At 40.8% G+C, this 144,179-nt stretch overlaps 3 protein-coding genes across 9 annotated transcripts in view; 2 read left to right on the top strand and 1 right to left on the bottom strand.

Annotated features, from left to right (window-relative positions):
• The window catches only part of LOC122177838 (norrin cystine knot growth factor NDP), a 19,790-nt gene extending 19,069 nt beyond the window's left edge, over positions 1-721 (top strand). For all 7 annotated transcript variants that reach the window (XM_042867597.1, XM_042867595.1, XM_042867594.1 and 4 more), the window contains one exon: positions 1-721. This exon is cut by the window's left edge and continues 270 nt beyond it. The gene's annotated coding sequence lies outside the window, so the exon portion shown is untranslated.
• Positions 722-23,430: 22,709 nt separating this feature from the next.
• On the top strand, positions 23,431-76,004 carry LOC122177567 (amine oxidase [flavin-containing] B-like). Its single transcript, XM_042867103.1, has 15 exons — positions 23,431-23,523; positions 40,877-40,971; positions 41,960-42,097; positions 54,541-54,645; positions 55,652-55,743; positions 58,360-58,501; positions 59,776-59,925; positions 60,587-60,746; positions 62,141-62,237; positions 63,026-63,079; positions 67,363-67,420; positions 68,387-68,484; positions 69,663-69,774; positions 70,878-70,940; positions 71,363-76,004. The coding sequence occupies exons 1-15, from the start codon at positions 23,478-23,480 to the stop codon at positions 71,516-71,518; spliced, it is 1,566 nt and encodes a 521-aa protein (XP_042723037.1). The 5' UTR covers positions 23,431-23,477; the 3' UTR covers positions 71,519-76,004.
• Positions 76,005-82,536: 6,532 nt separating this feature from the next.
• Positions 82,537-128,567, bottom strand: LOC122177671 (amine oxidase [flavin-containing] A-like). Its single transcript, XM_042867296.1, has 15 exons — positions 128,437-128,567; positions 114,813-114,907; positions 110,262-110,399; positions 102,911-103,015; positions 100,239-100,330; positions 95,458-95,599; positions 93,585-93,734; positions 92,234-92,393; positions 91,007-91,103; positions 89,408-89,461; positions 88,142-88,199; positions 87,630-87,727; positions 86,143-86,254; positions 84,634-84,696; positions 82,537-83,902 (listed from the first exon to the last, which is right to left on the bottom strand). The coding sequence occupies exons 1-15, from the start codon at positions 128,480-128,482 to the stop codon at positions 83,747-83,749; spliced, it is 1,566 nt and encodes a 521-aa protein (XP_042723230.1). The 5' UTR covers positions 128,483-128,567; the 3' UTR covers positions 82,537-83,746.
• Positions 128,568-144,179: the final 15,612 nt, after the last annotated feature.

The following is a 144,179-nucleotide window of genomic DNA, read 5'->3' as shown; positions in this document are numbered from 1 at the left end:
TGGGGAGGGCTCCAAGAAGTGACTGGAGATGAGGCCGACAGTCCCAGGACACAACTAACTGGGGTGGATGGAGCTGAGAGATAATGAGGAATATCTCCTGGGGCCTGAATGGTTCTGGTACCAATCTGTGGCAATGGCAAAAGCACGTGGACTTGTTTTTAAGCAACCTTTCTTTTTTGCTGAAAGGATATTTTTGCCAGTTTCTCCTTTTTCAGGCCCAGCTCATGATTTACTTTGGGCCCCGAGCAGTAACAGCTCAACATAGAAGGCTGGAGGGGCAGCAGCACTGTGCACTGGAAGCCAGCTTCCAGACAGATCATGGGCATTGGTTCTCACATACAACATCTTCACTTGTCTGTATTCTCAGACTCCAGGCTACATCAGCCTTCATGCAAACTGTGTCGTTGGCAAGGGCTACCCACTGCTGATTTATCAGCCAAGTGCTGGATAGCTTTAACTGTGGTTTAGCAGAAATTACAAATAAATCACTGAAAAGTGAACCTAATGCAAAATGTACCTCTGGGATTACCCAGCGCCAGCTGAAAAAATTATTTGCAGTATACAGCTTCACAGTTGAGTGGTTGAGGGACTCTTGAGAAGTGTAAGGTCATGAGGCATTATTCCCCTCTAAAAGCATGTAAATGTGACACATTACATCTGTCACAAAAGCCATTATTCAAACACTAAAAACTAAACAAGAAATAAAATGATGCATACTAAATGGAGTCTTTTCTTAATCTGTTGACATGTAGAGCCAGAGCTACTGAAATAATGACCAAATCTAGGACTTATTTTCATCTACAGACCACCAAGTATCATTTATTCCTTTTAAAGATAGTTGGGAAATATGGATGTGCCCATATAAGGTTTAAGGCAGAGTTTGAATCCCAGTATTATCCCCTGGACCACAGAGGTTGTTTCAAGTTTCAGTTTATTTAAAGATCTGCTACCTGGGGTCCTGGTGGACTCACCACCCAGATGGCAACCACTGGAGAATGCACAGCTCATGGCTGGGCCATATGTCCACCTACATCTGGATGAGCCATTCTTTGGATAGAAATCATGGAGATGTCAGGAGCATCCTTGCTGTGTAAGGATTCAATTTCGGAACAGTTTCTACTCCTTGGCGGCACTGGCATGCTCAGTCCCTTCTTGGAGTTGTTTCCCTGCACAGCAATGTCTGTTGGAGGTCCTTTGGCAAGGATGGGAAGTCTTGTCCAAGCTCAGGATTTGCTCCATCTGTCCAGCACCATCCTGTCTGTCTGCAGGAAATGATGAAGAAAGAGATTCCCAAGGGCTACCAGGGAGAGCAGCTGCCCTGTGTTCCGCTCAGAGGTTACTGGGGCTGGTAGGGCAAAACCAAATTCCTCTTTCGCTGCCTTCTTATGGTGGGTATGCATTGCATATGAGGGAACATGGGGAACAGATACCAGCCTTGTGAGCCAGATTCTGGAGGAGGATGGTGGTCAGTCAGAAGTGGGGTCAAGTACTCCCACAGACACATGTTGCAGAGAGGTTTGTAGGCATGGAAAGAACTCTGTTTTCTAGAGATGGCTTGGAGATAGGCTGTTTTCAACATCATAGAGCTGCAGGCAAACAAACAGGTATATCATGAAGTTAGAAGCCAAGGGGCTCAGATTAAAATTTCAAATACATGCACGATGAGCCCTGATGAGCTCATCAGACACTAATGATCATTTCAATGCTGTCAGTCATTCTCACATGTTATACATAGTTTGAACATCAATGGGTGAGAGGTGGGAGCATGAGCCAAGCATTATTACCAGATTACTGTATGTAAAAACTGATGTGCATTCTTTTTCTACTCTTCCAATTTCCAGCATCCAAAAAAGCACCAATCTCTACTGTTAATTATGTGTAGAAAAATTCAGTAATTATCTGAAACTTCAGCGATGCCTTTGCTCACCGAATAACTGCACCAAAGTCTTGCATGATCTAAGCACACAAGGAGTGCTACACAACTATCTAAGGAATGATAATTTAGGGAAATAAAGGAAATATTTATAGTGAAAGAAAAACCCAGCTGGTATTTATTTTCACATCCCTTCACTGTCACAGTGTGAGAGTTATAATTGCTCAAATAGGTTTCCCAGAAGATATTTGTGTTTCAACAAATGTTTTTTTTTTCCCCTCTCACACCCTACATTCCTTCCACTTTTGCTTGATTCCTCTAATGAAATCATTGCCTTGTGATCACAGCCTGTTGCCAGACACAAAGGTGAAGTGGATTTCACATAATCTAATTGAACTATTGAATCAAATAAATTCACAGAAGGAATATAACAGAAATCAGAAGTCATGAGGCAAATATGTCTGTAAATAGCTAGAAATGGTTACTAAACAATGAATCAAACTACAAATTCTTCTCTTGGCTTTGTCGGGCAATCTTCATATTAATGCTTAAGAAAAGGTGGGGATAATCTTCAAAACCAAATACCCAAAAGTCCACTATAAAACCATATTTTGATACTTCTGATACTTACAAAAGGCAAAGAAATGTTGAACAAGGCACACATGGTTACTCATGGCAAAAACAAAAGGCATATTTGAAAAAAATGAAAATGAGTATTCAGGTAAAAACTACAGGATTTATCTCAAAGTCAGAAAGAGTCTAAATGATGCTTGGAAATGTATCAGCTTCCTGATTTCTTAGCCTGGCCCCACACTAGATCAAGTCTGACTACAGTGTCTGCGCATCTTAAATTGTGTTGATTTTGAACAGAAAGGGCAAGGTCTAGTTGTTCAGATAATTCTATGGGGCAGCGTGCTTTGCTAAAGCATTCTCTCCCTGAGACTTAAATGGCAATCTTCTCCGTCAGCTATGCCTCACCCCTCAGGTACTACTTTCCCTCGCACAAATGCTGGTTCAGCTGTGTGGTTCCTGCAGTTTACTCAAGATATGATGTAGACTTCTGACTCCTATGCCTTCTGTTCTCTTGATGAAGTTTCTGAACCCAACTTGGATGGCTCTTGAAAGCCACCCAACCCAGCTGTGGTTGTGTTACATTTCAGCTGGATTGATGGTACTCATGGAGACCACAAGAGAAACACTAGACCTTTGCTAGCGTCCTTTCCCTGCAGGAAAAGTCTTATAAAGCCACTGTGTTGAGGTCCCTTCCAATCGTGGCCATTCTGTAATTCTGCAATTCTGTTTGTTGTATCTATCAGAAATAATTTGTGATGTGACAGAGTAAAAGAGCCCACAGCCTTGCATATTGTAAGTATTCTGCCCCCAGTTTCAGTAGGTCTGCTTTAGTACTTAAAGCTGCATAGATTCAAAAACATTATCTACATATATGTAAGACTTCATATAAATCATAAAACTTAATAATTGTTTTCTTGTGATGTACCCAATAATTCTATTTACACTTCAGTTTGCCCTCTGAGCTTGGAGCCCTTTTACTAGAGAAGAGATCTCAAGCCTGACCATCTCCTTGTGGCCCTTATCAGGTAGAAATGCGTAGACTGCAATCAGGATTCGTACAAACACAGCAATGCTCTGCTGTTCTGTGGGTCTTGCTTCAGAGTTCTTAGGATCTGATGCAAGAAAAGCAGTTCCTGTGGGCTCCTTCCTGTGAGTGAGCTGTTTTTCAGTGTCTAGTCCTACATGCTTAAAGATAGTGAAAGGTTTCAAACTAAATTTATATGAAATGGGATTAAATCCTTCAGGAAACTGAGGTCTACTTAGGAAGGAATTTTTCCTCTGACTTGGGCCATAAATATTTCTGAAAAATCCAGATGCCATTAGGCTGTAGGAAAAAAAAAAAAAAAAAAAAAAAGGAAAAAAAAAGAAAAGGGTCAGCAACATCTGATGTGCTAGGATTCATCTCCCCCAGCTCTGTACTCTAAACACTTGGGACTCTTTCTTGCTGACGCTTGTTCTGCCTATAGAATGACACAGATTCAGGAGGAGAAGTGGAAAGTCCTCTTCTTTGAAAGCATCACTTCCCACCTTTGTAACAGTGGAGGAGCACTGAGGGATGTCTGAAATCCAAGTCTCCACTAATTTATGTGAGTATTGAAATGGCTGACTGCCTGCTTTTGTCCTTGAAAATTAAAAAAATATGTTTCTGCAGAAGTGAAAATCTTAAGGGTGGTCAGCCCCATACCTTTACAAAGGATGAATCTGGTTCTATTAAAATTAAGAACTTTTGATTTTTTTATTACATTCACATATATATGCAGATGTACTTCACAGGAAAGTCTCCTCAACCTCACAGCCTTCTACCACTCCTTGAGAAGCTGGCAGGAGCAAAGACCTTTCCTAGACCCTCTCTACTGCTCTTGGAAAGCAGCTTTTTTTCACCTCAGATTGCATAGGTGAGCCAGTACAGCAAGCAGGTGGCCTGAGTCATTCACTGTTCTCCTCTTGTGAGACATCACAGCAGACACTGAAGTCCATGTAAGTTCCACAGCTGACTGTCAAATGCAGCCCTGCATGGTCACTTACTGCAGCCAAATAAGTATTGCAGGCAGAAAGTTCTGTTGCTGCTTGTATTAAAGGGATTGGAGTCACCCCAAATGGAGTTGCTTTTTGGCATTTGCTTTTTTTATCTATACTTTTCATGAGTCTCTTCTTTTAGAAACAGCAGATCTTCTCAGATTCTGCTTTGATCTCTTTAGGATATGGACAAATAGAATTATAGGCATTTTCACAAATTTTTCTTAAGCTGTTCAGATACTGTGCTGTTCCTCATCTTTGGAATAGTATTTTAAAGTAGTTCTGTTCTACAGACTGTAACTGCAACAGGATGAAATACAGCAGAAGGTGCTTGAGGGAACAAAGACATCAAATTTTACACCTTGCTGAAATGATAATAAGGCCAAGAGAAGGAGAAGGAGAAGGATTCATTTCCATAGTGCACCTGCTCAGGATACTGGCAGCCCTTGGCAGCTGATCTGTGGGACATTTGATGCTCTGAACCTAGGAAAATTCAGAGTTTTGCTCATTTAAATTTTTTCATTCTTTTCCCCTGCCTTGCTTCTCCTCACCTTCCATGCACTTCTAACCCATGGAAGCAAATGTGAGTCTGGGATCTAGCTCATATCAGTCACATCTCTATGGTGTCACATATGGAGCTTGTCCAAACACCCAGTTAGTAACTGGGAATGGGAAGCTGGCAGGTGAAACTTATGACCTGCTCCAGCAAGACTGCACAGACTTAAAATTGATTCTAGTGTTATATGAACTCTGTATGTTCAAATTTTATTCCTCCAGGGACTAAGGCTACCACTGCCTCCCATATTTAGTTCCCTTTAAAGTGCAGGAGAGTTCCTGCGCTGGGAGAATCCATTCCCATGCTTCTGAATTTATCCCATGGTGTTTCATTGCTTGTTTGTTGCTGCCTAGTGTTTTTGTTTTGTTTTGTTTTCCTCTTAAGCTGCATTGATAGATGCTGAGATATGTGCGTATATATGTGCACAGAAAGACAGGAAGGGTTAGAGTGTTGACTCTTGGAGGTAAAAACTATAGTCTGCAACCATGACTCTGATAATCACAGCTTTGTAGGAAATGATTTATAATCTTTCAACTGGGTATAAAAGAGAAATGGACAGACGCACACACAAATCTACATTTATATATTCATAAATATATTTTTACGTGTTAATTGTACCATAGCTGCCAGGCAAAACTGCTGCATGACCTTGTGCTGCACAGCTATTGAGAATGCAATAAAATAAAAAGTGATAAATACAAAACGATGCTAGATCAGCAGCATGCTCAGCTGCAATGGAGGTAAAGGCCATGACTGATTCTGCTTCTGTGTTTTGCTGAATTAACGAGCGTTTTCCCCTGGAGATGGAGCACAGCGAAGGCTCACACGTCCTGAAGAAGCTGAGCCTTTAGGTGGAGCTCACGTCCTGCACGGCTGCTGGAGGCTGATTCGATTTGCAGGATTGGGATGGCGGCGCTGAGGCTGTGTGATTGGGAAGAAGACGTAGAGTGCACTGGAAAGCATGAAGAAGCAGTCTTCTGTACAACTTTGTGCTCAGCAAGGAAAACGTGTCAAGTTTGTCTCTACTGCCAACTTCGTTGATTCCCACTTCTCCCCATCTCTCCTGTGAGAGCTGGCAGGCTGGAAAATGGAAAGAACTAAGAGGGTGAAAATGCAACAACAACAAAAAGAAACTTGAATCAATAACTGCAATTAAGTCATATATGAGGGCTTGTATCTAGCAAATACAGGCTTGTAAGAGGTGTGCTTATTTCACATTGAAAAGGTGGTACCAGGCACCATAAGCAGGGCTTTTGGTCGCTCAAGATCACAAAGAATGTGGCCACCCAGGGGAAAGCTTTGCACAGCAGAAGGGAAGAGGAATGGTCCTTGAACCTGCAAAACACAGAAAGACAAAATCACTACTTTTCACTTTTCTTATTATACCTGAAGTTGCCATTAATATCATGCCATACTCCCAGAAGAGCCTGGCACTAACTTAAAATCTAGCCCATCATGTTTTTATGCTCCCCAGCAATTTGTTTTTTCTTTTTCGTTACAGTGTTATGCTGAGGGTATCCTTTCAGCAGCTGTGAGGTGAAGAAGACCTTACACACATATCCAAGGATTATTAGTAGGAGCCATATGTTCTGCTGAAATCCTGGCAATTAATGGAAAAGTATGGTTTATAAAAACTATCCTTAGCTTGTTTTCCCAGGTCTAAACTAAAATGTTTGATGAGTAGAGTGACCTTGGGCTCAGAATTAATGGGGTGCTTCTGTAGAAGAATTGGCTGCAAGCACATGGTAGATAAAGAGGAGTCTAGAAGGGGGGAAAAAAAGGCATTTTGAAAACAAACAAAAACATAACAAAACCATACAATAAAAACCCAAACCACATGGCACACACACAATTAACAAGGCAAAGTCTAAATCTAAACCAAATAGGTTCAACTACTCTGCAACATACAGAGATGCTCTTCTTTCTTATTTTAATGCTTACTTATTTCAGCTGCTTTCTTATGAATTCCTGGTCTTTTGCTCTACTTGTGCAAGAAGAAAAACAGTAACAAACAGAAAAACAAATAAAACCTGATGGTTGTGAGCAGCTGTAAAATGGCTAACCTTGCCATGAGATGTTTTCCAGATAAAACTATCAGTTGAAACTATATCTGCATCACAAATAATTGTAGTTTTGTAATCTCTCCTACCAGAATCCAAACCTACTTTTCATGTATGTGATAAGAAGTTTTAAAAGGAAATCATGTTGTATGGGAAACAAATTTTATCCTTTTTCTAGTGCATGCTTTTCATTCTGTTCTTATTACTTAATTTTCCTCCCTGATCTTCTTTTTCCCCTGAGGATAAAGTGCAATCATTATAAATGTAAGCAGCATTAGTAGTTTAGGATGATCTCATAGGTCAAGGTTAGAAAGATTCACTATCCTTTCCACATGACAACTGCCCATTACAGTTAGGGGCTACTGAAATCAACAGAAACAAACTCCAGTGTTGCACCATTACATTTGCACTGGAACTATTGCTCTTGCAATTTTTTGCTGCACTCTAAAACTGTGTACCAAAGCATGGCTAGAATATATCAAGTACAGCATATTCTAAGTATTATACAGAACTTAACAGCTGGGATTTTTCTCAAAGACACAAACACCTCTGATCTGTGATTAAATCATGCGTCTGGCTTCCCACTGAAGTCAGTATAGATCCAGTCAACATAGCTGAGTTTGAAGTCAACTCACCCGACTTGACATTGTCCTCTGTCTTTGCTGAGCAGAGATGAACAGTCTTCTAGACCAAACTAAGTGTCTTGACTGGATTATTGGATTATAACAATGATATTCTTGTGAACAGTGAGAAAGAGTGGTCGAGAGGAATTTCTGCAAGGTAACTAAGCAACTACTGTCAGGGAGCAGCTACTAGTAAATGCTGACTGGGAGTTGATAACAACTAGAGCCATTCGTATTTTTGCTGATGACAAAGATAATGGAGTAGAGATGATACTTTATTTGTGCATGGCATGAAGCGGGAGGGACTGAAAATACAGTGGAAGAAATTATTAGTATTCCAAGAAATCCCGACAAATTGAAGGTGCTTCCTAAAGTATGCAGAATAGATTAGACTATAATACAAACACTCAGAGATCATCAAGTCTACCCATCTGACCACTTCAGGACTAACCAAAGGAGGACACATGTTACTGAGGGCTTTGTCCAAATGGCTCTTGAACAGTGACAGATGTGGGTCATCAACCACCTCTCTAGGAAGTTCTTTCTAGTGGTTGACCAACCTCGTGGTAAATAAATGTTTCCTAACATCTAGTAAACAGAAGGTAAAACTGCAAGGTGTAGCAGACGGGAAAGAATAATCAGCTTTCTTAACACTTCTCCAACAGATGTAGAGTTATGATGGGTCACAGTAGAGCATTATTGCTTAGTTATGAGAAATCTAAATGGGATACTGGAAGGCACCATGAGGTGCCTGAAGCAATCCTTCCAGTTTACTCAACATTAACTAAACTTCAGCTGATATCGAGGAGAGAAATTCCAAAAGACATAGGGAATGAGAACATAGCCTATAAGAGAGATCTGAAAGAAGTGAGTAGAGAAAAGAAGGTTGATAGAAAATCTGCTGAAAATATTAACATATGAAAAAAGCAGCTGCAGAAATTAGACTACTAACAGCTGTAGTGAAATAAAAAATCTTATACAAAAGACAATGGACTGGAAAGAATTTCAGTAGGTGGTTGAGAAAAGATATTGTGTGCCTTGCAGAACAGTTTAGATAAATGTCCTCTTACAGAGTTTAGGTATTATGAATTAGATTATGAATTGGTATGATGAATTACATTATGAATTAGATTATCTCTCCTCAGGCTTCCTTTAGACTCCTGTGTCCATGCCCTTACATGTAACAGGGCAGCATGACAATTTTGTCACAGTATCATCTCTTGGAAAAGTTTATGATGCATGACTCCTGAGGAGAGAGGGCTAAAATAAGGTGTCACTGAACAAAGCAGGGGAGGTGTGCCACTTTGTAGGAGCTGCCACAGAACAGTCATGTCAAAGTGATTCTCTGACTGGCAAGCAGAAAAGCGAAATCGCTCACAAATTGCCATCAAAAGTGAGATAAAAAGACAGCAGAGCTGCAACATTCTGATAAAGCAAATGTACTGCAATTTTTTTTATTGTTATTTTATTTTATTTTTTATATAATAGGGCAGTCTGCAGAGACCTGGCAACATTTGACTTTTTAAAGTGCAGGCTAAGGCAGACTATTTGATTTGACTGCTCTTTGGCAAGAGGACTTAAAATATTTGCTTGTAGCTATGAGCATGAACTCTCAAAGCCCACTGCAGATGCCTGCAGAGCTGAGAGAGGTTTAACCTAAAATCTTGAACATACATATCTCCATGTGCTTTTACCTTTTTTTCCTTACTTTTTTCTTCCAAGAGTGACTTGATTCTGTTTCTCCTGGCTTACATTTTCTGTTCTGTTCTTATTTGTACTCTACATTTTCCAGAGGCCTTAAAACATCTGTCACATAGACAGGAGGCTTAGAAATTTCCAGAGACTTGAAGTCACAAAATTCCAACCAGTCTATTCTACCTTGGTGTAGCCTCACCACAAAAATTTTGTTCAGTTTTGGGTGCCATAATATTATAAGGACATAAAACTATTATGGAGTGTCCAAAGAAGGGCTGCAAAAATGGTGAAAGGTCTGAAGGGAAGACATATGAGGAGCAGGTGAGGTGCCTTTGTTTATTCAGCCTAGAGCAGAGGAGCTGAGGGGAGGCCTCATGGCAGATGCAGCTCCTCATGAGGGGAGCAGAGAAGCAGTGCTGAGCTCTGATTTCTGGTGACAGTGATAGGACTCAAGAGAACGGCATGGAGCTGCGGCAGGGGAGGGCAGCTGAGGGTCAGGGAAAGTCTGCACCACAGGGCTGTGGGCATGGAATGGGCTGCACAGGGCTGTGGGCACAGCCACCAGTGCTGGAGTTCAAGGAGCGTCTGGGCAGTGCTCTCAGACACAGGGTTTGAATTTTGAGTGGTCCTGTGTGGAACTCAGAGTTGGACTTGATGATCCTTGTGGGTCCCTTCCATTTTGGGATATTCTCTGACTCCAGGACTCTATCAGTCCTTGACACAGCCATTATCTATATTAATCTTCTCTAACTGTGATGGACAAGCAATAAAGAGATATTCTATTGGTCTCAAACACATTGTCAAGATGAAAAGAAATAAGATATCTTAGTTTCAAAGACAGGTACAGAGAGGCTGTGTCTTTTTAGCCATGGTAATATATAGGGAAATAGATGACCAAAAGTTGGAGAAAACTGTGTCCTAAAATCTCAAAAAACAAACCTCGAGAAAATATTTTGAGGAAAGAAGGCAGTGATGAGGAACAGGTATATGACCTCTAACTACAATGCAAGAAAGTGCAAGATATATACAGCGGTTTCATTGAGAATAGGAAAATACACTCAATGTCAAGCCAATAGTCTCCTTGGAATCTCCTGTAATGGAAAGGAGCCAAGGATAAGATATGTGAGGGATCTCCACCTTTCCCTGTATGAGTTTTGCTGTGTGTACACCTCTGATACAGCAGTATACCTTCAGTTCAGGTAGGACTTCTAGGCAGCATCACTGACTTATAGCACAGTATCACTAAGTTTTACACTTAGACCTAACCCAAACACGGACTTCAACATTCAAAAAGAGCAGTTCTATACTTTTCCTACTCTACACATCTCACCATTCCAACCTCAGATTGAAGAGGGAATTCTGTATTCCTTGATTTCCTATCTATTTACTTACTGGTGATCCTAGAACAGCTTGCTTTCAATCTAAACAACAATAAAATACTCTCTTCTTAATTCAAAGATAAATTTGGACAGGTGAAAAAGGGTCAGACCATCAGTAGCTTGAGGAAGGAGAGATGTGTAGTTTTTAGTCACCTGAACTCAGCAGAATATTCCACCATACTAGATAACAGTGTGCCATGCTGTACTTTCTCAGTTTGTACTCAGCTCTGGTGATGACTCACCTCGAGTACTGTATTCAGTTTTGGCTTCCTCACTACAAGAAAGATGTTGAGGCTCTGGAGCATGTCCAGAGAACGGCAACAAAACTGATGAGGAGTCTGTAGCACAAGTCTTACAGGAAGCAACTGAGGGAACTGGGATTATTTAGTCTGGAGAAGAAGAGGCTCAGGGAAGACCTTATTGCTCTCTACAACAACCTAAAGGGAGGTTGTGGTGTGGTGGGGGTCAGCCTCCTGTCCCATGTAACTACCAATAGGACTGACTAGAGGGAATGGTCTCAAGTTGCGCTACGGGAGATTCAGGTTGGATGTTAGGAAACACTTATCTGAGAGAGTGGTCAGGCACTAGAATGGGCTGCCCAAGGAGGTGGTGGAATCACCATCCCTGAAGGTGCTCGAGAAACATTTAAATGTTGTACTGAGGCACATAGTTTAGTGGGGGAATATTGGTAGTAGGTAGATGGTTGTATTTGGATGATCTTGGAGGTCTTTTCCAATCTTGGTGATTTTATTATTCTGTTACCTTGCAGCCTGCAAAGCAATGAGCAGCTTGATGTTGCCTGATGCTTAGTATCATCCTGATTAATTTTACAGGCTCGTTGGAAAGTGAGAGGCAGGATGGAAACTGGGTAATTGAGGGGATCTTTTCTCTTTTCTGTAACAAGTACAAATCCTTCAGTCACAAAGAGATTGAAGTTACATAGTCCGCAGGGAAGCACAAATGCCCCCTATAAGACATTCTGGACAAGGACTGGGATCTAGAATATTAACAATATAAATAAACAAGGAGATAGGGTAACATTATTATCCTTTCCTTGAAAATTGCTTCATCAGTAAACTGTCTTGAAACACTAAGCTTCTGAACTTTCTGAGAAGTATACACCAGCCAGTACAATACTTTGTATCTCATTTAATTGCCGTGGCCTTTTCAAATGCCAGCATTGAGATTTTTTCTGCACTGAGAACTAAGTGTTGGATATGCTCAGGCTCTGAGGTTTCATAGGACTACACTTCTAATTGTATTCTGAGGTTTCTTTCAGATCACTGGATTATTAATTATTATTGATTACCAGACGAAACTACTGAAGCTAGACACATAGAAGATGTTCACATAGATGTTCATTATGACAAAAAAAAAAAAAAAAAAAAAAAGTCAACAGAATGTAGTCATACTGTTCACATGAAAGAAAACAAACGTGTTTTTCATAATATAGCTAAGACATATCAAACTTTATATCAACCTTTTTCTAGCTTGTCCAGAAGCAAATAGTTCCAATACAGTTTGTGTCACATGGAACACAGATCAAAATACTAGCAAGAAGAAATAACTAGCAATCATTAAGCCTGTAATAAGAACTGCTGCTCTTCCAATATTCATCTCTGATATTTAATGCTGCTACAGATATTTAAAAGGAATTCCTATTGTAGAACATGAATAACATTGAAATATGACTAAAATAACTACAGCTGATGACTAATTCCAGTGCAGAGCAAGATGACAATAGTGCTAGCTGCAGAATACATGTGGTGATAGCTCTCCTTTGAAATAAACTATCTTATGTTGTATGTGGCATGCATGGAATTCAAGCTATAGCTTGCATCTGTAAGTTGTAGAATCATAGGCTGGTTTGTGTTGGGAGGGATATTTAAGATCATCCAGTTCCTGGTTGGAACTGGATGATCTTAATGCTGTAGGCAGGGACACCTCCCTCTAGACCAGGTTGCTCAAAGCCCTGTCCAGCCTGGTCTCAAATGCTTCCAGGGAGGGGGCATCCACAACTTCACTGGGCTACCAAATGTCTCACCACCCTCACAATAAAGAATTTCTTCCCTATATCTAGCTAAATCTACTCTCTTCCAGTTTAAAGCCATTTCCCCTCATCCTGTCACTATCTGTCCTTATAAGAAGTCCCTCCCCAGCTTTCCTGTAGGCCCCCTTCAGGTACTGGGAGGCCGCTGTAAGATCTCCTTGCAGCTTTCCTTTCTTTGGGCTGAAGAGCCCCAGCTCTCTCAGTCTGTCCCTGTAGGGGAGGGCTCCAGCCCTCTGATCATCTTTGTGGCCTTTCTCTGGACCTGCTGAAAGTGCTGCAAGTATTACTCCACAGTGAGACACTGAAGTCTAACACTGTTTCCGGTGGATAGAACTGAAACAGGCACTTTTTATCAGCCAAAGAAACACAGGCATATATGGACAGAAAAGCATTCTTTTTAAAATGTCTAATAATAATCAACACAATTAATCTCAGAAAGAATGTTGTTCCATACTTAGGAATTAATGACATCATTTCCATTTTCTGCTGTATCATTAAGCTGCCCACAGACAATAATATTCATTCATATTTTGCCTTCACTCCTCCTTATCATCAGAGGTAAAGAACTCTGGCATTCTTCACTTAGTGATTTCCAGAGCTTTGATCCTTCAGACCCATGTCACCTCTCAGATTTTCTGTAGGCAATCATGCCTCTTTAGCACAGAATTCTAATTGGAAGTTCTGCAAAGACATTAGCTCCACAATCATCTGCAGATCTCTTGCCACAGGCTCACAGAACACCATGCTTTGAAGACAAACAGATCCTCAGAATTCATTTACAGGGTACAAAGAGTCATTTCTTTTAAAATTTGGAATGACATTATTTGGTGACTTGCTAGCATCCCCATTATCTCTGGAATAGGTCCCTGATCATGATGCATTTCCCTGTTGGTGAAATGATAAAGACCAGCAACCTATGAATTTTGGAAACCTTTTTTTTTTTTTTTAAATTGCACTTAATGCCTATGGCATTGCATTATCTAACCTTTGCCATTTGAGGAAATATTATCTTGAAGAAGTGGCTGAATGCTCAGTGCCATTTTAAAATATAAACCCCAGAACCAGGCTCCAACGTCTCCAAGTTTGAAAAACTCCCCAGATTCATCAGTTGAGTGTACTCTGGCCACAGGAGATCTCTGGTATGCCAGCAAGAGTGCCTATAGATGAATTATATTGTAGGCCTGCACTTAACTCTATTAAAGCATGCCCTCTGCACAGGTGCGGTACCTGCTTCTGTTGTCAACACTCATCTGGAGCTCTGGATACTTTGCACCAGCTGTTGTCACAAACACTTTCTAGAATTAAGCGAAAGCAAACAGCAGCTTCATGTAATGAAGAAATCAATCAACATCAAACAGCTGTCATGACCGTATTCCACGTCTGGATCAATGAAAAGTCACAGCATTCACACATCTGTAGTACCTCTGCCAATAGTTGCGTTGTCTTAACCTCCTATCACCATGAAGTCCTTCATCCAATTTTTACGTGCACGTCACTGTGTACTGTTCATAGCCAAAGAAAACTTTGGCTATGCATCTGCCAAATCTGTATGCATCTGTGACCTCTTTCAAGCTCAGCAAACCATTATGAGTTTAGATATTGCGGTACTATCATATCACAACAAGATGAGAAATTCAAATAAAAATTCTGAGCCCAGTTTATAAGCCATGAGTACCATTTACTTTATGGAAGTTTACTGCCAAGGAAAACTTGACACAGAAAAATCTAGACATGATCTTCAGAGAAATATAACAAACATGTAAGATACAGATGAACTGCCCTGGAGAACTCTGTATTGTTAAAGACTTGACTACCATCTTCCTTCGCATTCAGAGTGGCAGGAAAGACTGTTAAGGGAATAACAAAGAATATTGTGCTGCATCTCTCTGCAATTTCTGTCTTACTATTTCCTCACATGGCGTAGTAATGTGTTCGGTATGGGCATCATTTGCAATAGTACAAACGTAGCCATTATCCTGGCTTCAGGAGTTCTGGTCCTCTATCAGCACAACGGACATCCAAAACCTGCAGTTTTATCTCTGACCTTTGATCAGCCTGGATAAATGCAGACACTGCTGGCCAGCCCAGCTCTGCAACTAGAACTGAACTTAGAAAGCACTCTTACACGTAGCGATCTCCTAAGGGCATGACAATGGTGCTGGCTTTCCTTGGGAGACAGCTCAAGGGTAGAAGCAGAGGGTCTTAAGAATTTGACTGCAGGGTGTGTAAGTCAGTGGTTGCATGTTAGTTTCTACAAGATCTCTCACCTCTCTCCATGGGACCAGATCTGCAGAGCACAAAGTCTAAAAGCTGTGGAAAGGAGTAGTACTTCACATTGTGCAGCACCCTTTTTGGAGGAAAACCTGCAGCTGTTTATCAAGGCAGTAATTTTTTGTAATGCACTAAAAACCAGGGGTAACAAGTATAAGGGACGCCAGTCCTGTGTACCAGTACTAAGGAATCTCACGTCAGAATGGATTCCTTCATTAAGCAAGGCTCATGGTTTATAATGTTTACCATTCCAAAGTCTCCTATGAAAATGTCAGTTAATTAATCCTGATGTGTTTACTTTGCTTATTCTCTGCTGCGTTTTTTGGTCAGTCAATCCCAGATAAAATCCTAATGAGCTCAGGGTATTTGAAATCACTAGCCAATATTCAAAAGGCCATTTCTCTCTGGCATTGACTATACATATTCTCCAAATATGAAAGTATGCAAACATGCTTGATTTATTAGAATCTTACGTCAGCACTAGGGCTTTTACGACTGAATTCCTAAGACCTGACTGATAAAACTGCTTCAGTGGCTTCACCAGCCCAACACAACATAAAAGTTGTGTTTGTTTGCCATAAAAATTACCAGATGTGATATTTTTTGTACGTCTGTCCATGTATCTCTGGGCAGGTACCAGTTCCAGAAACTTGGCTTAGATATAAGTATGTTTAACCTCAGCAAGCTTCGTAAGTGCATTAACATTCTTCTCATCTAAAATAAAACAGGGATAACAAACCTTTTTTTTTTTTTAAACCAGAAGTTTTAGAATAGCAATAGAGATCCCAAAATGGGCTCTCAGAAAACAGATGCCAGTATGAATCTTTCCACTGACTCCAGTGATCAGTGAAAAAAGATCACAAAATAGGTTGATCATCAGCAACATCATACAAGCAAAAGATGTAGCAGAAGTTGCACATGGCTAGAAACCAGCCCCTCATACTGCAGTACTATTAGAAAAATCTAAACAAACTTATTTTGTGACCCGTCTCCAAACTGGCAGAGAGACATAGTAAAGAAGCCAACCCACAGCTGGACTATCTCTATGCACAACATAAACAATACAATTAATCAGTGTTACTGTATTCAGAACTCATGTAGCAGTTTCCCTGACCTCTATGCTTACACTGCAGAGACATGCAGGTAACAGGAGTAAGACTGAGAAAGTTCAATTTCATTCAGGACAGTAGAAAGTGCCAGCAATGGAGAAAGCAGTTTCATTCAAGACAGTAGAGAGTGCCAGCAATGAAGAAAATGATGCAAAATAAGACACATGGAAGGGGTATTAGGGAAGAAGATTAGGTATTAGGGAAGAAGATTAGGTATTAGGGAAGAAGACTTCAAGAAGTGTAGAAACTGAAATGAGTGCATAGACTGATCCTAGGGCATGGAGTTCCAATAGAACATTTAAAATAAAGGAATGACTGAATAGTCAAAGCAGATGAAAATAGCCTTGCTGAGCATCCTACTGTATCACAGGAAGAGGCTGCAAGTACCTGCATATGATGAATTATGAAGGAGACGCCTGCCACATTACCATCAGACATCAACTGTTCCTAATGAGAGAAAGCAATGGTCACCACATACTGAAAGAAAGCAAGCAGAGAGATGTGTCTGGTGTCTCAGGACCAAGACTTCAATTGCAACACAGAAAATGCAGAAAGTGTGACTTGATTTTTAATTCCACCTGCTGTTAGATGATAATTGCCAGAAGATGAAATATCACCACAGATCTTCTCCCAAGCATGCAGACAGTAGGGTCAGAGATTTGAACATGGCACACTTCCCAGAATCGAAACACTCTGTTTTCACACCACATCCTTAGTGATATATATTCTAGATGATACTGTAAGTCAAGATTGTAGTTCATGAATATAGAGCTAGTATCAGGTACTTTAGGTAAAGTAGTTAAAGTTGCACTCCATCCCTGACAACTCTATTCAATGTAGTCACAACAACAAGAAAATGAATCACCACTCTGAGGAGTGGGAATGACGCAAGGTATCCTGATACTGTCCAGCTGGTTTCTCCTCTCTGTAAAGCAGCAGCATTTTAAAATATCCTGTCCAGTTTTGATCTCTTCTGAAATCTATCCTTTCTGAAACATAATTTACAGTAACATTAACGACATGCTAGCTATTCCATGAAACCAAAATACAGATCATGGCAAATGTGAGATGAGACAGATGAGACGAAAGAAATATTTGCATTTGAAAATTATTGTTTTAGACAAAAAAAAAAAAAAAAAAAAAAAAAAAACCAAAAAAAAACTAACCAAACAAAGGAAGACATCTCAAAAAGCCCAACAGTATTACATCTAGTTTCTACTGATTTTAGACTACTGTAGAGTCAACAAGGGCATACATATGTATTTTTTGTTCTCTGGAAGAGGTCTGTCATTTATGTATTAAAATGTGTTCAAAGAATTATATATGGAAAAACTGATGAAGGACTGTACTTGGGGATTTATAAGGCAGTTGAAAAATTTGGAGAAAGCCTAGGCTTGAGAAGAAAAATTACAAAGAAAAATAAGAAAGAAAGAAATATAAAGAAAGAAAGAAAAATAACACGAGCAGGGAAACTCTACCCAAAACCTCAAGGAACAGGATCAAGCCTGATCCCATAGGATTTAGCATAGAAATATTTGGTTTAAGGTCCACACTTTACAGTACCTCCATTTTGATTTTTTGGAAAATACTTAGTGCAAAGGGCAATTATAGGATAAAAACTAGATTCCAGTATATCAGACAGCTGACTGACTTTTCTAAGGGTGCGTAACATCCTTGCTATGATTTTACTAATTAGCAAGGCCTTTCTGTACAAAAGGGCTCTCCGTTCCTCTTCAAGAAGATAGACCAGCTTTGCCTCAGGGCATGGATGGACACCAATAAAAGGCAGGGAAGGTGACCAGGACACAGACCCTTTGCAGAAGTAGTCCTGGCCTCTACAGAAGAGCAGGGAGTCAATCCATTGTGAACTCAGAATCTCTTTTTCAGGAGCAAGGACAAGATCTTATGGTCTGTACAAAACAACCCAAGTGGTAAGCTTCTAGGGAAGATTTGCATTGATTTCTCTTTTTTTTTCCTAGGTTAGAAATATCAATTAACACTTCTACTGCCTTCCCTGAAGACTCTACTTCTGAATTGCATATTTGGAGTGGGACTTACTTCACTAGTTTTAATTATCTAAAACTTTACCTAGTCAACTAACTAGATGTCCTTGATGGTCAATGGAGAGAGGTATCTTGAGAGGAAATCTGTTCCATCTCTCTTGATTACCTATTTTAGTAGTCTCTAGACCTACTTATCCCTTCCACTTCCCAGATAAAGTGTTTGTTGGCCAGTGTAGATGGTCAGCATAAGTCAAAATGAATTCTACTTGTAAAAGCTGTAACTTCTTAATCTTCTCCTTTACATTTAGACTTTTTTCTTTACATTTAGATTTTTCACTAGAACACATATTATCCAAACCATTATTTTCAGAGTTCTTCACCAAAGCTACTTCAATTTGCAGTACTTTCTTGGGCTTAGGAAGTGTCCACAGAAGTTTGAACAGCATCTCCCCAAGTAGTCACAGCAGCAATACTATACAGATGTCTGGTATATCTTATATACATAATACATACATAATAGCTTCCTCAGTGATAATAACCCTCATACTGATAGATAGTCTGTTCTTCAACTCTTTTCTGAGATTGTACCGTAGGGGATTCTAGAGCTTCTTCCTATATATATATATATGTATATATATATATATGGTTGCTTTTTTTTGTTTTGTTTTTATTTTTCAGAAGAAGAACATGACTTATAATAGTGATATGGATTATTTCACTGCTGCTAACTGCTAGGGAATTAGGCATTAAAAGACACACTGGGGAGAAGACATAACTAGACAATGAGAATATAGCATAATGGATAAAGTATGTTATTTCCTTATATTCTCTGAGCTCCGTCTGCCCTTTGTCATGGCCCCTGTCCAGCTGGACCTATCCATAGGCTCACGTCCTGGCCCAGCCTTGGCTTGCCCCAAGGGAGAAGCCAGGGAATGGGGCTACCCTGGAATCCCTGGAGTCCTGTTCCTGGTGGACAGGTCCTGGCTACCAGATTCTGCCCGACCAAAACCCTGGGGAGCCTCTGTGGTCCAGGCCCAAGGCAGCGACCATCCTTGCCATCTTCAGGGGGTGGTAACTCTGCCTATTTCAGGGGGTTGGAACTAGATGAACTTTGAGATCCATTCCAACTCAAGGCATTCTATGATTCTACAGTCTTGCTACTCAGACCCTTGTTCTGGTCTTGCACTACAGCTCTTTGTGCTCAAGGGAAGCATGTTTGTATTTACACAACAAGTTTACTAATGGGCTTAATCTTGTAGGTTTTAGATTTAATAATCAGTCCTACTTGGAAAGGAATTTGGCTGATAAAATCCAGGTTTTGCTTATTAGTTCTAGATTAATGTCAGACTGTTTTATGCTGGATTCAAAATCTTGGCTGCTAACATTTAGGCTCTCAGGTTAATCAAGATACATTTTGATCTTGGCTGATGTTGCTTTAGGGCAAAGGAATTGATTAGACAACCTCCTGAACTCCTTGCAGGAGTTTTGATTTATTGGAAAGCCAGCCATGAAGCCTATGCTCATTTAATTGCACTGTATTTCAAAAGCACTGACATGTGCTTTCACAATTTATGCACCAATTGTTTCAGAGAAATTGAAATTATGTAAAACTGTATGCCTATCTTCTGTAATGTCAATATTCAACAGGAACTAAAATACTAATTGGAAGAGCTGCATGATGTGGCTACAGAATAAAGGTAACAGACAGTGTCCAATTTGCCTTCAAAGAATTCTCCATCAGAAATAATGAAGCACAAACATCAAATTCACCAGGTGCCTTTTCCAATCTGTCATCTTTCTCTTTGCTTACATTTTCCACATGTGACTGTGACTCCTTAAGGTTGTTTCTAGACTTTGAAACTGTGCTCCTGAGCCTGACCATCTGACATTCAGACAGACTAAAATCTAGTAGTTTTTGTATCCCAACTATAGTTATGAAGGTCTGGGAGCTGTGCCATTCTAGCCTGTGTGCTTGGGCTGCCTTCTTATGCAGTAAGGGATGGTGGCGCTGATAGGGAAGGGTGGGAGACAGCATGAGTGCCCAAGGCTTGCTGATATGGACCTAATGCAGTGAGAGTTGGTATCTGGACACAGGATTCTTGGTTCTGATCATATTGCTCTTGCTGAAGCACCTTGGTGATGCAGGTGCTAAAACAGCTTGCTGCTAACGGAGGAATCCACTCTGCCACTTTGATTAAAGTCGATGTCAGTGTGTATTACATACCAGTAGGAAATTTCAGCAGTGAAAACCATCTTTTCCTAAGTGGATACATTCCAGCTGAATATGATGAAGAGAGACAGTAACATAAACAACAGAAAGCCTGCTCATTAAAAGCACTGCTATATAAGGAGCAGAAGCTGAGAAGATGTGCAATTTAGAATGCTGTGCAGTGTTTTTACCAACCACTGGCCAGACAATCATGAATCACGAGCCTGAATTCTACCCCTTAGTCTTCATAAGTTTGGAGATCTTTGGCTTTGACCCCTACTCCATCAACTTTCCAGTAATTTCTCAAAAGATAGTCCACAGCTGTCAGTACATTTTCTGCCAGACAGTATAGCTATTTATGCTATCTTATTACCACAGTGTCTAAGTGTCTAAGAAAATTTATGGAAACAATACACTTGTACAGGTCTCAGGCGAGTTCCCTTCCAAGCTGATAAAATGTGGAGGCTCTCAGTTGCTCTGTTTTCTCAGAAATTTGCTTTGCTTGCAACAATGTGCATTCAAAGGATAATGTACCAAAATCTGGGTAGGAAAGTCTTTTGTCTGCTAAATTAGATGGAACCACATGGGATGTGAGAAGTAATGGGACCATTATAAAACAGAAACAGAATCCTAATACAATTAGATGTTTCCAGGCATAAGCAAATCTTTTTTCCATCAAAGCGGCTTTGTTAGGATTACATCTACACATTGCAGATAAACACACTTTTACTAAGACAGGTGTGGAAAGGACCTATTAGGATCAGTAAATGTGCCTCCTTGCACAGGTGGATGCTAAAGGACTTGATTAGTGTTAACCTTGTGAATAGGAAAGCAGAAGGGGGAATATGATCTCTGTTTAAATGCACCATTGTGTAAACATTTTTGAAGCAGAAGAACCTGAGACGAAAAACTTTGAAATGGATTTATTGCAAGAGAGAGGAGGAAAAACAACCCATCTGGCTTTAGGAGAGATTGGCTTGCTCTAGATAGAGCTAGATTTATTCACCAGAAGGATTATGTGTTCTCAGTGTCAGGAAACCAGACTTAATGACCCAGATGTTCACTTAATTGCACCTCAACAGCTCTTTGAGGGTTTCTTGCCTTCAAACACTCCTGTGGACCTTCAAATGATTCAAATGACCTTCTAGTCATCCAATGCAGACAATACAGCCTACAACCTTCTTTATTTCACTCATATTTAAAAAAATTGATCATTCCTTAGGCCACCAGGAGGAAGACAGGGACCAGGATAATCTCAAACCTAAGTAACGTGGATGATAACTATCTGTAACCATAGGTATCTGTGATAACTGTCCAAACAAAATGACTTTCTTCTGCTTTTGGAACAGCTTTCCTCCGCATTCAGCATTTCACATGGGATTTGAAAAAAATACTTACAACTGTTATTTCTGGCAGCCATTTAATAATTGTGTGTCCCTCACTATGAAGAGGTCTTGGAGTTTGATTTAATCTGCTTGAATGAGTCAGATTCTCTTATAATTGGATTAAGAACATGTATTTCTGACAAGAATTGCAAAAATTGCACCTTCTGTTAATTCAGCCTCAGCAGCCTCCCAATAACTTTTTTTTTATTCAAGTTGCTTACCTATTTATCTCCTCAGTGTTAACTACTTTCCCCCAAAATAAGAAACTTCTCCTTGTAAGTAATCAGTCAGGTGGAACTGTTTGAGGCAGGGCTGGTAACACTCAGAAAAACTGTTTTCAGAGGGAGATATTTATGATGCTTTTAATGAGGCAAATGTCCTTATCAGGACAATGCTCTCAGACACATGGTCTGATTTTTAGACAGTCCTGTATGAAGTCAGGAGTAGGACTTGGTAATCCTTACAGGTCTCTTATAATGGAGGATGTTCTATGATTCTACGGTTACTGCTATCCACATTCACAATGATGGAAAATCTCAGAGACAACTGACCAAGAATGGAAAACTCCCAAGGCCTTCCATAGGCTGTGTGGAGGTGACACGGCTCTGCAGATCTGGTGATCAGCAGCAATCATCTCCCAGCATCTCTCTGAAACACATACATGCTTGTTTTCCACTGCCTCTAGCAACGTTAAGTCCCAGTTCAATCCTCAGCCATCCCAAAACACTATGTCAAACAATAAACACAAAGGCAACAAGAAAAAAAGAGATGAGTTCAAAGTGATAAACGTTGCAGGCAGTTGATCTAGACCCATCTTTACCTCCTCCTAACTCCTACATTTTCCTTCCTTCCATTCTCCTTGAAAAGACAAGACTGCACCTGCTGTAGTCAATATTTGTGACTCCTGTCACAGCTTCTCCCTGTCTCTGCACACCAGAAACTATCATTTGAGTTATTATGGAAGAGAGAATTCTATCCAGGCTGTTTCTTGCAATGTATGACTCCAGGAAGCGGAGAAGGGCATAGACTAACAAGTGCCTTGGTTCAGAAGGTTCTTGGAGCTGCATCCCTTCTGCCTTGAGCTAGCTGCTTGGGGAAGGTCAGGTGTGACTAACATAGCTACTAGATATAAGCTGTATGGATAGAGACACAGAACTTAGGCTTAGGATGAAAGGGACATTAAAGATCATTTATTTCAAACCCCCAGCCATGGGCAGGGCTGCCCCGCACCACCTCAGGCTGCTCAAAGCCCCATATTTGAGCACTTCCAGAGATGGGATCCCACAGTCTAGGTCTGAGAAAACATGTTAGCACACATGTACCATCTCCAGACTCCTGGAGCCTCACTTATAGTAAAGTAGAAATCCAAGAGGTGGAAAATCGTGCTGGGTTTGTATGGAACCAGCCTAAAGGCCGAAGGTGAAGGTGTTGACACTTGTTTCTAGAAAAGCCAGTCTTTTTCTCTCCTTTCACATAGGGGCTCAACCCTGCGGGAGGTAGGCGAGAACGAGGTGCCGTGACCCCCTGCACCGGCCTCACCCCTGCCGCCTCCCCAGGCGGGCTCCCTCGCAGCCGGGGCGACGAGAGGCGGTGCCCGCCGGCTGGGCGGGGCTGTGCTGCCCGCCCACCGGAGCCGGTCCGGAGCCGTCGCCGCGACAGGGTGGGAGGCAGCGCCATGGCACAGAAATGCGACGTGGTCGTGGTCGGGGGCGGCATATCAGGTGGGTCCGGCGTCTCCGGGATGGTGCCTTGCCGGGGTCCCCGCCCCAGGAGCTGGGCGCTGCCGGGGACAGCTTGGGGAAGGCAGCGCTGGTATCTCAGCTTATGAGTCTTTAAGCGTAAAGTGTCCGTAATTCGGGGTGTGATGCGTTGTGAGACTTATGTTCTGCCCCAATATCCTCCAAACCGACGTCGTTCCTACCCCTGGAAGTTTGGGATAGATGAGGGGTATGCACTCTGTTGCTTCTAGGTTGAGTCTAGGGATGTCACGTAGAGGCCCTCGGTCGCAAATGACTGATGTGTTAGGATGTCTTCTGTTTAGAGCAAGTAAAAGCATAAAGGAACAATGTCAGAAAGCAGCTGGGTCATTTATCCAGTCTCTAGTCCCTCTCAGCACAGGTGTGATGGAGGTGAGACCAGCAGCTTGCAGAAAGCAGCAGCAGGCCTGGGAGCTTTGTTGCTCTCAGTGACAATCTGCTTTTTAGCCTAATCCTGCTGGAAGAGTGCTGTGCATGCCTGGAATGAATCTTGCCTGTGCATTTTGTCCTGAAATGCACGGGCCCAATAAAATTGCGTTATGTGTGACGGATTATTTTAGTTTTTCTTCTCGCCTTTGAACATATGAAACAGCTGCTATTTGGGCTGTGCATGTTGGAAGGTATGCAGTGTGGTAGTTCTTCTGCTAATGACCTGTTAGTCCCAGTAGTGCATAATGAGTATGCATGTCCACAGATCCAGACAGCATCTCTTGTGTTGCAAACAAATTAATCAAGATATGTCACAAAACATATAGAATCATACAATCATTAAGGTTGGAAAGCCCAGTAAGATCATCCTTCCTTTTTTATTTAATGTGGCTTTTAATTTCCCCTACTTATTCATATAAGGTGTATTAATTTTTTGCATAACCACTATGCTGAGGTGTGCACCGTAGAAGGAAGGTGTACAATATGCAGTGGATAAATGGTGTGCTCGTTCCACAGGGCTTACCCACCATTGGTGCCTCAGAGCTGATTATTTCCGTAAGCTGCCTGGGCCTTTAGACTCTCATATCTTTTCCTAAGGATGGTGTTGTGATAAGAAACTGCTGAATAATTATTAAATGTTTAAACTGTGTTTATGTGGTTAGCAAAAATCACTGTTTTACGAAACAGAATTGATTATAAACACACTGTTATGGCTAATTTTTAACTTACACCTTGTTTCATAGTGAAAACATTACAGAAAATTAACCACTGTTATCTATTCATGTCTTCTAAAGCCTCAGTGGCATGTTTTTGTGCAGAAGCACTGCTACAGGTTCCTTCTCTTTAATGAGTTGGAATCAGAGTTACTGTAACAGATTTTAATATGTCCTCGCTTTTCATTGTTGCTATGGGAATATTATCATGGCAAGCTTGCACAGACTTCATATGTTTTCTCTTGAAGCAGAGCAGCAGTGCTGTGTTGTGTTCACTTATGTGCTTCGCTCTTTTTTACCTGCAAACAGAAGCAAGTGGCGTGTGGTTGTAAGAAACCGGTTTTCCATTTACTTTTTTCTACACCAGATTGCTCCAAAGTGCTCTGTTCTTGTGCTGTAGCAGCTTTTCTCCAGCTCCCACACAGAGGCTTGAAGCATAAAACACAAAAATTACTAGTGACTCACTTCAGTCACTTTATAGCTGTTTTAGCTGTTTATTTTAGCTGTTATTTACTACTCCAGATTTACCTGTCTTTTATCTGTATGCTTTTAGTAAATCACTGGACTTGCACCCAAGTGCATATAACAGCATGCTTTTCTATCTTATTGAAAACTGCCCATGCCATGCTAAACTGCTGCAGAGACCTGGTCACCTGTTGACTGGAGAATGAAGCTTTTGATTTTTGAAATGGGTCGCTCTTTGGAAACTAGGTTTCCTACTGCTCTAGGTTTAATTTTCTTCAGAAAGTCACTGTTTCTGAGCTGCTCCTGGAACAGCTGACAGAGATTAGCTGTTCTGCCTGTAGAGAGGGCAGGCATTGGTAGGTGTGCTGATGTAAAACAGCAGAGTGCTCCCCTGTCCTTCAGGCTGTGTTGCTGACTTGGCTGATAGAACAGTGAACACAGAAGCTGATCAATGAAGAAACAAAAAGCTGTTGTACTGATGCAGAAATGCGAACAAACATTGCAGGGACAACGTTCAGCTCTCTGTTTTCTAGTTACTTTTTTTAAGGGAATGCAAACTGTCCATTTGAATACTGCCACAGTTTGGTATTAATTGCACTCTCAGCAAGTCTGGAGGCAACACCAAGTGGTACAGTTGAGAAGACAGAGATAAGGGATTCCGTCCAGAGGGACCTGGACAGGCTGGAGAGGTGGAACTGTGAACCTTGTGAAGATCAGCAAAGCCAAATGCAAAGTGCTGTACTTGGGTTGGAACAATCCCAAACAGAAATGCAGGCTGAGTGATGAATGAATTGAGAGAAGCCTTGTGAAGAAGGACTTGGAGGTACTGACAGATGAAAAATTATGCATTAGCACATAGTGCATGCTTGCAGCCCAGAAAACCAGCTGTTTTCTAGGCTGCATCAAAAGAGGGGTTGCCAGCATGGAGAGGGTGTGATCCTGCTCCTCTGTGCAGAGATAGTGCATCTAGGCTTAAGGCCCCCCAACACAAAAAGATGCGGAGCTGTTGGAGCGGATTCAGAGGGGGCCTTGAAGACGATCAGAGGGCTGGAGCACCTCTCCTTTGAAGACGGACAGAGCTGGGCTTGTTCAGTTTGGAGAAGAGAAGGCTCCTGAGAAACCTCATTATGGCCTTCCAGTAATTAAAGGGGGCTTACGAGAGGGGTAGGCAGAGACTTTTTACAGGGATATGTAAAACTTGTCCTATGTAATAGGACAAGGAACAGCAACAGGAGGATTTATTGAACAGCAGGTTCTGTTTTATGTACAAAACTGCTGCAGTCTTTACATTTCTGTGGATGGTGTAGATTAAAAAGAAGTGCCTATATGTATGAAAAGGCTTAGCCACAGACTGTATGGAATATACTTGATGCTGAGGAATACTTAGATTGGAAATGTAAGGGAGTAATTAGTTCCGTGGAGATTTCAAAACGCGCGCAGTGACAGGATCTTCTGATTGTTCAGAGGCATTGGAAAACTTAAGAAATTTTCTTAAATCAAATTTGGGAAGCTGTTCAGAGGTTTCACTTAAAAACTTCCTCCATGTGTTTTCAAAACTGCCTCCCTGTTGCTGCTTTTGCTGTGAAGACCTCTTTCCTTTTTTTCAAAAGACCAGATTTTAACCTGGAGTTGCTTATACCTTAGTCATACTCAGTCATATTTAAGAAAATGCTACTCATAAGTTAGTAGTGCATAGATTTTGCAATCAAAGTGAGATTAATCAATTCTTTGTGAAAGGCAAAGTCTTTTTTGACATACAGCGAATGTCATTTGAAGTATGCTTAGTGCTTTCTTGTTCACAAGCAACCTGATGTGTTCCTGTATGTTCCTGACTGAAAACCTGCCATAACAAAAATATTTCTATTGAAATGGTAGATTTATAAAATATTTACACTCCTATCATTGTGGTGTGGAGATGTGATTGTACTTTTCAAGCCTTTCTCTTCATTTGTGTGAAGGTTTAGTGCACTGTATGATTACAGTCTCTCTCACTCCATCTGTAAATCAATTTCAATTTACTTAGAAAAGAACACAAAACAAAACAGGTCAGGTGTTCTGGGGACCATTATCTGAAGATGTTCAATTTGTTTTAAAATAGACTGAAGCAGAGGGCAAAATCAGTTTTTGAAAAAAAAATGCATTTTGATGCATTGCAAGAAAAGTGTATGTGAGATGCATAACTTCTGCTTGCTTATTGGTGTTTTCCTTTTTCTCCCTGGTGGCTATTTACAGTGGATTGGACCCTCTGAGGGAGGACTGTGACCATCTCCAAGTCCCTCTGCAGAGGGGTACCGCTCTCAATGGGATGCAGCAGGCAAAGAGAATGTTGGACATTTCTCTATTGATTGAAGCTCTTTGTTCACATTTTCAATTGCTGTCTCTGCCATCAGTTCTTTCTTCTGTTTTCAACTGTGTTCATAGCTATGTGAAGGAACACAAAGCAATTAAGTGGAGCCTGCCAACTGACTTAGATTTTTCACACAAACCTTGGCAATACATAACAAACAGTGCAGAAAGCAGCTGTGTAATGCTGTGAGATAGGATGGTAGTCTAGGCAGCAGGGACAGTAGTTGTAAGTCACTCAGTGATATCTCCTAATTGAACTGAAAGTTGATTTGATAAGAAGCTTTCCCTTCTGTCTGAAGGAGCAATCTCATCTCCCAAGGCTCGAAGCAATGCATCATTAAGCAAAGCTTTTCCATTACCTTATTTAACTGTTATGAAAGGCTGGTACTAGGGAAAGTTCATCACATGCAGACAGCAAAACAAGAAAAACATCTCAGGAGCAACAAAAAAGATAAGTTGGAATACTAAAACTTTCTGTAAGAGATTCCTGAGTAGCTGTTACAGAAATAACTGCTGGAAAATGCAAGTTTGCATGGCAGTTCATATTAGTATTACAGACTGCAAAGTTCACTGTTGTTTTCTTGTCTGATGAATTATGTATTTTTGTATTTACTGATGAATTATGTATTTTTGACAAACAAGATTAGACATAGGAGAGGATGGAGCTCCTTTGTTAGAAAGTTCAGTGTGTTGTTTGCTTGGAAACCTCCTGCTGTGATACTTATAATTCATTAGATTGGTCATAATCTCATTTAGCACTGAACTACCACCTTAAGAACACTGGGGGTAATACTAGATAGTAATGTGCATTAGTGTGTTGGTTCAGAGCAGGTGTGTACCTTAAGCAGATCTCCTGATTGACCTTATTTACTGCTCTATGGTGTGTATCACGGAGCAGTCTCAAAGCATACACACTGCATTAATTTTTCCTTGAGAAGTCACGCTCTAGGAGTTCGCCATTTGAGCTCCAACACCTGAATAGGATGTTCAGTCTGTAGGATATAAGAACTAGTCTGAAATAAAGCACCTTTCGCATACATGATGTGGGATATTCAAGGTACAGTTGTTTTGCTCTGCAGACCTCCTGTTCTGCAATATTTGCTGGCATAAACACTGCAAATTTGCTGTCTTGGAATACTTTTAGTTACACGGTTCAAAGGTAGTAGCATGGAAGGAGTAAACTTTCCATTTTTTGTGTTCGTCTTCTATGGAGGTGGAGTCAAAAATAATTTGCTGTGCTACCCTGATGGCAGATATGCACCTGCATCCCTTGTCTCCATCCTCTATGTCCTCTCCTTCCCTAGTTTTATTCTTTCTTTCTATAATTGTCTTGTAGCGTCAGTAGATTGTGGAAAGGTAAGTTTTGTATTCCTATGAATTTTGATTTCCCCATTTTACTCTTTGGCTTCAGTAAGGATAGGAGTAATTTTAAAGTCACACAATCCAGCATGACTCCTCCCAGCGTGGCTGTAGCATCAATCTCCACCAAATGGCAGAGATATTCACCACTATGACACAAATCCAGGTCAAACTCTGTTTCCCAAAGCACTAGAGGCTGTGAGGAGCAGCCCATTCCTCTGGCTCCATTCTTGGTTTGTTCAGGGCATCTGATGTGATCTCAGGAGTATCCAAGGACTTAAAGAGAGCTGGTGAGTGGTGTTAGTCTTTCTAAAGTTGGAGAGCTGTGGCAAAAAGATAAGTGGGCCTGTTTGTATTGATGCCTTTAGTAGACAGCCTGAGCAATGCAAGCTTAGACAGCCTGATTGTCCCAGAAGTAAACTTCTAGCACTGCGTGTAGTATCATAAACCAGCAGAGAGTTGGCTCTGTTTATACATCTCACACAGCAGCTAATGACAATGAATTAGGTCTTACACATAATTCAGTCAACTGAGAAGGCTTCTCTTCTTCAGAAGCTACTATCCTGTGTGTAAACAGTCTGTGTGATCTTGGCATGCTTCCCACTGATGCATTTTGCTTCTCTGTAGCGCAACCAACAGCTATAGTTAAATAGTTCTGTTAATTAAAGACAAAAAGCAATATTGTTTCACTGCTCTTTTCAAGAACAGGAGGAGCTTGCATTTGTGTTTTGTCTCCCTTTCTTAGCAGCTACTTCATAGAGTGGTACAGTGGTGAAATTTATGTTGGTTATAAAAGTTTTCTAAGCAGTGCCATGGTGGATTAAAAAACCTTTCTTTAGTTTTCTTTTACAGAGGATTTACCTTGGTGTATTTATAAAGCACTCAGTTATACTGTTTCTGAAATCAGTCGTCATTTAGTTGGGCTTTAATTACATGAGGAAATTGCATTCATGTTATTATAGTTTCAATCATTTAATTTTTATGTTATTGTCTTTGAACTTAATATGAGCTTTCTCCAGGGCTGATAACCTATTTTATCCTTGTAAACTTATGTCAGGTTCTTACTTTATGAGATGGTTTGTTAAAATGTGATCATTCATCTGATCCACTAGTCTTTGTAGAAGCTGATGTGTTTAAAGTTTATGTAGGATCCTCGTTTGAAGATACATTTTTCTGATTTCAGTGGTCAGTAAGAACACGCTACAGTACCTTGTTACTTGAACCGTGAATGTCTCAATAACTCATCTGTGCATTTGTATTTTGCCCAGCTTCTTCTTTCCTGTCAGTTTTCAGTATCTCAGCTGAGGAGATTCCAAGCTGAGTGGCTTAGCAAAAAGATTGGAAAGTGCCTATCAAGCCATACCAATGTTGCCTTGACTTTAAAGTCAATAAACAGTGATGTTGCTACTTATGGGTAGAGCAGGCTACTGAGAAGAAGAAAAGTAAAGTATTTTTAGGGACAAATCTGCTTGAAGGAATTCAGTTCATCTTTTCCTCCATCTGTTCTTTTCTTCCTTACCTCTTTCCATGCTACCCTTGCTGCCAGTAAAATGTACCCACCTGAGAATTTATATAGACCTGGTAAACAGGCAGCTGTCTTGGTGAGCTGAAGAGTCTCTGAATAAGCTTGGGTGATTTCTATCTGAGTCTTCCTCAGCTACTTCTTGTTTTATTTAAAATAAAATTAATTTTGAGGAATTATGTTGATGCTGAAATTATGCCGTCTTTCATTATGCCTGAGCCAAGTGGGCGTGCAGCTGTTTTTTACCATTCCCTCAGCACTTTGCCTCTGCTCTGCGTACTTTGTGCTTAGCAGTGAATGAAGAGTCTGGCTGTGGTTCATTAGGGCCTCTGGCATCTTGCAATCGCAACAATTAGAATAATGACCTCTGTTTGATATCCCTTGCTTCAAGTGGTCCAAGAGTTCCACGAAGTTTTAATTCACTCACAGCCTCTCTATCTATTACTCATGTCTGTACTTAGTACTTATATCTGTACTATTACTTTACATTCTACTACATCATGTCTCTATTATTCAACTACACTGTGTTTTCCTGTTTCTACAACATGACTCAACTGGGAGTGAAAAGCAAAAAATACCTCAAATATGCCTCTATAGCCTTTTGCCTCTCAGCCAGCTAGTTTTCATAGATGAACTATGCCATCAAGGTAGAACATTGAATACAGTCTTCATGGTGGACTGCACACAGCAACAGCTGATCAAACAGCCAGTTTATACTATGTAATATCCTGGTGGCCTGGATAGTTTGCATATAAACTTGCACTCTGTTTGCTCAAGTGATAGATCTGTGTTTGAATCATTGAATATTGGACCAAGACACCTCTTTTGTTCCAATATGAGTTAATAGTATGACACTAGCTTCATTAGAGGCTGAATCAGTGAGTCATGCTAAGTAATGAGCAGAATGAGGAAAGGAAAGAGTGTAAATTATTTTGTTTTACAGTTTGGATGCTTCTTTTTTCCTCTGTGCTTCCTTCACCTTCTTTTTCCTCCACGCATTCTGTCAGAATGAGGCAAATGCAGTGGTAATGTGTTTCTTTTCTCATAACACGTTAAATAAGCTGCTTAGCTCATATGGCTAAGAGTGGTGTTGCAGTGGAACAGGCTACCCGTAAAGGTGGTGGGGACACTGTCCTTGGAGGTGTTCAAGAAACATGAATGTGTGGCACTGAGAGACATGGTTAGTGGGCATAGTGGGGATGGGTTAGTGGTGGGACTAGATGGTCTTAGTCTTTTCCAATGATTTTGGAATGATCTTAATGATTTTATATGCTTTCTCTTGCCTGTAATTAGAGATAGAAGGAAGACAGTCAATTGGAAATCTTCGGTGTTCTCTTTTGAGCTTCTCTGGGTGACATCTACGTCCACAGCTTTGGGCGTCTCAGCCCAGCTGATGTCTTATTCTGCTAGGCAATCCTTCATCTTGAACCAACTATCAAGAAATGCAGTGATCAACAAAAAGCTTTCAGACATGTATGATTATTCAGTTGATTATTCAGGATACTGGGCAGCAGAACACTTTTTCAGTTATTCAAGTGGAGACAGAGTTCACAAATCTTTGTAAGCTGCACAAATTATCAGTACTTAGCTTGTGCATGTAACATGTTTGTACCTACTTGTATGCATGCAGTGTTTACATACATGTAGCACAAGTTCTCAGGGAATCACCAGAGAATGATATGGTGGATATTTGAAAGTGATGTCCAGACAAGCCCTGGCAATGTAAATCTGTAACTAACTGATGCAACTGGATGAAAATAATTAGGGGAAGATCAAGCGAAAGGTAAACTAAAATGAACAACCGTAGGATGAGGAGGACGTTGTTGCTTAGCTGGGGGCTTTGATAGTTTCCCTGTGAAGTGACCATCTCTAGATGTATGTCTGTGAATAACTGGAGAAATGTGAGAAATTACATGTGTTCCTTAATGTCAAGATCTGAGAGTGATAGTCTGGTGATTTTATTTTTTATTTTTAGTAAGTTTAAATGTATTTGATGTTATATTTACTTTTCTCTTTAGGAGGCTTACAAATAAAGAAGAAATAATGATGTGTTTAAGAACATGCAAGGTTTATTAAAAATAGAAGAGAAATGAACATTTCTCTTCTAAGACAAGTGCTGCATAATTTTGCAAAATTTTCCAAACTTAATTGAGTCTTTTTTTCTCCCCACATTACAGCGTAGAAAGAAAAACTCATTTTAAGAGTAAATCTGCCTGGCATTTTATTTGTTTTTATATATTTATGTAACAGTAATGCCTAAAAGGATGCTTTTAGTAAGCTGCCCTTGTAGGGCCTCAGCCAGGAAGGGGCTGACTCATGCTCCAAATCATTGTGCTAAGCTTTGTTTGTTCTAATGCCATGATATGTTTGATGTAGTGCTACCTTGTCTTTCAGTTATCTCTGTCTGCTTTGGTTCTTTCCTCTGCTTGTTGCATTTTGAGGCAGCATAAGTTGTAAAGTAGGAGGAAAAGGATTAGGATTATCCAAGCTGAAGGAGGCCCTGAGATTGAAACTGTTGGATAATATTGCAGTACAGGTAATAATAATAATAGGATTGCAATGTTAACTCTTCACCATATCATAGAATCGTTGAATGGTTTAGGTTGGAAAGGACATTTAAGATCATCTAGTTCCTGCTATAGGCTGGGACATCTCTCTCTAGACCAGGTTGCTCAAAGCCCCATCCAGCCTGGCCTTGAGTGCTTCCAGGGAATCCACAACCTCACTGAGCAACCTGTTCCAGTGTCTCACCACCCTCATAGTAAAGAATGTCTTCATAATATCTAGTCTAAATCTACCCTCTTCCAGTTTAAAGTCATTTCCCCTCGTCCTGTCACTACCTGTACTTATAAAAAATCCCTCCCCAGCTTTCCTGTAGGGAATATATGCATATATATATATATATCTGTATGCGTGTGTGTATATATATGCATATGTACATATATGCATGTGTGTGTATATATATATATATATATTTACCTCACTGGAGCATACAAAATAACTTCTGACTCTTTTAAGCATGAGACCAAGTGTGAGTTGGGCATTGAATAGATCTATCGCTCCATGTGTAAGATACTAGAATTCCTTAAAACAAACAAAGCATACAGTAAATGATTGATACTAGAAGTATTCATCCTTTAAAATGCTGGAGTGTCCAGTTTGTCACTCTGAAGCTTCATTGGAAACCTCAAGTGTAAAAATACAACAAAAACTAAACAGGAGCCCTGGTCAAGGGCAGGACAGCTGTGGTTTCAGTGCTTGAGCTGAGGCAGAACTGTGTGGAAGACAGTGGTTTTCCACAGAAGTGCAACAAGCTGTCTTCATGCCACATATAGAAGAATTTGAGCTAAGGTGCTACCAGTTTGTTTGTCTTACTCATTGTTAACCAGACTCTGTATTGCTTCCAAAGTGTGAAGCCTTGGACAAATTTAGGCTGCTTAATAAATACACCTCCCTGCACTATGGATGAATCATCTAGAAACATTGCCAGAAAGGAAAGATCACATGAGGCTGAAGGGCTGGGACTAGAACTGATGCTCTTGTAAAGTTGCATTAACTCACTGGGATGTTCATCCTGACCTTAGTGACAAGGTTATGGAGCCAGCTCACAGGATGGAAAAACTCACTGCCTCAGCTCAACAATGAAATGTTAACGTTAACAAATGTTATATTTGCTCTTAAAGTTCTGGATCCTAGGTAGAAATGTTATGCTCTATGTACCAGTATTTTAAATAAATGCACCTTTTAGACAGGCAGAATGATAACGTTTATTTGTTCACTGGGATTTCAGAAACTGTTGCTTTTTTAAATTCTCAGGCACTGTAGGTGGCATTCATCACTGCACAGTAATGTGGCTTAGAAAGAGAGATTGTCTCCCCTTACACTGAAACTACGTGTTGCCCTGATACCTTTCACTGTGCTGTTCAGTGCATGGAGGTAAGGTATTGAAAATAACCAAGGCAACAATTTCTAGATGCAGCTCTACACTGTATTGATTTTGTCTTTTGTCTTTCTTCCATGAGATTTAGTAAAGTACCTAAAGTACTTTTGTAGAGTGACTCAAATTGTAGAGGTTAAAAGAGTACATTCATATTCAAAAACATCTAAGTGAAGAGCTGGTTTAATAAAAGATACTGTTGGGTCGCAGTATCTCACTGTCCATGTAGCCCTTTGCATTTCATCCCTTTTTGGCTTTTTTGACATCTAGAACTCCTGGAGCAATTTTGATGCTGCAAACATTATATTGCAAAGGACTAAGGATGCAGTGAAGAAGGAAAACTCACTATTATTTTCTTATGCATGCCATCATTTTAGAAAACACCTGGACAGTCTGATGTGAGCTGAGTTTCAAGCTGTGTAGTCCTAGCTGTTTCTACTGTAGGGCTTCCTAGACAATTCTGAGCATGTCTCCTGAATTTACAAAGGAAAAGTATTCTTCATGAGAGCAAAAATTGCTTGGCTATTTTATAATGAGTAGGAAGGTGCAAAAAATGGCTGTACCACCTTATCTCATCCAGACCCCAGGCTACTGTTTTCTTTTGTCTTTTCTTTGCTTTCAGTCCTTACTTACAATGATTTGCAGGCATTATTGTCTGAAACCATTATCTCAATTAAAATATTTTAACTTAATTATGATCACAAGTGACAGAGGTAAAGGTGACCAATGCCAGGTTCAATCTCACAGCAGCAGAGCAGTAATTGGATTTTGTTCATTAGAGAGGTCAACACAAACAAAAAGAGTGCTATTAAATTGCTGTTTCTAATACAATAATGCAGTAAAAAAAACCATGGAAGATTTCAAGGAGAAAACTCACAGGTGCCAAATGGCTGCTCAGATACAGGCAGGAAAATGTCTTTTCTCTGGTTCTGCTCCACATCCCTCCTTTTGCTTCAGCATTGCAGTGATATGCTGTCTTGTGCTTCTGGCACAGGTGCCAGGTGACTTACATGACAGCTTTGAAAAGGAGGTCAGAGGGCTGAGTCCTGAGTATAAGCACAGAGGCTTTGTATTTGAATTTCAGAGTAGTTTGGTCTGAACAACAGCAAATGGATTTTTTTCCTTTAACTGAACTAATTTTTAGATGCTAGGAACTTGCACAGAGAAAACCCTCTTGTTGAAGGAGTGCTTCTCTGCTTCCCCTTAGATTTACCTCAACTTCTTAGTACATATTCATCTTTGTTTCTTCCTATTGCTCTCAGCCAAACATAACAGTTGTGTTAGCCATGAGCAAAGGGGTTCTCTTGAACTGTCTTCTGCTGTGTATTTTGACAGACGGGTGTATTTTGTTTTACTGGGTACAATGCAATTCCAATTTTCCAATTGGAAAAGACCCATAAGATCATGTCTGACTATCAACCTGACAATATCAAACTCACCACTAAGCCATGTCCCTCGGTGCCACATCTATACATTTCTTGAACGCTTCCAGGGACAGGAACTCTGCCACCTTTATGGGCAGTCTGTTCCAGTTTCTCACCACCCTTCCTATGAAGAAGTTCTCCCTGATGTCCAATCTAAACCTCCCCTGACAGAATTTGATATTTCCTCGCTTCCAATCACTGATAATAGCTACTTCAGGATTTGTGATTATGTGAAACTTACTGCTTTCATTAAGAAAAGAAATTGCATTTCTGGCCCCTCTGGTCAGCTACTTGCCTATTCCAAAGGTCATATAATCGTAGTCCATCGCTAAACCACAACCTTATTGCCACATCCATACATCTCTTAAATACCTCCAGGGATATGCCTGCCTGTAGGCCTGTCTATACAACCAGCATTTGTATACAGCTCCATGTGTCTGGCACATAGTACAGATATTACAACTCCCCTGCCTAGCATGTCAGAAACATACCTTTGGCGCCAAAACAAGCAAGTAGATAAAGAGAGAATCATATCATAGAATGGTTTGGAATGAAATGGACCCCAAGAATCATCAAGTTCCAACCTCCCTGCCACAGTTTAAAACCATTCCTCCTTGTCCTATCACTATCCACCCTTGTAAACAGCTATTCCTCCTCCTGTTTATATACTCCCTTCAAGTACTGGAAGGCCACAACGAGGTCTCCTTGGAGCCTTCTCCAAGCTAAACAAGCCCAGTTCCCTCAACCTTTCTTCATAGGAGAGGTGCTCCAGCCCTCTGATCATCTTAGTGGCTTTCCTCTGGACTCAATCCAGCGTCACAAAGTTGAGGTCAATTTTCAAAAATTGTGCTTAGAAATCTTTTGAATAATCAGATTTCTTTTACTCTAGGGCTTCACTGTAGTCTGTAATGATTGGAAAAATGTGACTCATCACACCTATCAGTGCAAATGTGAGTATGGATCATGCCCTAGCATAGAAATTCGAGATTACCATTAAAAAATAAACACATATTGATTGTTCTCTTAATATAAGGAAATTTTGAAGGTTAGGACATGAGCGGGTGATAAAACCCTTTCATCAAATGGTGCATTAGGGTGCTTAGTAGGCACATAGATATCAAACAGGGAAGAAAGAAGTTGGAAGTAATGTTAAATGATTCTTCTGATTATTATGTCCGAGTAAAATCTGTGTGCATGTAAAGTGCTGCACGATGGAAAAACAATTTCTGTGGCTTGAACTTACATTATAGCATCCCCTGCAAAGCAATCTCCTACCAACATCTCCAAGTGGCTGCATTTAGATAACGGGTTGCCATGGTAACTGATGAAGGCTTGCCTGCTTTACCATAATCTAAGCACAATGGTGCTTTCAGTCTGAGGTTTCAGATAAAACCTAGCATCTCTGCTTCTTTGTTGTTGCACTAATTGTCTGTGAGTCAGTTCACTGAGAGGAACTGCAGGTGGGGCTGCTTAGCCATTTATATATATATGTGTACACACACACACACATATATATAAAAGTATGCATGCATATATATATTCTGTTGTACTTCTGTAAGTGTCTTGCAAGGGATGCTGTCCTAAATTCCTGTCCCCAAGTGGTTAAAGTGTCTCAGATTGCAATTCATATATTCATATTTTGAACACTGTAGTTTATCTCAGTTTTAGTAGAAATATTCCTGGAAAGAAGGGCAAGATGTTGCTGTATGACAAACATTGTTTAAGAAATGAGAGTAACAACAGCACTAGCCACATTTTTGGATGAACTTTATGTTTGAATATGGTTGGTTGCTTCCCTTTTGAGCAACAGTGAAAATCTGCCTCTTGCCTAGTGATGTGAAAGATGAATAGGTAAGCTGGGAACAATTCTGAGATGTGAGAGGTTAAACTTCTCAGCCAGTCTCTGTGCATACCTTATGGAATGCTTTATGGAATGTTAATCACAGAGAAGCCTCTTGCTCAGCCTCTGTCTCTTAGCCAGAAAAGAGATTGTAATTTGTAGGAGTTTCCCAATTCTTTAATTCTGAAAGCACACCCCAGCTTTGTGCCCGATACTTGTGTACTAATATTAATATCTATTTGTTGCTGTTCTGGCACCCTATCTGTCCTTGTATCACTGTGGCCAAGAGCTCTCTGCATCATCCAATCCTCTCACTGTTATTGCAGTGTTACCCCAAGAGCCCTTCCGGGGGCCTGAGATCCAGCTCCAGGGAAAGAATGGTAAGGGGTGATGTGGCTGTACTGTGCCAGTGCTGTGATGTCAAATATGTGAGATACAAAGAACAGCAAAATTCTTAGGTATTGATACTGTGCTAAAATGTGATATTTGCAACAGCAGTCTTGCCTTATCCTGTCCTGTCTGTGCTACAAGACCTGATCTGGTTCTCAGCAGTGCCATCTGGATCTTGAACTTCTGCCTTCACTTCTTAGAATCATAGAATCACAATTGAAAAAGACCACTAAGACCATCTAGTCCAACCATCAACCCATCTCCATTAACCACATTCCTCAGTGCCACATCTGCATGGTTCTTGAACATCTCCAGGGACAGTGACTCAACCACCTCCCTGAGCAGCCTGTGTCAGTGCTTCACTGATCTTTCTGAGAAGTTTTTCCTAATATCCAACCTTGAACCTCTCCTGATGCAACTTAAGGCCGTTACCACTCATCCTGTCACTGTTAACTAGGAGAGGAGGCCAATCCCCACCTCACTGCAACTTCCTTTCAGGTAATTGTAGAGATAAGTCTCTTCTAGACTAAACAATCCCAGAAATTCTTCCCCAGTGTTAGATTTCTGTTATTACTGAGGCAGGGCAGTTGGAGGGTGTCTACATTCCCCACCTTTGCATCATTTCTCCAGCAAAATTTTGGACCATTCTGGAGCTGGTATATACAAGAGAGAAGGAGGTGGACTATTAGCTATTGATAAGGAGTAAATAGTCAGATGGTGCCTGTAGCCTGCAGCTGTCACTATAGAGCCAAGCCCCAAGGATCCCTGTCTTTACAGAGATCCAATCTGCCAGAAATTGTCATGGGACAGTGCAATGTCAGTAGAGAGCGAGGCTCTGCTTGGTCTTTCTCCTTTGTAGAATCATAGAATCACAAAGGTTGGAAAAGACCTCCAAGATCATCCAATCCTATCATCCAATATTTCGCCATGAAACCGTGTCCCTTAGTACAACATCTAAACGTTTCTTGAGCACCTCCAGGAACAGCGATTCCACCACCTCCCTGAGCAGCCCATTCCAGCATGACACCCTGACACTGATTTTTATTTTTTATTTATGCATCAGAAAAGACTGATCCATCCTCAGAAGGTACATCTATGAACGTAAGGGAAAGTGACATCTGCCCCCAGATAAACAATAGAGAGTGAACACTGGGTAGCTGAGAGATGAGTGTGGTAGTGTGGCTGAGATGTGCGTAGGCAAATGACACGGTGGTGTCCATGCTGAGCCCTGTGAAACCAGCTGCCTTCCACCTGAGTCTTGGGAGCCATCTCTTCAGAGGCTTCTCTGTTTGTTCAGCTCCTGAGAATAAGCTTGCTCTTTTCCCAGCTGGACTGAGATGTTTATTCATTAGATTTTCATTAAGAAAGTCAGATCTCATATTACTTAATCAGTGTTGGTTACTGAGTAGTATTAATTGATAAGTCAATATCTGTTAGTGTGATAAGCCAGCAGAAATCTTCCCTGATAGCAGCTTTGAGATCATATATTCATCTGTAAATTATTAATAGATACTATTGAACTTGTCCCAGCTGATCAAATATTTGTCTTTGCTCAAGAGCAACATTTTTTTCTTTTTTTTTTTTTCTCTTTGCATGGTAAACTGTGTTTGTTTAGGGAATTTTTTGTCTATTTTTCCTCCTAGAACCGATCTGTTCTTAAAAGTTGCTTGGAAATCTGGGCCATGTTTGCACACTACAACTGTTTTCTGTATGCTGTTCTCCTTGGCTTCCTTAAATATTTGTGAGAGTAGTCAAGGCTGCTGAGCCAGCTGAATGTTTTTATAACATAATTTTCTTGATAAGGAAGTATGGAAATACCAGTATCATCGATGGTTTTCTCTACTCATCAGCACTTACATGAAAACTTAAGATAAATTAAGCTCATGAAGCTGGAAGTAAAAGCAGGACAATATGATCTTTTAACGAAAGCTCCTCCTACTTTATTTATTTATTTATTTTCCAGGAAATGCCTAAGTCCTTTTAAAATAGGTGTGCATCATCTCTTTTTAGACACTGGGAAATGAAGAGCTTAATTTGTTTAACCAGCACTGTTCAGCTGCTTATCTTCTGGGAGCAAGAACTGGGTCTCCTGGTCCCAGGCTAATAGTTTGCCATCAGGATGTTCTGTAGTGCCTTTAGTAGCTCTCATTAATACTCTTTCTGTTCAGGACTGCTTTGTAAAGCATCATTGTCATTTCATTCAGTTTTGCCATGCTAGCTTTAGCCATCTGTTTTTCCTGCCAGTGTTTTTGGCATTTCTTCTACGGCTGACTTATACTTGGAACAATCTCCTTTGACCCTTCATTTCCCTCCTCCTCAAAAATTGCGTGTACTAAACATCAAGAGGCAACTGATTGCTTTCCAATGGGTGAGCCAGAATGGGTAAGAAAATTGTATGTGTGAGTGTGGTTTCTAGTCTATTGTGTGCTCAGCTTAATTCAGCACATTCTATCATGCAAGAAGACCACGCTGCCCTTCAGAGTATGTTGCTTGCTGTCCCACTGGAAATTCAGCCACGTGACCAAAATAAGAACCTCAGATTATACAAATCTCAGTTTATTCATTCTGAAATGTAAGGCAGTGGTGATCCTAAAAAGCTAAAATTGCAAGTTGCGCTCCCTTTGTCTTATCCAACCTTTGTATTTCCCTTAATTCCCATAATGGCTTGACGCACTTGCTGGAGAGACTGACTGATATTTTCTCTGCATTTGTGAGGATTTATGGCATCAGAACTAAAATGAGATGTTCTTTCCTGTGTTCCAATTGCTCCCTTTCTTGGTGTCTCAGCTTTAAGAAAAGCAAAATGAAGAAAAAATATATAAAGAAAATTTTTATGGAATGAAGCTAGTTCCTAGTTCACTTTTGCTTTGTTTCTTTTTTCTTATCTTTCAGGTCTCTCAGCTGCCAAACTATTGACTGAGTCGGGCTTGAATGTTGTGTTGCTGGAAGCCAATGACAGGGTTGGTGGAAGAACCTTCACTGTAAAGGTAATTGTCTCCAAACCCCCTTATGCAATGTATAAACACACATATTTTATATTATATACATGTATAATATGAAATTGATGATTAATGCATATGCATGACACGTATGTATATACATTATGCATACACTATATGAATATTATGTACTAATGCATTTATGTATTTATGCATATTTATTTAACTTACCTGCTAGAGGACGCCCTTGTGGGAAAATTGCCAGAGTGGTAGCAGAAGGGAAGTTTCCTGATACCATACAAACAAGAATAGGAAAAAACTGGCAGAATGATGGGGACAGAATGTTTCCGTGTTATCTGCAGGCACTGGAGTCATTAATCTTTTCCTCTGGGAAGGAGAAAATGATTAGCTAAGTTTTAAATTCATTTCCCATGGAGCGATTCAGGAGAAATTGCTATTTAAAAACACCCATAAAGACCAATTGCGTGATGAAAATCCTTGAGCTGAACTTTTAACAAGCCCTGTGAAGAATAATATAGATTACAGGAATGGCAAAGGTGACTGGGGACCAGTGTTGTTCACTCCTTTATGACGTGCTCTCTTGACCCAGGAGATCCCCATGTACTCTGATCATCAAAAAACCTTACCTGTGCTGTTCCCTAGTGTACTCTGTATTGAGCTAGTTTCTGGTGAGATGTCCAACCAGATAAGAACTGTGCAGACCTCTCTGACTCCATCTTCTTTGTTAAGGTCTTTCTTCTCATGCTTGTTGGGAGGTCTGTTCCTTTACAGCCTTAAGCTGCTTATGAAATCCGCATATGAGATTCTTAGTAAGTGCTACTCCTGAACCCTGAACTTAACCAAGACAAATAGAATTTTCTATGGGGAGAGGAATCTTCACTAGAATGCTTGAATAATTTGTCTAAATTGCTCTTTTAATTTGTGTGGTGTTTGCAAAAGTCACATCTCTTTTTTTAATCTTTTGTGTGTGTGTGTGTGTGTGTGTGTGTATGTGTATGTGTGTGTGATATACTAGAATAAACAAGTTAAATATGTGGACCTTGGAGGAGCCTATGTGGGGCCAACGCAGAATCGCCTTCTACGATTATCTAAAGAGTTAGGAATAGAGACATATAAAGTGAATGAAGTTGAGCAGCTGATACATCATGTCAAGGTAAGATGCTCTCAAGTTTGTTGCTGTAGACAGACAAGTTTTATGCATCCTCTGAGTTTCCTGAAGAAAAATAAGTATACTGGTAATGAAGAACTGATACAAACCACTATATGCATGCATATCTGCATGTGTACCCTTGTAGATGCATCCTGGCAACTGATGCTTTGGTTCACGTCTGAGCTCGTAGTTAAAAGCTCTCAAAAAGTTTCACAGTTTCCAAACAGTACAACTGCAATTGTTCTATATGTGCCAGCTCTCTTATATATTCTGCATGAGGTGTCTGAGAGGCCTTTTCAGAAGTCTGGAAAGTGGGAGTATCTGGAGTCAGACTGAAAGTTTCTCAGAGTAAGGTTCCTAAATTCTTTTCTCCTTTCTTTATACTGCTTGATATTGTTCTACGCTAGTGTTGCACTCTCATAGAAGAGCAACATTCTGTGTTAGTTCTGAGGAAATTAACATTGAGATTCACTATACACTTATGAAAAGACAAGATGATAGTTGGTGTATGATCAAAGGTTAAAGAAAATGTTGATGTATTTAAACTGACAGCAATAGAGAAAAAAAGTTCTAATATGTTTTGAAGTATCTTTCCCATTCAATTGTTATGAAAAAGAAGTGTGTTCTCAAAGCATTTTCACACTATTTTGCGTTCAGGGTCTCCTCAATTGTAGCAGGAAATCACAGTGAGGGGGAAGTTCGCGGTAGAAGACAATTGACATGGCTCATCTGCATGATCAACTGTCAGGATGGTGTGTTCCAAAATACTGTCACTGAAACATACTTGGTATTGCCAAAGCTGTAATTTATATGGGGACCTCGTCTGTTAGCAACCAGCACAAGCATGGCTGCTTGTTTTGTAGGCCAGATCCCATTTTCTTTTCAGATCTTTAGGAGAGAACTTGTTGGGAAGGATGCTGGTGTTAGTGTGCTGGTTGAAATGACCTTTTGTTTTCAACAGACCTCTAGAGTGAGGGAAACTTCTACAGAAGTAGAAGTTTGGGCTCTTTCCAAAGATAATCTGTCTTTCAGTTGACTACAAGTGTCTTAACACATGGATTGCTAGAGGTAGGTTGGGTTGCAAACAGCCTTTTGCCATCATCTATAGACACCTTTAAGCACAGGACTGAGAGTGCTCTTGTGAGTCAAGGCTCGCAGCCTTCCTCCCTACCCAGCACTGACAGACTGTCCAGGCATTAAGGCTCAAGTCAGGGGAATTTATGCAGCTGTACAATTAGTGTCCAGAGATCCAGAGTTGAGAGAAGCCACTCTTCTTCAGAAGGCATTTAAGCCATCCAAGTCTGGGGATATGGGACACTTGACACTTTGGCTAAGGTCTGCATCTGTGAGTTATGGGTGCAAACAGAATCTGGGAGGTCTGCGAGAAGACTGAAAGCCTGGGCTAACTCTAACACTCATGTGGTAGTGCTGTGACCTGCTGGTAGAATGCAAGTTGTGTCCTTAAATATACCAGGGAGATGTGGCAAATGTGGTAGTTTTATACTTGGAACCATGGTGGTCTGAAGTTGTCAGGCATGTGTGAGATTGGCACCATGACTTACACAGACCTATGGAACAAGAGACCCTGGAAGTAGCAGGATCCTTCGAGACCCCACTGTGTCACAGTTTTATAATCCTGCTTAGAGCCATATCCAGTCCTGTGAATTACTGAAAATCATCTGAGGAGAGATATTGCATGTCTTGGTGGTGGCTGCTTGTGGGAGAGCTCCTGAAGGGAGACAGGGTAGAAGCGGCCAGGGAGAGAACTGTGTGCCAGGACTTTCTGGAAGCCAAGCAAGGCTTAATGAGAGAAAATATCACACAGACAGTAGCTCCTCTTCGGAATTTGTTAATTTCATTCATTTTTAATCTTTTATTTCTTTTTTACTGCTGTGTTTATACGACTATGGAAAAATATTATCATAGTCAAGGACTTAAAGAGTTAGAATATGAATGCTACATAGTAAACGTACATAATTGCATGTACAAATGGGTGCACTAATCTTTGAAGTTTTGCATTTCATGTAACTGCAATACAGTCCTTGCAGATCTCTCACTTTAGCCATGTGGCTGCCCTCACTTTCCCTGCAAATGCACAACACTCTTGTGTGCTACATAAAATCCAAGCTATACTCTCAAGTCATACCTTGTATAACAGATTCCAAAATATACAAAGGTCTGTGTGAATTTAAATTCACATGCTGACTGAAGCTTCATGACTATAGACTAATAATCTAATTAAATTCTGGACCACGTTCTCTCTGAATCCAGAGAGGCAATGAAACCTAAAGGTTTTAATTTTTGTCTAACTACACTATCAGGCATCAGAGTGCATCTTGGAAAATCAGCTGCTGTTTTTACAAGTACCCAAAGGCAAAATCAAGCCTTTCATAGTTAATTAAATTCATTTTACAGGCTTTTTAATACAAGTAATATATGCAGCTTCTTTGTACTACAAAATGAAAAGAATGCATTTTGTTGATCTCTGGGTGTGTCTGTGCTAATTAAGCTCTACCAGCTTGATTGGATTGTGTGTTTTCTTCCCCTTTAATCTTTTTTAATGTCAGTCTGTATTATGAGTGTATTTTTGAGCTCACTTATATTGTGTTTGATATCTTCACAGAAACTCAAAATTATATTTCTTGCCCTACATATTTTTTTATTTCCCTACACTTGTTAAACATCCTCTTTTATGGTTTTTGAAAGGAGATTAGTGTGCTCTTTTCATTTGTGTAAGCACGGTTTCATCAGTCTCAGTGAGAAAATTAGTATAGCTCTGCAAATTGTATTTGGTAGGCAAATTGCTATCTGAACACCGTTGCTTTTCAGTAGCATAATCAAAATTAGGTTCATAAATCCAGATCTAAGAAGCAAAAGTATCTGAGATACGAGTGTCTCCTAACAGTTGTCCCTTTGGACCAGTAAGCAGATACTAAATGCTTCTTAAAATCAGGTAGTTTTTCCTTACCTACTCAAGAGAGTTTTCAGGGCCTTATCTGAGATAGGTAGGTCTGCAGCTTTTCACCACTGGCTTTTATTTCTCTCACTAACGTGACAGCTTTTGTCTTCAAAAAACAAGCCAAACCATATACAGCCCACATAATTTTTACTTTTGATATGTAAGACTCTCTGGAGAGAGATGCTGAAATACAACAATATTTAAATTGTTGAATGGGATTAATTGCAAACAGATTTGCTTGGCTAATCCAAATTGCATTTAACTTTTGTGCAATCCCAATAGCCATGCAAACTTTTTGTCTTTTAAAGCACAAATCCCTGCTATCAAGTGTAGCAGTGTACCTGTGTAAGTGTAACCTTTGCTAAGTAAGGTAAGTACAGGTCTGGTCTGCTATCATAACTTTGTGTAATTAAACATTTATTTGTATGTCTGGTTTGATAAATCAATCTTTTTAGAACTTGATTCCTTCATATATGGTACGGATGATCTGCCATCTGCCATGGTCTGATGCTAGCTGAGCACACTGATCGCATTTTCACTAATGGAAGGCTTACATGAAATCTAGTAGCACAGACTGTCAACAAGACTCCTCTTACTGACTACATGATACCAACAAAACTTGTTTCTCATAATCTAATCATTAGTCTGTTGGTGTCTATTGTCACTTTTTTCCAGATCTTCTTTCCACCAGAACTGTTGTTGGGGTATTAATAGCCTGGTCCTTCTTGGAATTTTCCCAGATTGTGGGAACTGGCTGGTCCATTTATTCTTCTTCATCCCTTGTTGTCTTGATGCAAACTGGCGATAGTGCTAGCAGTTAGCTAGGTAGCTAGCTATTGGGATTGTGTATTGCAGCTGTAATATTCCTCGTGGTGATAATTGATATAAACCCTGCTAATTGTTCCATTACCACTAAAAAATCAGGCAGTTAAATGTTGCGTACATCCAGAGGGGTCTTTCAAATGCTGGGTGAAACATGAAGCATCTCCTCCCTTGTCATCAGGCAGATTCTTGACAGTGAGTTGCTTGTACCTCATTAGTTCTGCTCCCTGTGAGGGGATGGGCTTTCCTCATAATTTTGATTAAAAAAATATTGTCCATACGGGCCATCTTTTATTGGCCCAAACAGATGGAAAGTGGAAGGTGCCAAATCTGGACTATACGGTGAGCATGGTAGGACAGTATGCTCCTGGTCTTCACATGTTCTTTACACAGAATTCATATGTCACCACTCCATGGACTGCTGTTTTGATTCTGGCTCATAGCGGTGATACCACATCTTGTCACTGGTAATGATGTGATCCAGGAAACTATCACTATCAGCCTTGTATTGGTTCTGACACACTAACTTGTTGTGCTCTTTCTATTCCTGTGAAGGCATTCATGGGACCAACCTGGCACAAACTTAGTGATATTTCAACATTACTGACACTGTTTCCAATGCATTGAAGCTGATATTCAGCTCTATACACAGTTCCCTGGTTATAGTCAGACAGTTCATGCAGAAGACCTGATCAAGATGCTCTTCATTTCATGGTGTGACAGCTACACACAACTGCATGGAATGTGGCTTATCTTTCACGTCACTGTCACCACTGCTGAAATGCACCACCCACCGCCTCACTGTACTCAAATCCACTGCTTGGTCTCCATCAACGTTCAGTGTTGATGAATGTCAGTGGGTGCCATCTTTTCTGCTTGGAGGAATTCAGTGACACACCTTTGCTTCATACTCGCTTCCATATCAGATACCATTGTGTCAGACTGCCCCTCTGCTGCCATCTGTCACAATATATAATGGGATATTACAGAATCACAGAATCACCCGGGTTGGAAAGGACCTCAAGGATCATGTAGTTCCAACCCCCCTGCCTAGCAGGGCCACCAAACATCCACATTTAGATCAGGTTGCCCAGGACCCCGTCCAACCTGGCCTTGAACACGTCCAAGGACGGGGCATCCACAACCTCCCTGGGCAGCCCTTCCAGGGCCTAACCACTCTCCTTGTAAAGAACTTCCCCCTAACATCCAACCTAAATCTTCCCTCCTTCAACTTGGATCCATTTCCCCTAGTCCTGCTATTGTCAGCCCTTATGAAGAGTTTACTCCCCTCCTGGGTGTAGGTTTCCTTCAGGTATTGATAGGCTGCAATGAGGTCACCCTGCAACCTTCTCTTCTCCAGGCTGAACAAGCCCAACTCCCTCAGCCTGTCCTCATAGGGGAGGTGCTCCAGCCCCCTGATCATCTTAGTCGCCCTCCTCTGGACCCTTTCCAAAATCTCTGTGTCTTTATTTATTTTATATTGGTGGGAAGGTTCAGCTTCTACTGCCATATCACCATCATCCGCCTCTGATTTTGTGGGCCAACCTCATAAAATATGAGGCACTGCTTTCAGAGCAGCTCTTGTGTATATGTGCACAGACAGAATATATTTCCTTTCATTTTCTGTCCTAATAAACTATCATTCTATCAATCCACAAGTTTTATCTTTTTCCAGTCCTTTCCCCCGTCCCATTGGAGAGGAGTACTTGACTGAATAGCTGTGTGGTGCCGAGCTGTTGCCAGGTTAAGCCACAGGACTAGCCTGAAGGGCATTGCTGGGTTGAACTTTTAATCTTATACATACAATAGCTTTAGCTGGGACCACAGATCAGCTCTAATGTTAGCAGGTTACATGCTGATCTACAGTGAATCTGCAGAAAAAAAAATTTACAACCTCCTAGGTGTCATTCATTTTCAGCGCTATTGTGTTTGTTAAAATGCAGTTTGTTGTGATCTTGTTCATGAATAAAAATGTGATGCTCCTGTTCTATTAGGCTTTAACTGGCAACAGGAAGAGTGATTGCTTATAGAATATATATTGCTTATAATTGGGGAATTTACTGGTGTTAATTCTGTGCATACAGATGCATACACTAAAGCAACATGATTTATTTAAGCTTTTGACCTGCTTCTTTGCAAATCTAAGGGCAGCATCTCCTGGCATAGTGTATAATATGTAATGTAACAGCTTTAATGGATTTTGAATGACTAGATAAAAGCACTTCCATTTCTATTTTGTTTGTCCTAATTAGAGTGCATCAGAGAAGGAAAAGTCTGTGAGGCTACTAGCTACCAAAAATTTAAGTGAGGCAAAATGGCATCATGTCTTTATTTTTCCCTTTTCTCTGGCAGTTTGTAGGTAAGAACTTAGGGAACTGAGGAGAATCCTCTGAATCATGAAGAAGCTGGGGATCTGGCACCTTGTAAAAGAAGCCATGTAAATTCCAAGACAGTGAAATTACTAGTAATTTCCTATATAGTAGTTTCCTATGTTCTTAGTGGAATGCAGATCTGCGTTGATTAAAATGTATCCTAGATACAGGGATGCAAGCATTCCTGTCACAAAATGCCATGTCATTATTCACCCTGACTGAGAGCCTCGGGGGAGACTGAGGACTGAACAGGCCGAAGTAGGTGAGAGCATCTGCCAAACCCACAAGGGATGTCCTCCACGCTGTGAATGAAAAGCAGCCACTGGCAGGAGTAGAGGGAAGGCTGTTCTTTTCATACATACCCTGTAAATAATGGACATTTTCCCTTTTTTTTAGTGCTAGACACTTGGCACCAATTGCAACAAGTTAGATTGTAATTCGATCTTTTTAAAAATAAAATGAAAAAAATAATATTTGTATTACAGCAGTCTAAAAGGGTCAGAATGTACTGCAAGTCTGCAAAGTGATCTCTGTCAAAGGGGACCATAAAGAGGAGTCTCACAAGAGATGTTTATTGATCAGGAAAATTGGCTGGAAGGCTGACAGCTGTGACCTGGTGGCAGTACCAAGATGAAAGCAGTAAGGAAACAGTAAGGAAAGTGAACTGGAAATAAAATATGCATTTCTTAATTAAAATTGAATGCAAAGAAAATTCCTCAGCCTCAGCCCTCCCAGTCTACAGGGTCTGTTTCCTATAAGATAAGGAAAAGGATCTGTGCTCCCACCTAGCTTATTTAATTCAGGCAGCTAGGAGGAAAGCTTCAATTGCATTTGATTACAAGAACTGATTTTTGTTTCCCTTGGGAAGCTGGTTGAGGCCTACAGAAATGCAGAATTAAATACATACTGGAGGAGCTGGCTGAGCCTACTGTGTTTCACATGTCTGTAAAATTTTATGTAAGATTTCAGTTTTTAGATAAAAAATGTAAAAACCTCAAGAATCTCAGAAACAAAACCAGTGATGCTAATGTTATCTTCTGCTTTAAACAGTGTTTTCATTTTGAGAGGGCAAGGATGCACTTTTGTTTAGGGGTTGGTTTTGTGTTGCTTTTTTCTGTGGGTAGAGAGCTGGTGTCACGGTTAACTCCAAAATGACACTCCTCTTTTCTTCTGTTTTGTTTGTTTGTTTGTTTGTTTGTTTTTCATTTTTGCCACTTCTCAGCTCCTGGGAGAGGAAGGAAATTTTTTAAGTCAAACTCCAGAAATATTCTGAAAAGGTTTCTTTTGATTTTATCCTCCTCATTGGCAGGTTTAATTCAGGTATTGAAAGCCCTTGGAGCCCCAGTTTCAGAGACTGTTTAGACTGCAATCCCTTGAATTCTGTGCTTCATAAGGTACCTGAACACTGTTTGTAAAGATGTTTCTTAGTATCTCTAAATAAACAATCTGGTTCTAGTAGGAGGGAGACTTAGTCAACTCTTTTCTCAACTGCTTGGATCTAAGAGTTATATTCACTTTTAAATTCATAGCAGAACCTCAAGCTTTTTTTTCTATATATTTTAGTGTTATATTTTTTTCTCATTCTGCTTTTTTTTCATTTAAGACATGTATCTCAGCTTTTGTGTGACTGATATGGTGGCAGAGTGAAGATGAACTTTACATCTATAATACATTGGAAACAAATTGCTCCCACTTGGCTTCTTTTCTTTTTCAAGATGCATTTCAGGCCAGTGTGTATGGCTATGCTACATTTAAAATGAAATTACTTATGCTGATCAAATTTCACAAGATGCTTCATCATCCAAAGCTTATGATCCCAAACTGAGTACTGAAATGTGATTAGAAGGTATTTTGGCACACCTTAATATTGTAGGTTTGCATCACTAGTTATCTAGATTTTTTTTCCCAGCATTTGTATTTTCTATTTCTATATTTTCTATTTTCTGTATTTTCTTTGTATTTTTTTATCTTTATGATAACTGTCAGCACAGTAACCAGTTGAACTTAGAAGCAGGACAGATTCTCAAAGAAAAGACTTTACTGTCTCAGTTTTCTCTGTAGGCTTACTTACCTTTCTCGGCTGCTAGAGATATCATTTGGTGCAACTAGTTGCCACGAGTTTTCTAGTTTTCCTGAGAATTATGATTACATAGGAGGCTGAGTACTAAAGGCACATATTATTAGTTAAATAAAATGAAAAAAAAAACAAACAAGGAGAACAGTTTTCCACAGTATAGCAAGTGAGAAAATGAATATGAGAGTCAGGTACTGAGTTCCAGCCTGATGTGACTCCTTGCTATTTCTCATTTTCCTCTTCAGGATTTTATATCTTAAAATCATACAATCATTATGGTTGGAAAGGACCTTTAAGATCATCTAGTCCAAGCACCAGCCCATCCCCACCATGCCCACTGCCCATGTCCCTCAGTGCCACATCCACACGGCTCCTAACACCTCCAGGGACAGTGACTCCACCACCTCCCTGGGCAGCCTGTGCCACTGCATCACTGCTCGTCCCGAGAAGAAATGTTCCCTAATATCCAACCTCAAACTCCCTTGGCACAACTTGAGGCCATTAGCTCTTGTCCTGTTGCTGTTACCTGGTAAAAGAGGCTGTTTCCGTGCTTTACATGAATGAGATTTCTACGATTTTAAATTGAGAGAACAAGGTGCGTGATGTACCCATGCTTGCAGATCAGCAGAGGGCACTGTATGCCCGCAAAGCTGTGTAACTGAATTAACATGCAGAGTGGCATCCTGGTGAAGTTAGAAGCTGCTACTGTGAGCTTTAGAGGGCTTAGCTGAGGGAGTATCTGTGCTTATTCATGGATGCAGAGATTGCATCACAGGGTCACGTTTTCTACAATGAAAGCTGACTGTATTGGTAAGATGTTTATATCAGCTATAAAACCCGGACAAAGAGCTGCAGGTCATGATGTTGAAGACTGCTGAGGTTCTACCTAGGCACATTACATTTAGAGGAGCATGAAAGGGTATTGTGCATGCAAAAGCAGCAGTCTTCCAAGATCTCAGTGTGCAGAGAGGTACTGATGACACTTGCAGGTAAAGCATGTCTTTTCTTCCCTAACCATTCACTCACTGCCACTCTTCGAAGGGAAAGAGTGTGGGACCAGCCCTGTGGCCTCCCAAGTCCTGGGAGTGATATAATATGAGGGGCTGCTAATACTCAGTTGTCGTGCTATATATTTCCTTTACACTGTAGTAGTAACCTATTTCTTGTTATGTCATCTCCTTGACCTGGTGTACATAGAAAGTCTGTTTCCATACCATTTATATTATGTGGGTCCAATATAATTAAGCCCAATGTTGGTTGACGTGACATTCTTCAAAACATGAATGAGAAAATGTGTTGGGAATTATAATAGTTCTGACATTTTAAGTTGGATTCCTCATTTCTCTGTTCGTTTATTCCTGAGACAACTGTGTTCCTTCATTCAGTTTGCTCTCTCTAGTTTCAGCTTTTTCAGTATGCTTTAGCTCATGCTACAGCAACAGTCTTTTCAAGCAGCAAGTACAATAGCAGGTAGACCTCCAGCTGCCAATGCTGATGTTGGAAGCATTGCAAGTTGCGTTATGAATCAGTTTCTAAAGACTGTGCATGTTCTCTATTAAATACTATTGAGTGGACTCCTGCACCTCCTCTCCCCCCCTCCCCCCCCCCCCCCCCCCCAAAAAAAAGGTAAGAAATACTTCTGAGCATTATTACAGTTGTGATGTAAAAATATTACATCAGATGATCAGAAGGGGTGGTTATTATTGCAGTATTTGATTTAGGTATTAGTATCTGATTTAGGTATTAAAAACATTTGAAAAGTAAATGTTTTGTGCATTTTGAGGCATACTTTTATCTACAATTCTTTTTTTTCTTTGGAGATTATGCAGCACCAGTAGGTATGGCCTAAATATCAAAAAGCTTGTTGTGTTTGTAAAAGTACAAATTCCTCTATAGAACTGAATTGTTTTAGTTCTTGGAAAATACTCAGAACTATAAGTAATTTTCCTGTAGTGCTGTTTTTTGTTTCTGTATAGATCCTGGTCTTGCAGTCTTTTTGCAAACAGAATTCTGACATGCAGCACCTGGAATTTTGTCTGTATAGGAAATAAGAATCAGGCCTTAGATAATGCCTTTGGACCCATTAAATGCAACTTTTACAGTAGACTCCCTCTCTTTTGTGATTGTTTTTATTTTTCCAGGTTGAGATTTGCTTTTGTGCTTTATGAGACTTGTCACCCCAGATTTCTACAGAAGAAGTATAGCCAAGTTTTCCCTTTCTACAGTTAAAATGCAGTGAAATAGAAGAATACTAAAACAAAGATTTGTTTTATATGTCTTCTAGCCGTGCGCTCATGAAGAAACACTACAGGGAATTTGTAAGAGTTGAATTAACTCAGAGGGGATTACTCAGTTAGGATTGCCTGTGGCAGGGCAGGAAGCTCAGAACAAAATCAATAATTGGAATAACCCATTCTGATGTTGTCCTGGTTTTCTTGAGCACACCAGTATACATATTTCATAAATCTCAATCTGGAAATGCTGGGTACTAAAAACCAAACTGATGCAGTCTTTTTTTTGAAACACCTATGCAAAGTATTCCACCTCCAGTGCTCAGAACAAAGCAGAGCAAAGCTGACTGCTGGCTGGCATGAAATTTTTATGTGCACCAAAAAGCTAAAAGGTAATTACCAACAAGGTTCAGATTTTACTAGCTGGGACAGGAGATTACTTTGTGATTTATTGCTCTTCTGTTATGATGCCCCCTGGTGAATAGACCATGAGGGTGCATCCCAGTTCAAATTAAGTTCACATTAGGAGTGATCATAATAGTGTCAAAATGTCCGTTTCAGAGCCAAGAGAAGGAAAAACTCACTACTATTCATGATCTCCATCTACAGGAATATATCTTTCATTATTCTGGAGTAATGTATTTTTATATGACTGAACAAGAAAGCTGTAGAGATGCACTTTTTTTCCACTTTGAATGAAAAGTTCTTTCCTGACATTTTCTGCAGTATTTCTGAATGTGTGCTGTAAAGTCCATTCTTAGATTGAAAGTGAGGTGTTTTGTACCTTTGTACCTCTGCCTCGTGGCTGGGAAACAACTACAACTGTAACAAAACTGCTGGTTGAAAACTTTTTTTTATATTGACATATTTTGGCATGTTACAAACACCATGCTGCAATACCTGCAGTTTTGAATGTCCTTCTTTCACATAAAGAGGCTAAATCAAACCTAGCTCGACCCTTCTTCATGCAAGTGATCTTTGGATGCTATCTTCAATGAGATATAGTCTCGTTTTTTTTCATTTTTAACTTCTTTCTAAACACTTGATCATGATGCAGTGTTTCTCTTGAGGAAAGACCGAGTAAATCTTCTTTAGTGATCAGTTGTTGTGGCACTGTATCAAGTATCACTTAAAAGTTAGTACTTCTGCCAACTAACGTTCATGCAAATACACTGCCCGCTTAAATATGCAATTTAATGTAAGTTTTGAAATATAAGCTATGGCACATAATCTGATCTTAATTATTCATTTACTCAGCAGACTCTAGAACGTGTTATGAAGAAATGAATAACCATATAGTGCTAATGAGCAATTCTTTGTGACTTTTTAAAACTATTATGTTGCCATCCCTATAGTCAGACAGAGAAATGCCTCATAAATGAAATAGCTCTACCAATTACCTGTCATATTCTGCCCTTAATTATGCTGGACCTTCTGAATTCATAGTAGTGGCTAAATTTATAAAATCAAACTATTAAGTGTATAATGGTATAACTGGGACATTGGTGTTGGCCATGCTCACTCTCCAGAATCTCTATATTACCAGAGATGTGGTTGTTGAATGAGAGGAATGGGGGGTTTGTTATTAAATGCTATGTTTTCTTGCAGCTGAAATCAATTTATATTTATTCCAGCAATGTCTCTGAGCTATGATTTTAGTGCTTGATAGAGCTCATCACAGCTGCTTTGGTCTGATTCTGAAAGAAAAAAAACACAACTAAATGCAATTACCAATTCTGTCTTTTCATGAGCACTTAGGAAAATGCGCAACATATGTTTCTTATTTTCAGAAACAGCCAGTTTCTCATCTCATTTGAGCAATACTGTTCTGTCTCATTTTTGGACTGACCTTAGTGACTTAGTGATTAAATCTGTGCGTTCTTCTAGTGAATATTCAACCATTTAGTGTGGTGTCCTGCACATAGAAGCTATGATTATGATTTTAGTTTTTGTTAGCTTATTGTTTATTTTTTTTAATCATCTTGTAGGGTAAATCTTACCCCTTTAAAGGTGCGTTCCCTCCTCTGTGGAATCCATTGGCTTACCTGGACTACAACAATCTGTGGAGGACCATGGATGAAATGGGAAAGGAGGTATGGCTTGAGGAATTGCAGCTGACTACTTCAGCTCTGTGAGGGTCTGATCAGAGGAGTAAAGTAAAAATTGAACTGGGATGCAGATAGGCAAAGCTGCTCTAGCTTGAATGTGTGTAATGCTGGCAGGAGCAACAATATTTTGGTACGTGTATTTTGCTCCACACTGGTGGTCAGAACACATGTGTAAATGGCATCCTGGAAAGCTTGTTCTGAAAGCCATACTGCTGAGCCTGTCTACAGTCATACCTTTGCAGTTTTTAATATACTGGCATCCAGGTTTATGCTTGTGATTTAGCGTTTTGCACAGTCACTGAGGAATTAGCATTTTAAGAAACTTGTCGACCTGTAACATATATCCTTCTCCACACTCAAATTCAACCCAACCATTTCAGCTTGTCACCAGTAGTTCATGATTTCCATTTAGATACACACTTTTGAAAAGAAGCAACTGTAACTTGCGTAGATGAACAAGAGACACAGAATAAACCAGAGTTATCCCTCAGTACTGTGCTTTATGTTCTAGCTCTTAACTCTAAAATTAGTCTCTGTTATATCTTACAAAAATACATAAAAATGAACCACCCTCAAGGCATATTCAATTAAGTTCACTGTACTACCTGTCAGGAATTTGCAAGCTGAGTAATCTTATGAAGATGAGATTATATTGGTGATGTTGCAAATATTAGCAATAAAACAGAAGTTCTGCTCCCTACCTTCCATCTTACATATTTCTCTTTCATGCGGTCATTCAGCTTATAATGTTAATTCTCTCCTTTTTTTGCCTAAACTTTTAATTCTAACCCCAAATGGTATTTCTTCTGAAGATAACACATTCAGAATGAATTATTAAAAATGAATATTAAAACACTACATAAAAGTTATTTTGAAAACAGACCTAAACAAAACTCCAGATTTCCTTATTTTAACCTGAAAACAATTAGTTCACTTTTTATCTTCTGACATCCATTTATTTGCTGATGAACACTGTTTTGTGTTACCTTAGATTCCCAACGAAGCCCCGTGGAAGGCTCCACATGCAGAAGAATGGGACAGAATGACTATGCAAGATTTCATAGATAAAATTTGCTGGACAAAGTAAGAAACTCTTAAATATGGAAATAGATATAAAAGTTTATGTTTATATACCTTAGAACTACAAATAGGCCCTACTGCTTTGCAAGCAGATAGAATTACCACTAAAATACAGCCTTTTTAGGGAAATAAGATGAGAAAATATTTTTATGATAGACTGCAACATCTATCAGCATATGCAGTAGTTTATATTTCCATAACTTTTTAGGTTGATATAAAGATACAAGGAAAATGGTTTTTGTGTAAGGGATTACCTCTGAATACATGGGTAGTACTTTTCATCTGATATATGTCAAAATGTGTTTGACTATTCATGAGAAAATGCTCTGGCTACAGCAGGTTTCTGAATCACACCTTTAATGGAAGAGCCCACCTTTATTCTGTACTGGACCAGCTGATTTTACCAAAGTACTGTAAGAATAACATTTATCTTGAAATGGCCCTAAATCAGTCTAACATCCATCACTCTGTTGTTTAACTGCTGCACTATATACCACCCAGGGAAAAACTGAGAATGAGTGCTTCCTTTTTTTTATGTATACATCAAAGCAATTTTTCTTTACTTGCCATTCAAGAGCAGTTTCATTGTTTTTCTTCTCACTGAAACAAAAATACGTTATTTCTTCCTTGCTGTAAAGGAGATTGATTTCAACAGCAACAGCTTCAGAATTTCTAAGCACCCCACACTGTGCTGCAGGACATCTGAACAACCTTAGTGGAAAAGCCTGACGCTGGCAGTGGCATCTGGGGAGCATTTTTATGGTTTCAGCCAGTCTTTAGAGGGTAACATGTTCTTGTTAATCAACAGCAGGCTCTAGTCCAAAATTTTCAGTGTTCTGGTCATTTTGTTTTCATTTGCAACAAGAATTATAATTGTGCATACCTATAAAGAAAGCCTTTCTCATTTGTGCCACCATCTATACTTGGTTAAACAAAATAGAAGTACATGCTTTCATCCTGCTGGCCATCTTAAACTCTGTTTTGGTAAGGAATTATTCAAGTTATCAGAACACCACATGCTGTAGTCAATATCTGATAGCTCTACCAATCATAATTTTTCAAACTCTGTGATGGAATAAGTCTTGACATTTTACTTCAGTATTAGCATGACTGTCAGGCTCCCTTAATTCCAAGATGCTTTTCAGATTTTATTTGTGCATCTCAACTTGATTTGCCCAGATTTGGATAACGTGCTTTAGAAACTTCCCATTCGAGAAGGTAGTGATCCAGAAGGGTAGCCTTCTACTATTTCCCCTCATCTAACAGACTGTACAGATTTGCTTTTGGCTAGTCTCATGTGCTGGAAGTGCCCTGTGTGCCCTTGGCTGAAATCGTACTGCCATTTCTAGGTGAAACACCTAGAGGAAACTGGGGAACTGAAATGCTGAAAAGCAATGGGAGAAAGCAGCAGAAATGATAAGGTTTTAACTACTGCCTAGTAGCTTCTGCCTATGAGATATTAGTAAACACATGCTCTAATTCTCCCATTAAACAAAACATCTTTCAGTGCTGATCATATTTTACAGTATTTGTTTATGCAGACAAAAATGATAAATATTTTCTGTATTATTCTTTAGCGGTCAATAATGAAGTCAGAATACACTCATTTCAGAAAGTGGGTTAGCTTTTCATTTCAGCAGGGCTGTGTGCATTTTTAGCAGAGATAGGAGACTTTTTCTTCTATGTAGAACTGCAACTGAGTTTGGAATAGTATGTTTGAATTATGCTTTTCTCCTTTTTTTTATTGTATTGGAAGTTCAAAGGCTGGAAAATGTTCAGCTGACAGTGGATTCAGTGCTGGCTTTGGAGTTCATTCATTATCTGGTGTTTAGCATATGAAATGCATTTAGACACCCAATCACTTTTGTTCACGGTGCAATTAAGCTGAGCATCTTGTGGTCCTGTTCCAAATGTCATTTTTAAATCTCTCTCAGAATGAGGGTAAAAGAAGCATTTACTTTTAACAGGAGGGATGAGCCATAATTAACTGTCCTAGAGTAACACAAGATGTAGAATTTTATACAGTAGTTCCCAGTATCTCTTTCCTTGGTATGTTCCTGCTGCAGCAGCCCCCCCAAACACAACAGAAGAGAACAGTGTGGGGGAGTGCTAACCAGAGACCTTAGATAATTAACATCTATGATACCTAACCTTTTTAAATAGCAAATATTGAATAATCCGTATGCAATGTGCTTGAGGGGCAGGCATTTCACAAGTGCAAACAGAATAGCAGATGTTGGATATAACCCAGGAACCAGGAGGACATGATGGTTTTGCTGTCCTGTGAAGACAGGAAAGCTTCCTTTCCATAATCCCAAGTCTGGGATGGCAAGCTGATTTTGTATTAGTAGCCTAAAATGCCATTAGCTTTCATTGGCTCTTGTGTTTCCTAATTTTGCTGGAATACAGCAGTATTTGATTAATGTTTTTTATAGTGTTTCTTGAAAAATGTTCCATACAACCAATTGCTACTGTGTTCTCTTTCATCTGAAATCAAGGAATTCTTTGCCCTCAACTCCAGAGGAAAAAAGTTGACAAAGTCATTATCTCTCCAACTAAAGAACAAGATTGACATCTTTCTTCAGTCTTTAAAGCAACAGTTTCTCGTCTTTGCTGCAGGGCTGCCAAGAGTTTTGCAACTCTGTTTGTAAATGTGGATGTCACTTCTGAACCCCATGAGGTGTCTGCTCTCTGGTTTTTGTGGTACGTGAAGCAATGTGGGGGGACAGCCAGGATTTTCTCAACAACCAATGGAGGACAGGTACTGTCAGCCATCACCTTCTGCAGCTGTTGATGGACCTTTCTTTAAGTTCCATTCTTCTATTTATATATAGTTAAGTTCAGATGGCAAGCTGATACACCCCTGACTTTGTCCAATTGCACAGTAGCAACAGCACTATTTGCATGCATTTACACAGTAATCAGACTCTTGGAAAACTTGTGTTGAAGGCTGTGTGCTGAAGTCATTGACCTAGGGATCAGTACATTTATAGCAATTCCTGACTGTCTCTTTTTTTGGGCTCTGGTCAGAACATGTTGTTTATTCAGTTTGAAATGTTGTGGGGCTGAAGCGAGCCTTACCACTTCAGAACTACTTCATGAAGATGGGAATGCTAACTGGGAGAGTGTGTGGAAGCACTCCAAAGGGATACTGGAATTGTAGCCAAGAGCTCAGTTCCTGAAAACACAAGCTTTCAGGGATTAAGCCTGTAAAGATTTTAAAATCAGTCTGAAGAAAATGAACACCTATGCTGAAGTACAGTGTTGCTCTAAAATGATTGTAAACTGGCACATTGGTGCTATTTCTGCATTTCAAGAAAGTGAAGGCTCTATTAATGGTCTACTTTAGAAATGCAAATTTTATTTAGTATGTTAGAAACAATTGTATTTTTAGAAAAGTTATTTAGTCATATAAAAGTACCTAAAAATAAAAATATGAAGAATTCATTACAGCACATTAAAGTACATCGGTAGATATGCACAGATAAATCAATAATTGTAGATAATTTGATTATAAATACTTTTCATAAAATATTATTTTTATTTCTCCAGTATGTTAGAGGTGATTTTTTTTTTTAAGTTAGGTTACACACTTTTGGTGTGAGCTATTTCATTTCTTATATTTTGTTATTAGGTAGATCAGGGTTTCTACTTCTCATGCAGACTTAAGCAATGAAAAGCAATCAGAGAAAGGTTTAAAAGTTTAAATCCTTATAGGAAATGTTGCTTACTCACTAATATCTGTGGAATCTATTCGGAGACTGCATGAAAATAAGTTTTTCTTGTGACATTACTAGTACTTCTAGTTTTGGCTGGTAGTCAAACATGGGAGGTGCAGAAGTTCACAGAAAGAAAAAGTAATGTATAGACATTTTCCAAGTGAAACTGCTAAACTTAATTACAAAGGTGTGGCAATAACAGAAGAATAGAGTTTGGTTTGAATCCCAAGCAAAAGACTTGTCATGATACATACTGTCTTTGCAGGCACTGTTCTGCTGATTTCTCTCTGCTATGTTGTTGTTTTCTGTGTTTCAGGAGAGGAAGTTTGTTGGAGGCTCTGGACAGATCAGTGAGAAAATAATGGAACGGTTGGGAGGTCGAGTGAAGCTGAAGAAACCAGTAGTCCGCATTGACCAGTCGGGTGAAAATGTCGTAGTGGAAACCTTGGATCATGAATTATATGAGGTGATGAAACCTCTTACATCTCAGCAGCCATTTTTGTTTGGACAGCTAGAAAATTTCAGTTTTCCTTTGTGACTTCTCCAAAATACTGTAGAAAAATATAACAGAGACTGAAATGACTACGACAAGTCATGTTTTCTTGTTGTCCCTGCCTAATAGTAATCAATGACAGAGTTTTAAAGTGATATCTAAAAAGCAAAGTTTATATTGAAATTCCTTCCTCTCAAGCATCTTTAATTTATGTTCTGTTACCTTCGGAATAGACAGGCAGTAGTGGAGTGAACACAGCAATGTAGCTTGGTAATAAACTTCCTATGAAAGCATTTCCATTTTGGCTTTGAAGTTGTAAGAAAAGAGACCAGATGGAAAGAAGACCAACCAACTCCTGTAACATACAAAATCTCTCCCCTGGATTTTTTCAGGAGCTGGGAAAAGAGCAGCTGCCCATCATTGCAACAGATGGCTGTTTATATAATGCTTGTTTGTTGTTTTGGCAATCAGGATTTTGTGAGGGTTTGATTTCACATTTCTTATGCTAAATGCCAAAATTGCTTTTGAAAGATAAACCCTGCAACCTCTCTAGAAGTCTGCTGAGATCATTAGAGCAATATTTAGGATGAAGTAGTGGAGAATGTATTTGGCTTACGTACAATTTTTTTTCCAGGGCAAATATGTGATCAGTGCCATTCCCCCAGTTCTTGGTTTGAAGATTCATTTCAACCCACCTTTGCCCCCAATGAGGAACCAGCTCATCAACCGAATCCCGATGGGCTCAGTCATCAAGTGTATTGTGTACTATAAGGAAACCTTCTGGAGGAAGAAGGGTATTATGTTTTAATTAAAGGGAATAGTAGTAATAATTGTGACAGAGAGAGGGAGAAGGTACATGGGAGCAGAGCAGGCTATGAGTTCAGAGAATTATGGGTCTTAGGAAATTTCTTATATACCATTTTTGCCTTTCCCTGCTTGAGAAATTTGACGGAAAAAGGTTTAGAAAAGAGAGTGGGTGGGAGAAGAATAAGAAGAGGAGGAGTAGATGTGAGGGGGAAAGCAAAGTGCACTCCTACCTGTTGCTTAGCACCTTGTTCTTTGTTGTCCTCTCTTTTTCCTTCACATTCTTGAAATTCATGATTATGAGTCTCTCCCACTTGTACAGTAATCTAAAGGTACAAGTGATATATGATGGAGACAGGTCTTATCAATTATCAGCCTGCAAAACCTCTGCCTTCTCGATGCATTGGAAAACATTCACTTAGAGTATCTTCCCATAGACATCCTTACCTGCACCATTTATGTCCTGATTCCTCAGATTTCTTTTGCAACTTACTCTCAGACAAACTGTGCTGTAATAAGCACTCATTTCTCTTCAGTGGTTATGAGTCTCCATTTGTACTTGTGTAGAAATGTCACACACCCTTCATCTCTATGAATGATTTTAACAGTTCTGTATTTTGACATGTTCTGGCCATTAGGTTTTAGAATGGATTAGCAAGAGGTGACTCCATTTCCTGGTAGAATCCATAGTTTTCATACTCTCCTTTTCTTCTGATTGTTCTTTTAAGAACACCTGCATTTTCAAAACAATGTACAAACATCTCCTCCTGGGTCTGACATAAATGTCACATATGGAAACAATTATGCTAGGGGCATTTGAATACCTTCAGTATCTGAGAACAATCTGTTTCTTTGCAATTTCTGTGCAACCTTACTAACTGGGTTGCAGAATAATTTAGTTTTATAACTTAAATTCAAGAGTAGAAGATTCTTTTATTGGCCTTTTCTTAAATGACACTTCCGAAAATTGTTGTCAGCAGATCCCTTCTGGCTGGTATCTAGCACTTCCATGAGCCAATGCGATCTGCCTTACAGGTCAGCAGGGGATGTGTGCTAGTTTTTGTCACTTGATGGAGATCACTCTGCCTGTTTTGTGTTGGTTTTTTTGTGGTTTTTTTTTTGTTTTTTTTTTTGTTTTTTTTCTTTCTTCTTTCCTTCATTTTCATATATCCTTGTATTAGAATTGAAGAATCACAGAACTAAATGTTTTGAGGGGAACTCTGGACGTCAGTTAATTCAGTTAATTGCTCAAAGCAGTGTGTTTTTAGATCAGGTTGTTTAGGTTTTTTTCTAGATAAATTTTGAATATTTCCCAGCATCTCAGAAGCTCACTGCTGTGTTCAAATGCATGGATCCTATCTTCTTTTCCCCCTTATGCTTACAGGGTATTGTGGTACCATGATGATTGAAGATGAGGATGCTGCAATTAGTTTAACACTTGATGATACTAAACCTGATGGCAGCTTTCCTGCTATAATAGGGTAAGAAACAGAAAAGATGTACAGTTCATGCCCTTTTATTTTGTCTTAGAAGCAACAACTGAAACAGAAAATCTGCTACTTTTGAATGCTCTGATAAAATAAGCTCCTTGATCCTCGTAGGTCCTTTCCAACTGTGGATATTCTATGATTCTGTGGTAGTTAAAGGGTTGGATCTCAGTGTAAGGTGAATATTTTCCATGAGTCTTACTTCCAATAAAATTCTCTTTGGGATTTATTAGCAAATTTTAAAATATAAAATACTATTTCTTCTTTTTTTCTCCCAGTCATATTTTGCCTTGTCATGTTGCAAAATATAAAAGTGGAGAAGGAGAAAGAAAGGAGGAGGAAAAAAGGGAGTGAATGCACAGATTTAATGTTTTCTCCAAATATTTTGCTCCCCCAAAACTTGCAGCTCTTTAAATGAAAATATGTTCTCTAGCACTCATTATTTTTATTTTTATTTTAAATCTGTCAGATCAATCTTAAAAAGTTACTGATTTCCTGGTCAATCTCAGATTTCAGCTATTGTTATTGTACGCTGCATGCACTGCTGTATAAAATTTAGGTCACTGGGAAACAGCTCATACAGATCTTACAACCTATGAGTTCCATCCGTAGTGAGTAAAGCTTAAATCATTACATGAGGTGAAATGGATATTTTGGATAGCGACTTGAAAGCCAATATTACTAATCACATCATCTCATCAAAAAGTTTGGGTGTTTTATATAATGCAGGAAATGTAGTAACATAATGGAAACAAATTGTTTGTGGTCTTCCTTTTTTGCAGTTTCATTCTTGCTCGAAAGTGTAGAAGACTGACCAATCTCACAAAAGAAGAAAGGTGAGTACAAACGTTGGAAATTTGAATGGGTTCAGAGTCTGGCTTTTGTTATAAACAACCAGAGCAAGAAAAGGTGCCCAGATTGGAAGGAGGATGTAACCTTGTGGCAATAGGCAGAAGTGTCACTTTCAGGAAGAATTTCTCCTATTTGTAAAAAACAAATCACAGGGGGAATCCTGTGGGGCCTTCATCCAAAGTGACAGCTGGTATGGCAACCAGTCGCTTCTCTTTGGAAACACTCTGGAACTGGTTCTCAAAGTCCAGCAGGGCTGCTCTGGTTGTGTGTCCCCAGTAGAAGAACTGCTGTAAGCTGCTGATTATGAAGTAGTGTATATGTCCTGCTGAGCTCACTGGGAAGGATCTAGGGCAGCCTCATCCTCCACTGCTACCTGTCTAGCTTCCTGCAACTGCTCTGAGCTGTTTCAAAGCTTGTCAGAAGGGATAGGTCTGTCCACTGTGCTTGATTTTGCTAGTCATCCTGGTGGGTCCTTTCAGCGTCTTTTGCTGAACCCTAACGCTGCTGCATCTGCTGTGAAGAAGACCTTAGGATCATAAAGAGGTCAGAAAGTTGCCTCCAGCTCTCCTCCCACAGTTGCAGACCAAAATGCCCTTCAGGCACAGATGAAGGTCTTTGTTACTGTCTTGAAAACAAATGTGTGCATACAGAACTGCTCTTTTGTCTATTATGAAAATAGTATTTACAAAATAATGAACTTTTTTTTCCATCACACTTATTCACAGGATCAGATTAAATTAAAAGCTACATGTAGACTGTGGAAATGAGAAGAGTTTTATTTTGACACAGAGAAAATGTATTTGTATTTTAAATATACCACAAGGAATATCATATCCAAATAAGCAAATATTTTTAGGGTAATGGCTAGCCTAACTAGAGGAGATGTAGTCATCTCAAATTGGCTTTGCGGGTAGTCTAGCAGTCTGTGGATAATGGATCTAGCTAGGGCTGTTAGTATCCTAGTCTTTTGAAGTGACAGCTTGAAATCACAGCCTCTCTTCATTTTGTCAGTGTTGGATTCAGGCTTTGGTGGATAGAAATAATGTAGTTGTTCTGAAATCCAGCATGCCCAGTGTTTTCAGTCATCGTAAACACCAAATGACATCTTACACTGTGTCAGCCTATGAGATATTACTGAGCAATACGTGTGAACAAATTCTTTTTCTCTAAAGGGTTATTCTAGTGATGTGGAAGTCACAACTGAAGAAAGGAATTTGTTTCAGTAAAGAATGGTCATGAAACTTGTGTGTGTTTGTAGGTACACCCTGGTGCAGGGATCAAGTGTGCCTCTATGACCTGTGTGGTCCTGGCCACAGCCAGTCCAGGCAGGAGCCTCTGGGACTGTAGCTCCTTCCTTGTACACCAGCACAAGTCTCCTTCCACTGGAAACTGGAGTCCAGTAGAAGGCATAGTGCAAATGGTTTCTGTTATTTAGATACAGGTTATGATGTTGCGATGTTATTTAGATAGGTTATGATGTTCTGGTGCAGTCCTACGGAGAGTGGCTGAGGGAACTGGGATTTTTCAATCTGGAGAAGAATCAGGTGAGATCTTATTGCTGACTCACCTGAAAGAAGGTTGTAGCAAGGTAGGAGTCAGCCTCTTCTCCCAGGTAACAGCAATAGGATGAGAGGTAATGGCCTTAAGTTGTCCAGGGGAGGTTCAAGGTTGGATATTAGGAAAAAATTATTCTCTGGAAGACTGGTGAGGCAGTGGCACAGGCTGCCCAGGGAGGAGGTGAAGTCATTATCCCTGGAGGTGTTTGAGAAATGTGTGGATGTGGGTACTGAGGGACATGGTTTAATGAGTAATATTGTGATAGGTGATAGGTGGATGGTTGGACTAGATGATCTTAGAGGTCTTCTCCAACCTTAATGTTTCTATACACATAGATACTATGAGCAATAGCTGGGCTCCAGCTTTGTCACAGGATCAAGAGAGTCAGGTTTTCAGTACTGGATGTGAGGAGTGGGATATAGTGTCTGTGGCAGCTATCCTAAATCATGGCTGTAAAAATCAGTGGTGGGAGGGCATGGGAAATGCTTCCCAGTTTAAGCCAGATGTAAGGGGGTGAATCTCACCACTTCCTTCCAGCTAGGCCAGGTGCCAATGAGTAATGACAGTGTTAGGTTTTACCTTGCCTTTCATTGCTGCACAACAAAGCTATCATATAGCCTTGGGATAAAAGACCAGGGCAAGGAGCTGTGTGTCTGCACGTGCACTTCATCCTCACTGCAGGGAGGAATCATTGTGTGTCACTTCATAGGATCCTACCTAAACAGCTCCACTGGTAACATTCCTCTTATTTAGTACTGGTAGCAATTTCACAGCTGAGTCCAAAACCAAGAAATAAGGATTATATTTGCTGCATATTCCATATGTTCCATACAAGCATTAGCAATAAATTCATAAATAAGAATTTATTTAAACTATTCAGAAACAAAGGAGACAGATGGTACAGAGAGGCCAGTGCATCTGCAGGGATTGCTCTTATTAGGGAGAATTATCTCAGTAACAGATTACTGTTGGTACATTTGCAGCCCTTTGGAAACTACTTTTCTGTGCGCTGTCCTGTGATGGTTTTTCTTTCTTTTGAATACCGTGTTACTGATAAATAATTCCTTCCAAGGTCAAAGTTTCTTTGTAGTCTGAAGATACCCTTGACCTGAAGCTTAATATTTTCTCTTACACAGCTATCTTTAACTAAATTTATGTGTGTTTGCAATGTGGTTGGCAAACAGCAGTGAACTTGCAGCATCCTGGAGCCCTTCAGATGTCCATACCTGAGCATCCTTACCACCTTCTGCTCTTCCATTTCTGGGCTCCTGAGAGGGTCCACACATCACATGTGGAAAAGGGACAGGGCACACATGGATCTTGAGGGGTGCTCCTCATCTTCATCATGGTGCTGGAAGAAACAGGAGCAGATGGGTCCCTGAGTGATGCTCACTGGATCCTTGCAGTGTTATTGACCTGCCCTAAAAGCAGAAGCCCAGTGGGCATTTGTGAGGGGTGGTGAGCAGATCCTAACAGAGGGCTTTTGCTGGTTCCTGCTGTTAAAATGGCTTTGTTTGGTTGAGACACTGCAGAGGTCCTAGTGGAATGTAGGGCATGGTGGTCACTTCACTCGGAGAGTGAGAGGCAGAGGAACTGGTATCTTTCATTATGGCAGTTGCTGGATCCCTGACTACAAGGAGATGTTCATATTTAGGTCCCACAGCTCTCTAAGTCCCCTATCCAGTCACTCTGTATTTCTGCTTTTGTCCAGAAGCTTCAGAAAGGAGTTGCTTCCCTTTCATCTACTGCCACTAGGCTCATTGCCTTCCAGCAGCAACAACACCCTGTGCCCACAACTCTACCCTAGCTTGCACAGAAGGACACCTTCTTCAAGGGCCTTCAGACCTTCCTCTTCTTTTTCTCATCCTCTTTTTATAGTATTTCTTGAGTTCAGCTGCCTGTGGTTATAGCTGGGCTGCATCCTAGGGCACTATCAGTAGGATTTTTTCATACTCTCATAGGGTTGGAAATGAGACCCGTGCAGATACGGAGCTGGGACTGCTGCATTGCTGTGACTTGTGGCCAGCGTGGCTTTTTTGTGGAGCATAGGGTTTGCTTCTAGAAGTAAACACCTTTTCAGTGTTGTGTTTGTGTCTATTTGGTTTTCATAATGGCTTAACTATTATTTCATTTTCATCTTCTGTTTGGAGATTGGTGCAGTGCAGCTAAATGTAAGACCCAGAAGCTTATAAGAACAAACTTAATTGCACTGGGGGCTTGCTACAGAATGAACTATATTCATGGATTTATAGACTCATAAACTAAAACAGGAGGAGATTTTATAGATACAGAAATAAAGAACTGTTTCTCTGAGAGCCTCAGGCTATCAATACCTGCATCTTTGTAAGAACAAATTTTATCTTGGACTACGTGCCAAGAAAAAAAAGTGCAATCCCTTACTTCTTTTTTTTTCCTGACAGCCTAAAGGACCTTTGGGTAATATATGAACTTGGGCTGCTAGAGTTATCTTAAGGGAACAGCTTGCATAACTGCTGGTAAAATTGGCATTTATGCAGCACAGAAGTTTGTTGAGTGAAAGATATTCCTAAAGTGAGCTGCTCCAGAGTCTGAGCAATTAGAATAGATCCCAAAAGTGGAACCTCAAGTTTGAGCAAATCCTTACACTTACTATCTTGAAACTTGAACATTTTAGGGGCAGTGTATTTTCTCTTTTCTTACCCAGAAGCCTTTTGTTGTTTTTCTCTTGCAGGAAGACAAGGCTGTGTGAACTCTATGCAAAAGTTTTGGGATCAGAGGAAGCTTTACATGTAAGCACACAATCTAAATCTTGGTGTCTCTCATCAGTATTGCTGCAATTGGGAAGGGCAGAATGGGACTGGAATGCACCAGTATGTTGGAGCACAGCACTATTTGGGAAGTGGCTCATGTTACAGGAGGTTTTGCTGCTCTCTCTGGAGAAGTGGAGAGTATGTTACAGCAAGTCTTGTTTTGTGACAGAGAGGATATGAATACTTTCACGAAGCAGTAAAAAGACAAATATATTCTCATTCTCTGCATTGCTGAGGGTGGGATTCATTGTGTTTACTACCATAAATATCAACAGTTCTGAGATTCCATCTTAATCCATGTTGAGCACAATGTTTCTTCTCTCTTACTAGATGCTAAGATCCACTACTACACATATTTTTCTTTTTGTCTTTGCTTTCCATTCTCTTCTCTGTAATGGTAAATAACTGATAGGATTTTTGTCATCTCTGACTTAGGTTATGTGATGAAAGCCCTTTATCCTTCAAGGGCAATTTTACATGAGCTAAAAGTTGTAGACACCAATCTCAAGATTACATCATTTTAAACATAGCAATACTGTAGGTCAAACCATGCAAGTACCACACTTTGCATTTTTTAACATTATGCTTTTGTACCCAATGTACACATTACAAATATTACACCAGTTTATACCAGAGGTTAATTTTGCTTTTCATTGCTCAAAGCATAAATCTGTGCTCAGAGCATAAATTTACATGGACCAGATCAAGAGGATTATCTTCTGCAGTGCTCGGATTGTCTATTTTTTTAAACAGCTAGCAGTGTCTAAAATTAAGGTTTATTGTGTCTGATCCATATTGCATTAACAGACTTGTTAGATGCGTTCATCTTGTCAGACATTGTCATGCAACAATCGTAGGCTATTTTCACTGCTGTCTCCTCCTTTCTCTTATTGGCTTCTCTGGGACTTTATCCTTTCCTTGAGTGAATTAATGTCTGTTTTACAGCCAGTGCATTATGAAGAGAAGAACTGGTGTGAAGAGCAGTATTCTGGAGGCTGCTACACAGCCTACTTCCCACCAGGCGTAATGACTCAGTACGGAAGGTACAGTGTGTCTATTTATAGTGGGCTTTGTAGTAGCAAGATAAGACCAAGTTAATAAATAATCTTAGGAAGGGTCATAAATCCTCTGTCACTCTGTTGGCTTTATACCTTTGAGATTGCTAGAGAATATTTTATACAAATCTTATAACCTTCCACTTGTCTCAGTTGGGCTTTATGATGGATGACTACAGTATCATTAGGGTTTGTTGTGTGGGTTGTTCTTTTTTTTTTTTTGCTGTTATTTCTTTTTCCCCTTTTGGTTATTTGGTGAATGCAACTGAGTAGATTTTTGGAAGCAAACTAGGAAGTCTTCAGCTTCTGTTTACAAAACAGACATTAGGTATTTGAGATCAGTGTTACCATTTCTAGACCATCTTTTGCTGGTGTTTTGTAAATACTTGTGGAGAGTTAATTCCTATCAACAATGACATTCTGGTCATTTCTTTGGACAGTTCCTTTTAGCAGGCAAAGCTTAATACCTTAAACAGTGTGCAATTGTATATGGTCCTCCTGGGCAAACATTTTTGCATGAAAATAAAATTTACCAAGAAGAAAAGGGTTTGCTGCTCAGAGCAGCGATTGGCTTTCAGATACATAGTTCTTAATTTACTTGAAATATAAGTTTTCACAATTAAAACAAACAAACAGAAAACCTGAAGCCAACAAAACAGCTGTAATGAAGAACATATGTGGTCCTTAGTTTTTAAAGTAATTTTAATGACACTAATTATTGTAAATTATGGAAAAATGCAGCATAAAATCTTTTATTTCCTGGTTGTTATTTAGATATTATGGGGATATATTTCAGAATGCTGCACTGTGAAGTATGAAGAGCCAGTATCACCAATCTCTGGTATTTAAGACACTGGATAAAATTATGAGATATAAAAAGTCTCATCTCAAATGAATTGTCTTTTACATCTACACAAGCACTAGATTCACATCTAGAAATAGCGCTGCAAGAACTGCATTGTGAAAGTTTAGAAAACATGAACACTGATTTGTTTACCCTAAGAAATGCCTTGCAATGCCAACTACCCATCCAACTCAACTTGCTCAAAGTTAGTATCTCTAAGTAACTGCTATTATTTAAAACACATTTATTCTAATGTTAATCCTAAGATTCCGTTGTCTTATCTGATACGGCTGATGTGATTTATTGCTTGTTCTCCCTCAAGGATTCTTCGACAGCCCATTGGCAGGATCTACTTTGCTGGCACTGAGACAGCCACAGAATGGAGTGGATACATGGAGGGGGCCATACAGGCTGGAGAAAGAGCAGCCAGAGAGGTAGAGGCACAAGCCCAAAACTGGGGGTGCTGTCAAATACTCTATGGAAGATGAAATATATTCTGGTTGGAGGCAAAATGGGACCTGAGCATTAACATTTTTAGACATTCTGGAAAAGATGATAGAGTGCAAAAAGGATGAAGAAACATTAGACTTGGGATGCTTAGGAAAGGCTCTTTGAAAACCCCCATAGATTGTGCTTCATGACTTCTTTAATGTAAGAATTGCAGCACAACCTCCACAGATGGTAGCAGAGAAGTTGGCAAGAGAGCTTGATCAGTAAAAATGTGATGTTTTTCATTCCCTCATTTACTTGTGGATGGAAAGTAAGTTTAAAATCCAGTACAGGGATGTTTCCCACTCTATTTTATTGAAAAGTTGATAGCATTCCTGAATCTTGTCTAGAATAAAAGCGTATTGTAAAACACAGCAAATCTTGTTAAATCTACAAGTGACTGGAACAGGAAGAACGTTAATATCACCACCTCCGTTTCATTTTACTGTAGCAGTTCATCTTGCTGTCTTTTATTACTCTCAATTCAGACAGTCTTTGCTCTCCTATTTGTATCTGGTGTCTTTGATACTATGAATGGTTACTTTTTCATTGTGAAGGTTTCCTGTTTAATCTTACTTTTTTTCTGGCTGAAAGCAGTGGTGTTTCATTATAGGATGGTGTTCCTCTCCCTACATCATGGTAAAACTTAATAAACAAACCACTCAAGACAATATTGGCTGCTCTTGTTGTATCTGTGTATGCACATCTTACTTTCCTGTGAGTGTTTACTTAACTCTTAGTCATATTCATATCATCTTGGTCACATAAGACTAATCAAGTTCTGGTATCTGACATGGAGCAGCTAAACACTGAGAGCTTCTTCTGTTATGTTTTCTGTTTTCTACTAAGAGGGGTGTCTTATTAAATATTTGGCCTCCCCAGAAATGTGTTGTAAAAAGATCACATTTTCTTGAAAATTTAAGTACACAGAGATTTATGTGCTGAGTTGTTGTCTTAATCATGCTATTTTAAAACGAACACTGGAAGCCAACCTTTTTCCCCTTCAAAGAACAAGTGATGCTTACTAGGAAATTCTGTTTACTTTCAGGTACTGTTTGCTATGAGGAAAATCCCAGACACTGAAATTTGGAAGCCAGAACCTGAATCGATTGTAAGTTTTTTATGTGGATTAAATGGATTATGATTTTATCTTTGGTATTGTGGATGAGAAAAAAAATAGTGGCTTTTTTTAAGCTTTGTATACCAAAGCCACTATAATCTTTTTTTACTTAATAAAACTGCTCTTCTCTAACAGGAAAGTAAGAGAAACTAAGAGAAGTCATCCATCTGGCAACTCTGAAACATCAGATCAGAAAGAATTGCGCTTCTTAACCTGGTCAATTAATCTTTTTAATTAATTTAATTAATCTGTTCCTATTCCTTTTAACTGAGTACAAAACTTGCCTACTGTATACTTCTTAATAACATGAATGGCTTCAGCCCAGTTCTATTTCTGCTCAAGAATCTTTTTATATGTATCCTGCCTCTAACCATGGAGACGTTATGTTGGTAATGGATGTGTTCTCTCTACAGGATGTTCCAGCTTTGCCCATCACAACCACCTTTTGGGAGAGAAACTTGCCATCTGTACCAGGACTGCTAAAGCTGATTGGGTTTTCCACTTTCTTCACCTCCGTGGCTGCTGCAGGGTTATTTGCCTACAGAAGGGGACTTCTGGTTCGAAACTGAAAAATGTGCCAGTGCAAAGCCTCACACTCACACTTCTTTTTCTATGAGGTTTTTTTGGCATGTACTTCCCTGCCTTCAAAGACAGGCCAGGATTAGGGAAGAGGAGAAAACAGTAGAGAGAAGACTCTAGAGGGGAGGGTAAATGAAGGGGATCCATATTCAAAAAGAGCCCCTTGAATCCAGGCCTCCTTCTAGCAGTATTTTTTTTGTTTTTTAATTTCTAGGAAACCTTGCAAAGAATTATCACCTTGAGATTTTCATCCAGATCTCAGAACACAGGTGACAGAATGCCTTGATAATACCTGTTTTGAGAAGATTTCCAGTGATTTTTACACATATATCATAACCAGACCCTGAATTATGAGTCTTCTTGGCACTTCCATCTTTAGTTGAAAAAAACAAAAAACCAAAAAACCATTTCTGCCCTCCTTTGTGGTAGACTGAGAAAATAAATCCATAGCTCAAAGAATAATTGATCAGTTAATGTAAATTTTTTGTGAGAATCCCTTTAGTGATTTTTTTTCTCTCTCTCAAATGTCCAGAGCCCAGGTAGTACCTAAACAAGAAGTCAGGCTACCTTTTCAAATGGTGGTCTAAATGCATTCATTCCAGCTATGCAAGTGTGGCCTCGGGTTGTTAGTATTTCCGATGGTGTCATTGTCCTATAGTAAGTTGAAGGAGAATGTTTCTACTGCCTCTTGCAGTGAAGATGAATTTCAGGCTTCCTATCTGTGCCTGAGTTCATCCCTGTCCAGGATCAGACCTTCTTGGCCTGGAAAACCAACAGACTCCAGACAACACCCGATGTAGTGAGCAGCATGGCTGGTCAGGCTGTTGGGCCTGAGTGTGAACCAGGGGCCTTAGGTTAAATGTGATAATACAGACAAAGCATTTTGAACCTTTGTCACCATCTGACTTCTTTCTGACTCCAAGCCTCCCCTACCTTTTCAGCTCCCTAAAGGGAACTGCAAGATAGCAAGAGAACTACTTAACTTCTGCTTATCCCTGAAAGCTGTGGAGCTGTCCATACAACACTTTTACCACTTTTCTTATCTCCTTTTCTTTCAACTGCTTAAATTTATACTTCGAACACGTTGAAGGTAGCTCTTGCCTAGTAGGGCACAATGGGTTCAGAAATTTAGTTTTAGCATAACGAATAATACCCTTATCTGTCCCTCAGCACTGCTTCATGCTAAACACAGCTCAGCTGATTCAGAGTTCCAGTCTCTCCTAACAACCATGTTGACGTGATTAGCACTTCCATTTCTGCCTGCTGTGCAGTGTTGTACTGACTGCGCGCTGCTGGTGACTAATCAGGGATCTCAATGATGAAAAGATCAAAGGGAACCATGGGTCAGACAGTCACATACTAGTGCTTCTGCCCTTCCTAGCTTGATACCTTTCAAACAATGCGAAACAAAAAGAAAGGGGGCAAGAAGGGCAAGAAACAAGTGGAAAAAAAAAAGCCAGAAGAGAAACAAACCCATCAATCCCAGCAATACCTTAGATGCCAACCTGCCATCTCAGTATTTCTACTATTTCTACTGTTCAACATCTGTGCATGACAAAAGAGGAAGTCAGAGTTATAATTAAGAAAAGGATTTGGCATGGTACATGGGAAAAATTGGATGGAATTCTTCTGAGTCCATGCTGCACTTCTGCGTTCAATCAATGGTAATTTATTTGCCAAAAAAAAAAAAAAAAAAAAAGTCCAATTGCATTTCAGTAAAAAGATGTGAAGAGAAGTATAAAGTATAATAATATACTCAGCAAAGGGGAATGAACAGACAGTAGAGGAAATTTACCATCAGTCTCACGCAGACTTTCTGGGCCACCATCTGATGTCCTTGCTTGTGCTAAGTAGTACTTTGCTCTCCAAATAGTCCCATGGAAATCCACCGAACTACCTATAAAGCTGTAATAGTTGTGAGCAGTGCATCGGTTTCTGGCCCTTAGGTTTCATTCTTTTTATCTTGATGTGCCAGTTAAAAATCTTCTTGTAGCAGCAACTTGGATTTTATCACAAATGAATATCCTCATAACAGCCTTTTAAAATACACGGGGGAACTTTTCAGACATAAAGATCTTTAAGTCAGAAGAACAGTGCAGCACTGTACGTATGGCCTTCCTCATTGTATGGCACCGAGCACTAATTGGCGAGGACATTTGCCTACCACAGAGTGTTTCTGCATGGGCTTTCTTTCTCTGTGAATTATTTACGAAATGAATTAGAAACCCAGAGAATGGGAGCTGTGTGAGTTCAGAGCTTTTGCAACTCAGATGATTATCGGGCTGAAAATAAGTGTGGAAACCTAAATCTGGGGAGATGTTCTTGAAATCTTGGCCAATATTTCTAAGCGTTGTATAGTGGACAAATGCTTAACATATAAGGAAGAGTTACCTTTGCAGATCATTTCACTGCCAGCACTGGAGTTCAAGTCCTATTTCTGCCCTAGAAATAGTCTGTGTGGCTGGAAAGGGGAGTAAATCTATGAGATTAATGAGGACAAATTGTTTTTATTTATGTGCAAAATGTGCGTTTTTCTTTTTTTTCTCCTGAATCTGTTACTTTTTTTTTCTAGTCTAACAAGAAATTAATCTGTATCTGCCATAGGAGCAGAAAAGTCAAAGAAAAAACAAATTTAGGTGTAGTTTGAACTGAATTATACAACAACAAAAGCTTTTCATGAGGTTGATCATTAAAAAAAAGTATGTATTGGTATAAAACTTTCTCATTCTTAGTTTTAAAATGAAACACAAATGCAAAAAACAAAACACCATCAAAAGAAACCACAAAGCATTTCAGATGGATTGACATGAAATTGAAAGTTTGGATCCCGTGAGGTTTCTAGCCATTACTTACAGAGCTGGCAGGTCTGTTTTGCTGCATGTGTATTAGCACAGCAAAGTCTTTGATTTCTTCCTCCCAGACTACCAAAGTATTAGGACTGGTCTCTTTATCTCCATAGCCACGTCTTCCTATTGTGCTGTGGAACTTGTTGCTACTGTGTGATAAGAAGTGTTTGCTGTTGTTTCCTCAACATCTTTCACGTAAAATGAATGTGGCGCCTTGTGTATGTCAGTGTGACGAGAAAACTCACTGATGACAAATACAGGTAGAGAATGAAGCTGCTTTCACATGGCTAGAGGGAACCGTTAGCACTAGCTTACCCTTGAAAGTTCTTTCATGCCAGCCCTCAAAGAGAGGGATTGTGTCTCATTTAATAGGCAGCTGGTAGTGCTGAGCTATATTCTTGTTAATACGTTTGATGAGAAATCTGTTAATCATGAAGGTTCCAGAGTTTACCAGCTTAGTAAGATGCACTATGGGCACAACTATGGAAATAACTGTATTTGTCTCTTATAAACTGATTTGTGTAATTGTATATATTTTAAGGATCTTTAGAGTTTGCTACAAAAAAAAAAAAAAAAAAAAAAAAAAAAAGGTTTACTTGCTTGTCAACTGTTGTAATAGTAACTGCTTACTGCACAGGACATCAAGATGTGGCATAAAAATCCGTGTTAACCAGAGTACTGGGAAGTTAATTGTACAGGCTGTTCAATACTAACTAGGAAGTGAGCAGTCTGAGGTAGCCCCTTGTCTTTCCTTTAACTAGTACATTTTTCTTCTCAACGCAATTCTTGATTGCAATTAGCGTATCTGCTGTCAGTAAGATGAATACATTAATCACATTTAAGTATATGTCTAAGCACTGTCCATGACTGGATCCCAAGACCTGGTGGAGAAGCCAGGGGTTTCTATTAAAATAGTCTCCCTCTTTCCTCAATGGGACTATTTCTCCTTTAGGTAGATTTTACAAATGTCCAGAATTTATGATCTTATTTTATTTTATTTTATTGAGACATGAAAGCAAAATGTTTTTGAGGAAGAAGGAATTGTGTGTGCTACAGAAGTACTTGGATGCAAAAGGGACCAAGAATTAAATGACAACAAAACTGCCACTGCTCTCAGGCACGAAACAAATCCACTTAAACTGCAGATTACAAATGCTCATGAATAAATCTGACCTGTGTTTAAATATATTCACATTCTCTCTCACTTCTCCACCTTAAGATCACCTTGATCTAACCATCCATTCTTAAATAGAGATAAAAATGAGATGGCCAAAGCAGACTTGCTTTCAGAGCATCTCTACAGTGAAATTGTTAGCCTCTGTCATAAACTGCTGCTTCTAGTGTGTCTCTTGTGACCATGTGCGGGTCGATGTGAAGTGATGCTTGCCTCTGCGTTTTGGAAAAAAAAAGGAAAAAAAAGTGACTTTGCTTTGCAGGAATATGTATGCTGTGTGCGTGATGAGTCTGTGCCTTTTATAACTGTAGCATTTTCTCAAGTGCCTCTGTGGTGACTGTCTCCCTTGGTTTCCTTCTTAAGTTCCCTTTTCAGTAGGCTCTGCAGATATTTTTATCTGACAGCTGTGAACCTTTTTTTTAACCTTAATTAGAATCAATAAATATCGTCATGTCACATAATGTTTAAGGCTTTTCTTTTGCAGACCCAGAACCTCCCTGTAGATTTGGCTGTGATGGAGGGTATTACTTACTAACATAACATTTCATGTGAGATATCTTTAATTTTTCTCTGTAAAGAAAGAGAATGACATTTGTCTGTAATTCTTCCTGACATATAGGTAGCCAGCTATCTCACAGTTCAGAAGTATTTTGTATTGCTACAGGTGGATTTAGGGTGTCTCCATCTGAACGTGGGAAGAAACGGTCCTTATGCCACATACTGCATGGCGTAAATGTAACTAACTAACTAACTAAATAAATGGAAGAAAAGAGAGGCTAAAACAATGGTGTAATTTTATCCAGCAGCTCTGTATCAGTGCTACAGAGAGGTAGTCTGTGAGTACTGGAGAAAGTTTAACCATCTATGTGAGAAACGTATTGAAAGCACGCAGTGCTCCTTCTGCCGGCTGAACCACCAGAATTACAAGCGAGTTATGTAGGAACACAAATACCGTGAAAGCAAATATACTCCACTAATCCACTGTATGCACTATAAAGCATATATATATCCCTGAAGAAATGTATCAGAACCAGCAATGCATCACAGCTTGATGGGGTGAAGCTTCAGCCTGTGCCAGACCGCAGGAGGCCTGTGGAGGTCTCATATCTTCTGCAAAGACTTTAATAGCAGCCAAGTTAGGTATTTTCAATGAACAGGTGATAACTACCCACCTAGAGAGTAATTTGGGCACTGAAACTGTTGTCTGGTGCCACTCAGACAGCTGAGGGCAACTTGTCTCACCTCCAGATGCTGAGTCAGAAGGCCAAAGGTCTTCCTGAGACTGTCACCAACCAACCTCATGCAGATGGCACAGATGTGCTGTGCATATAAAATAAGGCAGCTTCTACCTCCCACTAAATGCTGATGACAATTAGGCACCAAACTGCTTTGTTGAGATATTTAGCCTTGGAGAAACGCAAACAGGCATACTGTGGGTCCTGTAAATCTTCCATGATGTGAGTTGATGTACTGTGTGCTAAGAGGTAGCTACACATAGAGGATATTAGCACATGGCTGTCCTTCACACAGAAAGGTTATGCAATGATTTTGTTGGTCACTGGAAAGGAAAACAAAGGCGTGGTATTCTAGTAAGTTTGGGTACTTGTGCTTGCTGAAAAAGCAGTCAGTGAGCAGCTGAGTGCTAAGTTAAGCTGTACAAAAACGCAACTGTGTAAGAGGGCTTGCAAGCTGATGTTCATTTGCATGATTTATATGGACGGCAGCAGTAATATATTCTGAAGCTGGGTTAGGAAAATCTCAAAAAAGAATTTTAAATAACTGTGATAAATTGCAAAATACACATTAAAGGTCTTGTCCGTTGGGTTCTTACCCAGTGCTCATCACTGCTTTTCCATTCTTCCTTGCATTGCCAAAAGGGGCAAGCAAAATTGTTTTCAGCTCTTACATCCGTTGTAGATCAAAGTTAGCCTTGCTGTGCTTTCACTGAACGTGACAGAGACCTCTTCTACTTTAGAAGTGATGGGCTATTAAACTTTCACTCAGGTTTTGATTTTGGTAAGCAACAGTTTTCTGTTAGGAATTTTTATAATCACCCAGTAGTGGAAAGGCTCTAGTGAAATAATTGCCACCTATCCAGCTCCATTTCATCTGTCATCAGCAAGTTCTGTAGACTCCAGACCCCAGCTTTGCAGGGGAAAAAGTCTCATCCATCTTCAAGTGATCTGTTTACCTGACCTATGGCAGAGTGGGACAGAGTCATACAGCCCAGTCTCATCTGCATATGGATGCAATTGGTCATTGAAAGCCAATTGTATCTTTGTGGGGTCTAATTGATTCCATTTCTGTAGAACAGCAAGACTTGATGAAGCATTCAAGCTGGGGAATGTAAGGATGCAGCACAGCCCTGACAAAAAGTACTCGAGGGGTAAACTGGTGGATGGCAGGTGGGACACAAGCCAGCAATGTGCCCTTGCAGCACAGAAAGCCAACCATATGCTGGGCTGCATCCAAAGAAGTGTGGCCAGCAGGGTGAAGGATGTGATCCTGCCTATCTGCCTTGGACTGGCGATACCTCACCTGGAGTATTGCATCCAGATGGGGAGTCCTCAGTACAAGAGAAACATGAACTTGTTGAAGCACATCCTGAGGAGAGTCATAAAAATGATCCAATGGATGGAACACCTCTGAGAGACCTGGGGCTGTTCATCCTGAAGAAGAAAAGGCTTCAGGGAGACCTGAGAGCAGCCTTTCAGTATCTAAAGGGGGCTGTAAGAAAGAAGGGGACAGACTGTCTGGCAGGGTCTGTTGTGATAGGACATGGGAAAATAGTTTTAAAGTAGAACAAGGGAGATTTAGACTGGATAAAAGGAAGGTTTTTTACAGTGAGGGTGGTGAAGCACTGGCACAGGTTGCTCAGGGAGGTGATGAATGCCCCATCCCTGGAGACATTAAAAATCAAACTGAACCAGGCATTGAGCAACTTGATGTAGCCGTAGGTATCCTTGTTCATTCTAGGGGAGTTGGACCAGATGGCTTTTAAATGTTCCTTCCAACTCAAATGATTCCATGATTCTATAAAGCAGTATCCAGCAGAATCACTGACCTTTGGTTGGGTTTGTAGACAGCTCAGTCTGCTCTTGTACTACCATCTCGTGGCACTCAACCCCACATTTGTATATTCTTTAATGCTTAGGTGGGAAGGAAGGGAGGAAAGGGCATTAGTAATGCATTGAGACATCCTTGTCAGCTCTCAGGCTGCTTACTAACAATCTGCATATGCTCCAGGTTGTAACAAAACACTTTGCACAGCAGTGTTGCATTTAACAGAAATTACATTATAATTTCAGATGTGGAAACTACTATTCCAGAGCTGAGTTCCATCGCGCTGTGCAGTCATTATCTGAAACAATCAAAATGTGTGCTTGTACCTAATCAAAATTAAGGAGAGATGTTACTTCAGCATGTTCGGCCCCAAATGGAATGAGAATATTAAACTAAATTAAAAAGTCTGTTATTTTCCAATTGTTTCTTTATGAGCTGGAGCTTGGCCAGAGTGCTTTCTTGGAGATAGTGTATTTGAATTAATGCTTCTGTAGAATAATAGAATCATTAAGGTTGGAAAAGACCTCTAAGATCACCAAGATCCACCACCAATCCATCACACCATGCCCACTGCCCATGTCCCTCAGTGCCACATCCACATGGCTCTTGAACACCTCCAGGGATGGTGACTCCACCACCTCAATGGGCAGCCTGTGCCACTGCCTTACTGCTCTTTCAGAGAAGAAATGGTTCCTAACATCCCTCCTGGACTCTCCCTGGTGCAATTTGAGACCATTAGCTCTCATCACTGTTACTTGGAAGAAGAGGCTAGCCCCCCATCTCACTACAGCCTCCATACCATCATTGTAGAGAGATTTATCAATCTTGATAAACCAAAATGCCTCACAGAAATCCTTTTTCAGAGGAGGGAGTTGTTCAGGAATATTGAGGTCTATGCTCACATTTTTATTCCAGGCTCGTCATGCTGCCAAGCATCAGCCAAGACTTAAGCCGTCCCTTTTGGGGAAGTTTTGAAGCTGGAAACTTGTATCAGTGTTTTGATTCTGGAATTACACATTTTGGTTACCCATAAGGACTGTTGAGAACCAGCACAGAAAAATCCAGAGACCTTTGCAAGTCCAAGTGTTCAGCTTTTGTCTGAGATGATAAAATCATGCAGCCAGAAGATGGCAGCCTTTACTTCAGTGCCACTCCCCATCACGCTGTACTGTTGTACAGAGGGCAGCCATAGGCTTCGGCACTGCTGTCAGAAGCTATGTATGTATGAGGAATTGTTTCCCACATATTCTAACCTCAGTCAGACTGGATGTACCTCATATTTAGATGAAAATGATGGTGCTCAGGCTATAACTGAGTTTTCAAGTGAGTGGTGTGGCCATAGAAGTTAAAATCCTAGCAAAAGTAATAATTGTATCCTTTCCTTCATTTTCTGTCCCAGATGGAGAAGTAGCTATCTTTTTTCACTGTGAATAGCAGTGGAGCTTTTTTCTTTAACAAGAAATGTGCTCATTCTTAGGAAACTTTTTTTTCCAAAGAAAATAACCAGGAGGGGGCTGATTTTTTACATGGTCTAATAGTAATAATAGGACGTGAGAATGGTTTTCAACTAAAAAAGGGGAGATTTAGGTCAGATGTTAGGAGGAAATTCTTTACCCAGAGGGCGGTGGGGCCCTGGCATAGGCTGCCCGAGAAGCTTATGGCTTAGAGGGGTTGGAACTGGACGGTGTTTAAGCTCCCTTCCCACTTAAGCCATTCTATAATTCTATGATTCCCTGCTACTCTTATGTATCCCAGGTTATTCTCTCTCTGCTACATAAGATAGGGAAAAAAAAAAAATTTAAAGAGAGGCACACAAAGAACAGAAACTCAGATGCCAAGCGCTACAAATAAAGAGCAAAACAGCAAATAAAACTGGAAATGAAATGTTGATTGCCAAGTGTGGGAGCTCAGCAGGCAAAGAAAAAGTTGTGGTTCACTATCAATGCACACATTTAATTTCCCTTTCTGGGTTTTCACCAAGGTGAAATTTGCTTTCTGTGCACTTGTAGGAAGCAACTAAGCAGGGAACATTTAGAGAGCAAAAACGGTTGTTTTAAACATCTCTGTGGAAAAGCCTAGAAGTAAAATAGGATAGCCAACAACAATTTTTTTTTTCCCCATAGCAATGGACTCACTGGATTTGTCCATTTTTCTATTTGTTGGTGCTGCTGATAAGAAATGGAAGCTGTACTCTGTATAAAGAACATAAAACCAGGATCCAGCTTGCCCATGGCATTATTTCTTGCCAGAGAAAAGCACATGCTGTTAGGCAGCATACCTGATCAATAGGACGTGGGCACCAGCAGGGGAGAAACCTAAACGTTGTGAAAAGTTAACTAGTACATCCCTCTGTGTGGTATTGTTGTTCAAGTATGTGATGCTAATTTGTGCCTATGGTTGGAGCTATGCTTGGTTCTGGAAAAAAGGAGATAAAACAGCATGAAACTGGAGGTTGAATCAAACATGGACTGGAAAGTATTGCTGATGAATGATCATTAATGGACCAGACTGAAGGTTGCAACCATTTGTTTGCTCAGCGTGGTCTCTAAGACTGGATGTTCTGCCATTAGCATCCTGGAACCTGGTCAGACCTCCTCCTTGCCCAGTACAGGGAGCACAGATAGAAGGATGCTGCCTACACCTGCTCTTAAAAATTTATAAATGCAGTTCAGTTCCCATCGAGATGTGGATGGACTTAGTGTGGGCCTTGGCCACCTCATTGGTGCCCACCTCTCCCACTTCACCCCTCACTTTGAGAAAACAGAGTATCCCCTACTTCTGCTAGGGGATGCAGGGCTCTCTGACTACAGTCCATGAAGCTGGACCCCAACCTCCAACGCAGCAAAACAAAAGCTCTTCCACCCTGTGGCCTGGTGAGAACTCTGCACTGTTTCTAGTGGAAAGAGGTGTTCCCACTGTTTTCAGCCTTTTTCATGATGGCAGCGGCTTGTTTCTTTGAGAGCTGTCAGTGGTAATAAACTCTGTTCCATACTCTTTCAAAACCGGTTTAAGAAAGATGCCTGGATGTTTAATATTTAAGCCAGACATTTAATGTTTAAACCGGGCAATTGTTCTGATAATCAAAAGAGGCATAGAAGCAGAATGGAAACTGGTCGGTGATTTCTGACAGCCACAAACACTGCCCTCTCCTGTAGAAGCACAGTGCCTGGGAGCCGCACAAGTTTCAGAAATGCCGCTTTTAATCACCCTCCTTTGTTTGCTGATTGTTGCTCCCACTTGCAGTGAAATGTGTCCCTTCCCCAAGCGGTGAGCAACACAGGCCCCGTCTTCTACTTGTTCAGGTGGTTTGCCCTTGCTCTTCAAAATACAAGCAAATTGCAATGGAAACGTGCATGAGCGAGGTGAAGAGTGAAGTTGAATGGTGTTGGCTCACAGGTATACGGCAGATTACTCTGGGTCTCCTTTGTACATATGCAAAGAGGATGTTTATAGCTGCAAAATTAGAAGTTTTGAATCAGCAACAAAGTGACTGGCTCTAACTACCATAAATACAAATGTGGGTGAGTATTTTGGAATGGGTGTTGTGCTCAACACTGTCACCAAGAACATCTGCTCCAATCGGAAAGGGGCATGATGACAAGGGGCCACCAAAGCAACACCTTCCCTCTGCGAAGAGCTTCTGTTGAGCCCACCAGCGCTGGGCTGAGATTGGTCCACATAAATTATGGGGTCTGCAAAGCTTTTGCCCTAACTCTTATCCTTCCCCGGTCCCCCCCTCCCCCCAAAAAAAAAAAAAAAAAAGTAAGAGGACATTTGAATATGATGGACAAGGTGGCGAGGAGTGAAGTCATCTTGCTTGGCAGGTGTTCCCGTGTGTGGCTACTGCACATGATACGACCTGTGATTTAATAAAGACACAGAGAAACACCACCTTCCACAAACTCACCAAAAATGACACGAGAAAAAGAATATGAAGAAAAGTTTATAGAAGAGATCCTCTTATCAAGGTTTCAGGATTATTGAAAGGCACGTTTCACTGATGTTGAATGACAGTGGAGTTCATGGACACATACAGTGCTCACATTTCACGGCAAAAAGATCGCATAATGATGGTATGTTGTGAAACCTATATTCCAGACTTCAGTTAACACTAAAGTGATTATTTTAAGAGTGTCATGTACATAATAAGAGCGGAACAGGCAGATGCATTCAATTACTGTAATTTACAAGGCAGTAATTCAAGCCCCAAATATATTTCTCCTTATTGTAGGAAGACAGTACAGATTACGAGCAATACGAGGGAGAGCAAATTGATAGGGAGCCAGGAAACTGCTGATGTTCTGAACATAACAGCGAGCATGTGCTGCAAGTCAGAGTGGCTTCAGCTTTGCTATTTCACTTCACTCCACATTAACAGCCAGTGGCCAGGATGGATCAATTGCACTCGGGCCAGGAAGCAGCCGAGAGCTGCTCCATGGAAGAATTGCAAAGCGTGAGGCTCACTGCCCTACATGGCTTTTGCAGCCACACAGTGTTGCAACTTGCTCAGCTGTGGGCAGAACGATGTCCACGTGTGCTTCTACTCTTGCTCTTTAATGATCCACTTCATGCTAATTATCTTCTTTCATACAGCTGATAGTAAAGTTTCACATTGTGATGATTAATAATTAATCAAATGCCTTTGGAAGTTAATTTAACAATTCTGTGCCTGATTGGCATGCTAATCTCTGCTGCACAGCAGGGATGCTACAGAAGAAACCTCCAATATTCTGAACTACTGAGGTGAATACGCAAGGGTACTTACTAACACATGTGACCAAAAATAAAGCAGCAAGTGGAAATGAATGCATATTCCAAGAGCTCTTCACTTTTCGGGAAAGATTTTCCTTTGCCTTCCCTATATTAGAAATACAACACTGATATAAAGATGTCCGATCAAAACAAATGGACAAGAGGCCATTTTCAAAAATACCCCCACAGTTGATTTAGTTTTGTTTTGCTGGTAGCCACTGCAGTAGATTTAATGCATTAATTACAGTTCTAAAAAGAAAATCACAAGGAGAACACCTCTGGCCCTTTCCAGTTGTCCATGTCACTTCTCTTCAAAAATAACCCTCACCTGATAAAAGGGAAGAAGAGCAAGTATGCACATTTGGCTGGACATTTAGTTTGCACTAGTTTCGAATTAACAGTCCCTTTTTCGATGCAAACAGCACTGCAGCAGCCACAGAGGTGAAGAGCACAGTAGACCCAAGTAGACAGAGCAGTCCTGGCGCAGATGGCAGGTTCCTCTCCCAGAAGGTGGTGATGAATGGTCGGGATGGGACATCCTGGAGGAGAGAGAAATTTGTATGATCACAAGCTCTCACTCACTATGCAAGCAGACACCAGCAAATCATAGAATCACAGAATCATTAAGATTGGAAAAAACACTCTGATCATCCATCCGTCCAACCATCAACTCATCACTATCATCCCACTAAATCCCCCCCTCCCCCCCCTAGGCAAGGGATATCACAAGTTTTTCCTGAGGACCAAATAAGGTAAGGGTGGGTCAGGGTTCTGAAAAAAATCTGTTGAACCACATGGCCACAGGACAGCAAAGGCAGAGCTATTTATGGGTCATGGTTGCCCATCTCTTACAAGGGGATAATGATATTCCTTGGACAAGTTGAATAAATGGATACCATCAGCATGTGAAGTTAAGGGGAGAAGGGAAGATTTATGTTGGATGTCAGGGGGAAATTCTTTACTATGAGAGTGGTGAGGTGCTGGCACAGGCTGCCCAGAGAGGTTGTGGATGCCCCGTCCCTGGAGGTGTTCAAGGCCAGATTGGATGGGGCCCTGGGCAGCCTGGTCTGGTATTAAATGGGGAGGTTGGTGGCCCTGCCTGTGGTGGAGGGGTTGGAGATTCATGATCCTTGAGGTCCCTTCCAACCTGAGCCATTCTGTGAATCTGTGATTCTGTGAATTAAAACCTAGCAGAGAAGCCACCAACAGAGAGCCTGCAGATCAATCAAGGGGCTGAACTCTCTGATTACAACAAGAAAGTCAGGCTTACCTTTGACTCTGGCTCTGGCATCCAAATTTCATTCTTGGGGATCTTCCCCATATGATATAATATCTAGAAAAGATAAACATTGGTACCACATGAGAAAAATGAAAAAAGCACCACCTACGTTCTGTTTCAGGAAAACAGAGCAAGATGACACTGATAAAAAGCAAAATTGTGACCATAAAACTGAATAGTGATTTCTCTGTTCATACCAGTAATGAGAGAAAGAGGCAGTTTTGATAGTTTGTGTAAAAACAGGATAGCTATTCATCAAATGATTATGTGTCTACCAATGTTTTAAGGATAAAAGGAAAGTTCCACAGAGTCTCTTGTACCATCTGCAAGAAGTAGGGCAATCCAAAAGACCTATAGTTCTCCCAGATGTTGTGTTTTGGCTTTGTTCTTCTTTTTCTGACTACGAGTGCTCTCTTACACGGCAGCTTGAGAAATAGCACAGTGCCACGAACTCAGGACAGAAAGGCTGCTGGGAATGATGCTTCTTGAATCACAAATGAGGAAAATGAGAGATTCAAGTCTGGGGCTTTCAAAGTGCGCCATTATGAAATTACCTCCTGGCTACACCCAGGTAGTATGAAGTTCATCACGGATCTCATCACGGATCTTTTTTTTTTTTTTTACAACAAATTGATTTTAACAATCATGGAGGCTCTTGGGGGCGAGTGAATGTCTCCAGAAGAGAGAGCTAACTGTTGTTATAACAGCTACTCAGCCATGGAGAAGAGAAATGAGAAATGAGGAGACTCAAGCACATAATGAAGATTATAAGGTGAATATGACTCTGTCAAAGGGAAACAAGTGGTTGATTTTCCATTATTTAACAGAACTGTGTCTCTACCATATAGCAGCTGTAACTGTAATACATATCATTTAATGTGCATTTTTCCCCTTTCCAGACAATTGTAGAGATTTTACCGACTGGGAACCCAGCCCAGTGTGTGTCATTCTGAAGAGATTTAAGCATTATCAGAGGCACCCGTTATGGATTCATAAAGCCAAGCTCACTGTTCTCTCTGGTGGAAGGAGAAGAAGAAAGGATGAATCAAAACTCAGAAAAATGCTCATGTTTCCAGATTATTTCATAGGAAATAACTGCAAGCATTTCTGAGACTGAAACTGATTGCAAAGCCTGCCACAATTAATTACATAGCAAGCATGGTGGTATATCTAAGGGCCGTAACAGGTTGGAGGGTTTGTTTTTGTAGGCATGGGGTATAGAGCATGAACTTCAGTTTAAATCTCTGGTGTGGCAACATGCTGTGTAATGTTCATATTGTTGCACTTTATTCAATAATTAAGTTCAAAAAGTGTTGTTTTGGCTTTTTAATTTTTATTCTTAAAGCCTTTGTTTCACTTTCTTTTCTAGGATTATCTGATTCTTCCCCACCGACCTCAGCACAATCACAGTGTGTGAGGCACCAAGTCAGACCCCTCCAAGCCATACTTAATCCTTTTTAGCCTTTAAAAGAGATGACCAAAGCAAACCAGTGCCTGTACCTCTCTGGCTGCTCTTTCTCCTGCCTGTACAGCCCCCTCCATGTACCCACTCCATTGGGTAGCCGTCTCTGTGCCAGCAAAGTAGATTCTGTCAACGGGCTGGCGAATGATCCTTCAAAACAAATGGAGAATGTCAGATGACAAGTCATAAGAAGGCGACGATCCTTCTAAAAGCAATTTGTTGGCTTTGATGAAGCATTCGACTTTGTTTCTCCATCATTCCTGCAGAGCAGGGCTGGGAGGCATGGTGAAATAAGCTGTTCCTGCAGGACCACCAACTTGTTTCTGTAAACAACGCTCAAGAGCTGAGAGAGAAAAACCAATGCATAAATCAGTATGCCCAGCTTCTGTGCAAAATAATATCAGCCTTATTTTAGTGCTAGGATAAGAAATAATCTTAATGGCCTCCCAAAATGTAGTGCAGCTGGCAGGTGCGTGACAGCTTTGCTGTTATCCTGCTATTACAATGGGGTATGAATTATGTTTTTGCTGTGGTGGGTCACCAATATCAGCTACTCTTTGGACTTGCCTGGTTGCTTGCCAAAAGAGGCTTGCTGCTGAAGGCCTCTGCATTCAGTGAGTTGCATCTGACCCTGAACAGAGCCATAAGCCAGCTTATCAGCCATGCAAAGCTGCACAAGCATCTTGCTCAACACAGATAAAGAGAATGAACTCCCTTTCCCATCCAGCTGTGGATAAGAGACCTCAGCCACTGCTACATCTGAACACAAAGCGTTCAGATAAATTGCTACAGAAGAGTCTGTGCATGAGGTGACTCCTTCCCAATCACATCTTGGACAGAGGTCAGGTATAGCTCCACAATGGACAGTCAGTTTGAGGAAAACATGCAAGAGCCCACACTGTCGTTTGGTGCTTGGTAATGAATATGCAACTTGCCTGGTTGTTTCTAATAGGTGCTGAATTGTGCTTTCCATAAGCTTTTCAGTGATACACCAAATGTTAATCACTGTTATCTACTATGACCCTTTATGAATACAGCAGTTCTGTGTGGGGAGAGTACTGCAGGCTTTGCTGAACGGGAAGAGAGAATGAGTTTTTCTGTAAGGGTTTTGCGTCTTTTCCCTGGTGATGCAACTCAATAGGCTCTGCTAGAATTCGATGCTCCACCAGCACAGTCAGTGGAGACTCCTCCTCTGTCTTAAGGAGGAGGCCTCATGCTCTTGAGGCCTTAGAAAGCATTAAAAATTATAATGCAAATAGGCAAATAGTGCACAGAGGTTGATACTGTAACTAGACTACTGTGGAGAGGTTTTATAGTTCCGGCAGGTCTTTTCGTGACTGTGTTTTGCTGCCTTGAAAATCACAAGAGAAACTTGGCTCTTATTAAAAGTCAAAAGCAAGACTCATTAGCTGGCATGTAAGGGAGTGCAAAGAGGGTTGGAAGTCCCCCACTGTGCTAAATATGCCCTAAGTTTTTTGCATAAAACAGATCATTGTATGTGAGCTACAAAAGTATTCTGTTTTACCTTCCATATGAATGCATTATGCCAGGTGGGAAGTAGGCTGTGTAACAGCCCCCTGAATACTGCTCCATAGTCCAGTTCTTCTCTTCATAATGCACTGGCTGTAAGTATTACCAAACATTAGACAGTGAAACAGTGGCAAAGAAATTGGAAATAAAAACAAAAAACAAGTTTCCTTTGAAGAAGGGAAAAGAACAGGTTAAGGATGCCATGTCATGTCCTCTGATTAATGCTATCCATGTACACACAACAAACATTTGCATCTTTAGAGAAGCAGTAGTTTCCCATGTGGAAATGATAGGGCAAATCAAACCACACTCTTCCTCATTCTTGCAAAGAATGAGATTTGCCAGGTCTTTTTTTCCTGCAGTAGATGCTGCTGCCCTCCCCTTGGCATTGGAGATTCTATGGCACAACACAGAATTTTGGGTACCAGGAATTTTAACTTCATCCTCCAGAACAAAACAGCAACATTATTCTACAAACGGAGGTGAAAATGGGTACTAATTTCTTACATGTAAAGCCTCTTCCATCTGCATTGCCTTGGCATATGACTCACAGATTTTCTTCCTCCTATATGAAAATAAAAGCATTTGGGAAAAGAAAAGAGGGAGATAAAAACCTCTCAGCTATTGCTCTTGTTATTAAAAAAAAAAAAATTGTACACATTGCAATACACTGGAAAGAAAGCTGGGTTTTGCTTTGCTTTTAAGTCTGATTTACAGTTCTTATGTTAGTGTGCATATTCAAATATTGATGCATAAATGTGACATCCAAAGTGAACCCTGGAATGGAAAATGAAGGCCAATTTTGGCAAAGAACTCTAAAAAATAAATCTTGGTACAGTTATTCTAGGATGCAGAGACAATTTGTTCTCATGTTCACTGGTGTAAGACCAGAAGAGACATAATATAAATCAATGAAATCCTTACAGATCTACTATAGCTGAGAACAAAATATGAGCTGGAGAGTACTACTCACACTCCTAAGCAGAATTCCTCTTTTTTTGCACGTATATTAAAATTGCATTTAGAACATACTGTGTTCACTTCAGAGATTAATGAAGAAATCATACTGTAAACATGGAGGTTTAAAACTTCTGGCGCACAATCTAAATGTGAAGGATAAGCAGCACTGTGTACATCAGAGCTCCATTTATCCCTGGGTTGAAACATTACTCAGTAGGGATGCAGTCTGAGGAACATGGAGGAGCAGGATGTGGAAACTCAGAAATATCCACAATTGGATGATATCAGTGTTCGTGTCTAGACCTAAAAGCTAAATCTTCACCCCAGTTTCCAGTATTGGCAGTTGCACTGATCATGTGTGTATATACACATGCACACACAAACCACATACACTTCTGTGGAGAAGCATCATAGAATCATATTATAGAATCACAGAACGGTTTGGGCTGCAGGGGACCTCAAAGCCCACCCACCCCAACCCCTGCTGTGGGCAGGGCTGCCCCCCACCAGCTCAGGCTGCCCAGGGCCCCATCCAACCTGGCCTTGAGCCTCCAGGGATGGGGCACCACAGCTTCTCTGGGCAGCTGTGCCAGCGCCTCACTGCCTACTTGGGAAAGAATTTCCTCAACATCTAGTCCAAACCTCCCCTCTTTTAGTTTAAAGCCATTACCCGTCATCCTATCACTACCACATGGTGTAAAAAGTTGGTCCCCCCTCCTGCTTGTAAGCTCCCTTCAAGTGCTGGAAGGTCACAATGAAGTCTCTCCAAGAAGTATCCCATATCTAAAGTATTTACTGTTTCTGAACTCTTACCTCTCCTCCTTACTGAGGCTGGCCAGTTTAACAGCCTTTCTGGTAAGGATGAAACTGAAAAAGAAAAATATGGCATATAAATATCACAGTGTCAGCACTCCAGCTGATTTGTAAGCTTTTGCTTGAAATGACTCCAAAAAAAGATGGGTCAAGCATTCTAATGGTATGTAATGGGCTTGAGAGCTTTTCACTGTATGACATCACTTAGTAATTACAGGTCACAGGGGTGAAACGCCTATGTGGGATACCCTGCCGAGTTAATTGAATGGAGGGCAAGTGTTCCCAGGGGGCATGCAGAAAGGACGGCCTGGCAGCTACCAGCTGAGAAAGCTGCAGCTTGTAGGCGTGTTTGCAAAGCTGCCAGCGCTGGTCTCATTCTCGTCTGGAATGAGCTCTTCATCCCCACTGATTCAGGAGAGCAAAGTTATCCACAAACTGAGCAGAGAGAAATGACAGCATTTAACAAGCCAGCTTGCACCAGCTCCCTTCTTACACCTAGTTCTCATCCAAAAGGTCTCAGACTGAGTTTTCTCGTGATTTCGATGCCTTACAGGCAGTTTGCCATACCACTGCCCCTGCTGACTGGCTCTGTTAAATGCCTGCTGCTCTGGCATGACCATGGCCGATTTTGTAAGAACTGGGACTGATATTCTCTCAATTTGAAAGAAACAGATTTGGTGATTAGTTTCTCTGACTTCAGTGGAGATATGCAGGAGATGAAGTAGGTTTCTACACCAAAGTTGCTCAGTGAAGTCCACAAGAAGAAAGCATGAAAGCATTTGCCTTTTGAGGTCTGGAGGAGGTTTATTGCTCTCAGGGCAGAAATTGTTAAGCTTTGAATATGCCCATAAACACGTGCAGTTCTGTAGAACTGGCAAGCTGTCTTGCCAAATATTCCACATTTAGTTGCCTGACATTTATATTGGCTTTTTGGGCGGGGGCAGGGGGGGAAGTTCTCCTCAGATTACAGTGGAAATATTTGTAAAAATTGTTTGTTCATATTAGCTTAACCTTATTTTAAAAGCCAATAAACACTGCTACATATTTTCTCATCTGTTTGTCTAAACTACAGCTCTTCTACTTGGCAGTTTCTTCAGAATGCTGATTTCCTCACTGAACAGCTGCTGCCGAACTTAACCACAAGCCAATCCCCTTCGTCCCTCCTCAGTCTGATGAGGAAAGGAGGCAAAGGATGATGTCTTGAACAACTGCATTTTCATTTTGGTCCAGCTGCTAAATACGAGGACCAACGTGAGCAGAATACAAGCTCACAAAACTAGGTAAGGAAAGGATTTATTTCTAAATCTAGTCAGCAGCAAAATGCTATCTGATTGATTAAAATGAGCAAAGATTAATTCAGCATCCCTTTCCCCACAACTGTCTCTGTATGGGGGGATATTTGTAGCAGTTTATTGTTTTTTTTTTTTTCTCTCACATGAAAGCTTACATAGGCTAGAGGGGCACAAGGGAGATGTAGGAAGTACTCTATCTATGAATGATGTGGGAGTGGGCATAACTGATTTGAATCTTATTCCCATCTCTTCCTCTTTCACTGGCTTCCTTACACAAAAGAAATACACATGTGCTAGAGCTCCTAACCCCATAATGGCAGGAAAAGATCCATCGGGTTTCGTGTCATCCAAGGTAATTCCAATTGGACATTCTTCATCATCAATGAAGAGAGAAGCACAGCAACCTAAGGGGAGAAAGGAAAACAAAATGATTGTCAGAAAGACTCAGTGGTGATCACTACTTCTGACAGCAGCGAACAGGGGAAACTATCAGTAAAAGAATTGTACAGTAGATCCCCAGTCACCAAAAAGATCTACAAGTCTGAAGCATTCTTACAACAGTTCCTCCTTCTCTTTTCCACCTGGCCCTGGGTAATTCTGTACACAGACAGTGTACTGTTACTGGAGTCCAGTAACAGTAATGGTCAATCTAATCAAGTATCACATCCCCATTCCAAGCGACGTGTTTCAGATGACCATGCAAAAAATCCTGTAGAGATGGCAACGCATAAACCTGCATACACTTCTTTTTATTCCCATTCAATTACTGGTTTATGTCTTTAAACATGCAAAATTATATTCTGTCAATTGAGAAACATTCCTGACCAGGGCAAATCATTATACAGGAAGTGGAAACAGAGAGGTTGGAATTAGATGATCTTTAAGGTCTCTTCCAACAGAAGCCAATCTATGATTCTATGAAACTAATCTGTCCATATAAATGTTTCTGGAAACGGTAACTGATTTTTTTATCATTTATTAACAGTTAAAGCTGAGAAATGTGTGATGTTGCAAATGTTGGGAAAAATACGTCCCAAATTGAACAAAAAGGTAACCTACTTTTTCCATTCCTCTGAGATATCAAGTTCCTAGAACGGGCATGTAACCAAGGAAGGGCCTTGCTCGCACCTAAAGCTCTCACTGTGATTTGCTATAAATTCTCTCTGGCTGCCCTAACTGTCCCAGCAAGGACTTCCTACTGCAGGCCTCTGTTTCTGTGTGCTGCAGGTGGCTTGGCAGCTTTCAGCTTTAGTTCACTGTGAAATCTGGCTTCTACCAGTCATCAGCTCAGAGCTTTGGGACCCTGCTTGGGTCTGAATTCTGCTTTGAGATGAAGTGTATGCTTAAGCTTAGAAAAACAGCTCTCCTTCCCAAAGAGCTTTACTTTTTGTTTTTCCGTGTGTTTAATGTAGTTTTTTTTTTTTTTTTTTTTTTTTTTCGCATTTAATCCCTCCTTGGATTTATTCCAACAGACAGCAGAGCTTCAAAATTAGCAGAGCACTGGACTCCCAAGTCCTTCACCTTCCTCACATACCCTTCCTCTGCCAGAAGGCTTCCTTGTAGTACATCATGCATTTTATGACAGATCCCATAGGCAAACGCTGAATTAACTGGTTTCTCTTTGGTGGCAGTTCTGGTTTGAAGTGAATCTTTGTTGTCAGGACAGGAGGGATAGCAGAGATTACATACTTGCCCTGAAAGGTAAAACACAGTCAGTAGAAACAAGGCACTGCCTCTTACTGAAGTTGTCCTGCAGGACACATGCATTGGAATAGCCTGCCTAGAGGAGATGTTGTGCCCAATCCCTGGAGGTTCTCAAGGCAGCCTGAGCTGGTGGGGGGGCAGGCCTGCCCACAGCAGGGGTTGGGGTGGTGTGGGCTTTGAGGTCCCTTCCAGCCCAAACCATTCTGTGATTCTATTCTATGATTTTAAAGATGCTCTTATTCACTGTTAACAACTTTCCCACACTTGACATTAGTACTTGGCTTTCCCAAGCCAAGTACTCCCAAGCTTCTTGACCAGAAGAATTCTGCCATTTGGGAAAAAGAATGTAGGGAAAAATACATTGTTTTGTGATTAGGTGATTCTTGACAGCTTTTTGAATATTACAGGACCAGAGATGAAATCTGGCAGAATACAAGTTGGGGAATGCGACAAGCATAGTTAAAAGTGCCTTTTACTCCTCCCAAGGAAATATGATCCACATTTACCCAAATGACAAACTGTTAAAAAAATAATCATCATAATTTCTGTGCATATTCACAGGATACTACTTCAGGATAAGCAATAGCAATGGTGATTTCAGCCTTCCTGAATATGCTCCATCCTTCCCACAGTTCTGTCTCTGACCAGAGTGACGAAGGATGCTCTGCTTCAGGGCTCAGGATGACACTGAATCATTACACCCAGGCTTGGCTCTGTATGTAGCACTGCATGTTATCATTGCACTGACAGCACCTCCCTGTGTGAGGGGGCTGAGCTTTGGTCTTGCTTAGTTTGTGACCAGCTGATCTTTCAAATCTTAGTAAATGAGTATAAAATGCCTCTTCCTTCCCTTCCCCTCCCATCCCCCGCAAACCACAAGTTTAGATACAAACAGGAACCTTATTTTTCTTCATTTGAAATAGTCTCAATGTTTAAAGTGTAAAATCATATAGTCTAGAAAATGTTAAGACGGACAAGGCAGAATAATGAGCAATTTGCAAAACACCAAGACTGACTGAGCCATAAATAAATCTATAAAGCAGGTTTCACAGATTGTCTGTCAGGACAGTCTGAGGAACAGACACTCACAAATGAGTACTTCCTGATTACATCTGGCTAAGAGCTACAGCAGATGTATTCCCCACTAAATGCATACTCTTCTTTTATTCTGATCAAATTACCTCATATGTCTCACGGTTTAGAGTCTCCACAATGACATTATCACCTGTCTGATCAATACAGACCACAGGTCTCTCCAGTTTAACCCTGCCTTTGAGGCGCTCCATTATTTTCTCCGATATCTGACCAGAACCCCCAACAAACTTCCTCTCCTAAAAAAAAAAAAAGAGGAAGAACACAACAAAACAAAAATTCACCATCGTTAGTCACAGTGACATTGAAAAAGACTTCTGTTCATAATGAAGAAACTGCAGATCAAATCAGCAGACTTTCAGAAGAGCTAATCCCTAAGCCTCGAACTCAATGGAGAATGATACCAAAAGCATTTTTGCAATGGCTTTCCCAGCTAGCCAGTTTGGAGGCTCATGAAGCCAACAGAACAAAGAAACATGAAACAGGTAATTTACCTACTTTAAACAAATCACTTAATTTTAAAGAGGTTTTTAGTATTTTGCCTGTCACAGTGCTATCATAACCCTTAAGTGTGACAAAACTACCAGCGTGCATCCACACAGCTGAAGTATTTATTTACAAATGCAGGAGCAAGACAGATCTTGAACCGAATTAGGCCACGAGTGTGGAATGTAATGAGTTTTATTCACCCCTGGGAAGACACCACAATTTGCAACAGTTGTTTTTTGGGATGTCCGTGTAGAGTGTCATTGGAATCACTGATCCTCTTTCATCTGCCGGTCACTGTAGTGATATCAAGCAGTTCACTTTTATATGTTGGATACAGGTAGTGGCAGGGAGGTTATTTTTATAAGACTCATCTTGGCTGTTAAGTCAGAAACACTCATTGCTGTTGTTCAGCTGATTTTGATCAGGATGAGGGAAGGCAGGTAGAAACCAAGACAGTTTGATAGATCCAGGTTCAAGGAACACGAAGCACTGTTTTCAGTCTTGTTTTCCTTTCTCCACACCTTGTCTAGCTAGGAGTGTCCTGGAATTCATCTTACTTTTAATTCTTACCACAACATCTAGCACTTGCTGATGTGGAACAGCAACTGTAGCTGAGAGGCCACTGGGCAGGAAGACTCTTGCTCTTATTTGAGGGCAGCATTAGCTTTGGTTATTTCCTTCCCAACACACAGTTGTCTATTCTCACCACAATGGACAGACGTTGATGGGGACTTCACATCCCTCCAGGCAACTTCTCTCTTTGTTTCCCTACCTTTAGTACTAGGAAGCATGGACCTCTCTCTGCTTTTGCAGTTCCTGGCTTAAGTCTGAAATACTGCACATATCTTCTGAGGCAGTGTTAACTGAAGTAGGCTAAAGAAGGGCGTTAACATACCATATCCCAATTATTTTGACAGATTCCCTCTTTCCTTTTCTGAAACTTCATCAAGAACAATCACATAAAAAACATGAGGTTCTGCATCCTGATAGAAACAAGATGAAAAAGTCTCAAGGACTCAAAAAACATGCTGCCATGTAAGCTGTCTCAAGATGGAGGGTCATTTTACAAGCTGTTTCCAATTCTTGTCATTAGAGACTTTCACAAAAAATAAATAGGAATTTCAGATTGAAGCACGCTTGCTTTGAACTCTTGACAAACATTCAAATGTGATTACTATCTCATGGAAAACAAATTGGCAGATAAAGAAAAGCAACAGAACTGTAACTAAAGGACTGTGATGCACTGAATGCAGGAAGGAAGAATTAATTAAATTGTCCCAGTTTATCCCAAAGCTTTGCTAACAAAAAATCTCACTGCACAGAGCTGAGACGGCTGCTCAGCCCTGTGAGAACATAACTGCCACATAAACTTGATGTTTTGTCCTTCTTCCATTAACTGCACAGTTGGACAGATACAACACTCCACTTGCTCTTTTTGGTTTCAAGGGGGAAAGAACATGAGACATTTCGTACCTGGCCCCCATTGGTGACAGAGAATATCCTGGATGTGCCACCACACTGCCTCACATACCACAGGAACCAGAGAGCAGAGACTTCATGAGGCTCAGACGTGACGTTGACATTCACGAAGAGGGTGGCAAAGTCTTTAACAGCTCTGCATGAAACACAGGAGCAGAATCGGATAGTGAATAAATGTGACATGCTGGTGGCTTTCATTATTACTTATTTAGAAGGGTTGCTATCCTACAGTCAAAAAAATCGAAAATGGTGTGTATGTGTCTCATTTTCAGCCTGAAGCTTGAATATTTCACAGAATCACAGAATTGTAAGGGTTGGAAGGGACCTCAAGAGATCACCAAGTCCAACCCCCTGCAGAGCAGGTTCCCTGCAATAGCTCACACATGTAGGCATCCAGACAGGTATTGAATATTGAAGGAGACTCCACAACCTCTTTGGGCAACCTGCTCCAGTGCTCTGTAACCCTTATAAAGAAGTTCTTCTGCACGTTAGTACGGAGCTTCTTATGTTCAAGTTTTAGGCCATTGCTCCTTGTCCTGTTGCCACTGAGAATAGCCTGGCCTCATCCATTTGCCTCCCACCTCCCTTCAGATATTTATTAACATTTATCAGATCCCTTCTCAAGTCTTTTTTTCTCAAGGCTGAACAGACCGAGATTACTCAGCCTTTCCTCATACAGGAGGTGCTCCAGGCCCCTTATCATCTTTGTGGTTCTCCACTGGACTCCTTCTAGGAGACCCCTGTCTTTTTTTAACTGGGGAGCCCAGTAGTAGTCTACATGTAACCTCACCAGGGCATTGTAGAGGCAGAGGATCACCTCCCTTGTTCTGCTGGCCTAGCTCTTTTTCATGCACCCCAGGATACCACTGGCCTTCTTGGCCACATTGCTGGCTCATGGCCAACCTGTTGTCCACCAGGACATCCAGTGCCTTCTCTGCAGAGCTCCTCTCCAGCAGGTCAGCCCCTAAACTGTACTGATGCACGTGGTTATTCCTCTCCAACTGCAAGACTGCACTTGCTCTTGTTAAACCCCATCAGGTTCCTCTCTGCCCAACTCTCCAGTCTGTACAGGTTCTGCTGAAGGGCAACACAGCCTTCAGGTGTGTCAGACACCCCTCCCAGTTTTATATCTTGAGCAAACTTGCTGAGGGTAGAGTCTATCCCTTCATCCAGGTCGCTGATGAAGATGTTGAACAAGACCAGACTCAGTACCAACCCATGGGGAACACCACTAGTCACAGGCCTCCAACCAGACTCTGATTGCTGACGACCACCCTCTGACCTCTTTCAGACAGCCAGTTCTCAATCCACCTCACCATCCACTTATTTATCCCACATTTTCTAAGTTTCCTAAGTTGTTGTGGGAGACAGTGTCAAACACCTTGCTGAAGTCAAGTACACAACATTCACTGCTCTCCCTGCATCTACCCAGCCAGTGATGACATCACAGAAGGCTATCAGGTTGGTCAAGCATGATTTGCCCTTGGTAAATCCACGTTGACTACTCCTGATAATCTTCTTCTCTTTCAATTGCGTGGAGATGGCATCCAGAACAAGTTGTACCATCACCTTTGCAGAGACATAGGTGAGGCTGACTGGCCTCACTGGTTATATCAAGATCTCCTTCCCTTTCTCCCAAAACATTCATCCATGCAATTTTAAATCCCACTCATTTTACCTCAGTTACTTCTTAACTAGTTTTCCATTCATTGTTTCTTTCATCAAAACATATACTTTTCTCAACAGTAGAATGCATTTGGTAACGTGCTAGTGAAAATCTTCTGCATTTCCCCTCCACAGGGTACTCTTCAGGCTCATTGTTTCCAAGGCCTAATTGGCCCTTAGGACCTCAACTAGACACACTGCCAAGACATTCCCCATCTTCCACACGACTGTGCTGCACACTGCTTCTGTGAGACTAAGAGTTAAACACTGTAAGTAGCTCAAAGAAATCCAATACATAACTTACAAACTTTTATAACCCAATTTCTCTGGACATGAAGTCCAGTCACCTCTAGTCCATTAGCAAGGATATGAAGACACCATGCATGCAAGAGCCCTCTGTAACCATCCTGAAAACACTGACGTACAAAACGCTGTAACCTGAGAAATGTGTAGAGAGTCTCCAGGTTCAGTACATGCTGACCTATGACACATAACAAATTATTCTTATGTTACAATCTCGACCAAAGTTATACAGAAAATGCTGTAAAAGAGCTTTCCTGTTTAAGGCAGTACAGTTTTTAACTATTTAAAAAAATCTGTTTTATCTTGAAGATCTAAAAGAGGTTTTTCAATATGTTCCCACTGTGCACATCTATTAATACTGCAGAGTCAGATAGCCACTGAAAGTAGAAACAGCCTTGCAGAGGAGCACTTTCCCACAGAGATCACTATAAACCCAGTTTTGCTTACACTTCACTGACTTCCTGACTAAGAGGAACAGTAAAAAAAAGAAGAGGAAGAGCCAGTGCACTTGGAACAGAAAGGGTGGCTCAAGGGGACTGACCTTGCAGAGAAACAGCTCATGAAACTTATTGTAAAGAAAACTACGATGCAACAGAGAACAAGAAAAAGTCTAAATCACTGTATCTTGTATCACATGCAGCCAGACCAAGATTTAACACAGTGAAATAATTTCAAATGGAAAGTTTTGGCCCGGAAGCTGCAGGCACAGCGCTAAACCACAGTCAGCATGAAAAAGTAAACACAGCACAGTCAAACAAACAAAAAGTACTGAATGCAAGGCAAGAGAGTAGTACAGAGTAGCATAGGGCCAGCAAAGCATGCAGGGATACAGGTGCTAGCATAAGCATGTTTCTCTTTGCCTAATAAATAGAATTAATTGAAAAGGATAGGAAGAAAAGAGTATTTCCAGCTGTTATCATTCCACATTGAACATTGTTCCTTTTTCTATTCATACAGTGTTGTCCTTCATAGACATATAAAATGCACCGCACATCTTCTAAGCAATATATTAACTTGGGCAATGATCCTACAAATTAGGGAGATGCACTGTTGGATCTGCTACTCATAGACAAGGAAGACCTGTTGGATGAGGCATAGGTGAAAGGCATCCTTAGCTGCAGTAAGCATGAGACTGTGGAGTCTAAGACCTTGGCAGAAGAAGACAAACAGCAGAATTACAACCCTGGATTTTGGAAGGGCAGATTTTAGCTTCCTCAAAGAATCGACTGGCAGGATCCCATGGGAAACTACCTGGTAGGGCAAAGGAACCCAACAGAACTTGCGGATGCTCGAGGACAGCTCCTTGGAGCAGAAGAATGGTGCTTTGCAATGGGCAGAGAGTTGGACAAGTATGGCAAGAGGCCAGCAGGGATGAAGACAGAGCTCCTGGCCCAGCTCAGGCACAACACAGCAAGGAATGTAAAAGGCAACAAGACCACCTTGTTTCATTTCAAGGGCTAAAGCAGACGCACATTATAACTAAGTATGAGATGTCACAGCTAGCATCATTCTCCTAGTCTGCCATGGGGCTGGGTAAAAACTCTTCACTTTTTCTAGCTCCATTTCTACGCCAGCCAGTGACCTTCATTCATACTTACAAAGTGGAGTTACTTACACTTTGCTTTTTCTAAAGACAAAGAAAAGTATGTTCTCTAACTGAGTTAAGTGGAAATATTAAAAAGAGCACATGCTGTCACTCCCACGTGGGTCTGCAGAAGAAAACCTCAAGTTCCTCTAGCATCTTTAATCATATCTGCCAGCCAACACAAGCACCGCGTACTACCCTGTCATCCACACATCCTCATTCAGCACTTAACAGTACAATAAGATCAGTCTCATCTCAAATATCTCCTGCCCTCTCATTGCCTGTGTATACACCTGCTGTCTCTCAGACTAAACTGTAAGCACTTGGGATGAAATGCCAATATATTTCTGTTGTGTTCACAAAGCATTGTACTCTGTAAGTATCTGGTCTGTGAATAGAGCTCAAAGGCACTAAAATCATAAAAACAGATGTTGATAATAAAGCTTAGCCTGCTCAAATGACTGGCAATTACTTCTTTATTATTTGTGGATGGCACACCCTTAACTTCTCAAAAGAGTTTCAAAAGACTTGTTTAAATAGCTACTGTTTTATGTCAGTTCCAGCTGAGTGCATGCTTATCATAGACGTTTATATCTCATCTTCTCTGTCTGTTCCCTATAACTAAACCGCTAACTGCACTGAAGACCACAGGAATTTTTCTACAAGGCTTCACATCATACAGTAATACTTCTCAACTCCTCTACAAAGACTTCTTCCAAATTCCTGGTAAGTTTCATACCTCTTTGAGTCAGTCCTATTTTTCCAGTACCCTTTTTTTTATTTTTTTGTCACACTAAGAAAAGAAACATCATTTTAATTTCCTCCATAGCACTGAATAAAAAGGAACAAATGTTAATCTTGTTTTATTTGAGCTACTGTGTGTTACAGCAGTGTGAACTGTTAATGCTTCAATGTACTGCCCATATTACCTTTCTTTTTCTACATTGTCACTGTCTTATACTACCATCCTTGCCTTTGTTGGTATGAACCACATCTCATCTGCTTGACACACTTACATCTTCTTGGGCTTAATCTGTCCTTTCAATTCCCAAAGGCTTTTGCTACCCCTCCATCCCAAGAGTGCATGGCCCACTAGAGATTTGATTGTGCCCCATCTGAAGTCAAAGGAAGCACAAGCAGGTCCTTCATGCAACTGTATTCCAGAATTTGCTAGGGGTCAACTGTCATTCTAGGCTTGATTTTGAAGCAAGGAGTTACTTACTTGGTCCAACAAATCTTATTTATCAGCTCTTTCATGGTCATTTTGTCCCACTTTTCAGCATGTGGAGCGTCCCATGGTGCTTCAGGAGGAATCTAAAGACAGAAGCAACTTATTGAAGAAATAATTCAGTACTGTATCATTGCCAGGTCGTAGCTAGTTTGTGGCACAAAGTTGACTGTTTTGCTGGCCCCAAGATTTGTTTTTGTTCTCTGTTCATGGCTGTAAGGTTGAAACAAGTGCACTGAATGGAGTAGCTTTTATATTTCATACCCTTGGGTATGAATTGTATCATGAGAACTAAATCTGACTTTGATTAATGAATCATATCCTTATGTTGGGACTCACCTGGCCTTTAGTGATCTAGGAGGGAGGTGTGTATTCTAATTTAATTGTCTTGGTTTCCTCTAAAAGCAAAGCAAAAAAAATTCCTTCTCCAGACATTCACAGAGTTATAAGACAGATATCTGAAGACCCTTATGTCTCTCTGTTAACTACAGACAGATCAAAAATGTCTAGATACTATTAAATGATGTTTAAACAGTTAAATTCTTGTTGATAATCCATGACATTTGAGTATACTGTTGTACATTTTAATGTTTTTAAAATACATATTATTTTACAAAAATACGTATAGTATAGTGTACAAATTTGACTGTGCTAAACCCCATACAACAAATGAACTTTGCTGTGGTAACAGTAACTTCATACAATCATAGAATTGTGGGAAGGGACCCTTGAAGTCCAGATGGTAACACTCCCTGCAACATACAGGGACACCAACAGCTCAATCAGGTTGCTCAGAGCCCCGTCCAGTCTGAATGTCTCCAGGGACAGGGCATCCACCACATCTCTGTGCAGTCTGTGCCAGTGCTTTACTACCCTTATCATAAAACACTTTTTTCTTATATTCAGTCTTAATCTTCCCCCTTTTGCTTTGAAACTATTTTCCCTTGTCTTATCGAAAAAAAAAACAAAAAACAAAACAAAAAAAAAAAAACAACAAAACTCTGCTAAACGGTCTGTCCGCTTCCTTTTTCCTTTAGATATTGAAAGGTCTCTATCAGGTCTCTCCGGAGCCTTCTCTTCTCCAGGCTGAACCGCCCCAGCTCTCTCAGCCTGTCCTCACAGGGGAGCTGTTCCATTCCTTGGATCATTTTTATGATCCTCCTCTAGACATGCTCCAACAGGTCCATGCCTCTCCTATACTGCAGACTCCCCATCCGGACGCAGTACTCTAGGTGAGGTCTCACCAGAGCAGAGCAGAGGGGCAGGATAAACCTGTCTGCTGGCCACTCTTCTTTGGATGCAGACCAAATGGTTGGCTTCTTTGGATGCAGCCCACATAGTTGGCTTTCTGGGCTGTGAGGGCACATTGCTGGCTCACGTTCAGCTTGCCATTCACCAGTACCCCAAAGTCCTTTCTGTCATGGCTGTGCTCCATCATTACATCCCCTAGCTTGTACTGCTAGCAGGTGCTAGCAGGTGACCCAGGTGACCCAGGTGCAAGACCCTGCACTTGGATTTACTGAACTCATGAGGTTCATGGAGGCCCACTACTGGAGCCTGTCTAGGTCTCTCTGGGTTGCATCCTCTCCCTCAGACGTGTCAGCTGCACCACACAGTTTGGCATCACCTGTAAACTTGCTGAGGGTGCGCTCAATCTCAGTGCCAATGTCACTGATGAAGATATTAAAGAACATTGGTTCCAGTACTGAACCCCAAGGGACAGCATTTGTCACTGATCTCCATTTGACATTGATCTATTGACCACCACTCTCTGGGTACAGTCTCATAATCAATTTCTTGTTCATTGAATAGTCCGCCCACCAAATCTTTATCTTCAAAATTTAAAAGAAAGATTTGTAGGGTACTGTGTCAAAGACCGTACTCAAGTTCAGATAAATGACATCAGTGGTTCTTCTCTTGTTCATTGATGCAGTTACACCATCTCAGAAGGCCACCTGGTTAGTCATGTAGGTCTGCCCTTGGTGAAGGCAAGCTGGTTGTCTTGTATCACATCCCACTCTTCTATGTGCCTTAGCATAGCTTCCAGAAGGATCTATTCTATGACCTTCCCCAGCACAAAGGTGAGGGTGACAGTTTGGTAGTTTCCTGGGTGGTCCTTTCTACCCTTCTTAAAAGTGGATGTGATACTGCCTTTATTCCAGTCAGTGGGGAATTCACCTGACTGCCATGACTTTTCAAATATACACTATACTTGTAGGTCATTGTATGGTGGGGCCCCTGGATAAACCATAAAGCATCTGATAAATATTTGAAAAACAGTACAACTCTCCAAGGGATACTCTTTTGTACACAGGAAGACCTCCAGTTGCAATTCTCATCTCCTAGTTTGTGTAGTGCTTTTCCCTGACATGAGAAAGTACAAACATTAACTACATACATTGAAAGTACTTTTTTTTTTTCAGATATCTTAGACAATCAGATCTTTTTCTACCTTCTTGGTGAGAAAGCCCTGCCATAGCTTATAGCTTCTGGTTAATCTAGATTTCTTTCCCGATTAGAGTTACTGTTCTATTTTTTATTATTATTATTTTTTTTTATATTAAAGAAGCAATAAAAAGTCTGCCAGAGAAAAAAATATAAACAAGGCAGATTTTCTTATGGTGACGTAGGCATTACAAAAAACAGGTGGAATTAACACAGCCTACCTCTTTTCCCATCTTGTCCATGGTCCTCCAGAAGTTATTGTAATCCAGATACACTAAGGGATTCCATGTTGGAGGGTTAATACCCGTGAACTGACGTGACTTTCCCTAAAATAAGAATATAAGTAACATAAGTAACAGAGACACCAAAAAAGCCTACCCACATTAATCATGAACACAGAATTCCCAAAGTCATCACTTAGTCAAACTTTTGGCCCCAAAAGTGCTAACAATTGAATGCATAAAGCTAAGTATGAAGAAAAAAAAAAAATGTTGGGCTGATATTACAGCTGTTGTTTTTTTATTTTGTCCCGGACAGATTGTCAAATTCTGGGCTTTGGAGAGTCAGGCAATGACCAAGGAGGTGATATTCCTTCTTCCTATGCATTCTTCATTACCACATACTAACATATCTTTATATCACAGAATATGCTTACCTGCCTGCTGGACAATTTGCATGTTTAAAACTGCACACATTTTAAACTTTCTAACTATCTAAGTGCCTTTGTGACACACTCCACCTTTATAAAATAAACATATCTCTATTATTCCAAGTGTCTAGTGAGAAAAATAGACCCCCAAAAATTATTTTGCCAAAAAGGAAGATTTTAGGCTGCAGAAAGAAAAACTGCACACTTGCAAAAATATTATCAATACTTACAATGCTCAAGACACACAGTTGCAACAGGAATACAGACCATTTACAGATAATTCTGTGATATAAAGATAAGCAAAACAATCTAACAGTAGCTGGTTCTTTCTGATAATATTAATCTGAAAGAGGATTGGATGAGCAGGCAGCATTTTCTCTCATTAAATTGCTTTGAACCATTTCCCATGTAACTCAAGTGCAAATGTCTCACCAGAACTTTTAAATATTTGCTTTTCCAGGTGTGTCAAAAGATTGCACAGGTCACGTGGCAGTATACAGGGAACATGCTGGACCATAGCAGGTAGGAGCTGTGGTGCTATGCTGTGTTTAATATGCTTCTTGTGCAACACGTATGCCATACCAACCCACCAAAGTCTTCCCCACTGATAACTGTATGCAGATTTCTGATATTTTCCAGACCATTTCTTTGCAAAGATCTTAACAAAAATAAATGGCTCAATATGAAATTTAGAGAGCATACTGAAGTTTCAGACTTGAGAAAAGAAGTAAGAAACGCCAAACTCTCACATTTTGGTCAACTTTCGCCATCCCCAGAGCAGATGCAACAGCAGAAAGAGGAGTACTTGGGCAGGGGACCAAGTCATGAGGAAGTCTGGGTATATGTACAAGTTGGCTAGGGAGGTTGCTCCAGCCTTCTCCAGGTACGTGTGTGCATGCAAAACAAATTTCTGCCACAGCCAGAACAGAGAAAATGTTCCTAGAAACTACCAGTAAGGGAATGCTCCTTTCCTTTTCCCTAAGCAGCATTCAAACATAAAGCCCACCCACCCCAACCCCTGCCGTGGGCAGGGCTGCCCCCCACCAGCTCAGCTGCCCAGGGCTCCATCCAACCTGGCCTTGAGCACCTCCAGGAATGGGGCACCACAGCTTCTCTGGGCAGCCTATTCCTCACTGCATGTTCAGACACAGAAAAATGGATCAAAAAAATGTATTCAATGTGGCCAACTGCATGCTCTAGCTTCTACTGTATCAAACTGATGCTGTATCAAGCATGGTAATCCTTATGCAAAGCAGTAATACTTAAGAAATTATTTTCTTCTTACTGCACAACATTTTGTTTTTTTAAAGATTATCGCACAGCACTCTGTCAGAGTTTATTTAATGCTGGTCAGGAACGCAGGTGGCATCAACGTCTTCCTCTATGTGCTTTAAAACTAATAATTCTGACCTTAAGAAGAGGTGAAGAGCAATGCTAACAGGTAAATATGAGTTATTACTGAAATCTTGTCATGGTGATACTGTAAAAGAAAAAAAAATGCCCTCAGTTCAGGGTTGTTTTGTTTAGTTTGAAAAATTTCCCACGGTTTTTCACTGTTGAGTAAAGATGTTCTAAGTCTTTCAAGAGAGTGTTTGAATGGAGTGATGTAATTTGAAAACACTTGCCCTGTCCTTGGCTCACATAACTCAGAAAGAGAAAACAACAACAACAAGAAAGCAGCAGCACTTATTTTTAAAAGAAAGTAAAATAAATAACTTTTAAGGCTTCTTTCCTTTTTTCTTTTTCTTTTTTTCTTCTCCTCAGTGAAACATATCCCTTACATTTCTTGAAACAACAGCCCAAGAAAAGTATCACTAGGTAATTCTGTGATGGAGTTTGTGCCATAACTTTTCCAACTCCCAGTATTGACTCTACCACGATAAACAGTTCCAGGTTCAGAAACTCTCAAACCTATCCTGCAGATGGCTGCAGATGGAATGATTGCTGGGGCAGAGAGAACCTGCTCACTGCCTGCCTGCCTCATGTCTTCCTGCAAATTGTCCAACACTACACTAGCTTTGAATCACCATGACCACAATCCATTGAGAACTAATCAAGAAATCTTATAGTCTAGGCCACTGGTATGTCACAATGGATATTCACTTAACTGCTATTTGAAAAAAAAAAAAAAAAAAAAAAAAAAAAAGAATGATCATTTCACTGGTCTGATCTTTGGTCCATGGCAAAGGTCAAGAAGATCAATAGGAAAGTGTATTTTAACCCTCTCAGAACTACCAACTGCCAAATGACAATGAATACAGTCTAAATCAATGTTATTTTCTGTTCTCTTATGCATGCAAAATTCATAACTCTAGTAAGATTCAAGACAAGGGGAGGAAAACCTGGAAAAATGCAATATAAACTGACCTGGAAGGGGCTGAGACAGAATTTATAGAGCCTGGAACAGTTCACAGGCTCACTAACTTCTTGTGCAGGGGACTGGACCTGTAACAGGTCAGAGCCAATTGGACAAAAGCCCCATTCTTGTAAGTTCCAGGAGAGAAATTCCCACTGTCCACCAGACAGAGAGCCAAATCTCTTTGTTCACATAAGTTCCTCCATAGCAGGGACTAATCCAGCCCATATGGCATGGGGTTGGTAAACTATTCATTGGTTTTTAATATCAGCTTCCAGCTAGGCACAGGAGCTCTGGTCACATGCTTCACAGAGAAGGTTGCTGCAAACAGCCAAGATCTTGCAACAGTCCATTTTTAAGCAAGTTTACAGTGTTCTGGGTAGATTATTTTGGGAACTACTGTTTTCTTAACTGAAAGGCAAACAGCCTTCTGGCTTTGTTCCCATGCAAACACAAGGCTGCTTGATCGCCTCACAGAGTTTATCTAGTTGTTTTTTCCCATTTCCTGGCATGTTGAATACTTTCCTGCAGACCTCAGAGTTGCATCCTGCTGCCTGCCTGGATTAGTTATCCCACATCAATCCAAAGAAATTATATCCCCAGGCACTGTAGTTCCACGACTAGCAAGGCCTCAGAAAGATGCTGTGCCATCCAAGATCTGTCTTCTCTCTGCCCAGAGTTAAGCTGCAGTTTGTAGCCATTGCTACAAAAATATAGCACAAGTGGTAACACCACTGCATGAATGGAAAATTTTGCTTAGGAGCATTGTTTAGTGGGCATGATGGTGATAGGTGGATGGTTGGACTAGATGATCTCAGCAGCCTTCTCCAACCTTACTGACTTTTTGATTTAACTATTAATATCTTTGATGATATCTATGAAATAAATAGGGTATTTAAACCTCAATGGTGTCTTTATGTTTATGAAGCCATGAAGAAATCAAATTACTTTGAAAAATAAAGTTATGTAGAACTATCATCTACAAGTACCTTGGTTTTGTCAGCTTGTGGAAAAAGCCTGGCTCCTGGCCTCTGTACTGAGACCATCTATGCGTCAGAAGCAGAAAAAACATTTCTTATGCTTCAAGAATAAAACTCCTATTGCTCCTGGGCCATATACAGCATGCACAGTTGTAGCAGCAGCTCCTTAAGGTATGAGTCTCTGGTGTGCACCCCCCCCATGCTAAATACCTCCAGCAGGTCTAACCTAGCAGTACCTGGGGTTGCAGTACCTGGGGTTGCCTGAAGTAACTCTGCAGTACCTGGGGTTGCCTTTGATTCCCATGCCTGGACTGCAGATATACAGTGACCTACAGAGACATACTGTGACAATGTTAATCTCTTAACGTTAAAGCTAGATGAAGGAAAGAGAAGACTAGAATGGTGAATGTGAAGCACCGCATTAAAAAAATGCTCATCTTTTGTCACACGTTACCTTGCTCTGAAAATGGTAAGCAAACAAATAAGCAAAACCAGTCCTTATTTACTGCTGTCAGGTGGAGTTGAGTGCTGCAGCCACGCACTTAGAGGACTGCCGTCATATGAGGAGGTTAATACTATACCAAAGCATGAACGCCTTTACATTCTAAGGTCTTCTGCTAAAAAGAAGGTGAAAATGAAGCACAGAAAATTTCAAGGACCTGTGTAAAAAAGCAAAGCTATCTGCCCCTTCTGGAAAGACAGAACCTCAGCACATCTGCCTTTTCTCATCCAAAAAATGCTCTTTATGAACTATGGGAGAGCAGCCACGGAGCAATCTGGCTGGAAAGAAAGTCTGGCAAAAAAAAACTACACCCAGAAGTTACAGATTTTCAGTGACAGGATACAAACAAGTTTCTGATTGATATCAAAGCAGCTCATTTTACCATGCTAACTGATGGGAGAGAATGAATATATAAAAGAAAAGATAAACTTTAATTATATATTTGGAATTTCAAATAAACCAAGACTACAAAGCAAACCTGCCCACAACAAGCAACACAGTTTCTAAAGCATCTAGCATGTGGGATTTTTCCACAAACATACTGGAAAAATTCCATCTAGAGCACAGCAGCTCATGAAATCCCTCAGGGGGACTTCCACTTTCCCTTGGCAGCTTCCCCTTCTGGATAAATCACTTTCCTACTTTTCCTTAACCCAGCCCAAGCTGTATCCTGGAAACCTGAAGAAGGAGCCAAACTGAACCGACAGCTGTGGTAAACAGACAGCCAAAAATCTCTTCATCTGGGCATGGTGAGGATCACATATGATAGAATGAATGATTGTCAGAACTACATCTAAAGAAATGTTTGGCCTTTCCTCAGTACAGCTCTCCCTCTCACCTCTGACAAAACTGCTGCAAGATTGCAGAGTCCACAGATAGGCTCTTGGGAAGAGCCCCTCCTTTCTGACCCTGCCTCCACAGCCACTAAGGGACAGAAACAGTACACGAGATGCAAGGGGAAAAGCCTTCAGGCTGACTCCTCAAACTCGAAGGCTGGCAGTATCCAAGAAGCTGCACACATCCCTCTTCTAGACTAATATTAAATTCCTGGGGCAGTGTCCTCTAATATCAATTCACTTCTTCAGTAACACATTTTTTATCTTCTACCGAATACTCCTTTGGGTTCCCTAAGCACCTCTGATACATATGAAATGTACACCTACAGCAAAGAAAGCACAAATCCCCACCAGGAACACTCACTGTCAGTGCACGATAAAAAGTACAAACCCTAAGATCACTGAGCACTCATCAACCAAGCCAACAACCTGGACTGCACAGTTTGTTTTCAAAAAGTTTCAAGCAGAAGTGGGATGTAGAGATAGATCAATAACAAATCCCTGAAACAAAGGACATGGTGACTACATGAGCTCTCAGAGAAGAAGGAGAAAAAAAAGTGAAAAACCTTAGGGAAAGAAAAGAAAACAAAAAGCCTGCAATTCATGGGAAGAGGTTGTGGGAGGAATGAGACCTACTGCAGGAAAAGCATAATTATTATTTATTCCGTGTATAAGTCTTTCCACACAGGGAGACCTCAGATTCTCTTTGCTGTCCTCCTGTTCAACAGCTATGCCTCTCTTGGCAACCTTGGTTTTATTGGCATGACCACAATGCCCAGTCTAGAATTGATCCACAGCCTGTGATCCAGCTAACAGCTCATAATTCCACCTTTTGCTTAGGAACATGATTCCACTTCAAAGAAAACTTACAAAATTACTTGGTCATTAGCAAGGACATGCATAATGTAATAAGGGACAGAAAAAGATGTATTTTCAGCATCAAAATGGATTAAGGACTCAAATTCATGAAACCTGTTAGAGCCTTTTATTTAACACACAGAAGATAAGTGCCTTTTAAGAAGCAAAGAGTTCCATGTGTGCGCTCAAATTAAATACAGTGGGCCAAGCATACAGCTGGTAAAACCAGCCTACCTCTCTTGCCATAGAACTATGTCCACTTTATACCAGGTGGTGCAGTTAATATTTTGAGTGGATTGACTACACAATTATTTAAGATGTGACTATTCTATGAGCATGGCATGAATCTCCCTAGTAAGGAGAAACTACAGAAGTAGGCCATTGAACTTTCCAGCATGAGCTTATTGCTCTAAAAGTAGGAAGAAAAAGTGGGAAGATAATAAAAATTAAATCAGTTAAGGATCCACCACATAGACCTGCCTCTATCAAGCAGGTCAATTCTGTCTCACACAGGCTTCAAGCCTTGTCTGGGAAGTACCAAAACAAAAAGATATTAAAAAATAATAATAATAAAAATGGAAAGTAATTTTTGAGTTATGAAGATGGACACTTAGCACCTTATACCTTTGTCCCTCTCTCTCTCTGACCACTCTCCCTCTGTACTGGTCCTGAGCAGAACCTGAGTAAAAAACTGGTGGGCTAAAGAACTAAGACAAGAGCTGATAAACTGCTTTAAAGACAGTTTTCATTTCAGTTCACTTTAGCCATTTAACCATTTAACCTAACCAGAAGGAGTTATTCAAACTCCCTCAGTCTCACATCTCAGACATGTTTATGGTGAGCCTTGGAAGTGCCTATTCCTCACCATGAGCCAGAGAATCTCATCAAGTGTGCAATTTCTAGACATCCAATTTTAAGTAAGATGAATCCCACTCTAAGGGACTAATGTGAATTGTCATGTGAAGCTAGCTACATAAGTGGGCCACAGTCATTACAGTACTCCAAGGCTAGTCCCATAATACTGTTGTTTAATATCATTATTCAATATTATCCAATAGGATTATTATTTTTCCAGTATTGAACTGGGCTTGTATTTCAGAAAGAGAATTTTCAGGCAACAATCCTTTAGAGAATATGTGAAAAGATAATCAGGTGCTGAATGTATCAAATTTTAGAATGCCACATGTCTAATTTTTTGAGGACTTTTCAAAAGAAAACAAGAATCATTTATCTAACTGCCAGGAAGTTATAGGAGAGTAACAACACTTCAAACAGGTGCTAATGGGATTCCCAAGAGCAAGCTTTAAATGAAATCCCTTGAATGACTGCCAGCAGTTTCCAAAATTCAGCGTTATCTTTAAGTATCTGAAAATGAAAGATGTAATACTTACCCACTTATAATGGATGAAATAGCCATCTACATTCACTTTATAGGTCTCAATACCCAGCTCTTTTGCCAGCCGGAGAACACGATTTTGTGTAGGTCCCACATATGCTCCACCAACATCCACATAATTAACTTGCTTGTTCTGTCAAAAGAAATAATACAGGAATCAAAAGTTCTGTAGGAAACTCCTCAGTACAAACACCTATAACCAAGAAAAAATATTCCATACTGAATAGCACTGCAACCATATGAAGAGGAGACAAGGCATGCTAACATAAGCAACAGTGAGCCCTGTAATGACAGACACACAAAAGATTAGTGTCTTTACCATGCACATGTTCAACAGGGCTTAACTTGTTTAAATTTCACTATAGTTTTCAGTACTAGCTTTTTCTTGATACAAAAGGCATGAGAATATAAGAAATATCCAACTAAATACATTGGTAAGAAGTCTAACCTCACTCTCTCAGCACTCATAATACTTTAATTGCCATTGCAAAACTTTTCTCAAATCAAAACTATCTCAAGCACCAGGGTTGTTTTCTTTTTTCCTCTCTCTCTGCAGATACCTGCTTACATTTAATGCTGTAGCTGCTGAGCACTGCAGTGCAGTATTCAAAGGATGTAAGCTCCTTTGCAGCATAGCACACTGTGGATCTACCCCACTGCACCTGAGCTAGCAGCCTCTAGCCATGCCTGCCAGCAAAGGCACTCTGCATACAACATTTGGACCAGCATCACGCTCACTTGGGAAGCAGGCAGAAAGTAAGAAGTTTAAGATACGTGCTGTTAAAAGCAGGCTGATTTTCCAAGGCAGTAACACTCAGGATAGTTAACTTTTTTAAGGCTGTTTATAGCATGCATTTGAAGCCAGGCATTTTCAGCATCACAGAGGGATGCTGTTTATGTTTCATGTACAATTATTTCCACTGAAACCCCACTGTTTACCACTGTTTCCCAAGCAATGGCATCTAATTTAAATCTCTCCCATTTTTAGACTGGGAGGCAGAGGTAACATCTGTATTACATTACCCTGTGCCTCAGGTGACTCATCGTTTCTTTCATTTTCTTTTCAATGGCAGCCAAGATGCAGTCAGTTTTTGAAAGCAGGATAATGTTAAGCCATGCTAAAACATATGCCTGTGCTGTAGTGATGTCTGGCCCTGCTCAGGCTGCTTTCTACATAGCTATCATGCCTGCTACAGTTTGCAAAGTGAGAGTGGAATGGGAGGAGAAATATTTTGACATTCACAATCTCAGATGACGGTTTCTCTCTATAATCACAAAATCATTGGGGTTGGAAAAGACCTCTACGATCATCTAGTCCAACCATCCATCTACCATCAATATTGCCCACTAAATTGTGTCCCTAACTACTATATCTACAGCCTTTCCTTAAACAGCTCCAGGGACAGTGACTCCAGCACCTCCCTCATCACTCCTCCTAATACCCAACCTGAACCTCCCCTGGTGCAACATAAGGCCATTCTCTCTTGTCTTACCACTGGTTACATGCAGAGCAGATCCTGCCATGGACAAAGGATACGGACAGTGCAGGAAGAGTTCAGTTACCTTAGTAAGGATGATTAACAATGTTTTAGACAGCCTAAGGTATCCAACACTTCAGTGCACCTACAGAAAACCTGCTACCAGAGGCCAGGCAAGGTATCACAGTTCAGCTAAAATGGCACTACATGCATAAGATTCTTAGGAATCCAAATTCCATTTCATAACTCTCAGTGTCACATCCAGCAATTTTAAAGTGCCTCCTGTCAGAGGAGCCCACTGGAATATATATGATGCAACTTGTGTTCAAGCAGGGCCACCAAGAGCTGCTTGCTCAAGACCATGCTCAGATTGCTTTTGAGTATCACCAAGGAGGAAGACCTCTGGGCAATCTATACCAGTGCTCAGTCAATCCTAGAGAAAAAAAAACAAAACATTTCCTGTTTTTCAAATAGGACCTCCGTTGTGCCAGTTTATGCCCATTGCCTCTTGTCCTGTCACTTGGCACCAGTGAGAAGACCATACCTCTGTCCTCTTTTCATCCTCCTTTCATATATTTATAGCCAATGATAAAGTCCTCCCCTGAGCCTTTTCTTCTCCAGGCCAACCAGACTCATCTCTCTCTGCCTTTCCTCATAGGAGAATGCTCAAGTTCCTTCATTACCTTAGTAGGGCCCTTTGTTAGATTCTCTCCAGTGTGTTTGATACTGGGACTTGTACTATTTAACATCTTTATTAAAAACACAGATGGTAGGACTGAGTGAATCCTCAGCAAGTTTGCAGAAACACAAAGCACCATGATGCAGTGATATGACAGAAATAAAAGATGCCTTCCAAAGGGCATCTGAACATGAGCCAGCAGTGGCCAAGAAGGAACAGGGAAGTGATAGTTCCCTGTACTCAGCTCTGGTGATGCCACACCTCGAGTACTGTGTCCAGTTTTGGGTCCCTCACTGCACTGAAGCCCTGAAGAGTGTTCAAAGAAGGGTAACAAAGCTGGTGAGCGGTCTGGAACACAGGCCTTATGAGGAGTGGCTGAAGGAGGTGGGATTGATCAGTCTGGAGAACAGGGGAGACCTCATTGCTCTCTATAACTACCTGAAGGGAGGTTGTACTCTCATATAAATGGTGATAGAAATAGAGGAAATGGCTTCAATCTGCGCCAGGGGAGATTTAGGCTGGATGTTAAGAAATACTATTTCTCTGAAAGAGTGGTCAGGCAGTGGAATGGGCTGCCCAGGGAGGTGGTGGAGTCACCGACCTTGGAGGTGTTCAAGGAACGTTTGGATTTTGTGTTGAAGGACATGGGTTAGTGAGTACTAATGGTGATAAGTGGATGGTTGGACTGGATGATCTCATGGGTCTTTCCCAACCTTGGTGATTCTGTGATTTTGTGAAACGGACCTGGACAGGCTTGAGAAAAGAATCCATATGAGCCTTGTGAAGTTCAACAAGGCCAAGTGCAATGTCAAACATCTGGTATCAGTACAGACTAGGGGAGGAATAGATGGAAAGCAGCCACATGAAAAAGGACTTCAGGGTACTTGTGGATGAAAAATTGGACATGAGATAGCAGTGTGTGCTTGCTGCTTGGAGGAGATCATCTTTGAAGGTTCCTTCCTCTCTTGAACTCGCCTCTCTTGAACTGCGATCCCAGAACTGGACACAGTCCTCCAAATGTAGCCTCACTAGTGCCGAGTAGATCACTTCCCTCCTCCTGCTGCCAATACTTTGCCTAATGCAATCCTCCCAAAAAACATGAGGTTTCTTTGTGGCACGTGGCTGGCTCACATTCAACTTGGTGTACACTAGAATCTCTCAGGTCCTTCACTGCCAATCTGCTTTCCAGCTGGGTGGCCCTCAGCATGCATTCATGCCTAGGGCTGTTCTTCGTCAGGTACGGGACTTTGTACTTTCCCTTGCAAAACTTCATGAGGTTCCCATCAAACCATTTCTCCAGCCTGTCCAGGTCCGTGTGGATGGCAATATGACCCTCTGGTGTACCAACAACTTATTTCACTTCTGTATCATCAGCCAACTTGCTGAGGATATACTTTACCCCACCATTCAGATCATGACATAGATATGATAGCACCTCAACCAGTGTTCAGTTTTAGGCCCCTCACTATGAGAAAGATACTGAGTCATTGAAACATGTTCGGAAAAGCTAGTGAAGAGACAAGAAAGCAAGACATATGAGGAGCAGCAGAAGGAGCAGCAGCTGTTTAGTCTTAGGAAAAGGAGGCCGAGAGGATACCTCAGTGCTCTCTACAACCACCTGATAGGAGCATGTAGCAATGTGAGAGTCAATTTCTTTTCTAAAGTAAGAAGCAATAGGACACAAGGAAGCAGTCTCAAGTTGTGTTACAAGAGGTTTAGACTGGATATCAAGAAGAATTTCTATAAGGATGGTTTGGCATAGGAACAGGCTGTCCAGGGAAGTGGTAGAGGTGCCATTCTCAGAGGTATTTAAGAGCTGTGTAGATGGTGGTGCTGGAGGACAGGAATTAGTATTAAGTTATGGTTGGACTTCAGGATCTTATGGATCTTTTCCAATCTAAAAGTTACTAGCAAAATTAATGAATACATTAAACAGGATGGGACCCCTCAGATACACCATTAGGTACACATCTCCCTCCACACTTCATAGAAGTGCTCACCAACCTTTGGGACCTTCCATTTAGATAGTTTTCAATCACACTATCGGCTTAACTACCCATATTTCATATTTTCTCTATGAGGACGTTATGGAAGACAATGCTAAATTGCTGAGGTCCAGGCAGACAGCATCCACTGCTCTCCCACTGTCTATCATGATAGTCATTTCATCATAAGTTATCAAGTATGACTTCCCCTTCCTGAATCCGTGCAGACTGGTAAATTTCTTGTCCATATGTCTAGAAATTGATTGACTTGTAGTTCCCTGAATCCTCTTGAGGCCTGTAGTTCCCTGAACCCTCTTTCTTGCCCTTCTGGAAGACAGGTGTGACATTTGCAGTACCATAGACCAGCACAAGCGAGAGAGTCACATATTTAAGGAAGCACCTACCCTGATGGTGAATGTCCTTCCTCCAACTCTGTCCCGGGCCTCGAGCACTACCACATTGAGTCCAAACTCATAGAGCAACTTGGCAGCCGACAAGCCTGAAAAAAAAAAAAAAAAAAAAAAAAGATAGCATGCTCTAAACCAAGTGGCAACTAGTAAATATAATGGTCCAAAGCTGAATCAAGGCTCCATGGTCAGGAACCATAACAATGTTTTCAAAGAATCCTGCAAGAATTCTGAAAATTTTCACGGTGTCTTATCACAGAAATCACATGACTGCTGCTTAGCTGCATATGATAAGCAACTGCATAAACAACGTTCCAGAGATTTAAGTTGCCTCCTCTGGGTTAGCATTTTTGGCTTTTTAAAGAAATTAATCTCTGTTGTTACGGGCATGCATCTCGTTTTTCTTTTGTGTAATGCATTGAAAGGGGGAGTCTACCACATGGAGCTTGTGTGGCTAGAGTGATAGGAATAGTAATTTATGAAACAGATATGTTCTAGCACATTTCTTCTCTCACCCAACTCTCCACTCTGCTGCTGTCCATTGTCCTCACTTATATACAGAAATAAAGTCTGCTTCACTGTCAAGATTAATTTTAAACAACAGAGTTTGATCGTGGCAATCAAATAGCCTCTATGTAGGTACTTTATAAAAGGAATTACCGTCTCAGCAAAAATTATCTAATTATGGGATTTTGTGATAGACACACTACAAAGAACCAAAAATTCAATCAGACAGAAGTCCTTTTCGCTTTTTATAAATGAGAAATGAAATTGTTAAAGGCAATCATGAGTTTCTGAAATCAGATTATCCCATTGTCCTGTAGGGCAATTTGGCACTGAAGCATTGTTCCTCTGGAGTCGTTTCCCCTCCTTAAGTACACAAAAGCCAGACGTATTGATCAGAACATCTAATATACCCTGTAGTAAAATAATATTATATTCATGTATATTACACTACTTCAAAATTTGATTAAAAGCAACTGTTTGTGAGCCCACAAAGAATACAAGACTTAAAAGGTCAGATGAGAGGAATCATTCTAAGGTTCTGAGCAGTGCCAAGAGTACTCATTTATACTGAGGACAATATAGAACAGCCCATAAACTTCTGTGCATGTGATCTTTTAAAATGGTAGTGGGACAGGATTTAATGGAAGCAAGAAGAGAGGAAGTTCAGATGTCTTACACTGACAAAAAATTTCTCAGTAGAAGTGAACATCTTATTCATTGATATAATTTTTTTCAATAACTTTTCTTGCATTAAAGACTACAGACAAGACAGTTAATTATAGTTATTGTTCTTTCTTAAGTCATTTTGCTGATAGTGTTCTCATCCTCAGCATAAACATAGGCAACATAAGTCTTCAGTGCTGGAAATGCAAACTGCAGCATTTTCTTATAAAAATATTTATTTATATTTGGAAGAATTATTTTTTTCAAAAATTTGCACTGGTTACTGTCACAAAAACTTGGATTTCCTAAACACATAAAATGGAAACTTGAATTTATATATTCTTCATGAATTAGACACTCAGGCACAAATGGTAATTCTTTTACAAGAAAGTCTCTATATATAAGGTGCATAGATATTGGATAGATGCATGTTTTTTGAAAATATGCATAGGAATATGAAATGGCAGAAAATCTGGTCTAGGTATGAAAAAAAATGACTGTATGAAAATCCAATAACCTCATTGGTGTCGAAGACTGACAAGCTTGTCTCTTATTTCATACTGTATACAACAGTTATAACCACACAACGGTTCTTTAGAAAGAACAATGATTTCAGTGAATTAGGTTGAAAGTTAACTTGAATGTTGGTTCATACCTTAATTATATGATGTGTCCTAATAAAGAAAGGCAGCTAAAGTATGGAGAACACGTGGTAATATGACTGTGGTCTTCTATCCTGCTTATTCGTTAATCTTGTACTCCAGCCAAATAGACTTTTAGATTTGTTATTGTTAACCCAAGAATCACTATGGACCAATGCAAAAAAAGAAAAAAACAAAACAAAACAACACAAGCCCAGCTTCAGAGCTATAGAGACTGGAAAAGGACAAGAGATACACCAGGACAGTGATAACTTAATGGCAGCTGGCAGAGAGCCTGACTGAGAATTAAAAACAGTGCCAATTTGTAAATTCAGGTTTACGAAACTTGAAAAGGCCAATGACACAGCATAAGCAGAGGTGGTGATAGTTTTATCTCCCCAAAATTAAAAGCTGAAGATTAGACTCAAAAGGTCAAATATAAAAATATGTATATTTATGCAGAAAATAAAAAATAAATAAGTAAATAGAGCAATCCCAAATTAAAATAGTTTTCTTTTCTTAACAGAATAAAACCAGAAAAAAAGGTAGGCAGGGATAGGGGCTGGGGAGAAGACAAAATATGCTGATTGAAGAGTGTTACCGTGCATTTGTTTGTTTGAAGCACAGACACAATTTTCTTTGAGAATGGAGGACTAGCAAGAACACTCACATGCAGACAATGTCTACACACAGCTACTGAACTCAACTCTTCAGCTCCTTTCCAGTTTGAACTGAAGTGCACTACAGAGAGGTGCCTCCACACGCATGTTTTAAGAACCCCACAGGTCAAAAAAGCCTGTGTGCTTTTGAGACATGGGCTAACTAGCCTCAAAAGAGATTGCCATGCCCCCTCACCACACGTTGCTCTGAAACCAGACGCAACATCCAAGTTGTCCTTCAAGCATGGCACACCAAGCCATGCCAAGCAGTGGGCTGTGAACTCCCAGGCTACAGTCGGGACTCAAGGAAGACACTTCACTGATACACTTGTGTATGCTTGTACGAGCAGAGCACAGATATTTCTACCACTGCTACCCCACCTGAGTGCCTTCTTCTTCCTAAGCTGGAGACCTATGCCCTGACAAGCACACGTAGGGCCCTTCCTGTGACTGCAGCGGGCACTGTTTCACAGCCTTTCACCACACTGCACTTGGAGATGTTTTCCTCACCCTGTGATTCCTCCCGTCATCATCATGGCTTCCAATACCCTAGACTGGTGTTGTGCTGGTTGACTCCTCCACAGCCTCTGAGTCTGGCCTAGAGATAAAGCTGCAAAGGACCCCAGATTGCTGGCCATGCTCATTCCGTACACTCTGCAAGTACAAAATACTCTCTGCTTCAGAAAGATGAAAAGAGCCTGCCAAAACCATGCTTCATTTGAAGTATCTGGCTGGAGAAATTCACTTGTTATTAGATCAGAATAAACAAAGCTGGATGACTTATACATCCTCCACAAGGGTTTCTATGGCAATCTCATACCAGGCTCTCTGTGTCTGAAGACACCACACAAGAAAGCTCTTCTCCAATTGATTCTGCAGTGCTGTTAAGGGCACAGAATTGCTGCAGTCACAGATCACACTGCTGCTGCCTTCATTTCAGAAAATTGTCATAATGATATCAAGCAAAGTGGTTTCAAGTGCATGAAAACACTGGATACAGTTTAAAAAAAAAAAAAAAAAAATTCAGATGATTTCATGCCAATCTGCAGACTATCAGGCATACACCATGGATGAAACAGAGAACAATACTGCATTCTGTATGTGGTCTGAAGGAAAATCAGCCTTTCATTAGCTAAAAGGGAGCTACAGGAAAGAAGGGGACACACTCTTTAGCAGGGTCTGTTCTGATAGAATAAGGAGAAATGATTTCAAGCTTAAAGAGGGTAGATTTAGTTTAGATAGAAGGAAAAAGTATTTTACAGTGAGAATGGTGAAGCATTGGAACCAGCTGTCCAGAGATGAGGTGGATGCCCCATCCCTGGAGACTTAAGGCCAGGCTGAACTGGGCTCTGGGCAATCTGATCTAGCTGTGGATGCCCCTGTTCATGACAGGAAAGCTGGACTAGATGACTACTATTTGTCTTGCTTCACAGCTGCTGCTCTGAATAGTTTTTCTTGTATTGCCACAGATGACCTATAAATGTCCTTTCCAACTCTAAGGATTCTATGAATCTATGATTCTATGGGTATACTACACAGCATGCCTGCACCTGATAGGAGAGAAAAGATCCTCCCTACAGATAGAGTCCAAGGCTGGGGCTTAAGAGACTTCAACTCAACTCCCACCAGAGCCATGTAACATGGGAAGTGTTTCCCTATGAAATAGGGAAGCATTTGTATGAGAAACATTAATTAGAATCATTCCAAGTTCCCTCATTATAAGGATTAATACGGGGCATCTAAACAGGGTTCTATGACACCAATGGTGTGAGATTAAAAAAAAAAAAAATCATAAAAAGATGTTACTTTATTGGAAACGTGATAGAATTGTACAGAAGAGTAATTGTACTTTTCAAAATATGTAGTCTGTAAATCCAGTTCACCAAACAGATCCCATGATGTCATGATAGGAGGCAAAAATTACCAGCATCTGTCCTAGAGACAGCACTTCTAACAAGATGGATATTGAGCATTTGCAAAATATATGAGGGCAGTGTCCACAATGAAAGGGAGTGGGAGCAATCTAAAATCATGAAAATGTCACCAAGCCAGGCAGAGAACAGTTCTGACCATCACAACACCAAGGCTAAAAGTTTTGGATCCCTCTCCCTTCTCTTCAGATAACTTGCATCAGCTGAGTAACAACTAGATATTTAAACTGAAAGCCAGCTCACCAGCACTATGCATGAATGATAGAATCATTAAGGTTATAAAAGACCTCTAAGACCATCTAGTCCAACCATTAGCCTATCCTCACCATGCCCATTGCCCATCTCCCTCCCTCAGTGCCACATCCACACGGCTCTTGATCACCTCCCGGGTGTGGTGACTCCACCACCTCCCTGAGCAGCCTGTGCCACTGCATCACCGCTCTTTCTGAGAAGAAATTCTCCCTAATGTCCAACCAGAAGCTCTCCTGATACAGCTTAACAACATTACATCTTGTCCTGTCACTGTTACCTGGGAGAAGAGGCCGATCTCTACAGTATGGGTACTCCACTCTGTCACAAATATCCTGCAAGGCACGGCTGCGTGTCTCTCACCAGGCTCCATCTTCCCTATTACAAGTCATGCTTGCTCACCATGAGCTCTACCTTGGTTAGCTGCAGCCAGCGTGAAGTTCACTACAGCACAGCCTTGTAAAACCTCTTACACTGCCTCCAGGCACTCATATACCTGGTGAAAAAGATCATGCTATGGGCATGAAGTCTGGAAGGCACTCTTAAGTACATGAGGCATTTCAGTGTATTAAAGAAGCCTGATTTTTCAGGGGCTTTTAACCTTTCAAACTGAGGCCAAGCTGTGTCAAGCACTCCAAAACAAAGAGAAAATTAACTGTTACCATGGAAAAGGCAACTGTCTGCTGTTTTTCTGGATGTATTGTTTATTTGCTGGTTTCTTACACAAAGTGTATTTGCCTTTTATGCAACCAATGGCAGGGTGGAAGTTTACCAAAACCAACTTAATAAAATATTCCTTCTTTAAATCTTACTTCATTACCCTTCCATACATGAAGTGAGATCATTATCTTCTATGAAAGGCTACAAGCTCACTGTTGTTGTTTTCTACCAAGCTTTAATTGAATAACTTAAGGACAAAATCATTATGGAAAGTCTTAATATTTTCCTGATCTTAACAGTGGGATAATTTTTAGACCTTTTTGCTCATTATTCTAATTTACATCAGTAATGTAAAGCAATTGTCAATATATCCTCATTAAAGTTCCACTGTAACAGCATGCTAACACTGAGATCGTTGTTTCTCTTCCACTAATGGAAAGTCTAATTTGTTCAAGATACAATTGAGTAATTAAATCTGGCAATGGCCACCTGAGAATTATGTCTTGTTATTCAACCCAAAGCCACCTTGCCAAGTAAACACAAACCTGCCAATAACAGATGCAAAACATTTCTATCATGATTATAGAGTAAAATCTCTCTTCCTTTCCCCTTACTGTCCTTCTTCCCCACAAGATTTTGCAGAAAATTTTGGTACACCTTGAGTTTTAAAATACAGGCAAAGTGTACTCAATTGCATCAAACTGGCTTCAGAGAAATCACTAATGGACAGCAACACACAGAAGGCTGATAATGAAGGCATTGTTTCCATACTACAAGTCTGTCTGATCTAAAATTGCCACTGAAATTGAGTAAAAGATCTTATTAATTAAATTACACTCCCTTAAATTTGCACAGTACAGCAAGAATACACAGCACTGATCACATGCCTATATTCATTTCTCCTTTTAGCGTTGCCTAACACCAGAATACCACTGCTAGCTTCCTGTTTGTTGGAGACTGCATTTGGTCTTTCTGTGAGCTTTTTCATTATCCCTGTTTTAGTGTATTTGGCACTGGGGATGAGGGTGCACTTCTGCATTTTCTTGTTTTCTGATTTTCGTATATATCAATTCTCCCCCTCAACCTCCATCAAACATAATCCAGTTGATTCACTTAAGATTTCCACATAAAGGAACAAGTATTTTCTGTCTCAGAGAACACTGCTTAACTAAGAGCAAGCCACTCTGGCTAGTTTCAATAGCACTACTGTCCAAATACTTTAAACAGATGCAAACTGTGTCCTAGAGGGTACAAAGACAGTTTCTCATGGACAATGTTAACAGAAACACAGTGCACATGAAGAAGAGCAAATTATACTCAGAGTATGATTCCACTCCTACATACGTACCCATGCAATTTTCAAGTCCAAAACCTGGCTGCAGTAAACTTATCTCCCCAATATAACTTCCTTTATGCCCCAAATATAGAGGCAGAAAAAGGTTAGCTAGCACAGAGTTTACAAGGAAGCATTCTCCTCCTCACACGAAAATGTTCACAGTTTGGCAGCACCTAGTTTATGGAAACAGCTAAGGTGCTCATGCACAGTTCTTTTTACTTTGATCAGCAGGCAGAATAAATTTCTATCAGTGAAACAGTAATTGTCAGGTAAATAAATCTGTGGGAAAAAAAAATTGCTGCAAAACCATGATCGATATCATTACCACAAATACTGAAAACATCAACACTGGTATTCGTGGGAGGGACATAATGCCTGTCCCATCCCTATTTTTATTATGCTACCATATTTTGATATATGCCCTAACAACTTGGCTGTTTCTTTTGCTTGCTGGAGTAAATAACGCTCTTAAGACTGCGTCTTAACTGAGCTAACAGGAGCAGTCTTTGCCACCTTTCAACAACTTGCAGCTAAGCCTGGAGCGTGGTGCAAAACCTGCTTCCCAATGACAAACCGTAGATTTATAGCATGCTTCTAGGAACACTGAATTTGCTAATCAATGAATCACACAGCCGTATATACTATTTTATTTTATATTTTTACCAGAAACCAAAGGAGCACATGCTCCTTTCAGTAACATTCAGTAACAGAAACAGATGTGATCACTTAGGTTACCACCTCTGTTAGGTGAAGTTTATAAATGATACATCTGCCATAGAAAACCACATCAAGAATGTGATGAAAGACAAAGAAAATAGAGTCATACAACCACAGAATGTCTCAAGTTGGAAGGGACCTCAAAACCCACCCACCCCAACCCCTGCCATGGGCAGGGCTGCCACCCACCAGCTCAGGCTGCCCAGGGCCCCATCCAACCTGGCCTTGAGCCTCCAGGGATGGGGCACCACAGCTTCTCTGGGCAGCTGTGCCAGCGCCTCACCACTCTCTAATATTTCTGTACTTGGCATCCCAAATATGCTTTGGCCAATACTAAATATCTTGCAGTGAGCATAACACAAAGGCATGTCTTCACAAAAAAAAAAAAAAACAAAAAAAAAAAAACATGCCCCATAGTCATAAGATTTTGTATTTGTGGTAGCAAAACATAGGAACATATAATGAAGAAAAGAGACAAATGGAAATTTGTATTTTGCTTATTTGTAAGCAGTGTACATAATGTCCTTAATACTTTTTTTTATGGGCGGAGAGGTGTCCATTGTTCTGTTCCTGCAGTAAAGTCTTCACTTAATGACATTCAGCTTGCTAGCAGTACACAGGGAGCAGAGAGCTCTGTGCAACATTTACTCCTCCATCCAAAAACACGGCACAGAGGAATGTCTCACTCCAAATGACAACATTATCACTGACTGCTGCTTTTTCTGTTGGATATCGAAAGCAAGAAGGAACAAATCATGTAACCAGAGCCCAGCACAGGGCACATGTAAAAAGAGAAACACATTTTAGGAGGCAGGTACTGCATTCTTTCAAGGACAAATTCTGGAGGTAGCATTAGAAAAAAGAACTATAGAAAACTACTCCAGATTTACACAGGTGCAACTGAATTTTATCTTCTACCAGTAACTGTGTGTTTGACAGTTTGTCTGACACTACCACCCACCAGCAGGTTTGTATGCTGTCAAAACAATTTGAGCAGTATACAGTGTAAATTGTGCTGCCAATATAGCAAGAAAGGAAAAATCTGCATCTCATTATTCAGTAGTTCATTCCAAGTCTACAGCCAAGGCGTAGGTAGCTCAAGTAATGGAGTTGCTAATCACAAATCATGAAGCAGGAAATGCCAAAGTATTCTTCCACAGAAGGGATAACAAAACCAATCACACAGCATATTGTATGTTTTGTTTCAATATAAAGACTAACTACTAGCATTTTTACATTTCAGCTTCCCCTACAATTCGTGGCCCTTGGACTCCTCTATAAATGCAACAGAAAACACTGCTGTTTCCTTCATGTGGCTGGCAAATCTAAGCATCTGTTTTCTTCAGCCATGAGAGCTCCTTGTTTCTAGCTAGGAACAAACATGTTTTTATTGGGAAATAAGAACTATCTGTGTCAAAGAATGACAGTCCTCAGTGCAAGTTTCAATTGTGGCAGTGTTTCCCTTGTACTTTGTTCTCGTAATGCAATGTGCTGAAAACACTTCCAGAATATTTGCATGCTAGTTGCCTTCAACTTGCTTGCTTTTGGCTATATTTGTCCATATCTGATATACCTGTTCTGCATTATGTGTATAATCAGCCTTAATTATCCATATGTTTGATAAACTGGGCTTCCAATGTCTTAAATTTCATATGTAAACTGAGATTGGCATGTAAATACAGTCCAAACTTCCCAGTGAAAAAGTTGGGATATTTTGCTTACATCCTTTTTTTCCCCATGTTGAACTATTTATCACAGAAATCATAGAATAGCGTGGGTTGAAAGGGACCTCAGGGAACATAAAGTTCCAACCTCCCTGACAGAGTCAGAGTCACCAATCTCTAGATCAAGCACTAGAACAGATTGCTCAGGGCCCCATCCAACCTGGCCTTGAATACCTGTAGGGATGGGGCATCCACAACAACTCTGGGCAGCCTGTGCCAGCACCTCACCACTTCCTCAGTAAAAAACTTTCCCCAACATCTAATCTAAATCTTCCCTCCTTTAGTTTAAAATCATTCCCCTTTGTCCTGTCACTATCTACCCTTGTAAAAAGTTGATTTCACTCATGCTTATAAACTCCTTTTAAATACTGGAAGGCCCCACTAAGGTCTTTCCACAGCCTACTCTTTTCCAGCCTGAACAAACCCAGCTCTTTCAGCCCGTCTTCATAGAATCATAGAATGGCCTGGGACCTCAAAGATCATCTAGCTTCAACCCCCCTGCTATGTGCAGGATCACCAACCACCAGACCAGGCTGCCCAGAGCCACATCCAGCCTGGCCTTGAATGCTTCCAGGGACGGGGCATCCACAACCTTCTAGGGCAACCTGTTCCAGTGCATCACCACCCTCTGAGTGAAAAATTTCCTCCAAATATCTAACCTAATCCTCCCCTGTCTCAGTTTAAGACCATTCCCCCTTGTCTTATTACTATCCACCACCATAAACAGTCATTCTCCCTCCAGTTTATACATTCTTTTCAAATACTGGAAGGCCACTATGAGATGTTCTCGAAGCCTTCTCTTCTCCAAGCTAAACAAGCCCAGTTCCCTCAACCTTTCTTCATAGAACAGATGCTTCATCTCTCTGATCATCTTAGTGGCCCTCCTCTGGATCCATTCCAAGAACTCCACGTCCTTCTTGTACTGGGGAACCCAAGCCTGGATGCAGTGCTCCAGATGGGGCCTCACAAGAGCTGAGCAGAGGGGGACAATCACCGCCTTCACCCTTCTGGCCACCCCTCTTTAGATGGAACCCAGAATACCATTGGCCTTCCAGGCTGCAAGAGCACACTGCTGCCTCATGTTCAGTTTTTCATCAGCCAGAACCCCTAAATCCTTCTCAATAGGGCAGTTCTCAAGGAGTTCTTCTCCCACTTTGTATTTATATCTGGGATTACTTGAATTCAATTCAATCCTGAACTTTCAGGGTGTGGTTCTTATGCTGATTCTTTTTTGGCTGGAAAATCTTCATCAAATTGGCTTTCTAAATATTCAGGAAACAAACATCCTTCCAAAGTTTTTAAAACAAGTATTTTTTTTTTTTTTTTTTTTTTCCTACTTTGGAAGTACTAGCAGCAGCAACTTGAGTCAATATGGGGCATTTTGTTATCCGTAAGAAAATATGTGCCAGTCAGGTTAGTTAGAAAGCTCTGAGGATCATTTTCTAGCTCTTAAAAGCTGAAATATCTGAGTGTTCAGTAAACTCTCAGAGCGCTCAGGGCTGCTCAACCATTAACATGCAGTCTTTAAGGAGTGAGCAAGTATGCTGAAGCTCCTTGCAATCCACTTCATGTATCAAAGGAATGGGGTACACTTCATCCTAGGGCTACAGAGCTGAAAACTGAGACCCCTGTAGTTGTGGACTTAGCTTGGGAAACAAGTAGTGGAGATGGGATTGGGACAGTGTGTCAGGTATGACAGCAACTTAAAGAATCAGAATCATTAACATTAGAAAAGACCTCTAAGACCATCTAGCCCAACCACTAACCTATCCTCACCATGCCCACTGTCCACGTCCCTCAGTGCTACATCCACATGGTCCTTGAACACCTCCAGGGATGGTGACTCCACTAGCTCAGTGGGCAGCCTGTGCCACTGCCTCATCACTCTTCCTGAGAATAAACGTTTCCTAATATCTAACCTGAATACTGCTAGCTAATAAGATACAAGTTCATGGTGGGTCAAACACTGTCAGTTTACTGTCCTTGACAAATGACGGGGTGTCATAGTCTAAACCAAAATGCACAACTGAAGAGTCACAATCGGTTCAAATCAGAAGAGCATCTTCAGTTCATTAGAAAGTCCTCTAAAGAGAAAAAGGGAACAATATTCTAGGTGTATACAGGTGAATTCCCCATGGGTATGAGGAAAGTAACTCCGTGTATTAATTTATGTAAGATGCTTGATTATAAAATGTAATAATTACCATTAACTGTCAAAGGTGGACACTATCCATTAAGCATGATGCAAACATGTTCCTGAGGCTTTTACTGGCCACCATCCTTCTAATGTGCACACACACATTAAGCCCAAGCTCTGCAGCTCCCTCTCTGCAGGAGTCCAGAGGTACTTGTTCAGGCAGTCAGGACAGCTTGAACACAACTCTACAGAGTACAGCAGAAAGATCCCAGTAATAGAAGCCACCAAAACAGAGTTCTTATAAGAGTTCTTCCCACCACAAAGGGCTCAATGCAAGAAGCACCCCTGGTGCCCAGCTTACACCCTTCCTACAGGTGCAGAGCTGATTTCATAACCCTGGCAGTGACTGCATAAGGATGTGTGTATGCAGAGGCCAGGAGGAGGATGGGCAAGACGACTGCATTGGCTTTTACAGACACTATCTCTCAAGACCATTCCTCACTCCAAGGAAGAGTTACCTCCAGAGGTGCCAGTCAGGATTTGAAATGTGTTTTGGTAGGCACTGTATGAATACTTTAAAAAGCCACTGCCTCATCTGGGAAGCTCTCACAATATAGCAAGCATGTCCCTCATATACATTTCATATATTAAAGAACTGGTTTACCCCAATGTTTCCTATCATTTCTGGTAAGCATAAAGTAAAGAGTATTAAGGATGTAACAATAGCAGAGGAGAGAGTAACCTTACCAGATGAGCCATCTGCAAATGTATCTTCAGAGAAACAAGCAGCAACAAGTCAGTTCTGGGATAAGAGAGATACAGAAGGGGAAATCCTGCCCATACTGGACCATATTTTACTGTTTATCTCACCAGAACTGAAATCTTAGATATGCATTTATAAGAGCAGAAATCAGCACTTCATATGTAGCTGAGGTATAGGTATTTTAGTACAGACTGAGCAGCTGTGTGAAAACTAAAACAAATCAAGAGCTGATAGGAATTACTGTGCCCAGCTATGATTGGTACTCTGTACTAGAGATGGATTAATTATGAAATAAGGCATTTATTGTTCATCTTTCTACAGTCTCTTTCTTTAAGTGATATATGTCCTAATCCTTAAGAGGTAAACTATGCCACTGGCATGACATAAGGGTTTCCATTGGCAAGGAAAGTGTTCCTGTACCTCAAGAGGGTTGTGATGTTTACTTGTCCTTGTAATTCCTCTGACAAATTTTCATGGATTGCAACACCTTGAAATTTCCAGCTGGGCTCCATTGACAGTGGGCTTTAATCTATTAACTGTTCTGAACTTACTGATGCTCACACTATGAGTCAAGATGTGAAATAGAAAAGCCCAGTGTAATTTCTAAAACACTACTGTAGATTGGAAAGCCAGAGGAGCAAAGTGCCCTCCAGGGATGAAAAGCTTCAGAGTCCTAGAAACCATATTCAGATCACACATTATGGGTGGTAATTCCCTAAGTGAACTGCGTGCCTTACAGGAACTTTAAAGATGAAGAGCAAATGACTTGTGCTATCAGGAAAATATCCAGGCACCTGGTAAAACCAAAAAGCCATGCTGCTTTGCTTATAAATTCATTGCAGTTTAATCACAGAATCACAGAATGGTTTGGGTTGGAAGGGAGCTCAGAGCCCACTCAGCCCCAACCTCTACCGTGGGCAGGGCTGCCCCCCACCAGCTCAGGCTGCCCAGGACCCCATCCAACCTGGCTTTGAACGCATCCAGGGATGGGGCATCACAGCTTCACTGGAAAGTGGATCTGAGCCGCATTTTGGGACGCACTTTTGTTCTGGTAAGGAATGAAGCACCCATCGCTGTGGGGAACTCAGCCGTCTGCAGGGCGCATCTCTCAGCAACACCACCTGTAGCGACCGATCTGTCAGTGCGGGTATTCCCAGCCGCCTTTCCGCGGCATTTAGCAAAAGAGCACCAACACCTGCACTGCACGAGCTACCCAAAGAAGCGCCGATGAAAAACACCATCGTTCTCGAGATGCAAACCCGCCAGCATGTATCCCTGCACACTTCCACACCTGTAGACGTTAGAAAGTCACTTTTTCCTACAGATTTCCCTCTGACGAGCAAAATGTGCAAACCAGCACGGGAAGTGGACACATCCTAAGCGCCAACATGGGATTTTTTTCCTTTTCTTTTTTCCGGTTTTCCCATCCAAGTGGACCCGGAGCCACCGCAGACCTGACCTCGCATGAACGACCGCTCATTCCCCCGAGATACCCCCACGGAAAGGGAGATCCCGGGCACTCAGGCGGGCGCTCCGCAGCCCCAGGCACCGTCCTCCAGCCCTGGATGAGCTTCGGGACCGCTCCCAGCGGGGATGTCCCGCTAGAGACCGACGCCGCGCCCTCTCGAACCCACCTGAGATACCGCCCCCGACCACCACCACGTCGTACGGCTCGGCCATACTGCTGCCTCTCGCTCCGGTCGTTGCCTTCAACCCGCCCTTCCGCGGCGGCGGCTCGGGACCGGCTCCCGGCGGGCGGACAGAGCCGCGCCGTCCCGCCCGCCCCGCCCGCTAATGGGAGCCGCCAGGGGGCGGAGCCTCGATAAGCCACGCCCCTCCCGCTGTTCGCCACGCTCCCGGCCCGACGGGACGGTCGGGTCCCGCTTTGAGCGCGGTGCGAGGGGGTCGAGGGTGACGCAGCGTCTGCTCTGTTGTCACTGTGCTGATCAGAGCTGACAATAAGCATAGGATACCTGGAGATGCGTGGAAGTGAGGTTGCAGGTGGCAGCAGCAAAGCCTGAGCATTTGTTAGAATCAAACAGCCCTCGTGAGCCGCCGAATGAAGCATTAACCTTCACGTGTTCCCCACGAGGATGCCCGCAATAACAGCTCGTTGGCAAAATACCGGTTCTGTTTGTACTTGTACTACTATGCTCTGGTGGTGAGGTCGTGGTGCATTCTGCAGCTCGCCCACTTTTATTGCTGAAGTGTAAATGTCATCTCCGGGCAGCTAAGTAGAAAAAAATAGGCAGACTGCCTGTGTATTGCCTTCCAGGTAAGCACAGAAGACCTTTAAAATTCACATAATTGTAGGAAATCCCAATGCCACTTCATGATAAATACTGATATAAGTTCCAAGAGATGTTGGATTCCACAATCACCTCCATGCCTGAGAAGGACCAAAGGAATGAATGGGAGTTTGATGCTACACAGGCAGTGCCCACAGAAATACTTTGGCTTTCCTACAGCTGAGACAATTAGGGCTTCTGATTTGTTCTAATTATGCCAAAGCAAGACAGCAGTGACCAGAGGCAAAAATATGTATGAAACCACTAATCTTCATGAAGATCAAGAGTAGGAAACACAGAATAATAGTTCTTCTTTCAAAGTAAAAATAGGTACTGGGAAAAGTATCCGCTATCTAAAAGTATCCAGTATCTAAAGGGGGGCTATAAGAAAGAAGGAGACATTCTTTAGCAGTGACTGTTATGATAGGACAAGAGGAAGTGCTTTCAAACTAAAAAAAGGAAGACTTTTTTTTACAATACAAGTGGTGAGTCACTGGCACAGGTTGCCCAGAGAGGGAGTGGATGCTCTGTCTCTGGAAACACTCCAGGTCAGGCTGGATTGGGCTCTGAGCAACCTGATGCAGCTGTAGGTGTCCCTGTTTGTTGCAGGGGAATTGGACCAGATGACCCTTAAGAGTCCTTTCCAACTTAAACAATTCTGTGATTCTATTCTATAAAAAGGAGGGTGTGCAGAGCTAGTTCAATGAGGTGAAGGCACACAAGTGCCAGATATTAATGCAAAACTGACAGACAGCTCTCAGGGAGACCACTAATTGATACAGCAGCTCGTTGTCACTGAGACTGCTGCTGCTTCATGCCAGAGTAAAATGAACTCAGAGGGGACAGCCCAGGATGGTTACTGATAGGTATTTTGGAGCAGAACATGCAACACACCAACAGTTTGTGCTTACTGGGGGAAAACAACTCTGCTTCTGGAGAGTGGTACGGAGAACCGTTCTCATCGCTCTGCCGGCCCTGCTGAATGGGTCACCAGGAGTTGAACAAACAAAAAGTGTCACCAAGTGTCACTTCCCTCGATATCCAGAAGCCAAGTTTGGTGAAAAGCAACAAAAACATCCTCTTCATTAATGAGGAAACTTGTGTGCATCTAGATAACTGGATGATAGATGAGGTTGCCAAAAAAATCTCTGCTGCTGAATGCAGCTGCAGCTGGCTTGTTTAAGAGCAGTAGAGACTCACATGGCTTTACCTACCGCAGCTCTAATGATGAGAAATGACATCAAAGTACAAAATACACACATTGTGTTAGCCAAGCAGGTAAAATTTGATTTGGAAAGAAGTTAATTGTTGCTTAGAACAGAGAAATTAATAATAAAAAAATTCCCACCAATGGCCCCCATTCCTTTTGTACAACCAAAAAATAAATAAAATAACAAACCAGCAAGCAGCTCTGGAGGGTGAGTGTAGGAAACTACTGCTGTTGAAATCACACCTAGCAAAATATCCTGTCTGCTTCAGTGAATGAGTTGCAGTAATTATTTACTGAGCCTGGGGAACATGTATAATTGGTAATATGAAGGTATATAGTATGACAACACTGACATAGATTTTCATATGTACCAAGAAAACAAATAAACAAATAAAAAAAACAACCCACACATAGAGGTGTTGAGTAGTACAGTGGAACATCCAGAGCAAGACTTTCACTTGACATCACAGCTATATCTGCAATGAAAAAAGTCATGTAAGAATGAGCCAAAATGCACCAATTTCTAGTCAAACAAGGAAAATTATTTCAAAATAAATGCTGTCATTAAGTTCTTTGTTGTTCTAAGTGTGTTTTGCCTATCAGTTATTGATGTGAGCAAGTCAAATGTCCCAGGTTACGTTATCAGTAGCTGAGGTCACATGTTATTTTTCTATCTGATTATTACCTCGAATGATGAGTAAAATCAGCCATAATCATTTGGGAGGGCACAGATATTTTGTACTTCTTCCTGTTGTCAGTTACAGTATTTTGCCAATGCATTTGAGTATCAGAACACAAATCTGGCAAAACATGCTGGCATTAAAATAAACTTCTTTTTTTTTTTTTGTAAAAAAAAATAATTCTCTGTTGTAGACTCATGTGGATAACTTATTAATTATTTTTAACAGTGTCTTTCAACAGATAAATACAAAGAAACTTAGTGCTGTAAGGCAAAAATGCATTACGCCTTGAAGACTGATTGTCATTAAGATCAGAAGAGCTGCCACTTAGCTACCTCTAAAGCCAAGTATTTCCTGTATCTTAACAATGTCAACAGAGACAGCTGAAATATCCTAGAACGTGCCATCTTCAGTGTTACCACCAGCTTAAATTTTTACCATTACTTAATGATCTGTATTGATTAACAGTCTACTTTTCAGGCATAAAGATGAGCTCTCAAGAGAATATTTAAGCATTTTGCAAAGCTTGATTCTACATCTACATGCCAACATCTACTCATTCTTTCAATGACACGGATAATACTCTTCTTTACATCAAGATGGAACATGAAAAACCGCAAAAAAAATAACCCAAACTCTTCCAGACATCAGACTTCATAGTTCTGATATGAGCACATAAGTTGGACAACAGTATGCACGCTATGCGTCAACTTCAAGCCTCAACTGTAGGTGATACAGTATGCTTTACGGACAGTTTTCCATTCTGAAACAGTATCTTAGACAGTATTACAATGGATTTTAGATCTTCAATGAGTTTACAATACTTAGGAGGTTTACAGAGTCCTCTGTAATTTTTTTTTTCCCCATAGATTTTGTCAGTAATAAAAATGGCAAATGGTAAAATAGCACATGTAAATACACTGTGTTGTATACTATGAGTAGAAAAGAAAAGGAAAAGCTGTTCTATAAAATTCAATACATAATATCCAAACAAACAACCTCTAATCAAAGTCCCTCCAGGAGATTTATGTGAGTGGAAATAGGGAAAACGTGTTCTCAAGTAGAAAGGAAGAGGCAGTCCTGCCTCCTCCTCAAAGCTGATCCCACTGGAGCAGGTGTCCCAGGACTTGACCAGCTTAGTTGTGAATGCATTGAAGAATGGAGACTCCAGAACCCCTCCGGGCACCTGCTGCAAGGTTGAACTACCCCCACAGTGGAGCTGTTTCTCCTCATTTTGAGTTGGAACTAACTTCTCACATTTTCAAGGGATGGTAGCTACACCTGTACCATCACATTGCACCCTAAGTGTTTTGTGCGTCTTCCAGCTTGGCTGTTTTGGAAAAGCTGTCTCTTGCACTCTTCTGTTGGAGGCGTTTTGGGAACTATTAAAAACATTACACTAGATAGTGGGGCTTGAACTTACACCTTCATATTCCCATGTTCCCTTTGAGTATCCTGGAGGATGTTTGTCATCTCTTTGGCTCTCTCTGGTTCTTTGGATACATAAGTATTTCAGTCAACTGGAACGGTCTTAAGAGGGGAATGATAAAGAGATTATGCAAGAGTTTGGTAAAAACTGGGAAGAATCAAGATGTGAACAGTATTGTAGAGCATTAATACACAATTATTGACTGAGTTGTATATTCCTGGCTTTTCAAGTCCACTTTCTTACTTAGGCATGTATTCAAAACTACCAGGAAATAATCACCATTCCCATATGGTAAAATAGTCTTAACTGCTATGAAAAAGGCTTTTGCACACAGACATGGCTGGGACGTGCTTATTCATCATTATTCATCTTTACTGGCATGTTTCCAACAATTATAGGGGCTTGCAACTTCCTGGATATCTCTATTTCAAGCCCTGCACTAAGCTTTAATCAATGAATAAGCATCTTGAAGCAATTTATCATCACTCGTGATTATTAACAATTTGATTAGGTTTTTTTTTTCTTTATCACCATAACCTTCTGAAGAATAACCCAGGCAATTATTGCAGGCAATAAAAATTTAGTACTTAACCCTTTTCTTGACATGTATTTCTTACCCTCTCTGTTCCCAGGTGCTGCCTATCCCAAGTGCAAGGCAGTGGCAGTGGGATGCAGCACAGTGGGGATGGCAGTAGGGCTGTGGGAAGAGAGGGGCTTTAAGCCAGTCCCCACCATTGGCAGAGTTTTTGCTCTTCAAGGATGGATCTGTACTCAACTTAAATCATCTGCTTTCCATCTTCTGCTCTGCTCCAGAGTCACTGGCCCCATCTGCTGTGCTGGATGCAGAATGAATCACTCATGTGGCTGTGCTGTGTTTGTGAAGCTGGAAGATTTGGGTAGGGATGGAGAGAACAGGTGACTGGATGTCAGGAATTTTCTTAAGGCCGTGATCTAAAGGTCGACTTGAATGTCCACAAGGAAACCTACTCAAATATATTTAAAACATTTATCCAAATTTAAAAGTCCAGCTCTGTGACAGAGAGGATAGAATAACAATGCTGGCTGAGGCTTATGCCCTAAGGGAAAAGTCATCAGACACACACACTGAAGTTCACTGTTGCCCAGAGTAAACTCTTACATACTGACTAGAAAAGGTCTTCACCAAAAGATATTTTGCCTCAAAACTGTAGACTAGAATTAGAGATTTTAGGTAGTTTTAACCACCAAAGAGTTACGTGTATGTTTTCCTTTAGTGATAGTATACTATCAATAATTTCATTCTGTAAAATATTTCCAACACCATATTTCAGTTTATAATACAACATACCTAGACACATGGGGCAGCAGCATTCATAAGATAATCTGGACAGGAAACTGAATTACTTATCAAAAAAGTTAAAAGTGGCCTTCCTGAGTGGTTGTCCAATGTAATTAAGGTTGTTATTGATTTTTAACAGCACCAAATTCTTGTCTTTGTGTGAGTTTTAAAACTGTCAAATATTGTTAACTGATACAGGTCTTGAAAATTCAAGCAACATGTTATAAGAACTGGATAGGCTGCATCATTGGGTGACACATAGCCAAAATCTACATACATCAGAAGAACTCCAATATTCCTAGGCAGCTGTCTCACAAAGAAGTGGTTCTTCCACATGGTTGTAAGTAGAGTGAAGATACCGTACTTGGGAAGAAGGATATGAAGTGTAATAAGCTCATTTTTCATTCCCAGGACTGAGTCTTCTCCTATTACAGCTTCTCTGTAAGAAAACAACTTTTTTTTTTTAAGCATCTTCAGAATGTAATAACTAGTTACGTTCCATTACAGTGCAAGATACAGATTTCAGAAAACCTCTTGATAAACATCTTGTGGGGGCTGTACAATCACCAAGCTTTACTGATGCCTTTAAAAATCACCAAGCATTACTGATGCCTTTAAAAATTTGCAAATCCCACATAAACTTTATTTTTAACACAAGGCAGGAGAGAAATATTGTTTAAGAGAGCTGATTCATGCTAACAATAAACATGGAAGCAATTCAAGTTAAAGCTAGTAGGTATGATTCAAAAAATAATGCTGGTTACTCCTTTTTAATTTGTTTAACTCACTAGCTTTTGTCTTTAATTATCTATCTTAGTTCTGTCAAGACAGACATGAAGTCTTTCCCCTTCTCTCCAATTTATTTTTATAACTCATTTGTCTATAAAGAGATTTAATAACTCTGAGACAAAATGCATTTGTTGACTGTAGTTACAAGAATTTCATGTATACGTGTGTCTTTATTTGCTTTCAAACAAAAGAAGCTCTCTGAAATGATTTCAACAAGTTGAAGTTCAATAAGTCCTCTAGGATACTTAGTGTTACTTTTGGGGTCCAGGCACTGCTCAGACTGCTGAATTGCCTAGATTTGTTTTTCACATGCACATTCACCACATGCATGCTTTCTGACCTTTGGAGGGGAGAGTGCTAGCATTACCCAATGCATGCACCAGCTAGCAGATATAGCTATGTGTGAAGAGCTGAACTTTGCTCATGTCCGTTAGGGCACGTGAAGCAGACTTATACTCTGCAGAGTCACAGCTGGTATCAAGTTTTTTGTGTGCCCTTCACTACCAACACACTATCAGATTGTTCTTATACATCAGTTTTACAATGCACTTTTGCTGATACTAAGAAAACATTCCTCCAAGTACCAGCTCCATAGAAAAGTAGCTTGTATACAGTTCATGGATTGCTGGTATAATTCAAGATAAGATCAAAGGTTGCATAAGATGTAACAACAATCTCTGACAATCCATTTGAAGCAGAATTGGTTAGAGATCACAAAGCCTGGCTGCAGTTTGAGCAGGATGTTAGAAGCAGAACAGCCATTACAGGGATATAGGCAGATCAGTGGAGATCATTAGTGGAGACAGTTAAAAAGCAGAGAAGTACAATAAAATCTGATCTGAGAGTAAGGAAAAGCCTGGTGGAAGCACTAGACAGAATAATGAGTCCAGTTACAGCAACTGAACTCTAGCCTTCAAGACAACAAAATACATCAAAAACTTCTGCTAAAGTAGGTCAGAGAAATTGGTCATGTCCTCACACTCCCTAGCAGATAAAATTGAGGTGGAAACATATAGAAGGCATCCAAAAAGAAATAAAGGCTGTTCTCTGCAAATCCTGTATAGGAACTAGTCAGCTGAAGCCATGTGGACAGCTCTGTGTCCCTTCTAGATTAGTGAGTAATTCGCTGAACACATAAATTCCCAGTACCTCTCACAAGAAACAAAGTCATTACAGGGATTTGGGGGATCATATCCCTTTCTCCTGGGCCTGTACATTGATCTCAGCATGGGTTAGCTAGACTCATCCCTAAGCACTGACAGGTAGAAATCCAACACACTGACATGTTCCCCCAGATCTGTCAGGCAGATGAACCGAGATGGACAAAAGGGCTCATTTCAGCTTTTTCAACAAGTTTTTGACTGGGGGTTATCCTGTAGATTCGTCACTCTTTCTAGTGTGATCTGAGGAATCACATTTTTTTAATTGAATAAATAATGTCTATTTTCCTGCTTGCAAACCAAAATAGAAAATCCCAGACCCTAAAACAGTGTTATCCATCCAAACAGTAATTTGGGGTGTTAAAATAGACAATGGGAATAACATCATACCCATTTGTAAGGCTGACTTAGAGAAAAGCACATCCTTTGTGTCTGGCGAAATTACTCTGTCTTGGTTTTGGCTGGGATAGAGTTAACTTTCTTCCTAGAAATTTAGATAATAAATTATTAGGCCAAAGCGTAAAATTAGCAGATTCTGTAAGTGAAAATTATGAAAAAATGGTTGAATTCCTAAAAATTTCTAGTAATTGTTATTGCCCTCTGGTGTAAATATTTGACCTTAGCAGTATTTATGATGGTCACTATCACTTATCTGGTGATATCAAAACCTGCTGTAGAATATTATCAATTATTTTGCACTATGCCAGTTAGTAAACAATTAATCCTATTGCCTGTTTCAGAGAAAAGGTGTCTCAGATAAGGCTGCAGATTGGAGGGGAAATAAAGCTAGAAAAAAATAACCTGAAATGAATCTCTGATCAAGGTAATGCTGGCAACATGCTTCCAGTCTAAGAACAAAAACCTAAAAAACATGAGTGTATCCTATGCTGATACCCACTGACACCATGATTTTATGTAGCTTCTCAGACTAGTAGCCTCTGCCAGCTTTAAAAGGATCGCCCCAGAAAGTGAATGGAAGTGGCTGGCTGCATAAACCTTCGTGATTAATAAACAGGTATGCAGCCGTGCTGATGCCCTGCAGCATTCAATTATACACAGCAAGCAGCATGAGTCTTCAGGGCCTCAGAGGGCTGCATAGGATACAGGCAGCAGAGAAATCAAAGTTCAATTTGTAGCATCAAGGTGACAGGGAGGACAAGAGAATTGCTCTGAAATAGGAGCTGTTTGCCTCTAGGATGTTGATTTACTTAGGGCTAAATGCCATGTGAAATGTATGTACAGCAGTAGCAGGAGGCAGCTTTATCTATGTGTTGTTGCTGTCCTTAGCACAGGCGTGCGGCACAATGTGCATATACCAGGGCATGCATCTTGTCTGGGCAGCAAAGACTTTGCTGTTACCAAATCATACAATCACAGAATAGTTTGGGTTGAAAGAGGCCTCAGCACCCAGCAACCCCAACCCTTGCCATGGGCAGGGCTGCCCCCCACCAGCTCGTGCTGCCAGGGCCCCATCCAACGTGGCCTTGAGTGCCTCCAGGGATGGGGCACCACAGCTTCTCTGGGCAGCACCTCACCACCCTCTCAATGAAGAATTTCTTCTTAACATCTAACCTAAATCTCCCCTCTTTTAGTTTAAAGCCATTCCCCTTGGTCTTGTCACTATCAGACCACGTAAAAAAGTCGGTCTCCCTGCTGCTTTTATAAGCTCCTTTTGAGGACAGGAAAGTCACAGTGAGGTCTACCCAGATCCTTCTGTTCTCCAGGCTGAACAAGCCCAGACCACTCAAGCTGTCTTCATACGAGAGGCACTCAGGCCTTTGATCATCTTCATGGCCTTCCTCTTGACCCACTCCAACAGCAGCATGTCTTTCTTGTTCTAGGGGTCCTAGTCCTGGACATAGTACTCTAGATGGAGCCTCAAAGGGCGAGCAGAGAGGAACAGTCACTTTCCCACTTTATTGCATAGCACTGGACAACATATATACCAAAAAACCTCACTCAACACTGCACGTAATCTACATGTTTTAGTCCATAGATATCACAGGTTATAACAGATGAAAAGCTATTCTTCTGGGGAAAACAGCATAGAAAGTCTAGCACAAACCTGATAGAAAAATATTTAATAAATGGGATTATTTCCAATGAGATTAGTCACTAAGAGATCTAACAAAGAGCCTGGGGAGATCCAGGTATAAACTAGAAAAGAGTTCCTAGTACAATGCAAACAAGCCCAGGTCTTTTATGGAGTTGTGGTTCAAACAGGCACAGAAAAAAAGCAGCAGAATCTTCTGGGAGTGGCTCACACTAATGCCAGTGTTCTAGCCCATAAACACACAGGAGTTTTACAACCCAAGATTTATTGTAGTTTTGCTTGTTCTGGTCTTTACTGAATGAATCTCCTGTCAGCAGCTGTTCCACCATTACGTGAATATTTTCTCAGGAAAAGGTTTGTAACTGGGTGTCAGCTCCTTATAAATATGTTTGAAAGCCAGACCAATTGCAGAGGAGGTAAAATTCTCTTTTCAAGAAACTCTGATTTACTGCTATGTAACTTGCAGTGCCTGCAGATAAAATGCTCCGCAGGTCAAAAGTTCAGGCAGATATAAAAGTTCACATATGTGATGATTCTGCAGTTCAAAAAGTGATTTTCACACTAAGAGGAAACATACCATACTGTTTATTGCTGTAGGATCGTTTTAATCTCTCTATTGTGTTCAAGATAGAAAAATTGAAAAGGGTCAGAAGGCAAAATCCAGAGGGTACTTCATAAGGTATATGCTTACTAAAGCATTGAGCAAATGATACGCAAAAGTAGTCTTCACACCAAAGTGTTGTATTACATGAGATAAGCAGCATGCATAAGCAGCTGGTGGGCACCCCAGATTATTACAGGCTGGTGAGTCTGCAGGAAGTGTTCAGAGGGCCCTGGGCCGCTCCTCTGCTGAGATGCACTTCTCCAGTGGCCCAAGAGCACAAGGTACCTGCGAGACTACAATGCTATGCCCCCACATTGCCAGCCCTGTGGAGGGACACACAGGGCATCTGCAGCCTGGTTTTACAGGGTGGACGTTGGTAGGGGCCCCAAGCACAAGTAGGATGTGTTGGAGCAGGTCCTGAGGAAGGTCACAAAGATACTCTGAGGGCTGGAACACCTTTCCTATGAAGACAGGCTGAGGGATTGGGCTTCTTCAGCCTGGAGAAGAGAGTTCTTCTCAGAGCCCTCACTGCAACTGTCCAGTATTTAAAAGGAGATAATTTACAGGAGGTAATTCAACTCTATACATGGGTAGATAGTGATAGGATGAGGGGGAATGGCTTTAAACTAAAAGAGGGGAGATTTGGGCTAGATGTTGGAGAAATTCTTTCCCTAGAGGGCACAGCTGCCCAGAGAAACTTTGGTGCCCCATCCCTGGAGGCTCAAGGCCAGGTTGGATGGGGCCCTGGGCAGCCTGAGCTGGTGGGAGGCAGCCCTGCCCACGGCAGGGGTTGGGGGGCATGGGCTTTGAGGTCCCTCCAACCCAAACCATTCTGTGGTTCTGTGATTCTCGTATACGATTCTATGAAAATTTTCTAGATACCAAAGATTTGGTTATCCTGCTGGTTAGTAGCCAGCAGTCAGTACAAATGTAGAGCTGATATTAAGATTGTCTGAAAAGAAATGGCTGCCTAGGCAGAGCAGCCCCAGCTTGATATTTCGGGAGCTTGCAGTGGCCAAGCACCAGAGAGCAACTATGGATTTGTGGTCTCCCTGTCATTCTTGTCTGGCTGCAGAAGGACAAGCAACACCAAAGAGCTTGAGTCCAGGGGCCACTCCCACATGTAAGGACAAGTGTGATTTCCTTCTCCCCAGCCATACAACCTCCCCACCTCCCCCATTGCATAGGGGCTGAGCCACTGACTCTCAGGAAAACCTCTACAGACCTGGATCCATTCAGCCATCAGGCTGATGTGGGGATTGTCATTCAGCTGACTGCTTCTCTGGCACTTTGCAATGACCTTGCCTCACATCTCCAGCTGGCATGGCTTTCTTTTCTAAAGTACCTGAATGGACTAAAGAGTTTCAACAAACCAATATCTGAAAAGGCATTACTGCTTAATTTCTAGGACTACCATAAACAACAGCCTCCCTTATTGTCTGGTCAAGTTAGAGAGAGTGACTGCATAAAACCCACCTCACCCAACTTCACCTATCTACCAAGAAGACATGCTGTCTGTCTACGTTTCACAGAGGGATGGGTATATTTTTGTATATTGTATTTTCCTGCTTACTATTATTTTCCTTCCAGCTATTGTCCCCAACAAAGATTGGCTGCCTTTATTGTTCTTCCTCTCGACAATTCTTCATTGATGTTTGTCTAAATAAATCAGGTAGGACTGGTTTTTAGTTTGAAATATGTGGACGGCTCAGGTAGCTCTCCAACTTCCATGCTTCTAGTTTTACCTGAGTTTTGATAGTTGCCAGCTATCAGACTGTCAAACTGCGAGAAAAGATTATATCTAGTGAACACTTGACAGTGATGACTGAAGCCAAAATCTTATTCTTATTCCTGAATTCGTGTAGCAGAGAGACTGCAAGTGCAATAAAAAAAAAAAGTTATTCACATGTGCCTTTGTGCACACAAAGCCTGTGGGTTCAAAGGCACATTAAAAGAAATATAGGATATACAATGCTCATGTACTTGTAGGAGTTCCACAATCTGTTACACTGGAAACTGACAAAGTAAAATGAAAATGTTGATTCAGAAAAGAAAAAGACTACAATAAATAAGCCAATGCATTAACAAACAGAATTTCAGGTAGTTAATGTTTTTTTCTTGCTATCTAGCAGAAATCTATTCAGGCAGATATTTTTAAGCACCTACTAAAAAAAAGGTAAGGGAGAGGAAAGTAGCAAAGAAGTTTTTCTCCTGTCTAGTCTTGAAGCTGTCATGGCATAAAGGTAGAAAACATCAAAATCCTTGTGTACCTGTTAAATTCTGGATTAACTGATAATTTCATTTTTTAAAAGTTATTATTTCTAAATTTTTGTTAGAAGCTGTAAACCCTTTCTTAGAGCAATTAATGCAGCATTTAGTTGAACCTTTCTCTCATTTCCATGAATATGTTCCCGCAATACATACTATTGTAAAAGCAATAAAAATGTATTTTTCCTTACCCTTCCTGTTTTCTGTAGCAAACACAACATCTTAGGTATTGAACAGGCAGGACTAATGTCTAATAATCAAACTGATGATTCAAAGCTGTGATTTAATGATGCACTGCCATAATGTGGCACTTCTCCTTTTATAATTCAGCATGCACAAACCTTATGGCATCAGAGCAATCCCAATTTGGAGGTAACCAATGGCTTTCCACAAAGCCAGATATCATGGTAATGCCAATTGAGGTTTATAAACACAGCAGTTCTCCCCAGTTATTTTTCCTTTTTTATGCACCTTTGGACATGCTTCATCTCCTTAAATTGGGACATAAAATGCTGAGATATTAAACAAAGATGACTTATCTCACAGGCATCTGCAGCCATGTTTAATTCGAGAGGCTTAGCATCACCAAGCAATGAGTTTGGTCTGCATGCTGGGGAGGAGGAGAACAGAGAACTCACCTTTCATGGAGAGTCTGCATTAACTCACACCTCTTCTCTGCTGGTGCTCTGGAAGGATTATTGGGAGCATTTGTGAAGCCCAGCAACCTGTGAATGTGATGTTCTCCTTGCCTCAGTGCTCCAGACCCTATGACAATTTGTTAGCTGAGAGGAAGGATCTCTCTGTGGCTTTGCAGTCATTCTCCAGCTACCCTTGAAGGTGAAGCTCAGGACAAGGAATGGTTTTTGCTGTGGAGGTATCTCTGTTGTTGAGGTTTCCAGCACAAAAGCTGTTAATGAGTGAAGCCTGATGACCAGAGATGTGGGCAGGTGGCAGAATGGATCCACATGGGCATCAGGTGCTCCCAAATATTTGGGTACATGAAGCTTCTTTCCCACAGTTTCCAGTAGTGTAGACTGCATCTGTCCAAACTCCATTGGGCAGCATTGCAAAGTCATGGAATGGTCTTAAGACTTCTGAGGGAAAAAAGAAAAAGAAAAAAGAAAAAAAAAAAGGAAAAGATATAGTAGGGAAGGGGAGGGTAGGAGAAGGGAGGAGAAGGGGAAAGGGGGAAAAGGCAGAAGGGAGAGGAGAGGAGAGGAGAGGAGAGGAGAGGAGAGGAGAGGAGAGGAGAGGAGAGGAGAGGCTTTAAATGTTTAATTGCAAAATCTAGAAAGCACAGAAATTTTGGTGGACTCAAGAATTGGCAGTACTTGCTCTGCCTCTCAGACATATGCCCCTCTGGACAATCGAGCAGTTGTAGTAACTTTGAGAAAATACCCCAGATTTCTGGCATGCCTCTTAGAAGAGAAATCCTGAGCTTTCATGTGTTGCTTTCTTTATTCTTGTTTCTCTACAGTCAAGCCTGAGGCAGCTGGTACAAAAATACAGCGTTTCCAGTAATGCAATTATGATTTCTGCCCAAGCATAATCATTTATATAAAAATGTCTGGCACCCTCAGGAGCAAGCTTCTGGAAATAAGATGTTTCATGACAATTAAAAATACAGATCTCCTTTCACATTAATCTGCAGCACTTATACTCAAGTGTAATAAATGCTTTCCTTTTTTCTTTCCAAACCATGTCACAGTTTGAATGACATATAAAATATTTATACAATATTTGCAAATACATTATTCAAGATCCATTTACTGTTTTGTGTTGGTATTACAAGACAGGTACTATAAAGCAGGTGTTGCTTTCCAGACAGGGACAGACACAACTGGGAAACCAAACAGCAAGTTATCTCCCAGGGACAACAGCAAAAACAGGCCCCCAGGCCAACTGGACACTGACTACAGCCCTGTTTTCATTTACCTCCTCATCCTTTATCTGCCCCTTGCATAGCCTGGATGGGTAGATCCTGCCAGAGCCTCTCTTGTCACGTCCCATGCTCCTTCCCACCACTGCTATGGTGGTGGAGGCCAAGATGGGATGTGGTCCCGTGGGAATAGAAAGCCATGGGGCTGAGGTAGAGGATAATGCTGGCCTTCCATATTCATGGAAGGGCTGGTGCAGTGGGTTGGATCCTATGATGCCAAGGAAGTTGTCCTAAAGCCTCAAGAGCCCTGAGAAGAAAGCTACTACAGTCTCTTGGCTCCCTACCTCAGAGTGCTCCAGTGCTTAGGGTTTGGGCTGTGACACAGACCTATGAGAACTGCTGCTTGGAAAAGTGAGTGAGAGATGAAACTACATCTTCTTTTCTATTTAAATTCAACCAATGCTAAGATTTACACAAGTGGAACAAGTTTTCTGAGGTTTCAGATCTCACCAGCAGCAGAGCATGTTGCTGATCTTCCACAGAAGTTATTAATTCAAGTAATGATGTTCATCTCCTTGGCTTAAGTGGCATGCAACTAAGACATTTTGAAAATATGGGAATGAGCAGGTATGTGACAGACTACTAGTGTAAAACATACAAGAAAGAGGTTGTCTCTATAAAGATTTAGCCAGCATTACAGTCTTTCTTGGGGGGATATTACAATTTCAGTTATATCTGGAAAGAGAAATAAAAGAGTATGTGCTTGTATGACAGCCACTATCTCAAAGGAGGAACTGGTGACTTATATGTAGACAATGAAAAATAAAACTATAAGCTGGTTCAGCTTAACCTACAGAATTAGTATCAGGGGCTATAGATACTCCCTGTAACAAACTTTGAATAGTGGATGATAAATACCTCACAAGCTAAGAAAAATAACATTCCTGTTCCCAGAATATAAATAAAAATTGTAGTGGTAGACCCTAGTTACTAATTAACAGCTAGGAAGCTATCTAAGCCAAACCAGTGATTATAGTTATCTAGAATCATGGGCTGTCACTCTCCACCTCTTTTGCTCCTTGTCCTGGTCCTTGATCTATTAGTCTCCATTCTGTTGCTTGCATTTTGTTGGTGATCAGCCATGCCCCATCTCATAGAATCATAGAATCATAGAATCATAGAATCACTAAGGTTGGAAAAGACCTAAAAGATCACCCAGTCCAACCGTTCACCTATTCCCAATAGCTCCTACTAAACCATGTCCCTCAACGCAACATCCAGTCTTTCCTTGAACACCCCCAGGGTCGGTGATTCCACCACCTCCCTGGGCAGTCCATTCCAGTGCCTGACCACCCTTTCTGAAAAGTAATACTTCCTCATGTCCAGCCTGAATCTCCCCTGCCGTAGCTTGAAACCATTCCCCCTGGTCCTATCACTAATGACACGAGAGAAGAGGCCAACCCCCAGCTCACTACAACCTCCCTTCAGGAAGTTATAGAGAGCAATAAGGTCTCCCCTGAGCCTCCTCTTCTCCAGGCTGAACATTCCCAGCTCCTTCAGCCTCTCCTCATATGGCCTGTGTTCCAGACCCCTCACCAGCTTTGTTGCCCTTCTTTGAACACGTTCCAGGGCCTCAATATCTTTCTTGCAGTGAGGGGCCCAAAACTGGACACAGTACTCGAGGTGCGGCCTCACTAGT

Source organism: Lagopus leucura, unplaced genomic scaffold (genome assembly GCF_019238085.1).
Source record: "Lagopus leucura isolate 7727_CA_CO unplaced genomic scaffold, USGS_WTPT01 Super-Scaffold_100001, whole genome shotgun sequence".
NCBI lineage: Eukaryota > Metazoa > Chordata > Aves > Galliformes > Phasianidae > Lagopus > Lagopus leucura.
This window is presented reverse-complemented; position numbering and strand designations above follow the sequence as displayed.

What these genes read in the sequence shown, in the direction of transcription:
- LOC122177567 (XM_042867103.1), top strand. Translation starts at nt 23,478, where the DNA reads ATGGCACAGAAATGCGACGTGGTCGTGGTCGGGGGCGGCATATCAG. An exon ending in TGGATGAAATGGGAAAGGAG is followed by an intron (nt 54,646 to 55,651) that starts GTATGGCTTGAG and finishes GTGTTACCTTAG; the next exon opens with ATTCCCAACGAAGCCCCGTG. An exon ending in AGCCAGAACCTGAATCGATT is followed by an intron (nt 70,941 to 71,362) that starts GTAAGTTTTTTA and finishes TTCTCTCTACAG; the next exon opens with GATGTTCCAGCTTTGCCCAT.
- LOC122177671 (XM_042867296.1), bottom strand. Translation starts at nt 128,482, where the DNA reads ATGGCCGAGCCGTACGACGTGGTGGTGGTCGGGGGCGGTATCTCAG. An exon ending in TGGACAAGATGGGAAAAGAG is followed by an intron (nt 100,331 to 102,910) that starts GTAGGCTGTGTT and finishes TTCTGTCTTTAG; the next exon opens with ATTCCTCCTGAAGCACCATG. An exon ending in TAAACCGTGAGACATATGAG is followed by an intron (nt 92,394 to 93,584) that starts GTAATTTGATCA and finishes TTTACCTTTCAG; the next exon opens with GGCAAGTATGTAATCTCTGC.